General features: G+C 42.6%; 5 protein-coding genes across 6 annotated transcripts in view; 3 read left to right on the forward strand and 2 right to left on the reverse strand.

Moving 5' to 3' along the window:
- Nucleotides 1-4,957, forward strand: part of TAGLN3 (transgelin 3) — a 13,849-nt gene extending 8,892 nt beyond the window's left edge. Inside the window, exons 3-4 of the mRNA XM_032406526.1 lie at nt 2,856-2,958; nt 4,465-4,957. Coding sequence (XP_032262417.1) covers nt 2,856-2,958; nt 4,465-4,606 — 245 coding nt within the window. The 3' untranslated portion in view covers nt 4,607-4,957. The remainder of the gene's footprint in view (nt 1-2,855; nt 2,959-4,464) is intronic.
- Nucleotides 4,958-24,844: 19,887 nt separating this feature from the next.
- TMPRSS7 (transmembrane serine protease 7) lies at nt 24,845-56,340 on the forward strand. 2 transcript variants are annotated; one of them, XM_032406135.1, is made up of 16 exons: nt 24,845-24,952; nt 27,260-27,327; nt 28,465-28,658; nt 29,647-29,685; nt 30,620-30,848; nt 32,140-32,270; nt 34,217-34,329; nt 39,864-39,970; nt 43,260-43,396; nt 45,239-45,346; nt 47,608-47,718; nt 48,514-48,630; nt 49,532-49,703; nt 52,003-52,271; nt 53,838-53,974; nt 55,850-56,340. In XM_032406135.1, the coding sequence occupies exons 1-16, from the start codon at nt 24,860-24,862 to the stop codon at nt 56,018-56,020; spliced, it is 2,196 nt and encodes a 731-aa protein (XP_032262026.1). In that variant the 5' UTR covers nt 24,845-24,859; the 3' UTR covers nt 56,021-56,340. The 2 variants fall into 2 exon arrangements, with proteins under 2 accessions (XP_032262026.1, XP_032262027.1); XM_032406136.1 differs by lacking the exon at nt 29,647-29,685 and having other exon boundaries at nt 24,860-24,952; nt 28,468-28,658.
- Nucleotides 56,341-63,577: 7,237 nt separating this feature from the next.
- On the forward strand, nt 63,578-87,002 carry CUNH3orf52 (chromosome unknown C3orf52 homolog). Its single transcript, XM_032406242.1, has 6 exons — nt 63,578-63,715; nt 69,476-69,605; nt 76,334-76,461; nt 82,695-82,765; nt 86,153-86,334; nt 86,833-87,002. The coding sequence occupies exons 1-6, from the start codon at nt 63,578-63,580 to the stop codon at nt 87,000-87,002; spliced, it is 819 nt and encodes a 272-aa protein (XP_032262133.1).
- A 9,412-nt stretch (nt 87,003-96,414) lies between these two features.
- Nucleotides 96,415-106,535, reverse strand: GCSAM (germinal center associated signaling and motility). The gene is made up of 6 exons (XM_032406194.1): nt 106,467-106,535; nt 103,123-103,191; nt 100,443-100,487; nt 99,344-99,390; nt 97,632-97,660; nt 96,415-96,732 (listed from the first exon to the last, which is right to left on the reverse strand). Exons 1-6 carry the CDS (start codon nt 106,493-106,495, stop codon nt 96,415-96,417), a joined length of 537 nt encoding a protein of 178 aa, XP_032262085.1. The 5' UTR covers nt 106,496-106,535.
- Nucleotides 106,536-121,002: 14,467 nt separating this feature from the next.
- Nucleotides 121,003-143,371, reverse strand: part of SLC9C1 (solute carrier family 9 member C1) — a 75,631-nt gene continuing 53,262 nt past the window's right edge. The window contains exons 15-25 of the mRNA XM_032406243.1: nt 139,880-140,075; nt 138,534-138,719; nt 137,354-137,503; nt 136,102-136,153; nt 134,749-134,897; nt 131,850-131,975; nt 130,602-130,700; nt 129,919-130,092; nt 122,945-123,076; nt 122,626-122,811; nt 121,003-121,146 (exon numbers count right to left, since the gene is read on the reverse strand). Coding sequence (XP_032262134.1) covers nt 121,003-121,146; nt 122,626-122,811; nt 122,945-123,076; nt 129,919-130,092; nt 130,602-130,700; nt 131,850-131,975; nt 134,749-134,897; nt 136,102-136,153; nt 137,354-137,503; nt 138,534-138,719; nt 139,880-140,075 — 1,594 coding nt within the window. The remainder of the gene's footprint in view (nt 121,147-122,625; nt 122,812-122,944; nt 123,077-129,918; nt 130,093-130,601; nt 130,701-131,849; nt 131,976-134,748; nt 134,898-136,101; nt 136,154-137,353; nt 137,504-138,533; nt 138,720-139,879; nt 140,076-143,371) is intronic.

A 143,371-nucleotide genomic window follows, 5' to 3' on the forward strand; every position in this document is an offset into this window, starting at 1 on the left:
TGTGACCCCCCGTTACAGAAGTCAGCCTCTGCAAACGGCCCCCTCCCTCCAGCAGCATGTGATCTGGAATTCTGAACTGGTAAGAGCCAGGAGGCTAGAAAAAGGCCCTCATGCCATTCCATCAATCCGGCAGTCTGTTAGGGACGTCTGTTAGAAGGCTAACTAGACGTGATAGGAAAGCAAGCTAGACAAGTTAGAGAGGCAGATTTCTGCTCATAGTGTGACTCAGAATCTTGGCAATGATGAACTTGATTGGCATGCTGATGGGGGACTCTAGGCCCCAACTCTTCCTCCTGCTTTAACCTTATTTGGGTGCAGGCCTGGAGAAATTATTCCAGACAAAAACTCTCAAAGACTTTACGGCCCTTGGGGTCCAAGGACCATGACCCAGTTTTGTCCCCCCCAGTGCGTTCCCTCTAGCCTGGCACTGAAGCAGCTACTGCCACCCCTTCGGATCATCTCTGATCACCAAGGAACGTGGCACCCCAGCCGGCCTGCCCTGGGAGATGGTGGCCTGGTGGACTGTTTGTGGGCTTTGCATCTGGACACCTGAGCTAGAGCCAGGCTCTGGTTTACTTGCTGAGGGACTCTGGGCCCGCTCATTAACCTCCCTGAATTAGTGTTCCCATCCCTCCACTGCAGGCAATAATATCAGTTCCACTGGGTTGATGTCATGTATAATAAAGTGTCTAGCCTCTAATTTATATCAAATCTCTTGCCTTGGGACCTTTCTTAAGAAAACTTCTCCAATGTGTTCCAGTCAAAAACACCCCCTTCCCTAGCTTCTTCTGCCCCTGATTGTGTTGTGGCTCCCTTTCCCACTCTCCCGGATGAGGGTGGGCGGGTTCCTGGCTCTCTTGCCCCCAGCATTGTCCCCTCCTCCTGCCTGGGTCCATGCGGTATGCGCAGCAGCCAGCGCCGCGTGACGGAGGCCGGGGCTGTGCTCTAACACAGCCCGCCGCTGCGCCCATGGCTGCGCCTTGTACCTGTGGCCGACTTCCTGGGCACCCCCAGCCCCTGCGCTTACCAGACCCGCTCCTGCCAACCAGCAGAAACAGACTTCCCGAGTGCTCCTTGTACAGAGCAGAGCTGAGTGGCGTATTCGAACCTTCCTAAACCTCCCTGCGCTTCCTCATTGTTCTAGGCTCTCTTTAATGGCTCACTACTTAAGAGCAGACCCTCTCCCTTTCTCTTTCCAGAGTGAGCCTTCAGAATATCATCACTACAGCTCTATTCCACCCCCCCCCCCAAAAAAGGAGCGCATTACACGGTGACAATTACAGAAAAGCTTTTTATCTATGGAGAGAAGTCATTCTCACAACCACCTCTGGGCTTGCTCTTGCGTCTCACTATTCCTGAGCCCTCCGCCATCTGCTGCCCACACACTCTGACCTGCCCCCCCCCCAGCTGCTCCTTGCACCCGGGGACTCTCCTCTGACGTCCCTGCCTCCCGCAGCTGCCTGCCAACCGCACCTGGCCTCAGGACCCCGGAAATCGCCCTGTGGTTCATGGGGTGGAGAAGAAAAGTGAGGGAAGGAGGATCTGCTGTCTCGCTCTCTCCTCATTGAATAGATGAACTGGACTTCCTCTGTGGGCCTTAATGGTTTAGTTCATCAGCGTTCTACGCCGGGCTTGCTTTCCATCTGCCTTTCTCCTGTAATTCTGTATTCCCCAGTGACCGAGCTGCAACAGCCCGGCCGGAAAGACCACAGATGGCTCACTCTGTGCAAAGAGGGCCTTTTTTTTTTTTTTTAAGATTGATTTATTTATTTGAGAGCGAGAGCACGCATGAATGGAGGGAGGAGCGGAGGGAGAGAATCTCAAGCACTGACTGAGCCCCCCCAGGCGCCCCCAAAGAGGGCTTTTTAGTATTGGCCGTTAGCTTTCATGGTTTCTAACCCTGTGCCTTGAGCTTTGCTCTTCCCACTTGTGCCCTGCATGGATCTGGTTCTAAGTCAGGGAGAACGGCACAGGGGCGTCTTTCCCAGTCCAGGGCCTGGCAGTCAGACGCAAGGGAGGAGAGGAGAAGAGATGGGAGGAACAGGCTGACTGGTAGGGTCCAATGGCCTTCTCTGAGGGTTCAGGGTCACTGGGCCCCTCAGGTAACAGTGCTCCCCCTCCCACTGTGGAAGGGGCACACCACACACACACACGGACACACACACCCCACAAACCAGCTATTTTTTATCTCCATTTAGCTCCTTCCAAGCTACACAAAATAAAGGGCCTCTCATTTGTGTCGCATTGAGCGCTTTCTGTGTTGATTTGCTTTCCTTCATGTGCACGTCTCCAGCCCAGAGAGCCAAGTGAGTACTCAGTTGGATGCACAATGGGTGATTTTAGGCCCTTTTAACCCAGAGGAAGTAAAAGAGAGGAGCCAGCTGCGGTTTGGTGCATTTAAGCCATCCAAAACAACTTCTTTCTAGTTTCCTTCCCCCCGCCCCCCCAGTCCTGAGGAAAATCCTCATCTGCAGACCAGCTCACAGGCCTAGCCACAGGATTTCCCCTTGCCACAGCTCTAGAACCCACTGAGGCAAGGGCCCCCGCCCAGGGCAGGGACCTACCTGTATCTGAGCGGATAGGTATTTAGAATGTTTTCTTCATACAGCAACTATGAAAGGATGAGAAACTGGGCAAGTCATATAAAGAGTAGGCAGGTGATTTTTTTTGTTCCTTTCTAAGAAGTTTTGCTACGGTTCTCTTCAGGGCTTTGAGAAGTATTTGCCATCCCTCCCCCTTGGGTGGGATCGCCGACAGCCTCCTATCAGAACTTCCTTCCCAGAGGGCCAGCCCCATCCTTCCAGATTCCTCGGCCCTGACACAGGCTTGGCTTTCATTTCTCTGTTGGTTTGCAGGGAAGGACATGGCGGCCGTGCAGAGGACCCTGATGGCTCTCGGCAGTGTTGCGGTCACCAAGGATGACGGCTGTTACAGGGGAGAGCCATCCTGGTTTCACAGGTAAGTAACCCTTCCCGCCTCCCCATCCCCCTCCCCACCGCCCCCAGCAGAGGAGGATTTTACCAGAGAGAGCGTCTGAAACCCCAGAGGCCATTTCCACACAAAGCCCTTAGAAGCAAGCGCTGGAGGGAGTGGGAGGGCACTCCTGGCCCACAGCTGATTGCTGAGAGCAAAGAAAGAGCCATGCTGCCATGAGGCCAGCAGCCCACCCACCCACAGCGGACTCGGTTGAGTGTTTCCTGCTAGATACCTGGACCCTCCAGCTCTGGCCATGCTCCTTCTCTAGGGGCTGAGCGGGACTGGCTGGCTTTCCTCAGGAAGGTGGCTTGAGGTCTGAACTTGGTTTTATTCTGATCTAAGAAGCCCTAAGTCAACTCATTTATCTATTCTTGCACTCACTGAAGAGAAAATATGTCCTGGTTCATGCCTGTTGTCCCAGTGAATTTATTGGTAACAGTCACTTTCACTTCCAAAAGTGGCCTGGTCTGGATAATGTCTTACGTGGTCATGTCAGTAAAGGATTTATTTTGTTGTTGTTGTTGTTGTTGCTACTGTTTTCATGGGTGGGGGGAAGCAAGGGATCGTAAACTCCATCTAAGAGCTCTGTGGGCAATGAAGACAAAAGAGCACTTTGTAGCAGATAATTGACCCTTCGTTTCCCTAATCCCTCTTTCTTCTTCTAGACTGTTATAAAAAGGTACCAGTTTAAATGAACCTGGTCCGAAAACCTCCTAGATATTGGCCGGTTGAAACTCTGGTTTTAGTCCCAGCTGTGTGAGTGACATACCATGGTTTATATGCCCCGCAAAAGCAAGATTACTTACTATCTGGCTCTTTGTACTGCAGCTTGCTGACCTCTGGCGAGGAAGAACATGTTTCCTCCTTGACGCCTAGGTCCTGGAGCTCTAAAACGGGCACATTAATACTTGGCCCTGCACAGGGCAAGGTGGATTGGGATTAATGACCTGCTTTGTAAGAAGAGCTGTTTGTAATTTTCACAAGGGCTTGAGGTAACTGTGAGAGAGTGGGTGATAAGAAAGTTGTCTGAGAGTGAAGTCCTCAGAGAGGACACACTGATTCATGGAAATTCTGAAAAATCATCTGGGTTCTAAGGAGTAGAGAGCTCATGTATCATGGAGCAGCCTACTTGGAGGAGGGCTGTAGCTCATAATAGGACCATAGCCCAGGGGAGGAACATAGCCCAGGGTAGGACCATAGATCAGGGTAGGGCCATAGCTTATGATAGGATCATAGCTCACGGTAGGGCTCATAGATCACGGTAGGGCAATGGCTCAGGGTCAGGTCATAGCTCAGAGTAGGGCCATAGCTCAGGGTATGATCATAGTTCCTATCAGTACTGTAGCTCAGTACAGGGCCTACTATTCTATTTGGTGACCTTGTGTTCTATCTGGTAGCCCTCCCGGGAGAGCCATTCTAACTGCGTATCTTGGGAAGGGTTTGAAAACTGTCAGAATGACTTTATTCCCCCTCACCTCCTCTGCCCAGGAAAGCTCAGCAGAATCGGAGAGGATTTTCAGAGGAGCAGCTTCGCCAGGGACAGAACGTCATCGGCCTGCAGATGGGCAGCAACAAGGGGGCCTCCCAGGCGGGCATGACGGGGTACGGGATGCCCAGGCAGATCATGTGACATGCCGCCTCCCACCTCCCAGGAGAGAGGACGAATGTTCCACACCACGGTCTCTGTGATAAAGAAATAGTTAGTCACCTTCTGACCTTCTCCTCTTTCTCAAAGCCTCCCGTTTGTGGTTTTTGCAAAAGTGCTGCATTTCCGCTGCGAACCCGCGTTGCCCACTGCTGCCACCTTGCGTTCGTTTAGAACTATGCAAAGACTCCGCCTCCTCTTCCTGAGCTCCTCCTTGGCCCCAAAGTCACGGCCTTTTGTCGGATTATTTATTTATTTATTTGCCAAAAATGCCCCCTCCTCAACGTATTAGAACACACCTAATAAACAAATTAGTCTTGTGGCTTCAAACGTAAACTTCGTTCTTCGTGGCAGGGTCTTGGCTTGCAGGGCTGGCTTTCCATTCGCTCACCGGGCCAGCAGGATGGAATCGAGCCGAAGCTGTTAGGTGGAGAGATATAGGTGAGCTTCGAGGAAGCCCTAAGAAGGTTGTGTTGTTTATCTCGGCAATGGCAGTAGAAGTGTAGGAATAGTTTTGCCCACTCGGACAGCCTATAGCCATGAATTCAAGAACAAGCTCTTTGATCCCGTGGGTCAAAGTTCCTACCTTGCGCTTATGATGCTAGACTGGGGGTGGGGGGAGATGCGGGAATGAGCAAACCAAAACCCCAGTTCTTAAGGGACTCTCATATGGATGCCCAGGAAGTATTTGCTGGATGGGTGGTTTTATCAAATGGATGGGTGGCAGCTGAAGGAAAGAGCTGTTGTCACTTCTGTACCAATAATCTTCCCCCTGCAGGCCAGACCCTGGCTCTGCTGCCCACATTTATACAGTTTTGTTTTTTTTTTAAGATTTTATTTATTTGAGAGAGAGAGAGAGAGAGCAAGGGGAGGAGCAGAGGGAAAGGGAGAAGCAGACTCTGCGCTGAGCGAGGAGCCGGATACGGGACTCGATCCCACAACCCTGAGATCACGACCCTAGGCGAAATCAAGAGTCAGATGCTTAAGCGACTGAGCCACCGAGGCGCCCCCATACTGTTTCTTCAGAAACCAGGAGTTAGAGGCAATGTTGATTGCTCCCTTACACTCACTTAGAGGGTCTAAATCCCTAAAACTGTTGGATATTGCCTAAGACTGAGCTCTAGCTAAGATGGATAGGTTCCAGAGATTCTGTCAGCCATATAAAAATTAAGAAGGCTAATAAACCTTGGGGCCAAGACTTAATCTTATTCTCTCCTACCAGTAGAAACAAGGAAAAAAAAAGGGATGCATTTAGTAAGAAAAGAAATAAGGCATTGTATCCATACCATGAATTGTTAATTAACAAGAAAAGATAAAAATAAATGAAACTGTAGATATTGTCACCGTCTAAATGTTTGGGTGGTGGCTTTTCAGACTGTGTTCTAGGCTTCCATAGAGATTTCTATGGGATCCCCATGGGGTGGGCAGTGCTGCTTATAAGAGGCAGAATCCTGGGTCCCCATTCCTTCTCCAGTGAGAGCATCACTGATCTTAATCTATTTTATATATTAGGATTCAGCATAAGATTTTAAAAGACTTTTAATATTAAAAGAAAACAAACAAGAATCAGTAAAAGGAATGAGTCTGAGTCACCTAAAGGACCTAATGTGTCCTGGAGGAGCCCTATGGACTCTGACAGCCACTGGTGGGTGAGTTGTCCGTTCCTGAAAAGATGTCACGTGAACATGGCGGCTGAACCCTTACCTCGGAGTTGCCGTAAAAGCAAGAGAGTCAGGTTGATGGATCCCAAAAAACTGAAATAAAACTGGGAGGGAATTCCTGGAGAGAGATAGAAGGTGGTCAGGTCCCTGTCTGGGATTGGGAGTGGGGACGTGGGACATAGCCTCCATCAGCGGTGGGGTAGGTTTGGGAGAGAGCTGCTGGGCTCTGCCTGTTCGGTTCCCCACACCGCCCTGGTTCCACCACTGCTGTGCCAGAGACACAGAAAAAAAGAGGCAGAAAAACAGCGAAATCAGCTCAGAATGGGAAGGAAGTAGCCTTCCAAATCTAGGGAGTCCAGCCCGAGTGAGGAGCAGGTGATAGAACACTGATAGACTTGCGGGCACCTGGGTATTTCCTCCTCCCAGCATGAGCGCCCCCACTGCCTCAGGCTCCCACCTCTGAGTCCCTTTGCAGGATGACAGCCTGGAGATGAGGCTGTTAAAAAAAAATGGAGGCCCTAGAGGGAGAAGGTGTATTGGAGCATAAGAGTTAACACAGCATGAGTGAGAGCCCAGTTTGTAATTCCAAAGACTACCTGCCTCAACACAATATTTCCAGCTCCCAAGAGTCCCCAGAAGCAATCCAAACTGGAGCCTGAGGTTTTTTCCCCCTTTCCCCACTTTGTATTTGCAATCAAGGTAGCAGATAACCTCAGGGCAGTGTGAGCTCACAGGCAGCATCTGGAAGACTCCTGAGGAACAAAAGTACCGTGATCAAAAGACACTTTGGATCACCCTTACCCCATGAAGTAGAATTCATGGACCAGACAGAAGAATCATTTAAAAGTAGTCTAATAAATATAATAAAAATGATAAGAGAAATTATTGGACACATGAAGCAATAATCCATTATGAAGAAAAATTAAGTGGGGATATGGAACATAAAAAAAATAAATGAAATAATGGGGCACTTGGGTGGCTTAGTCGATTAAGCAGCTTTCTTCAGCTCAGGTCATTATCTCCAGGTCCTGGGTCCAGCCTGAGTCATGTCAGGCTCCCTGCTCAGTGGGGGGTCTGCTTCTCCCTCTCCCTCTGGCTCCCCCCCGCCCCCATGCACTTACTTGCTCTCTCTCTCAAATAAATAAATAAAATTTAAAAAAAAACAAATGAAATAAAGATTGAGAGTAGAATGAATAAAATGAACAAGCTAATAAGTTGGAATATCAAAACAAGGTATTCCGTAAAAAAGATAGGCACAAATAAATGGTAAATACAAAAAAAAAATGTTAAGTGATATGGGCCAAAAATCATATAATTGGAATCTCAGAAGGAAAGGAAAAAGATCAATATAGGGGAGGAAAAATTTGAAGAAATTATTTTGAGAATTTCCCAGGGGGAGAAAAAGACCTAAGGACTCAGTTTTAAAAGACTTACAAAGATTCCAAAAAATAAATGATAAGAGTCCTCGGTGGGAAACATTATAGTGAAATGTATGACCACTAAGAATAAATACAAAATTCTCAAAGCTTTTAAAAATCAAAGCCCATTACATATAAGGGGGGAATATCATATTAACATTGAACTTCTCAACAGTAACCTGGAGACATAAAGTGATATTTTCAAGGAACTGAAGGCATAAAAGAAAACATTAAACATGTAATTTCCTACATAGCAACTAATTTTTTAAACCCAAAAGTGGAGCAAAAATATTTAACAAAGACCCTCTGAAAACATAACTGGATTAGTATTCCAATTAGAAAAATATCTTACTAGGAAAATGCTATTTGATATGGAAATGAGGAGAAGTTAGTGAGAAAACCAGGACTAAACAATAGAGAGAGAAAAAGGTTATCTATAACAATCCAGGAAAAGAAAAAGAAAGTGTCCTGTTCAAAGGAAATATAGAGATATTGATAAATTTAAGAAATTGTTAGGAAAAGACAAACACATTTAATATTGATTCCCAAACCCAACAAGAATAAGAAAATTACAGACTGATTTCACTTGGGAACATAGATGTGAAAAATTCTAAACAAAATAATATCTAACCAATTCCAGCAGTGAATTTTAAAAATCTGTTAGAATGAACTCTTTGCTCTCTTTTTAAAAGACCCCCCCCCCCTTTATTTTTAAACTGGATGGGCTCTTTGGGGCCTATCCTTGCCTAGCCCTGAGTAGAAGCTTGAACCCTTTTCCTCTTCTAAAATCATTGAGAGATCACCTAGTCTGAACTCTGAGTTTTATTCATAATAATACTAGAGACCAAAGGTGAAATGACTTTTACATCATTTGGCTAGTTAGTCTTTAGAGGCTTCTTTAGAGGCTTCGAGAGAAACACTTGTTCATTTTTATTACTCAGCCTTTCTGCTAATCCTGTCTTCCTAAGGCTTTATTAAGCCATATCTTAATGTAGCATTCTATTCTTTTCATTTATTTATGTATTCAAAAACTGTCCTGGGGATCAGCAAAAGCCATCTATGTGCTGAAGGTATGGAAATGACTAGGAAAAAAAAAAAAAAGGAAATGACAAGAAAACCATCCCTTCCATCAATCAACAAGAATTTACTGAGTCCTTAATATATTTATGGAATTGTGTTATAAACTAGGGAGACAAAGAAATATGAACATGGCTTTTAATGGAATGAATTTGTAGTCTAGTTGAACAAACAGAATCTACTCTGCAGCTCCTTGTATCCATTGCTTGTTTAAGGGCCAAATGAGAGCCATGTCCACTTGGTCTCTCTGAAGGAAAAGTTCTCTGGGCTGGGCTGGCCTGGGAATGTTTGCCAGAGGAGACTGGACTCAGGAGCTTCTGCTTTGTGCCATCCTGGGAATGTAGAGGCTTCCTTACCATTTGCCCCAACCTGCCTGCACCCAATAGAGCTAAAACAACGAGAAACACGCTTGGATTTCCAGACAAATCCTTGCTGGGTAGCCTTGAACAAGAGCCATGGTGACGTGGGAAGGACCTGTGGTACTCATGCTGGGGAGCCTCATTCCATCTTAGACTGCCAGGAGACAGAGCTAACGGTCAGGATCTTAAAAGAAGGCCCCAACATTGTTTGTTCTCAAGTATAGAATTTTCTGTGGTGGGGCGCCTGGGTGGCTCAGTCATTAAGCATCTGCCTTCAGCTCAGGTCATGATCCCAGGGTCCTGGGATCGAGCCCTGCATCGGGCTCTCTGCTCCGCGGGAAGCCTGCTTCTCCCTCTCCCACTCCCCCTGCTTGTGTTCTTGCTCTCGCTCTCTCGCTCTGTCAAATAAATAAATAAAATCTTTAAAAAAATAAAAAAAAAGAAAAGAATTTTCCCTGGTGACGGTTGCAGGTCCACCACGGAATCAACACATCGAGCTCTCGGCTTCAGACATCTGCTTCAACGCAGGAGCCACGATCAAGGCTCCTGATGATCCTGGAAACAAAAAGATTTGCTAATGGCTAGTGACATCTGTAGGGACGCCATCTGCAGTGTTGTGCCTGGTTGCAGTGTGACTGTATGTCCCACTTAATGGTTGTCTAATATGTCAGAGACAGAAAGATGACTTAAGAAAATGTCTGACTCCAGGCAAACAGACTAGGCCAGAGTTATCTGCTTTTCCTATCACCCCTCCCACCAACAACAGTGATTGAGGCTGGTCTTATGTCAGTGGAAATGCAAAGCCCAATTTTCATAAGGCCTTATTTTTTTTTTTATATTTCTAGGCATGCTGTCATTTTAGTTATCATTTATAGAAAGCTTTAATGACATAATAGATTGCAGCGCTATTGTTGATAATAAATGTAATTGCCATCGCCTCAAAACTGCTAATTTCACCAGCCATTAAAATTAAAATAATTCTGTTGACTATGACTCGTTCACTGCTATGGTAACAAGAAGCGCAGAGTAACTTCTGGTAGCATTATTGGCAGAAATGAACACATCGTTCTTGCGGGTTGTTGTGTATGCCTAGTTCGCTTGGACAGTTTGAAAGCCAACTGACCCCATTCAGTCAGCTTCTTGAACGATGTAGATTCAAGGCCACCTTTCACATGAGCTTGGTAATGCCCTCATGGTACGCGGATGGTGAGGAAGCTTAAGGTCACTATCTTCCCCGAGGAAGGATAAGTGTGGCCATTTCTCTACACTCCCATCAGCATTCTCGCTTAAAAAATATGTGTGTGAATGTTCTGAAAGACACCATCTGCACATTAAGATGTCAGTGGAACTTGGTGCTCGTCCTGAGCAGCTGCAAAGCAGTTTTATGATTGCTGGGTCCTAACCCCAAATCCCAACATTTTTCATCTCGGCCAAAGAGCACATTAAATCCATGAGCTGTTCATGCTTGTTACTGACTCTGACGTACACAGGGTTGGTAAGACAGAAGAGTCAACTGGTTGAAAAAAAAAAAAAAGGCAAAATATGAGACCAGAACAGAAATGAGCACTTCCAGAATTCAACTTGAATGTCTTAGGCAAAAGAACTAAAGCAAACGTGGTTAATTTGTCATTCAGCAAAATTAAAGATCTGACGTGGCTGTGAGCCTATTATTTACTCACAAAATAAATGTGTCAACTTTTATGGCCCTGAGCAGAGAATGTAAAGCTATCTTGAAGGGCAAGGATAAATCTCACTATGGTTCAATTGGGTTTAGAGTGGTTATTGCCCCACTGACCTTTATTTTAATGAAACAGATATTGAATGGCATTCTCTCAGATAAAATTAAAGATCCATGCTGGTTCCACATTCTTGGATCAATAATTGTTTGGGAGAACACTGCCTCCGTCTTATGATGGAATGAGTTTGGGTCGCAGAGATTGCAAAAGTCTGCCTGAGAAGAAATCCTGTTTCAAAACAACTGAAGGAAAAAATAATGAGCTAAGGGAATTTCGCTTGAAAGATATTTATTGAGCACCTACTAAGTGTCAGGCACTCTATATAATCCATCTCTTCAAATGCATATAACAGTCCTGCAAGGTGAGTATTGACATCATTTTCCAGATAAGAAAAGTAAGAATCAGAGAAGGCGAAGGACTGCCCAAGATCTCACAGCTAGTTACGGGGAAACTAGAATTTGAACTCTGAATATTATGATTCCAGAGTTTTATGAATTCCATTATACTGCACTGCCTTCCACATCTGAGACACACTGCTGGACTCTGGGGGATACACAGGTGAGAACGTGGTCCCCCCTGTGCTCAACCAGCATTTAATTTTTCCTCAGTAGGAACTCACAGTGAAGAGCTCACTTGTCTCTAATTCAGAAAAGCACAAATATGTACGATTTTCTGGACGCAGCTCAAAAGACGTGTTTAACTCCTTCCTGAATTCAGAGTACCCTGGTGTATAGAGAAGTAACCAATAACTTAAGATAGCTTGTTTTACATGTGAACATTTAACATACAATTTTTGATCAGGATTATTCCTACAAAGCTATATAAATGTTACGTGACTTTTTCCTTTTCTTTGGAATCGTTTAATTAAGGCCAGGATTAGGCTAAGGCGAGGGAGGCTCTCCCCAGGGGCAGAAAATTTAATTTTGAGAAGCAAACTAGTCTGTAATACACCCACCCCTGGGTGGCAAAAAGAAATAATTCTAGAGAAACTAGATTTTTGGCAATTTTGCATCCCTTAATCCATGATAATTAGTAGATGTTCTTAATTAATATTTAATTAACACATTAGCCAAGTTTTACTGAGCACTTGCTATATGTCAAGGCTCATGCTACCCTCCGGCTCTTTCTTAGAACGGAGACTCCCTCGGCCGCCGTGAGTTTAGCCCTCGGAGAGTCAGGCGCTGGAGCCCCCTACCTGCGCAGCCCTGCCCCACCGCTCCGGATGACTGTGCGGAGCAAGACTCATCGGACAGCCAGATACCAGCGCAGTGGGCAGACTCCAGCCTTCGCTGGTTTGGTTAAGACACTAATTTCATCAGTGAGGCTGAGGCGCCTGTATTGAGAGGGGATTTGGCAGCTGCGGATCACTGGCAGTTGGCGCCATCAAGGACTTCTGGTAACACTCACCTTGTGAAAGAAGTGCAAAAATACCATTTAAGATAAAACTCTATCTGGTCCATTGGAGCAAATTGATGCATGAATGATCGCTTGGCAGAGACATCCACTTACACGCCCTTTACGCTTGACGGGAAAGCAAGAGGATGGCAACGATCGTCCTCAGAAAATCAGAAGCGCTTAGCCTGTTGGGGAAAAGCAATAAAACTCCGCTGGAGCCTCTTGCATCTTGAGGCTAGGTCCAAGGATACCCCCAACCATGTTTTATTTTTTTAAAGATTTTATTTATTTGATAGAGAGAGAGAACACAAGCAGGGGGAGTGGCAGAGGCAGAGGGAGAAACAGGCTCCCCGCTGAGCAGGGAGCCTGAGGCGGGAATCGATCTCAGGCCCCCGGGATCATGACCCAAGCCAAAGGCAGATGCCCGACTGACTGAGCCACCCAGGCGCCCCCAACCATGTTTTAGAACTCTCAAGTGAGATTAGTCACAGTGTGATAGCCAGGAGACACGCTGACAAATAAGCACCTATCTCAGATTCCCTGAGGTTTTTAGGTAAGCCCTAATCAAATAGAGATACCAGTGGAAATGAATTAAAAAAGAATTTAGCAACTACTGTGACAGAAACCACACACAGACGTGCTATGTGTTGGTGGAACGAAACCCAAACCTACAGCGGCTTTGTAATTGCGAAAAGAAGGGGAGAGAGATCAGCTTCCACGCTCTATCACTATCCCCCAATTAAGATAGGAAATGTTGGAAAGCCAAACTGTTTTTTAGGAGGAAAGGTCTAACTCAATTTGGAAATCTCAGAAAAGCTATGAAAATCGGAAAGCTCTCTTGTGTTGGGGTGAGGCAGAGGGGAGGATTTTTGTTTTACCACATCACTGATGCGTTTATTTGGATGTTAGCTGTGCTCCCAAGCATCTGATCTTTGACAGAAATGACCTGAATATATGCTGAGGTATTTCTTGTTTGCCATTTGTAAATTACATCAAGGCCACTGGGGACTCAAATTGGGAATGATTTAGGATAATGAGCAAATAGTTGAATGGGATTTAGTTCAGATTCTAGAATATGCACATAGCCTCTGGGAAAGTTGGTAGACAAGGGGCTGAACTCCAAAGGAGTTCAGAGCGCTGAACAGCATAACAAATGAAATTGGCAGGGAAATGTTACTCTGCATAACAGTGTAAGGCTTGACTCTGCTAAGAAGAGAGATGTTCTCCAGGCCCAGTTACGCCAGGGGATACACCTTTAAAATAATTTCATTGCTCTTGTCTTTTTGTTTTCTCCTCCTCTTGTTTTTGTTCTTCCTTTTTTTCCAAGCCTTCCTGTGCCAAGTTCATTTTGATTTCTCTGTTTTAGTTCAGTCTTCCTATCATATATTGTTCTCATTTTTTATCATTCTGTCATTTCCCCAATCCTAGCCTTTCAATCTGATTAATCTGATTTTTAAAGTTGGTTTCAAACAAAGTATTCCCTTATAATCTAGTGACCTTTGCATAATTTCCAAAGTCAATACTTTTTAGTTAGGGCAGATTCATTCCTTCAAGCCTTGAGCTGATTCAGCACCTACAGGGAACCAGATGTTTGGCCAAGTCAATACAGCTTTCCGTGGAAATTCTTTTTACCAGTATGGGTCAATCTGAGTCCTCTCGGGTATATCTGGTTAGGGATGTATTGGAGAATCACTTCCGGACTAGTTTATTCAAGTGCTCTTCAGCCCAACTATCTGTTTTTACTGAATTGAGCACTCTGTATACCATGCACTTAAAAAGAGAAAAGAGGTCCTTTTAATGTGGTTATTGAACCGGAAAGAGAAGATGCATTAGCCATCCACCTCCTTATTCTCCCATTACTGATCTAATGCAGGACAATCTCGTCTGAACATTTGCCCCTTGGTATTGATGTGGCTGACCATGGTGATGTATTAATGGCTCCTCCTGGACCATGACTCAGGTGTAATGCGCCATCCTTCCTCCTTCTCACCACAGAGGAAAAGGGAGTCAGAAGAGTATGATGGAGTTTCAGGGTAACATCTAGATAATCCGGTTAGAATACTACCTATAGCTGTCCCGGACTCTGACCAGGCTGTAGAATTTTCAAAATGTTATCCATTAAGAGGAAGTTTACTCTGAGGAGAGTGACAATCCTCCAATAGTTTCTTCCACTTCTACAGATCTTGTGGGGTGTTATGGGCTTAACTGTCTCACCCCAAAAGATAAGTTGAAGCCCTAACTCCCACTACCTCAGAATGTGACCTTATTCGGAAATAGGGTCATTGCAGATGTAATTGGTTAATATGAGGTCATACCATAGTGGGGTGGCCCTTAATCCAATATGGCTGGTGTTCCTATAAGAAGAGACACAGAGACACATAAAGGGAAAATCCAATGTGACAAGGGTGACAGGGACTGAAGTGCTACAGCTGAAAGCCAAGGTGCCGAGGAACACCGGCTACCGTCAGAAGCTAGGAAGAGGCAAGGAAGGATTTAACCTTACATATTTCAGAGGGAGCATGGTTCTGCTGACACCTTGATTTTGGACTTCTAGCCTCCAGAACAGTGGAACAATGAATTTCTGTTTTTTTAAGCCCCCAAATTTGTGGTACTTTGTTAAGACAGCCCCAGAAAACTAGTGCACTGTGTATGTAAAAAACGCAATGTCCTCGCTGCTCTGTGTCTTGGCTCTTTCTCTAAGTGTGTTTTCAGGAACAACCTCCAAGGGTGAGGTCATATCTCCATCTTGGACAAAGGACAGTCTTGTTTATCGCTTGCTATAAAAATGGTAGATTCCCCAAGCTCAGTGCTCCTCAGCTGTGAGGTAAGTCCACTGCACTCATCCGAACCATGTTGTGTCACCCCTGTGGGACTCTGGAAAAGAGGGGCCTGATGCAAACATGCTGGTACTCATGCCACCTGCTGAGCCATGAATTGTGTGTCTTCTGCCACCATCCATGAAATAGTAATGAGCTAACTTGTTGGCTAGTAAATAAGGTGAAGCCAATCCCAGACGTGGCAGATTTCTGAAGGGGCTATTGCCCAGCCCCCAAAGCTTTTATATTGCAGGGGCTCCTGTCTTCAAGGAGGTTGGAGATAGGATATACCTGTGACAAGAGGAATAACCAACAAGACAACATGGGGGATGCTACAAAGTAGTGTGTGATGAATCATTATAACATTACTTAAGTCTCAAGTACTGGTATCTACAATAAAGATTTTTCAGTTAGGGAGAAGAGAGTACTGTGGGCTGGAGTGGAAAAGCTCATAGGTGAGCTACAAGTGGAATCTTGAAAGTGGTTAGAATTTGAATAGTAATATGAACTGGGGGCATGAGATTCAGAAGGGAGGGTTGTTGCAATCAGCCTCTTCTATGATTCTATCGCATCTTGTTGACACCTCTTTGATAACACTTATTACAAAATATTGTAATCTATAGTTTGCATGTCTGCTCCCTCTTTTGAGAGCTTTTTAAGGGCAGTGATATATTTTATTCATTTAAAAATATTTGGCATCCAGGGATGCCTGGGTGGCTCAGTCGGTTAAGCATCTGCCTTTGGCTAAGGTCATGATCCCAGGGTCCTGGGATTGAGTCCCACGTTGGGCTCCCTGCTCAGCGGGGAGCCTGCTTCTCCCTCTCTCTCTGCCTGCCGCTCCCTCCTGCTTGTGTTCTCTATCTCTCTGTGTGTCAAATAAATAAAATCTTAAAAAAAAAAAAGACATTTAAAAAAAAATATTTGGCATCTGTCACATAGTAGGCATGTAATAAATGCTAAGTAAATCATGATTGGTGAATAAATGGCTGCACTAAAGATTGAAAATGGATGATTTGACAGAGCAGATTTAGTGGATGTAACAGGAGGACAGAGGAAGGTAACCTGGTGCCACATGGAAGAAGACCTTGAATGTCAACCTGGGAGCACTGAACAAAAGGAGACTGGGCTGCCATTGTCAGGATGGAGGTGGTATTAGGGAGTTATTATAGGAAGATTTATTTAGTAGTGATGTGCATCTGTGAGGGATGAGCCCAGAAGAGGGAAACCAGTTAAGAAGATAGTACGATAGTCTAAATCTAGGGGTTCTCTAAGATGCCCCACTATCACTTCATTATTTTAGAAAGATTCATGTAGGGGTGCCTGGGTGGCTCAGTCAGTTAAGCATCTGCCTTTGGCTCAGGTCATGATCCCAGGGTCCTGAGATCGAGCCCTGCATGGGGCTCCCTGCTCAACTGGGAGTAAGCTTCTCCTTCTCCCTCTGTCCCTCCCCCCACAGCTTGTGCTCTCTCTCGCTTGCTCTCTCTCTCAAATAAATAAATAAATAAAATCTTTAAAAATAAATAAAAAGATTCATGTGATGTGACAAAGAGGATTAAGATTGTGGTCCATGTGAGTCAGCAGGGAAAGGGAAGCCAGGATCACTGTCATGTCATTTTATTACAGCACACTAAGGGTGATAGGGTTAAATGACTGGCTGTCTTCCCAGGCTTCTGTACCACCTCGTGATTCCTCAGGCTTCACTCCCCTTCTGCGGAGAGCTTGGTGGTGAGTGGTGATCAGATAGCAATTTTACCCGTGGCCATTTATCATAATAGAGAGAAGTGGGCCCTAAGTAGTAGAAACAAACTTCATCAGTTGTTGGGGAGCTGGGCTCTCCTCTGGTTAGGCAAGGATGAGGTGGCACCTGCTAAGTGCTTTCTATGCCAGGGCTCAGAACATTGCTCAGGTTAGATGGATGACTTGGCCCCACTTCCAGCCCTTCAGATGCACCAGGCTTGCCATTCGATAGAAGGTTGAAACTTCAGAAATGTTTTTGTGCGTTGAATCGATGTGTGGGGTCAGTCGTGCGCTCCCAAGGACTACTGCCGAATCCAATGGAGAGGTATTTCTCCTTCAGTCACTGCACACTATCTACTTAACCGGTCAATCAGCACACAGCACAGGGACTTCTGTTCCTAGGAAGGGGATAGAAACCTCTTCACTGTCTTTCAAACTGCTTAGGATAAAAAGCACCAACCTCCATCTGGCCGTTGTGATTTGATCATGTGTTCCGGAATTGAAGGAAGGGGCTCCAGACCAGAACTTCCATGTCAGTAGAGGCGACAGGCAGATGGATGCAAGCTCAGTCATCCAGACTTTATCTTACATCCCAGCTTTCTTTGCCATTGTCTTCCAAAACCAACGGCTTGTCTACAGTCTTTAACTCTCAGAAATGATAATTTCACAGCCCCCCCAACATTTTATCAAGAAAAATTTCAAATATACAGTTGAAAAAAATTCAGTAGTGTAAATGCATATACATACACCTGGGTTAACAAGATAAATATTGCATACAAAATATTATATAAAAATTATTACACTTTGCAGTTTACTCTTTATATGCTTGTTTTATTTTTTTTTTTTAAGATTTTATTTATTTATTTGACAGAGATGAGAGAGAGAGCGTACAAGCAGGGGGAACTGCAGGGAGAGGGAGAAGCAGGCTCCCGCTGTGCAGAGAGCCCGACTCAGGGCTCGATCCCAGGACCCCGGGATCATGACCTGAACCGAAGGCAGACGCCTAACCGACTGAGCCACCCAGGTGCCCCTGTGTGCCTGTTTTAAATTTGCAATATAAATTAACTCCAAATGGTCCCATAGATGAACAAAAATTAAATAATTGAAGTTCCATCTTTTCATCTTTGTCATGGTGCTACTGTTGCTTATGGTACATCTTCTGTTTAAATGCAGGAATACGTAGCTCCACAGGGTTTGTCGGAGACCCAGGATTCTGCACCAAGTAAGTTCAAATGATTCCAGACCACTGGAAGCTTACTCTTGAAAGAAGCATGTGTCACAGAGTCCTCTTGTGTTCGAGACCGACTCTATGAATGGGAGTCTCTCAATTAACTTCTACGTGACATTCATTATTTTTTGAAAGATGAGAATAAAAACATGCTCATTTGAAGCTTGTATATACATATTTTTAAAACTCAGTTGTAATAATGGACAGCAATTGTTTCAAACTTATCCCAGTCAAAGCTTTTCTCAGGGAGGAGTATTTTATTGTTTAGACATTATTTGGAATTGCTGGTATATGGTAATAATATAAAGCAGACTTTAGTTGGCTTTCTGGTTGTCTTAAAATCCTGTGCATATAGTGTAGCTCCTTTGATTTGCTACCCCTTCCCATTCATGGTGATGTCAAAGAGAAATAGAGCTGGACACCCAGGAAAAGCTCCAAAGACAGATTTTATTCAGTACTGTTGCAATAGGGAAAAGAGACTGCAGGATAGAACTTAGCCCAACTCCAGATACATCAAAGATAGCTGGTGATTTGTGGTCAGTGAGGAGAGTTAGGGGGCTGGTGGGTGGAAAATCACTAAGAGAAGACAGCAAGGGTAGGGAGATTCTCGCCAAAGGCAGACAAAGGATTTATACATCAAGGGTAGGGGATGAGGACCTTGATCAGGTATCAGGGGTGATCAGATGTCAAGGTTAGGGGTTGGAATTCTCACTAACCTGACAGCAGGATTCTTGCTACAACTGGGCTGGGAAGGCTGAGGACAGGGCCCAAGGATGGGACCTAGTCAACAAGAGGGCTCAGAGGAGCCTGTCTCAGGGTTAACTCTCAAAGAAAGAGTCTTTGTCAGTGGCCACTGCCCAGGACATGGGGCTTACTTATACTGGTGAAAGGAGTAGTTCTAGAAATAAGGGAAATAATACAGAAAAGAGGGGCAATTAAAGAAAGCTCTATTTTTAGATTTCCCAATCTTATAAAGCCTAAAGCATTAACTAGTCATTTCATTGGTGTTATTAATAAATTGCAAAGCCAGGAAGTGAATTAGTACAACATGACATAGTTCGTCTGTCATTCTGTCCTTACCTGACTAATGTTTGACCACTTTCAGCAGGCAGTTTCTCGTGTGCTTTCTTATGAATGGCCCTTGAGGGATGCCCGAGATTGTGTCTGGAGCAGAGCTTCTCGTCTAAAGGGCCATTGATCCTTTTTCCATTAATGCTTGGTGCTCACAGGAAAGCCTGTTTGTGTCACAGGGGCGAGCTGTGAAACATGTGGGCAAGCCTGGCCTTTTCCTTCCTCGTCTGCTAAGGACAGAGGCCCCTCGTGATTCCCCACTTCCCACCCTTGAACCTAATTCAGGCTGGTGTGGGTAAGAATGCGGGAGATGAGTGCAGGGCATTATCACCAGAAAAGGCCCAGGTTGACAGAGGACTTCAAGAGCGGGGAGAAAAAAGGAAAAATTCCTCTCGAATGGAGATTTTCAGAGCGCGTAGCTGCACAGTCGAGGGCAGAATCAGAGAGTGAGGCTTCTGGAACCTTCTTGGATCCGAGCAAGAGAAATGGGGGTGTGGAGATTTCTAAGAAGCAGGACTGAGGGTTATAAGTTAGATCTCTTAGTAAATTCTTTAGAAGATACAGGTAAAAAAATTTTTTTTAATTTGATTTAACTTTTCATCTGTGTTATTAATTTTATAACCCGAAGGCAACATTTTAATGACTTGTAAATATTTTCCGATTGTTGAATGTGTCCGTGTGAGGCAATCTTGCCTTGAGACTCTGCTTTGAGGGCCTGACTTGTATGGAGTTATTTTAAGAAGCCTGTGGTTTGGGGTGCCTAGTTGGGGTGCGAGGTCCCTTTAACATTCACTATATAACAACGAGGCAGCTTCAGTTTCTGAACTGGCCCTGGTGGAGGTAAATTGATTCCTTCCCTCTGAAAGCTAGCTTGAACGCAGCCATCCATTCTCCTCAAGCAAGAATGTGAGAGGATAAAAACTAGCTTCGAGACCCCTCTATGCTCACACATAGAAAAACTAACAATGGACAAAGAAAACACCGATGTTTCATCCAAACCTGCCGACGTGAACGTAAGTACAATGTGGGAAGGCTTCCCTCTTACTTGAATGCCATTTATTGGTGACCTTGTTAGTAAAATGAGACCGTGTGACTTTATACAAATAAAGAGAGCAGTAATAACATACTTGATCTTCTTACGGTACTTAATGGATTTTACCAATGTGAGCTTGTTTCAAAGTGCTGTACTTGGCAATTGATTTGCAACTGTTTTTCTAAAACTCCAGGGAAATTGTACTGATCTCTATACAAATTCCATTTTAAAATTTAATCAGTGCTAACTGAAACGGCCTATAATGTGTTCCTGCCCTGAAGGACCCAACCTTGGCCTTGTCAGTCCTACACGTGCCAGAATTTCTGTGCATTTCCCTTTTTCACTTCTTTGGGGGAATATTTGAAAGTAGTTTGGCACCACAGTCAGCTTATCCTGCAATAGAATGTTTTTCTCTGTAGAAACACCATCCTCATGCCTGCAGGACATCGCGTTCAACGAGGCCTGATCTAGTTCAATTTCACCGGGAGGGATAAAAGCTACATTTCACTCCAGGGGTTGACAAGGGTGTTTGGCAAAAAGAATGAGGGAGCCATGAATAATTCAGAATGTACTTGGCCACATATTATCCCATTAATCGGTAGGATTAAAGACCGGAGACATGGACTTTGAAGGGAAGAGTGAGGGAGAGTAAGAGAGAATGAGAGAACTCTTAAGAGAACTCAAAAGAGAGATGATTTGTTTGGGACTGGTGTTCTAGATTGTTGCCTTTAAAGGAATGTGTGGTTAAAAGTTATTTCATCGCTGGAGTTTAGTTACCCTGACATGTATAAATCTCTCCTTGAAAGAACCTAAACTCTTGCATACATTATTAAAGAATTCACAGCATCAGATGACAGAGGGTAGAGGAGAAAAAAAAAAAAAGAGGAGGGAAACAGTTAAATAATGCATTTTTTTCCTCTTGCACATAACACTTTGCACATCAATACGCTAAAACCAATAATTTTCTGAGTGCTCTATTTCATTCTTTATTTTTAAATAATTATTTCATTTGCCATTGAGAAACTGAGTCCCTGATCAGCTCATTGGCTGTCTTGAAAGTGCATGCATGCGAGGCCCTCACTCCTATCCCACAGCCCTGCACGAACCAGAGCATCATCATCCACAATTTTTTTTTCTGTAACACGCAGTCAGGAAGCCATAAATAAGAAATCAATTTGTTTCTATGAGGAACTCACTTATATTCTTATTTTCAGTCCTGCCTCAGCCAGAAGAAATTGATGGTGGGAGAAAAGCAACATAATACAAACATGTGAAACACACGCCTATTCCCACAGCTGAGCTTTGTACAGATGAAATGACCCTCAGAGACTCTTAACCTCCTGACCTTCGGGTCCTCTGGTCTACCCTCCGTGAAATTCAGGCCCATTCTCTACAGCATCTACTTGGCGGAACTGGAGAGCTGAGGAGAGGATCTGGGATTCATATAATGAATAATTAATTCACTGGGGTGCATATAATGTCTGATTTTTCTGATCTTAATTACATGATTTAATGCAAGTCATTCACTACACTTATATCGATGATTTGATTTGACTGATATATTGAGGCCTTCCAGCACTAAGATTCTCCTGACTGGGTGGCTCCATTCCACATGTGTTCTAGACTAATATATCTTCTTTTTTTCCCCTTTCTTTTCTTTCTTTTTTTTTTTTTTAAAGATATCCAATATCTCAGTTCAGATGGTCAGTGCCCAAGGGAAGCTGCCAGGTAGACGAGCACCTCGAAAACCCATCGACAAAGCCAAACCCAAGAAGCTGTCCAAGAAGAAAGCTCCCTTCTGGAATGTCCAAAACAAAATCATTGTCTTCACAGTATTTCTCTTCATCCTAGCCGTCATAGCTTGGACACTTCTGTGGCTCTACATCAGTGAGTGAAAATCCGTGTTCCTTTGGGGCTGCTAGTACATGGGCAGTGCACACCCCATCTGCCCCTGGGTGTGTCTGAGAGACTTTCCCAAGTTCCCAGACTGATCGCCACTCCCAAAACTGGAGGTTTTCAGGAGGAAGAAGGCAGAATTGTCTTTCCCATTTCTTCCTTTACCACCACAGCTTTCTTGTCCCCGGAGAGCAGGAGGAGCAGGGATGGGGGATGGGATGACAAGAGCTGAGGAGGATGTTCAGGAGCTTTGGAGGAGTTCAGAAATGTAATGCATTTTTAGCTTTAAGAAATGAATGGTTTTCTCAGTTGTTTCATTTCCTCATTCCACCCACCGCTGGTTTCTAGGCAACCTCACATTTCCTGCTCCCCGAGCTTCCTTTCACTCATGCATCTTGCTCTGCATGGTGCTTATGTTTTTGTCACGCTGATTGGTTATGCTTTTGTCTATCTGATTGATCCTTTTGGACAGGAGTTATGACTAAGCTTTTTCGTAAAGAGTACTTAACCGTTCCACACATTCACTATAGCATTTGTTGACTTACACCCAACTTGCAACTCCATACATGTTAATATGTTTGATACAAGATATGTGTACTCTCAAGGATATTAAAAATTGGTTGTGAGGCAGGATTTATAGGCAAATAATTAATGAATATTGTATTGAACAGTTCAGGATACATATATATATACACACAAACTGATTACTTGCAATTTGTGCTGCACAATGCAGGACATCAGACATACCAAGATAGATCTCCTACCTTCAGAAAGCTCACAGATGCATTTTCTACTTTCAAGAAACTCAGTTCAGGGCTGGAGAGGGGGTGTGAGTTGATTTTTTAATTTTTATTTATGTTTATTTTTTTGCTGAAGGAATTACTTTGCAGTCACAGAAGAGAGGCATCTAACCTGCCCAGGAATCGAGTCCAGGGAAGGCTTCATGAACTGGTTGTTCAAAATTCATTTCTTTCATATCCTGAGCATGCCCACTATGAGCTGGGCCCTGTGATCAGCATGGAAACAGAGTGGTAGAGCAGACAGAATCTCTATCCTGAAGGAGCTTAAAGACTAGTGAAGGAAATTAAGTCAATAGGCAATTAAGACAAACACAAAATACATCCCCAACCCAGAATGAACTGACTTATTTCCTATCTGTTCTCTGCTGGCCCTCAACTGATATATTCGCATTGCCTTAGCACTTTTGTGTAAAGTTTTGGGACATCACTGTATAGAAGCAGTCTGTTGTCTGTGCGAAAAATCAGAGAAGGACATTTCAGGAAGACAGACCAGTATGAGCAAAGAATTGCTCAACAAACAATAGTGTTGTGACCATGCAGGTTGTTGTATGTTGCGCTGAGCTAAAGAGTTGGTTAAATGTAATCTTGTTCAAGGCTAAACTGATCTCACTTATATTATTGTTATCCTGACCCTTGAGTACTTACTGTTATAGGAAGACCCTGAGCTTCTAGATAAAAGGCATGGCTTTGACTCAAATTTTAAAGAGTCTGTAACAACAACAACAAAAATCTAAGAAGCACTTCCCTGTGAAAATCAGGAATGAAAACAACCATTGTTTTATATGGGAGGCTAGTGAGTCAAGGTGATCCATCCAAGGTCACATAGCTTGAAAGAATAAATCTAGGACATCAGCTCAGTCCTTCCGCCCCTGTACCTCTTTCCCACACCTCCACAGTCTCACTCCACTGCATGGGGCTACTGCGACCATGGATGGCTCACACAAGGGAGGTGGCTTCCTGTCACTCACATAGGTGCCCCTTCTTCCTAATTCAGCCATCCCTTATGTGGCATTTTCATGTGCTGGGCATTGTGCTAGGAGAGAATATTCTCTCCCTTTCTTCCTCTACTACCCTTGTTCTCTCTCTTCCTTCCCTCAAACATTTATTGAGCTTCAAAGCTACGAAAGGGGTTGAGGGACAAAAAGAAGTTCCTGTTACTGTTAAAGGACAGACATACAGACAGAAGTTATGGTAGAGTGGGACATACATCACAGGGGACAAATGTACCATGGCCACGGGAGCCAGGGGAATGGTGCTACCTAGGAGTAAGACCTTGGTAACAAAAAGAAAAGGCAGAAAGAAGAGCCCCTCTTCCCCCCGCCCCCCAAGCTATTCTCAGGTGCTCTAAGACACAGCAGTGTTCTTGTTCGAGTCGTCAGTGGTTTCTGGGCAGGCCTGACACCCAATCCCATGGTCCTCACTGGGCAGGGTATTGAAGCACGAGTGACCTGACACTGGGCTGAGAACCATGCTTTGTGGCTCACAGGAAGGACAAATTCCCCATGTATTGTACAGAGCTGAACACCAGCCCGGCACCCTGCACATCAGCCTCACAAGTCAGATAAGGATGAGCCCCCAGGAGCTCAGTGAAGGTCAGCAGGAGGGCCCTTCCCTCTTCTCCCACTATGCTCACTTGACCTCACAGTAGACATTTCTTACCTCCTTACCGTCTACAGACTCAGGATCCATGAAAACTGCATATGTTCTTTTTGGTCCCTTGGTGACTCTAGGACGTGTATAAGTGTTTACCAGAAGTCGGTAGAGAGTATAGACTATCCTAAGAGCAATGGTGATTTACGGCTGACGGAAGTGTTGTTATTGACAACATTTAGAGCTTCCCAGGCTATGAACCAGTAACATCTGTAGCTGTCCAACAGAACCCTGTGACAGCCTGACACTGACCTAGATCAGGCAGAGCCTCCCTGCCACACAGAGGGGAGAGCCCCTCACCCGCTGCCTCTCCTGTCTTACAGGTAAGACAGACAGCAAAGATGCTTTTTACTTTGTTGGGATGTTTCGCATCACCAACATCGAATTTCTTCCTGAATACCAACAGAAGGAGTCCAGGGAACTTCTATCAGTGGCACGGACTGTGCAGCAAGTGGTGAGGTGATGGGGGGATGTGCGGGGGGAGGGGGAAGGAAGGTTGTGTGAGAGGCTGGGGAGAGTGGGGTCAGGGGTCAGGGGATGAGGGGTTGGGGTGGAGGGGTCACAAGTGTCCCAAGTGAGCAGGGAGGATCAAGGAAGACATCAGAGGGAAACGTGAGATTTAGCTCATCTTGGCTGTAATTGCTTATTTGATAGAATTGCTAATTAATTTAATTTAATTTGTTTACTCATGTATTTTATTTATTGCTGAAAGTAAAAGCAAATAGCTCTCTGAGCTCCAGTTTTTCTCATCTGTAAAATAAAGGAATTGGATCAGGCGATCTCTAAAATGTCTTCCAGAACTAAAGTGACAATCATATTGATTAATTCCGGGAGCTGTACACATTTATCTCAACCTCAACACACTGGAATCGCTTTACTTTTTTAAAAAAAATTTTTTTCTTTATAGAACTAATATGTATTTAGTTATAAAAAATTATAAAATTCAGAAAGTTACAAAAAGGAACATTAAAATTTTCTTTAACATCATCTCCAGAGATAGAGCCCCTTTTTATTCTGGGCCACATAGACATAGAGGATGACGCAATATTGGAATATTAGTAGATATTCAGTTTTACAATCTGAATTTTTCCTCTTAACGTTAGGTTGCATGTTTCTATGCAAGTAAATATTCTTTAAAAAATGTAAGTTTTAATAGGTACAAAGTTAGCAAATCCCTTTTTAAAAAAATTTTTATTTAAATTCAATTTAGTTAACATATAGGGTATTATTAGTTTCAGGGGTGGAATTTAGTGATTCATCAGTTGCATGTAACACCCAGTGCTCATTACATCACGTGCCCTCCTTAATGCCCATCACCCAGTTACCCCATCCCCCCACCCACCTCCCCTCCAGCAACCCTCAGTTTGTTTCCTAGAGTTAACAGTCTCTTATGGTTTGTCTCCCTCTCTGATTTCATCTTATTTTATTTTTCCTTCCCCTATGTTCATCTGTTTTGTGTCTTAAACTCTCAATATGAGTGAAATCATATGCTATTATTTCGCTTGGCATAACACCCTCTAGTTCCATCCACATCGTTGCAGATGGCAGAGCCAATCCCTTCTTATTGGATATTTAAGTTGTCTCCCATTTTTCTACTATGGATAATGCTACACAAAACTGCTACATAGATTGTGTATATCTGTGATTACTTCCTTACCTGATCCCCTAAAAGTGTATACAAATATCTACTCATGGCTCTTAGTATGTATTACCAACCAGAAAGCTTCTGCCAGTTTGTATCTGCACAGGGATGACGAGGGTGACCTACACACTGGTGCCCCTACTGCTGTGACAGGCGCCCTGCCATGTAGACGGGGGTGGGGGGTGGGGGGGGGGGGGGGGGGGGGGGGGGGGGGGCAAGCTAAAACAACAGGGGGCGCAGTGACTCCTATTTCCTGAAGGCCGCCTACACACAGACTATGTAGCTAAATGTTTTACCTTTACTATATATCAGGTAATCCTCAGATTAGCCCAAAGATTCTTGGTGAGCATTTTGATCGCTTTACAGTAGAAAGACAGACAGACAGAAAGAAAGAAAGAGAGAGAAGGGGGTTGGAAGGGAGGAAGAGAAAGTGAAAGAGAAAAAGGAAAAAAAAATAGTGAGGGCTCAGTAGTTTTAGGTAACATGTTCTGGGTTGCATAGTGAATTTAAACCCCACAATTAGGTGGGTGATTTTGCCATTAGGTAGGAAGGGGAACACAGGAGGAGGAGATTTGGCAGAGGCTCAGTTTAGATTTAGAAAGGCTAAGGAAGGGCAAAGAAGGTAAATTGAAATAGCTCTCCTTTGGCTCCAACTCCGCGTTTTAAAAGGGCTGGGTTCCCTAGACTGCCGAGGAGGACGGAGGATGGTAGACCCGGAGGAGGGCACCGCCTGCCCCCTAGTGGCTAGTACTGCAATGTGTCCTTAAGAATATAAATTTTCCAGGCTGTGCATTGATAGAAGAGGTTGGGTCAAGGACTTTGAAAATGTACTTGAAGGAGTTTGATTTATTAATTGTGGAGAAAATTAACCTTTGGAGTAGGGAGAATACAGAAGTTAAGCTTGATTAGGGTGTCTCGAGACAGCAATGAATGAACGAAGGTAACTGGTTATTCTTCACAGAGAGCACAGAGACAGGAAATAACCCAAGACTTGAGCCTTCAGCCAGAGCCCTGCTTCTCTCCTTGCTAGCTCTGCGAGCTTGGGCCTACAGCATGCTAGGTACCGCGAGACAAAGCCAAATTTGAAAGACTTCAGACACCTCGGTTTTTCCTTTTCAGGTAAACCTGGTTTATACAACATCTGCCTTCTCTAAATTTTACAAGCAGTCTGTCGTTGCAGATGTCAGGTAATGTATATCCCTTACTTTGGGACTTCTGTGTTTACTGCTGTAAATTCCTCTCAAGGCTGTGGAAGGGCTCAGATATGACCACTCTGCAGTAACTTCCTGGGGGCGACATTGGGTTAATACCTTTTAGCACAACTGGTGACCCAACTCAGCCCTGCTGTCATGCTGAGTTTTTCTCTTCATCTGCCAAAGCCTGCCCTCTCCCACAGCTGGGATCCTGGGCCCCCCGGGGTTAACGTTGCTGGGCAAAATGGCCACAATCGTGGCTACCATTGGGTGGGGGTAAAAGCAAAACACAGTCCAGGATTTCTCAAAATACGTTCAGCCAAAAACTGGTCCCTGGAGATTTTCTGAGGAAAAAACAGATCTCATGGTCAAATAATATGTATTAAAATTTATTTTATGAATTTTTAATTGATTTATTTTATTAAAACTCATTTTTTAAATTGTGTGCTATGTTTCCCCACCTCCAGTATGTGCGCAGAGACTCACAACTCACTGTGGCTTACAAAGGTACTGAGAAGTCTGGGAGTAGAGCAATTTGTCTACTTCTCTTTCCTGCATTATTTACCATAGAACACTTAAGGTTTGTTTTTCATAAAACATGACAGTATTTGTGCACTTAGAGCTCTTGCTCCAGGGTTTGGCTAAAAACCAACTTGGACTCGATTCCTGGATTTGCTACTTATTAGCCATATGATTTTCAGTTGTAGTTGGCCTTGACTTCCTTTTCTGTAAAACTGGAATAATAGGACCTTCCTCAGAAGATTAAGTGGGATAAAGCAGAATTTAGCACTGTGTCTGGACATGGCAAAGTGTCAAAAATCATAGTTGTTGTTATTTGTAATAGCAGTGAATGACTAATATCCATAAAAATAGTATATTCTCCAGGGAGATGCAACTATACACGAATGATTCTAGATGTGAACCCAACACAGGAAGACACATACTATGATGCTTTCCCTTCCCAATCCCCACAATAAGAGTCAATGACTTCTTAAAGAAGGAATTTTGGAAGCTGAAGGATGTCCTCACTGGCTTTACCTTGAATCATTCAGTCGGGTCACTGGCTTTTTATGAGAGTCCACTTCCTAAGATACATACGTGAACATCCCTCTTTTTTTTTTTTTTCTATAGCAGCAACAACAAAGGTGGCCTCCTTGTCCACTTTTGGATTGTGTTTGTCATGCCACATGCCAAGGGCCATGTCTTCTGTGAGGACTGTGTGGCCGCCATTTTGAAGGACTCCATCCAGACGAGCATCATAAACCGAACCTCAGTGGGGAGCTTGCAGGGCCTGGCTGTAGACATGGACTCTGTGGTACTAAATGGTGATTGTTGGGTAATTCTCCTCTATGCATTCCTTCCCACAGCACTGCTGATACTGCCATTAAACACCGTCAGTATTGTAATGAATTGTATTCCCTTCTGCAATCCCAGTAAAACAGTATTAGCTGAGGACACTGATAAAGGAAGTTGCTAAATGTTATATACAATGATTGGACAATAGAAGTGGGTTCAAAATATATATGAGATTGAATTTGTTAAAGTGTCCCCCGCCCTATATTTAATTCAGCTTCATGAATCTTCAAACTAAGGGCTCCAAGTCCTGAAGAAGAAAGAATTTTGCTGAGGCTTATCTTGTCTTTTCCTTTGTCCAGATAGAACTTAGAACTGCACCAATGTTATAGAGCATTGCCCAACATTCCACAATTGCCTGCTGAATAGCCCTGCCAAAATGCAAATTTCATCATTCGATTTGCTAGTAAAATACTTTAATTAATTGTGTGACCCCAAAATTATGCAACTTTCTCTCTTGATTTAAATCATATAGATAGAAAGATAGATATAAATAGATAGATATTGATCGATCTATACGCCAGGCATGTAATGTACTAGTATGTGGCTGATAAGTATTGCTAAATGAATGAATGAAATATCTCTAGTGGAAAAGTCTGCACCACAAATACTATTTCAGATCTAGGACTAATTATTATTATATTTGGTTGCTTTTTACCTTTAGGGATGTTTAAATGTGTCACTATGGACAATTTCAAGCATCAAGAAAAGTAAAGAGAATACTATCATGAACTCTCATATACCCTTTACTCAGCTTCAACAACTATGAACTCCTGGCCATCCCACTTGCTCTTGAAATACAAAAACAACTTCCCCCACCCTCCCTGGATCATGTTAAAGCAAATCCCAGATATGATGAATTGCTTTTAGAGGACTGAAAGGAATTTTTACTAAGCAAAATTCTAACAAAATGAAGTGCTGGAACTGACAGTCTCTTTTCCATGTGTTTTTTCAATGCAGCTGGGCTTCGGTCAGATTACTCTTCAACTATAGGATCTGGTAAAGTATGACATGCAGTTTCTCCTACTCTGCCTACAAATCACTATCCTTTTTGGCTATAGTTTTCTTTTTCTTTTTCTTTTTTTTAAGATTTTATTTATTTATTTGACGGAGAGAGACACAGCGAGAGAGAGGGAACATAAGCAGGGGGAGTGGGAGAGGGAGAAGCAGGCTTCCCGCCGAGCAGGGAGCCCGATGCGGGACTCAATCCCAGGACCCTGGGACCATGACCTGAGCCGAAGGCAGACGCTCAACGACGGAGCCACCCAGGCGCCCCTATAGTTTTCTTTTTCAAATGATGGTATTTGGTAGTGCTCTTTCAGTTGCCTGTGACAGAAATACACTCGAACTAGCTTAAGCCCAGAAGAAACGTGATTGGCTCTTATAACTGGGACCTACATGGAATGTTCTGGCTTCAGGCATGTTTGGGGCCAGGCTGTAAAATAAAATATCATCAGAACTCTGCATCTCTGCTTTTCCCTGCTGAAGCTTCAACGAGTGTATTCTTTTAATATAGTGTCATGACTGGCAACCAGTAGACCCAAGCTTATAATTTATCAGTAGCAGCAATAGTAGAAAAAAAAAAGAAAAAAGCCTACACAAATTTCCAGAATTTTTGCAGAAGTCCTGGGGCTGATCTCAGTGTCTCAGATCAGCTGGCCTGCCCATTTATGAACCAGCTTCTTTTACTCTGATTGGCCAGTCTGGGTCACGTCCCCATCTCTGGACCTCGAGGTGAGTTTAACCCCAACCAAACCATACAGGCAGGGTAAGGATAGTTTCTCAAAGTAAAGTCTTGGTGCTGTTACCAGAAGAGAGGGGAGTGGACTCCAGGCTGGCAAAAACAGCAGATGTCCTCCACCCTCACTCTTTATAAAGATGTCTAGAAAAGTCATTCTTAAAACAAAACAAAACAAAAGTGCTGTCTCCACAGACAAAGGCTGCTCTCAGTACTTCTATGCAGATCATCTGTCTCTCCGCTACCCTCTGGAGATTTCTGCAACCTCAGGGAGGCTGATGTGCCACTTCAAGCTGGTGGCCATCGTGGGCTATCTGATTCGTCTCTCTATAGAGTCCGTCCAGATTGAAGCTGCCAACTGTGTCACCGACTCCCTGACCATTTACGACTCCCTCTTGCCAATCCGGAGCACCATCTTGTATAGGTACTCGGGTTGGCGAGTAAAAAGACTTTTTTACAGTGTCTCTCTTGGGCAGTATCTCCTTTCCCTTAGACTTTGAAAACTATTTTTGTGTGCACTCATGAGATCCAAGACTGACCCCGGCCTTACTTAGTATCCCCTGTATTAGCCAGCGCCTATCAGACACAACTTTTGCTTTTTACTTGTCACTTACAAGGGTCAAAATCAGTATAGCAGGAACTTCAGCCAATATTTCTGAAATCTAGCCGACTTTTTTGTTTAATTTTACTTTTGTTGCAACCGCAATGAAATCTACTGTTTCATTAGAGTGTGAGAATAAAAATTCTGATGATTGCATACCATTAGTAAAACAATTAAAATTTTTCCCCTTATTAAAAAGATAACACAATTGTTCATTGTGAAAGTGAACAGAGAAAAAGATCGATATTTCACAATCCCATTAGCTAGAACAAATGTCTGTTATGTTTTTGCACATTCTCATTCTATACACACACACACACACACATATTTATATGCCCTAGTATTTTTACTTACTAGTAAACATCTTTTTATGAGTGCTTACTATCTTGATAATTTAATAATGATAGCTACACTTTATCAAAAATGTACTATTTGTTACTCACTGTGCTAAAAAGGCACATGAATCTTATTATTTTTAATAGTGCTTATGTATGTAACCGTGTTTTATGTATGTATGTATATTTTGGTGATGAATATGCATATGCTAGAAATTTCAACAGTACATAATGGTTACAGTGAAAAATAAGTTGGTCCCTGGCTCCCATTCCTCAGTCATTATTATTATTTCTTTTCATCCTTCCAGACATACTATGCAATTATCACACTTAATCCTCACCCCAATGCCACGAGGAGTAGACTCTTGGTACAACCACTGTTTCATAGTAGGGGATTTGGCATTCATGAAGATGAGTTACTCGACTGCCCAAGCTCTTTCAGCCAGTTTGGAGATGGAGCTGAGTGTTGAACCCAGTTTTCCTGAGGGCAGAGCTCAGGACCCCAGCCATTTCAATAGTTGTCTATGCCTTGCTTGCTCTCAAGGCGGGGGGGGGGGTCCAGGGACAGCCATCCAGAATTCTTTGATAGTTACTGGGCAAAAGTTTCTATCCCTTATCAGCTCCCCTTCGTGGTGCCCTGTGGCAAATGAAGATCTGGCTGGCGGAGTCTGACTAACAGGAACCATGTGGATGGCCTGGGAAATGGGTGGGGTTAGTGGTGGATGGAGGCTCACTGCTCAATAACCTGTTATCCACGGACTTTTGTTGTCTGGTTTCAGAATTTGTGAACCTACAAGAATGATAATGTCCTTTGTCTCCACAAACAATCTCATGTTGGTGTCATTTAAGTCTCCTCAGATACGGAGGCTATCGGGAATCCGGGCATTTTTCGAGGTCATTCCAGAAGAAAGTAAGTCTTTCCTAATTGAAAAAAGTCACCCTGAAAAATATCTATGATGATACTCCAGTCTTCTCTCTCCTGAGGCTGTGTTGTCATACCAGTCCTATTAGTCAGGGACTTTGACTCAGGGTCCAGTCAGAGGAGAGAGATCATACTATTTAAACAGAGAGGATTTAATGTGAAGAACTGTTAACTCGGCATAAAGGTGTCAGCTAGGTCAATCAAAAGGCAGAAAGAAAACCGTAAGGTGTTCTGGGTTTAATACATGTAGAAAGCAACTACCCCTCTGTAGTTCTGGGGGTGGGGACAGAGGAAAGCGGTGGCAATGCTGACAATTTACAGTGTGGAAGGGGGTCTGTGGACTGAAACTCAAACCTTTGGCGCAGGGGAGCGGGGGTTGCTGCTTAGCCGATGCGGTGTCTCTGAGTTCAGAGCCGGTATTCACGGACTTGGGACCCAGACCTTCAAGGAGGGGGTGCCAGACAGCCGGGGCTGGTATTTTCGAGGAAGATGCAATAAGATGGAAGTTGGGAAGACTGCAAACAGGCTTCAACTCTGCTACAGGAAGAAAGTGTAGCTGTGCGGAGGGGGGCAGGGGAGAGTAGGGGGGAGTGGGAGCGAATGGGGGGGAGAAGGGGAGGAAGGGGGATGGGGTAAGTAAGAATCGTTGCTGGGGTACCTTTCCCAGGAAGAGGAAACGAAACACGCAGGAAGCCCCACTCTGCCTCCTGCAGTCTGCTAGTCTTCCTGTAGCGCCCCCTATTGGCTGGGCCTGGCAGGAAGCCAGGTGGCAAAGGAGAGAAGCGGTTCGCAAAGTCCCCTAGTAGCATCGGAAAAGGGTACCTTCTCAGCTCAGTGATAATAGCGCAGTACCTACTGCACTACAGTGCTGTCTGCCGTGAATTTTCGGTACTAGCTATGCGTGTGAACGCCATCCTAGAAAGTGCACGGGAAGTAAAACCCAGAGATTTAGTGGGTTTTCCTAGGTCAGAGAGTGAGCAAAAAGTGACCTAGCTCCCTTTCATTCTTCTCCTTTTGACTTGGGTTGACGAAGTAAAACAAAACAAAACAAAAAGAGCCTTTACTGAAACTCTTGTCTTTTTGTAATATTTGTTGCCTTGTAACCGGTCAGATCTTCCAGGTCATGTCTTGGTAACTTCTTTCTGAGCACTGACAAGGCCAAAAGGAGCAGAATGAGAGATGTGGGTAAGGAGGACAGTGGGTCTGGCTTAAGTTAGATTGTTATAGTTTCATAGGTCCACCGACATTTTAAGGCAGTGGCTTATTTTGATAGTTTTTTTTCTGTCAAATTATTACAAAATGAAATGTAAAATTGATTTATTGAACCAAATTGAACTAGCTATTTGAAATGTTGTTGGGTTGAAAATTATCTCTTAACAATATGATTGGCTCAGAAATATTGCAGTGGAATTTGTGAACAAACATTTATTGAGCATGTACTATATGCCAGGAATGATTTCAGGGGTTAGGGAAAGTGGCAAACAAAATAGACAAAAATCAATACTCTCAAGGAAATTACATTTTAGCAGAAGGATGACCCTACAGTAAGAATAGACGTTTAGACTGTTTTATTTAAACAGAACAACATGTTATGTAAACTGGGGATATTTCTTCAACAACAAATATACACTCAATTGAACAAATAAGCTCAGAAGCTTTAAAATATATTTAAGCTATGTTTTTAAAGAGAGTAATAGCATCCTGTAGATCTGTAGTCAATATATGATCTGAAAACAAATATAGAATTTGAATAAGAAGATAAGCTATATGTCTATAGGGTACTGTTTCTTTTTGGAAAAACTAGTTTAAATTTCAAAAAGTATATAAGCTTGTTGATCAAGGAGTGTGCGTTTGTAGTTAAAGAAATGTATGCAGTGCATTTCCCATAATCTCACAACTGCAAGTCATTGTGTGTTCCTGGATATTTTTTTCAGAGTGTGAAAACACAGTATTGGTCAAAGAAATCACTGGCTTTGAAGGGAAAATTTCAAGTCCATATTACCCAAGCTACTATCCTCCGAAATGCAAGTGTACCTGGAAATTTCAGGTAGCCTAGTTTTACCACTACTTTAGAAAAATATTGTTATCTTATGTTTAGTAGCAATCTATTTTTAATTACCTTTATTTTTTACTACAAAAAGAATGTTAGTTAATTTTATAATATCTAAACCTTAATCAAATACATTACCTAGAACATGAAAGTTACTTGTAATTTCAACCTGCTGCCCATAAATTTACTGTTCTTTGCAGATGGGCTTATTTTTCCAATTGTTATTTTGTTTGTTTGTATTAAAAAATGCAAAGATACTGTTATGGGATCAAACAATTTATTATTTTACTATGATAGAGCTCCCTTATCAATTTTTAATTATTTCACTATCAGCATTATTGTAAGAATAATAAAAAAATAATAAATTGAATTAGGCAATGTATATTTCAGTTATATAAGCAAACCAAATTTTTAAAATTTATGTAAAATATATACATCACCGTCTGGTCCTTAACAGAGTTCCTTCTTTTTTTTTTTCCTTTAAAATTTTAGTCTATAACTGTTTTTCTTTCTCCAACTGTAGTGTCCTGTGGAGGAAGATACGGCAGGGCTCTTTCAGCATCTATGTATAAAACCATTTTTGTGAGGCATAACAATTAGATGTAAGTGGCAAGGAGTTTAGGGTTTGCATTCATTCAGCATGTTATTATTAAATGCCTACTATGTGTCCACAGTATTCTAGACACTGGGATCCATGATACCTGACGCACATTCACAGAAGCTTGGCTCTCATGGAGCTTACCATACAGTAGGGGGAGACAGGCGACAAACGAACAAAAAGATGTACAGTAGGGTACATGGTGGCACAACGCTATGGAGAAGAACAAAGCAGGGAAGGGGGCTCTGGAGCTGAGTGGGTGATGGGAGTATGAAGGACAGGATGTGAGGAATTTGTTACCTTAAATAGCACGGCCAGGGGAAGCCTCGCCGACAAGCGGACTTTTGCACAGAAACCTGAGAGAGATGAGGGAACTGACCCATGCGTCCCTAGGATCAGAGTGTTGTAGGCAAAGAGAACAGATGAGACAAAGGCCCTGAGGCAGGGGCATGCTTGCTGCGTGTGTCATTTGTACACAAAGAGTTAAATATATATTTTTAAAGATTTTATTTATTTATTTGACAGAGAGAGACACAGCGAGAGAGGGAACAGAAGCGGGGGAGTGGGAGAGGGAGAAGCAGGCTTCCCGCTGAGCAGGGAGCCCGATGCGGGGCTCGATCCCAGGACCCCGGGATCATGACCTGTGCCGAAGGCAGACGCCTAAGGACTGAGCCACCCAGGCGCCCCAGAGTTAAATATTTTTAATAATTTTATTATACCCAAATGTGTACTTAGTGTCAATGTCCTGATGGCATACACCCTTAAGTTTTTTTTTCGTCTTTGTTGCAAACATTTCCAAAATAATGAAAACCCAAAGGTTCTGGACTCTTGCTCACCACCAGATTCTTAATGCCTCGGGGCAGCAGCATCTCATTGCCTCAGGTCACTCATGAGTTGGGGAAGGAAAAAGAGAGAATCAAATCTGTCTCTTCCATCTCTCCAAAAAAGCAGGTGTATCTTCTTTATGACATCCAGAACAAGAAAAGCCCATTCTCAAAAGCTCTATCAAATGTTTGAAGTTCCTTCGAGGTAAAATAAACATTGATTCCATGATAACCCATTAAACCTAATGTGAAGATCCCTAAATATTGTTCTGGTCAGGATATAAAAAAGAATACTAGATTCTATTTCACTACAGGTGAAGGGTTAGAAATGCTGAGTAAAAAGAACTCTTCATAAAGAAAAAAGCATGCCACTGAGGGAGTAGAGAATGGGAGAGGGGAGACAGACAGGAAATACTGGGGATAGACTGTGGTGGGTGACACCATTTCCCAGAGGTCAAGATTGGTCCTCCTCAGTGTGGACATTAAATAAAGCTATCCCTCTCTCGGATGGCTTTGAACAGCCACCTAAAATTTTGTGATAGCATGTTTCTGCAAATGGAATTCATGTAAAAAAATAATATCACCTGTAAAATAGCTTTGAATTTATTGCAAACGACTGAGAAGAATGACTTAATTGACAAAAATATTGACTCAAGTCATGATAAAACCTTTTATACACAAGAGTTGATTTCTATCATCCTCAATCCTTCTTAGCACCTGTCCGACTTCCAAATGTAACTGAAGAGCCGTCAATCCCTTTTGCAGTTTTAAGGTCTCATTTATCTGAGAAGGATTAACTCCCCCTCCAACCTAAAGTCCCTGCGATTTTTCTCCCAAGAATAAACAAATGTGTATTGAATGTCAGTTTCAGGCGCATAACCAAAAGGAACACTCAGTAGCAAAGTAAAGTCCTTGTTCTTTCCGAGCTTACAGACTGCAGGGGAAAGAGGTGTGGTGAAACGTGAAAAAGAGTATTGAGGCTTATAACATGTCTCCTACATTTGTTTCGGGCACACACATTTTTATTTGCTCTTAAAACATACCTCTGATATAGGAGAGAGACTCATCACATTTTATAAATAGGGAAATAGAGCTGGGGCAAGCCATTGGCCAGAGACTACTCAAAAAAAAAAAAAAAAAAGTAACCCAGGCAGCATTAAAAGGAATCCGGCCCCCACCAAGCAAATCCGCCCTCCTCTTTTCCGGGTCCCTAAAGATGTTCAGCTTCCCTATGTTTCATAACAATCGCTTAGTTGAATATTTACCTCCCTCTCTCTTCCTTCTTTTTGTTTTCCAACTAATACATTTTGCCATGCGAACTCAGAAGAGAAACATGGAGTGGGGTTTTGAATTGTTTTATCACAGATGCCATCAGCCTAGCACCCACCAACTTAGGTGCATCCGACACAAGCAGAGATTACTGTGGCCCAATTAATTTACCTCCTCTCATCACTTAGGAAAAAGGTGGGATTCCCCAGAGAGGAATCCCTCTTCCCTGCTTCTGTGGCAAACATGTAACCACTGAAGTTTCCAGTGCCCGTTGGAAACAGTGCAGCGGGTTCTGCGCGTCCTGTTGCTACCACTGACTAGAGAAATATTTCAATACAGCAGGTCCAGATCAGGAGAAATCCTCCCCTTACTTGGTAAAAGTTCCCAAAGCAAAGGCAGGGGTTGGGCAGTGGGAACAGAGAACACAGGACGTAGAAGGAAATAGCATACTTAGTGGTTTTTCATTTTTGTCCATTTGTTGAACAAAATAGCTCACAATGCTTTGTGGAACTGCACCTCATGACCCCACTGGGGTCAAGCTGGCTAATATCAGTAGTGCCTCCTGGCCAATCTGGCCACAAATGGAGATTTGTGTGCAAATCTGTGTCAGTAGAATCTGGTGTGCAAGGGGACTTAATTCTTCTCACTGTGAAGAAGATTTGTAGATTAGGGGGTGGTGATGCATTTAAATCTATTTTACTTTGGAGTGATGGAACACAGTGAAAATGCCTATGTAAGCTTCTTATGAAGAATTGCATTGGAGTATGTCCTTACGCTATAAAATTACAGTGGTTACTCAAGGTATTTACTATCAGTTTGCATCTTTTCTTCTTCTTTTTTTTTAATTTGAAGAAAAAAATCAGATAACAAGACTGGGGAAAAAATTAATGTGTGCCCTCAGGAACCCTTGGTTTTTATTGAACATAAGACAATCCTGTTCCTGGGGCACCTGGGTGGCTCAGTCGTTAAGCATCTGCCTTCAGCTCAGGTCATGATCCCAGGGTCCTGCATCGGGCTCCCTGCTCCACGGGAAGCCTGCTTCTCCCTCTCCCACTCCCCCTGCTTGTGTTCCTGCTCTCGCTATCTTTCTCTCTGTCAAATAAAGAAATAAAATCTTAAAAAAGAAAAAAAAGACAATCCCTTTCCTCTTGAGCCCTCACTGTCCATTTCCAGGCACCATGACACACTGTGGCACCTGGAAAGACCACCATGTGGCCTTCAGGGAAATGCAGGGCAACCTTGGGCATTCCACTTATTTTTGGTTAGTTTTGATTTCTTCTATAAAATATGACTCATACTACCTTCCTAACTGTGTTGTTGTGATGTTTAAATGAGAGACATAAAGAGCCTCTCGAAGATACGTTGAGGGAGGAGGGCTACTATATTTAAGTACATGTTAGAAAGAAGTACATGCACACAACAAAGAAATTGTAACATCAAATATGATGACATCTCTAAAAAACCAAATATCAGGGTAATAAAAATCAATGGGTAAAATCCATCTCTTAAAAGAAAAAGACAACAGGATTGAATCACAAAGTGTTACCTATAACTTAATTGTATATTATTTACAAAAGATGGCAGAATAAAAAGTGATTTAATAAAGCTGAAAGTGAAAGGGTGGGCAATATCATACCGACATTGTAAACAAAAAGAAACTAGGCATCAGAACCTTAGCACCAGACAACGTGGAAGTCAACATTAGGGCAACAACATTGGGTGACAGATGGAAGGTGATCCATAATGATGAAGAGGGCAATCCACATGAAGGTCTGTGATAATTATTTATGTACCAAAGGACATAACATTAATACTCATAAATCAAAATCTATAGGAAATACAAAGAGAAATGGACGATGCTTAACTATGAGATTTTAGTTCCTTTCCGTTGGTTCCTGACAGAGGTAGTGGGGACAATAACTACAGCTAGGAAGGATATTGAACCACACGAGTAATGAGTTTGGCTATATACCTATGTATATACATACATCCATACATTACCCTTTTCTTTCACCCTTGGAGCATTCACAAATTCGATCACATCAAAATCCTTAATAAATAAAAACATTAAAAAGCAATATAGGCAACAAATAATTTCTTATCTAATTAGTATAGAATTAGAAAACTTGAGAGTGGGTGAACAAAAATTCCACTCCCTGGAAATGTGAAAACTCTCTCTAAATAATTCCTGGGTCAAAGTGAAAATTAAAACTAAAAACATGACATAACAAACATAATGTATGTGTATGTCATACAATGTTGTAAAAAGGTCAGCTCTGTGTGTGTGTGTGAGTGTGCACACACCCATGTGAGAGGGTGTGTGCTGTATGGACAGCCTCTTCTCTTGTTTGATCCTGTCTGAACAGACCTAGGAGTGACTCAGTGACTGCCTTCAGGAATACCCAGGTGTCATATGAAGAGGATGCTGATTCATTATCTAAATAATCTGAATAGTGCTTTAAATAAACTATGTCATTATTGTCACCGAAGGAGGAAACTGTGTGCACTCATTAACAAGGGGGTGTTATCAAGCTCATTTATAAGGAGGAAACCGACATCTAAAGATAATCTAATGTGTCCCATGTCACCCAGCACACTGAAACTGGGGCCTAAGAGCTGCTCCCTGAGCACTGGGCCACCCACTTCCCTCTCTATTATGCTCTTCTCATTCTGGTTTGTTGGGGGAGGGGGGTTGGGTCTACCCCACCAAAGGCCATAGGGCACAAAGAATAAAATGCCCCGAGGACAGCAAGTCAAGGGAATGAGTTCTGAGTGAGGTATCAGCCTGAAACATGTCCTTCAACTGAAACATTTTTCTGACTTATGTTTGTTTTTCACAGACTTCCCTATCAACCCTTGGCATAGCACTGAAATTCCATAACTATTCAATAACCAAGAAGAGTGTGAAAGGCTGTGACCATGGATGGTGGGAAATTAATGAGCACATGTAAGTGGGTTCCAGATGTAAGGAATCTGATGAAAGGCCTGACCCAGAGGTTCAAAACCTTGGATTCCTTGTCCCCAAAGAGTTTGCACCTTACTATTTACAGATAGGGAAATCGAAGGGTACAGGGGTTAAAGAACTTGCTCAAGGTCACTCAGTTCATATGTGATTAAGCCAGGCTTCAAATCCATGTCTTAGGGCTCCCAAGTCCTTGCTGGCCCACTGCTCTTTGCTGCTGGGCCGTGGGTGTGTACACTCTACACTTTACAAAAAACAGCTAGGCAGATGAAGTCTTTCAAACCATGGAGTCCTGGAGGAAATAGTGACTAGGAGTCCTGGTGATAGGAAAGGTAGAAACCATTAGCCAGTTCTTTGCGGGAGGAGAGGCTGGTTTGGCCTGGCTGTATCCTGAGGCTGGGACACGGGTTGAGGCTGATCAGAGAAATCTAGATGACTGAGCTTCCTGACCTGACCTAGGAGCTCCTCACTCTCACCGTTTCATTTGTCCTTTAGTTGTTGTTATTGCTTATTTGCTTCTGAAGTCATAATAGATCTTGAATTAAAAAATATAGAATGTCCTGTTGCTGCAGCAGAGTAACTTCTAAGTTTACTTTCAGGTAAGATTTTTTGTGAAGTTAGCCTAAGGGACTTGCCTGCTAATTCTGTGCTCATTGCTGATCCATGAATGAGAGCTTCCTTTTCTAAATGATTTTCCTGAACGACCTTCTTTCATTTTCTTTAGACTCTCAGATTATGTGCTAAAATAGTCACTGGTTCTGTCTTCACTGGACTAGATCCTATCTGATTTAAGAGCATTCTTGGATCCATTATTAAGACTTGTACTCCTTTTGGGAATATTTTTGAATCAGGTCTATTATGTAGGAGGCAGAATACCTGGGTTCAGATTCCAGCTCTGGTATTTAGTAGCTATATTAACTGGGACAAATTATTTAACCTCTTCGATTTTCAGTCTGTAAATGAGCTAATAATTCCTACTTAATAAGGTGGGATTTTTTGGTAGGCATTCAATGAGATGATGCCTACTACACACCAAAAAAATATTAGCCATTATTACAATTAATAAGATTGTTTTGGATAGAGTTGTTGAATCACTATTTTGTATACCTGAAATTAATGTAACATCACATGTCAACTATACTAAAAAAAAAAGATTGCTTTGGAAATGACATTGGATGGATAAATACTATAGAATGTGCTCCCTCTCCAAGTTTTAAGAATTCTATATTCTGATATTTAATTAGAGGTCCAGAAAACAAATCTTTACAATTCTTTTGTAAAATGTGATACTATTTTTTTTGTCCTAAGTAACAACCCCCACCACCCACGGAGTGTTGCTGCCAAAGTAAGAGCAAGATCTTCTCCCAAGCAATCAGGACCAGGACAGCTCTCTGCCCTAAATACTTTCTCGGAAGGACCAACTCTTCCCTTTGTCTGGCGGGCTGGCTGAAATCCTAGCAGGTTCTTTTGATGCTAGTAGCACCCTTAGGATCTGAAATGCCTGCCTTTCCCATTATCAGTTCTCTTCATCTAAAAAGGAAAGGCTCTAATTGAACTAATTTCTGACACCTTGCTGAAAAGTTGCCTGAAGGTGCTGGGCTTGTAATAGGGAAGTAGGAAAAGGTAATGCTGACGCCAAGAAGCCTAGTTAGTGCTCCTGAATTCAGAGAAGGTGGGGATGGGGTGTGCATGCTCAGAGCAGCTAGAATGCAGCCTATGAACCCTGAAGAAATGGATGTCCTTCCTAGGACGTTTTGCAGAGCAGAGTTCCTGAAGGAAAAGCTGTTGGTGCCTTAGAAGCCTCTAGGGTTTAGTACCAGGCAGACTTGTGTCCTAATTCTGCTTCTACTTTCTCACTATTTTGAACTTTAACTCATTACTTCCCCTACTTAACTTCTCGGTTGTCTTACCTGTCACGTGTCTGTACCTGTAAACCGACTCTTGCTGGTTTCTCCAATTTCTCACTTTTTTTTTTTTTTTAACTTTTGTTCCATTAGATGCCACTATGCCCCCATTCCTTACTGTTGTCTTCAAACTCCAGCCCAAGCATGGATTCAAAGGTTCCTTTTTTTCTTGACTCCTCAACATCCCAGTAAGATCCATCTTCGCAAGAAAGCTCTCGTAAGTGTTAATGGAGAGCACAAATAAAATCACTACAAGATACAAATGATAATGACTATGTTTTCAGAACAGGATTCTGATCCCAAGATGATCGACTGGATCCTGGCCCCAAAAGGTTAACATGGACTCCAGGTGTCTCTCAGAGCCTGGCTCCCACTTCGCCAAGTGGCCACTTACCTGTAGCTGCTATCTCTTCCTCTGTCCCAGGAGCTGGTCTGTCAACCCATCAGGGCCTGAACTTTAGCCCAGCTGCAAAAGAGTCCTCCTGAAATATATGTGAACACTTTCCTTCTTTGAACCTTAAAACCAGCACCTCTGTGGTCCTCCCATAGAATGCTGGTGTCTGATCCATGGAACTTTCGTGGTTCCCAAGGGCCATGGGGGTGAGGAGTGATGGGCATTCACAGATTCCAGTGGAGGAGGTCCCTCCTCAACCTGCCTGTTTGCTGTTTCCCTTTGAGACTTTGTAGGGTTCACCCTGGGAAGAGCTTTGCCTACACAGGGCAGAGACCTAACTTACCATGGGCCCCCAGCATAGTATTACTTCATGTTCTACTAACCACAGTGCTCATATAATGAGAATTACTAACAGGAGGGGCATTTCCTCTTAGGTACAAGAAGTAAGAAAAATCAAGGTAAGGAAATATTGCACACAGACATAACTATTTTGAAATTCTACCAAGGACAAGCCCCAAAGTACACATCGGTTTTCAATTGAGTTTGAAAAAACATTGTTGTGTTTTACTTTAAGTATTGCTGGGATTCTTTGCATATTTTCATCCTGAGCTCATGGATTCTACTCTGCTCCATGGCGACGTTTGTGGGCAAAAGCAGGCATTTCTTGTTGTTACATGGTTATTTACGCAGAAAAAAAGAGAGGACCCATAGTTCTTCTGATAATAAGTATTGGTGAGGAAAACACTAGGTAACAGTCAATAGCAGTGCTATTGTATTTAGCAGAGTAGAAAATCAAGGGGACCGAAGTTACTCAGTCACAGTCACTTAGCATAGATTGGAGAACTACCGTTAGCTCTGCCGTAAGCATCTCATTTTATGAGGCCCAAAGTACCAAAGTATCAGTGCGTTCACTGTCAATGGGGATGCAGTTGACAGACCCTCATCCATGTCTCTTCCCTGACTCTCGCCTCCTCAGGTACTGTGGCTCCTACATGGATCACCAGACGGTTTTCCGAGTGCCTAGTCCGCTCGCTCACATTGAGCTGCAGTGCAGTTCAAAGCTTTCCGACAAGCCACTTTTGGTGGAATATGGAAGTTACAACATTAGTCAACGTAAGCCTGGAATTAGCTCTTTAGAAAATCCTAATAAATGGTTAAACAGAGCCTAATACTTTGTAACTCTAAACCTTGAGAAATTAAGGAATAAAAACGGATTTATTTCCGCTATTTACTAATATGTAAATAAATATAAATATATGTAATACAAACAAAATATATAATAAATAAGACAAAAATTATGTATTTATTATGGCTATAGTTTAAACTATAGAAGAAATAATATAATTATTTGGTACAATTGAAAAATAATTTCTTACCTTATTCCTGAAATATGGGACAAACCCATTTCTTGATTTCTTGTTCTTGCTACTCATAAATCTTTGTACATATGATGTTTATACCAACATTTGGTGGATCAGAAAGCAACCGTTGTGACTCACTTTAGCCCATGACCCACAGGGAGAGCTGCCACACCAAGAACCATGGGGACAGTGGCCAGGAAGTGGTCAGCAGTGTTTAAGGGAAGTCTTTAGGGCTGGAGAGAGTAGATATTGCCTCAGGAAATTCTCAACACGTTTTAAAAGGGAAAAAGTAAGGGTTAACCACTTGAGAGACTTGAGAGAAAGCTCATTTAGAGCCTTCCTTCTTTGCCAATATACCCGTTTCTGGATCTGGAATATTACACTTCTCACTAGCAGAATATTACCATTTCCAGCAAGAATAGCAGGTAAATAGTGAGCCATCTTATTTTCAATTGTTTTTTTCAAACCATGAATATTTTCTAGAAACCTACCCTCTCCGTGTGTGCCAATGAGATAGTAGAAGACCTGACCATGTGTTCCCGCCATTCTTGTGCACAAGGGGAATGTCTTAGTCTGTTCCGGCTACTCTAACAAAATACCACAGACTGCGTAGCTTATAAAGAACAGAAATTTATTTCTCACAGTTTTGGAGGCTGGACGTCTGAGATCAGGATGCCAGCATGGTCAGGTGAGGGCTCTCTCTGGGTTGTAGACTTCTTGTATCCTCACGTGGTGGAAGAGGGTGAGGGAGCTCTGCGAGGCCTCTTTTATAAAGGCATCAATCTTATTCATGAGGCCTCTGCCTTCATCACTTAATTCCCTCCCGAAAGCCCTTCTTCCTAATATCATCACATTGGGCACTAAGATTTCAACATATGAATTTGTGGGGCCCACCAACATTCAGACCATAGCAACAAAGAAGGATTTATTATTTCTAATATATTTAGCTATAAGCCCAGGATTTATGATTCAAGATCAGGCAGGGAATGGATCTTTGACGAGTAGCCTGGTTGAGGTGGACTGGGAGGTAGAAGGCAGGAGTTCTGAGTTTTGAGGCCAGTCACTCATCTCTCTAGGCCCAAGTGTCTAAGATCAGTAGTTACTAATGTATTTGGGGACAGAGATCACTTGATAATGTAATTAAAAGCACAGACTCCTCAGAACAGTGCATCTGATCATATAGGATTCAGAGACACCAGAAGGCCATTTGTAATTCCCTGGGGAGTCTAAAGACTGCACACTAAGACTGCTGGACTCTCTAAAGCATATTCCAGCTTTTGCTTTCTCCGAGTCAATGACAAAGCCGGATTGCTGAGAGAAAAATGGAGATAGTAGAAGTTTGATTATACACGTGACCTGGATCCAGTGTCCACTCAGAGCCTCTGGTGGATTAGTTTACTTTCCTCTGCTCTCCTAAATTCATCTTTTTTGTCTTTCAGTTATCACCTATAGCTTGATTTGATGGAGAAAGTGTATAATTACTATCGCTACATTGCCAATTCCTTAACCACCTAGTACTTCATAGTTCTTTGTTCATGTGGTCTGATGACTTTGAGGGACTCACACAAAGCTTCCTCTGTTTTATTGTCTCTAGCCTGTCCTGTTGGATCTTTTAGATGCTCCTCTGGCTTGTGTGTCCCTCAGGCCCAGCGATGTGATGGAGTTAATGACTGCTTTGATGAAAGTGATGAACTTTTCTGTGGTGGGTATTCAAGTTGTACTATGGCTTTCTTATGAATAAGTAACTTCTCAGGGCCATTGTTGCTGCTGGTGTATATCCTGGGTCTTTGTAGCTGTTATCTATTGCTGCATAACAAGTTACTCCCAAACTCAGTGGCTGACAACAATCATTTATTCTGGACCATGCATCCATGGGTTGTTTGAGATATGACTGATCTAGACCAGCCTCAGCTGGGTGGCTCTGCTTTAAGCAGTAGGTCCTCCTAAGTTTGGTTCTTTCCAGGTTGGTGTCAGGTCTACTGCTCATGGCTCTTTTTCTCATTGAACTAGTGGGCTGGCCATGGCAGTGGTAGAAGCAAAGGAGGAGTGAGCAAAACCACATGGTTCCTCGTAAGTTTTGGGCTTGGAACCAGTACACCATCACTTACGTCATATTCCATCAGTCAAAGTGAGTCCTAGAGCTAAGGCCATAGTCAAGGGGCAGGAAGCTTATCCTGCACACTTTGGGGCCATGGCGAGGGTGGAGGTGTATAATACTACCACAGGGAGTGAGGATCTGTGGCCAGCAATTCAGTGAACCACAATCTTCAACTAACAATCCTCTTTCAAAGCACAGATCTTTTATCTAGAGAGTAGCTCAGAATCTGCAGAGGAGTCAACTCAGCACATTCATTCATGGAGCACAGGTGTTGTGAAGGAGAGAATTATTACTATTATTACCTGTATAGTTTGCAACAACGTCACACCTGCAATGACTAAGGGGCAGGGTATTGGACATTCCTATTTTGGACAGAGGTTCTCTCTCTTGGTTTTTTGTTACTATTTGCACATCATTCCTGAATCCACCTCCAGTTTCGGGGTGTAACATGGGGAGGATAGTTCACCAGACCATATGACACCATTGGCAACACTTTCTCCTAAAGATCCAGATTTTAATTCAAATACAATTGCAGTGGTGAAGCTATTTAATTTCTTTCATATTCTTGGAGAGATAGTAGAGTTAATGTAACTATGAAAAACTTATATTCATGAAAAATAACCTATGACTCTATACCTTTTTTTTTTTTTGACAAAACAAAATCAAACTCTCGTAACTTATGGCTCATTGACCTTTTCAATCTATAGGGCTTTCTATTGCTTAAGAAAATAAATGCTGGCCGTTATATAGTGAGTGAAGTTGCTGGTGTTTTTTTACATTATTATCATTCCCTGCTATGATGCTCCAAACAGAAGTGATTATTGTTATTTTATAAGAAGGGCTGTTTTTAGTAATCATTATTTCTCATTGTGCCATTTTGGAAACTATTCTCTAGGAGTCAGCTAGGTACACCCAGAAGCTCAATGAGAATTTCAGGGCAGCCATGTCCTCCCCAGCTACCCCCCACCCCTAACAAGAGATGCCACTGAAAACACGAGAGCAGATAACAAAAATGATCACTTTTCACAAAACCAGAAATGTCTAAGGAATCATACCTTCCAAGAGTGCTTGCTAATTTACTGCACCTGTCCCTTGTCCAAAGGCAATTCATGAAAATATTCCAAAGAAGAAAACTTGTGATAATTTACAATGGTGTTTCTTAATTCAGGAAATGGATCACCCAGGACAAAATCATTTTAAAGAGAGTTTTCCTTATACGCAGATCACAAGCCCATTGTCCTTTAAGATCTCATAGCTGTTAATCTATTCAGCAAAACTTTAATGAGCACCTACTATGTAGTCAGGGGCCTGAGGTACAAAGATGAATAAGACAAAATCTTCAATGTAAGGACACTCCCACTTTGTTTAGGAAGGCAGACAAGTTCAATTTTATGTATTTAGTTATTTAATTTTTTTTTTTTGAAAGAGAGAGAGAGAGGAGAGAGAATCTTAAGCAGGCTCCACACGCTGAGACAAGGACCTGAGCTGAAATCAAGAGTTAGAGCTGAACTGACTTGAGTCACTCAGGCGCCCCAGACAAGTTCAATCTTGATAACAGCCTATGATTTTTATTTTCCTTAAAAGAAAATCTCACGATGCATTTAATCGTGATTAAGTAAACAAATTGCCAGGGTTGAACACACTTAGGCAAAGGCAAAAATCAGAGTTGACAAACTCAGAGCACTAGGAATTACAGCAAAGTTTCTACCTCTGCTTTTCTCACGAAAGTGTCAGGTTTGAGGAAAACACACTTTTTATTTTATGTAAGTCATCTTAACCATGTGCACCATTAGAGGGGCCCTGCTGGTTCTCAGAAGCCAGCTGATGTCTCAGGCTCACGAGCTTTCTGTCTGTTCTCATTCTAGTGACTCTTAAGCCTGCCTGCAACGCCAGCTCTCTTGGACAGCACAGCCCTCTGGTCTGTGATGGCTTCAGGGACTGTGAGGATGGCCAGGATGAGCAGAACTGCACTCAAAGTGAGGGAGAATCCTCTGCACTCTGCTCTTCTTCCAGAACACTCTGCTAAGTCGGAACTGAAATACCTCTGGGGGGTTAGGGCAATTGACTTGCCCCAGTTTTCCCAAGACTTACCCAGTTTTAGCACTGAAAATCCCAGTTCCCTGGAATCCTCTTGGCCCCAGGCAAAACGGGACAGTTGGTCACTGTTTGAGTTGAGTGTGTGTGTTGAGTGTGTGCACGTGTGTGTGTGTGTGTGTCCGTGTAAATACTGGAAGCTTTTCATTGCTTATTTGCTTTTAATGCTGCTTGAGAGTAAAGGATGCTGAGGACGTGATCTAGCGGGACTTACCAGATACCGTGATGGGGCATGTTCTATTCTAGCCACTGCAGAAGCACACACCACTAGAGTTGTGAACAAATGTGCTGTGATTCACAAAGCCTGCCCATTTCCCCCGTAATGATATGAAAGGACTGAATATGGTATTGATCTTTGCTCAAAATTTTCTTGGAGAACAAGACAAAATAATTAATAGCACAGAGACCACGGCCTACAGCAAGCGATAGGGCCAACTGCTTTGCATCTGCCATTGGATTGGTTCTCAACAGGTGCGCCTGCCTGCCTGCCTTCCGATGGCTCTGCTGAGGTGAGGGGACTGGTCACCGTGGGCTTGCTTCATCGCCTCTGCCATGTTTCCCAGAGCAGCAAATACTGATGCCATGGCTACCCCATCCTTAGAGGACGGAGTTGAGTGTCATTCCCTCAAGTCTGTTTCTGAGCAGGAAAAACTCTTTCCTCTTTTGTTCATTTTTAGGCATTCCATGTAACAACAGGACTTTTAAGTGTGGCAATGATATTTGCTTCAGGAAACAGAACGCGCAGTGTGATGGGACCATGGATTGCCCCGATGGAAGTGATGAAGAAGGCTGCAGTAAGTAGAAATACGTTCTTTCCCACTCCTTGCATTCTGTCCTCAGCTTCCGGTTGTTCATTTTCATTCCCTTCTTGGGGTAAATGCCCCTGGCAAAAGTTGGGGTCCAGGGAAGAATAGTAAATATTGGAGAACTGCGTCTGAAATGATTTCTCAGAATTAAAAACTCTGGAGTGGATTCTGTCTGCTTTCTTGATAACAAGCATCAAAGCCTCAGGTGTTTATAATGAGAACTTTCACTTTCTGATAACTCTAATCAAGGGAGAAGCTCCTAAATAAAAAGTCCACAAGAAAAGAAACATACTGGAACACAGTGGATAACTGTTATTTAAGCCTTATGTTATAATCAATACCAAGTGCTGCTTCTTTCTTTAGCGACGACCTGAGAACCGTGATCTGCCATATGTTAGTATGTGGTCTCTAACTGGCCACCTGGCAGCATGTTAGTAATGCAGCCTTATCAATACAATTTGCCCCAGAGAATAATTGCTCTGGTAACTAGTTTTTCTTAATAGGTTTTCATTTGTCTTGGACTTAGAAATTCTCTCTCGAATGCTTCCTCTCAAATCAGCATGCCTCCAAAGACGCATTCAATTCTGTTGCGTTTGAAATTCATCTTTTCCTCTCTAATAATCTAAGTCCCACAGCTCCTGTTCATATCAGGGCAGCTGTTGCTAACAAGTCCCCCCTCCTTGAATCAATGTGCTTTATTGTATGGAGACTCTGTGTGCCACCTGTTCTCAGGAGGGAGTGGTTTGTGGGTGCCTTTCCTCTAGATAAGCGAGAAGTTTCACATTGCTTGTCTGGGGCCTTAGTTCCCAATGCAGCTCGAAACCGGACTTAATTTCCAGTTTTTCTTCCAAGTCTGCTTTTAAATCACGGGGCCCTTCCTTTCCTGAAGGCTGCAGCGGGGGCTCCTCCACCCTCCACCGCATCATTGGAGGCACGGACACGCAGGAAGGGGGTTGGCCGTGGCAAGTCAGCCTCCACTTTGTCGGATCTGCTTACTGTGCAGCCTCGCTCATCTCCAGGGAGTGGCTTCTTTCTGCGGCCCACTGTTTCCATGGAAACAGGTAGGGCATCCCAATTCTTACTCTAAGATGGCACACTCTCTGATCCCAGACCATACATCCGTCCTCAAGTTGTGGAAGGAAGCTGCCCGCTGGGGACATTCGATCAATTTAAATGGTGTGTGTGTGTGTGTGTGTGTGTGTGTAGAATGGGCACTGGACTTCTATTTAGAGTGGAAGGGTAATGATTCTTCACCCAGTTTCCGAAGTATTGCTTGGGGGGAGGGTTCCCATACCACCAGGCAACTCTCTGACACCAGTTGAGTGTCTTACAATTTAACTCAATTCTGACCCTGTCTGCCTGCAGATAGCATCAGATTAAGCAGGTGAAGGGCTCAGCCCTACAAGACTGTCCCTCCTAGCCTACCTCAGACACCTGTTGTAAGTCCAGGTTGTCACCGTACTTCTGGCTCAACAGCTATAGAGGTTCCAACCATCTCTTCCTGGGGTTCAATTATTTTGCTAGAGCAGTTCATAGAACCCAGAAAAACAGTTTACTTTCTAGATCACTGGTTTATTGTCAAAGGGTATAACTCAGGAACAACCAGAGGGGAGAGATGCCCAGGGCAAGGTCTGGGGAAAGGGTGAGGAGCTGTCATGCCCGCCACAGGTGCACCCCTCTCCCAGAGCCACTCCCCCTGAATCTCTATGTGTTCACCAACCCTGAAGCTCTCTGAACCCTGTCCTTTTGGGTGTTTATGGAGGCTTCATTGCATAGGCATGACTGATTAAATCATTGGCATTGGTGGTGGATTCTAACCTCCATGCTTCTCCCCTCCTCAGAGATCAGCAAGTGGGACTGAAAGTTGCAACCCTCCAATCACATAGTTGGTTCTCCTGGCCACCGGCTCCCGACCTTGGGTGGGGTCCAAAAGTCATTCATTAACATAACAGGACAGCTTTGTGGCTCTATTCACTTGGGAAACTCCAAGGGTTTTTAAGAGCTGTGCCAGAAACGAGATAAAGACCAAATATATATTTCTGATTATAAATCACAATCTTAAAAAAGGGAATCATGCAAAGGTCCATTATTAGGGCTCACGTTGGAAGAGCTCTGACTGCCTTTACCAATGGGATTGTTATGGGGCAGATGCTCTTCCAGCTCAGAGTGAAAGGGAAGCTTAGAACAAATAACCACTAAAATGTAACCTCATTTGGAATCTAGTGGATCTTAGGTACAAAAATATATCATTCGTTTCTCATTCCGAATTTTTTAAAGTAGAGTATTTCAACCAATTTATACAATTTAACTATTTGCTTCTTTTGGAAATTACAGAATTCATGTTCATGACTAAAATGGCTATGCTTCTCTTTAATCAGTAGTCTTTTACCCTATGACACTGCTCCAAGTACTGTGTTAACCTTAATACTCCCCCGGGGTCCCCAGTGCCACCTGTGAGATGTCAGCTGCACAGATTCGGGGCCACACTCTTTGGGCTCTGTCCTTATTTTTCTTGCAAAGCTTTTGCAATCTCTTCACCCCACTAGAACAATCTCTTCACCCCACTAGAACAAGGCTGCTGTGCAGGTGGAGCTGGATACCTCACATGGAGACTGCAAGACCCTCAGTGACTTTGTGCAAGGCCACAGGGGTCAGAAGTAGAGTTCTGGAAGGGCTGACAAAGAGTGGGGCCCCTGTGAATGGTCATGCTTGAGCAGTTGTAGCTATGATCTTTCAGGCTTCTGGTAGACGACAAGACGGAATTTCATCAAATTCCTCCTTATCGCACTTTGATTTCTGCCATCCAAGTACTAACCAGGACCAACCCTGCTTAGCTTCCGAGATCAGACGAAATCGGGTGCATTCAGGGTGGTATGGCCGTAGGCCGCACTTTGATTTCTAAACTCTCTTGGAATTCCTATCATTTGAATTTGGCAAAAGGATTCCCAGACCTCTGTCCTACTGGCCCTGTCTGTCCCCATCAAATGCCTATGTCAGCATGAATAGGAAGAATGTAACAAATTAATTCCAGTCACATTCTTGACCTGTGTATGGTTCATGAGATAGCAGGGGCAACAGAATTTCCAGCAGTTCTTTAAGATGGGAGAGGGAATTTTCTGGAACATAACTACCATGCACCACCCCTACTATACTTCCCTTCATCTCTGGTTTTACTAGGAGACAAGGGAGGCTCAGAAAAGTTGTGCTTTTTGCCATGTCAGTGAACAGAGCCAGGGACTACGATAGGAACTGGAAGGTAGGCCTTCCTCCCTCTGCCCTTGTCTGTCTGCAGAGGGCTTGTGTCCAAACCCTGGGTGGTTCTCCAAATCCTGGCCACTGACTTTCTTCCTTTTCTGCTAGGTTGTCAGACCCCACGCCATGGACTGCTCACCTCGGGATGTATGTGCAGGGGAATGCCAAGTTCGTCTCCCCAGTGAAAAGAATTGTGGTCCATGAATACTATAACAGTCAGACCTTTGACTATGACATTGCTCTGCTACAGCTCAGTACGGCCTGGCCTGAGACCCTGAAACAGCTCATTCAGCCAATATGCATTCCTCCTGCTGGCCAGAAAGTGCGCAGTGGGGAGAAGTGCTGGGTAACTGGCTGGGGGCGAAGGCACGAAGCAGGTGTGTGAACGAGTAAATGGTCATGCCCTTCCCCTCCAGATAATACTCACTTGCGTTGATGTGGTGCTTTGGGGTTCACAGAGAGGGTTTTTGTATATGGTCTCATTTGAGCTTCTGATAATTCTAAGAAGTAGAATAGAGGAAGGTGTTACTATTCCTATTTTATGATATTCTTCCCTTACCCCCAAAAGAAGCAAGACCCACCTCACAAGGGGAAGGAGGCCTGTGAGCAAGGCAAGATTGGATAGATAGTATGGGCCCTTTTCAAACTTTACTGGGTTTTCCACTATAGAAGAGCAATTCCTCTTTACTTTTAGGGTTCCCTTTCATCCAAAGAAGCGATTCCTTTTCTTAAAGAAGAGAAGGATGCCCCCCCCCCCCCCCCCCCCCCCCCGCATTGTGTCAAGTCACAGGCAACTGTCTGGATTATGCCAGTATGGCTTATGCAAGTATGGCTGTCACAAGGGCAACTCACCAGGCAGATGAGAGTCAGGGCTGAAAGCCAGCCTGCCCTTAGCTCCCCGCACTGCAAATTCAGGCCCTGGGTTCCATCAGCCTAGAATCAGACCGCCTGGAGGGGATGCCTCCTTACAATCCCTTCACCCTAGCTGGCGTCTCTATCATTATGCACAAAGGTCGGACTGGTAGGGAAGTCCCTACATTTGCTCCGTCAAGGTTTTTCATGGTCTAGGATTCAAGGTTGATTCCAAATGTGCAGCGAGAGGAAGAAGCCATAGCTTTGTGAGCACCGCCCCAGAGCTGACGCTCTTCCTTCGGCTCCCATGCCTCTCAGAGTCCCTTGCAGCCATTTCCAAGAGTTTAGGACAGACGCATTTTCTGCAAACCTTGGCCTCGTTTTGACACCCTCTAAACATTCCTTGCAGGCAGCTTCTCCAGGGCTCACTGCCAGCATGTGGCAGGTGGTTAATGCCCTCCCAGTGGCCTGCTGGGATCTCAGGACCCTAATGAGGGAGGGCGGCTCACGGCTCCAACACCTGTAACCTATCAGGACTGTGTTCCAGGCTTTAATTACATTATCCTATATCACAGGAGGGAAGAGTCTATTCAACCAGCTTTATCATGAGACATTTCTTTATACGCATGAGTGTGAGTGTATTTATTTTTCTGAATAATTTTAGCCAGACAGGATAAAAAGGAAGTGAAAGGGCTATAACAAAACTTTTGTTTTTATGGTTCCCAGGACTCTCCCATATATCAGATTATGCCGCTCCATTTAAGGGGTGGTCCTCTCAACCAGTAAGTATTAGTAACTGTTGGGATTCACAGTCCTACCGGAAGCAGGAAGTCCATGGTGAAGGAGTATGGCTCAGTGGCTCCCATGATTGAGTCAGACCTTGGGTCTGAATCCTGCTCTATTACCTGTGAAGTGTGTGCCGTCGGGCACTCCCTCTAACCTCCTCAGCCTCTATTTCTTCATCAGCAAAATGGGGATTATAAAAGAATTTACATAAAATATTGTTCTGAGATAATGTGAGTAGATGGTCTAATAGCACCCTGAATAAGTGTAATCGTTACCATGATTTCTACTTCCCATGTGTTTTCCAGACAATAAAGGCTCCCCTGTTTTGCAGCAAGCAGAGGTAGAGCTCATTGACCAAACCCTCTGTGTTTCCACCTATGGGATCATCACTTCACGGATGCTCTGCGCAGGCGTCATGTCAGGCAAGAGAGATGCTTGCAGGGTAAGTCATTGCATCTTTCCTTTGCCAGGAGGTTATACTTTCCATAAATGCTTTCATGTTTAACTTGCACAACACTGGGAAATAACTAGGACAGGTATTTCCCTTATTTCAGATATTAATTATAATCTAATTGCCTAAGATCAGGGAAAGGTGATTAAATAATTAGGTCTATAAAACTCAGTTTTCTGGCTCCCATGTATTTTCCTCCAACATTTAGAAAATTAGGTTGGGATTCATCATTCTGCCATAATTTATTTTCTTATGACCAGAACTAAAAAACAAGGCAGTTCTCTCTCTCCCTCCCTCTCTCTCTCTCTTTCTCTCTCTCTCTCTCTCTCTCTCACACACACACACACACACACACACACACACACACGTGTTTTAGGATGGTTAGCTGCCATTTGCCTTCTGAAATATCAGGGTTTTATTCACTTGCTCATTGATGCATAGGCTGGGGGAAGGGAAAGAGGACTGGGAGAGGTGACAGAGGACACTCATTCGCATGCCTCTGGTTAGGCCTCCTGACAGTGGCCAAGTTGGAGTTCATCTTCGTGGGGACGTTTCTAAGTCTCAGATTCCAGCCTATGCAGATAGCTGTATGATTGCCAAAAAGTGAACAGATGATTTAGAGGATCAAGAGGGCAGTGGGAGCTGTTCCCACATCTCTCCACAACCTTAGCCACTATGCCACAAAAACTCATCTTACTATAATAATGGATTTTATCTTCTGAACTCCTATTTTGCGGCAAGCACTAGATCCTTTACATAAATTCATTCAAGTCTTTCTTTCACCCCCATTTTACGGAAGAGGAAACTGGGACACGGAGAGAGTAAGCAAATTACCCAAGGTCACACAGCTAGTAAGTAAATGCCTGAGCTGGAATGTGAACCCTTACCTGTCTAATGCTAAAGCTGCGATGTTTTGGCTGCTTCCTGAGGTTAGTCAGTTCTATAGCCCTGTTCCACCTAGCCACCAAAGTTTACAGGTCAACTTAGACTTAGTAGAGCTGGTGTCATGATAATTAAAATAGAAAGAGTCCAGTTTCTCTACCAGTCAGAATTCATCTAATCAGGGTTGGAATTTGGGGGTGGGACTCGGGGGCAAATTCGGAATGCTTTTTTTTAATCTTTGCCTCTAGCTAAGTTGCAGCTTTACCTGTCTTCCAAACTAGAAAAATAAAGTCCAGATGTTATGATTTAAAGAATGGGTACTGTAGGAATTATGTTTACACTTTGAATTATTTTTGTCTTTGCTTTGCTTTGTGGAGTTGAGGTATCAGAAGGGACTCTCAGATGAGGGTGATTTGTCCCTGATGGCTGTGGGCCAGTGAGCCTTAGGGGTTGCCTAGGGGTGTGGTTCTTCACCATTCATTGTCAGAATCCTGAGCCAACCACTGAATTTGCATGGCCCAGAGGCAGAGGTCAACTTGCCAAGATAACTCTGGTTCCTGAGGTTGTTGTCAGGGCTAAATGACCCAAAATAGTACCTGGCAGACAGCTCACGCTAAATAAATGTTAGCCATTATTACTCCTACTACTCCTACTACTATGGCTACCTCCACTACTATTGAGGTTTGTTCTTTGTTTGGGATATGTGAGAGTTGTTTCCCCTACAAGAATATTCCAAAGATACTCTTGGCCTAAAGAATTACATTTCTTGTGACAAATGCAGCTTTTTGATTTTAGGAAGAATAATTCTAAAATGACGTTAGAAACTTCGTATTATTTCCTGACCCTTCTCCAAACTACGTAATGATTAGCCAAGCGAAAACTTTCCAGAACGGGAGTTTTGCTACAATCCATTAGACACATTAATGACAAAATTGATGATCATGGGAGAAAGGTACTTCCTACTTACATTATCTTCTTGTGCAGGGAGATTCGGGTGGACCTTTATCTTGTCGAAGAAAAACTGATGGAAAATGGATTTTGACTGGCATCGTTAGCTGGGGACATGGATGCGGAAGACCAAACTTCCCTGGTGTTTACACAAGAGTGTCAAACTTTGTTCCCTGGATTCATAAATATGTCCCTTCTCTTTTGTAAAAGTACAAGTTGGAGTTTTGACTATGATTTCTGTGATAGGTTCTTTAAAAAAGCAGTAATTATCCATAAAATGAGACCCAATTTTTTTCTTCTGTAAATTTCAGATTGCTTTCATTTGATGTTTATCGAAAGGCAGAGAAATTAATATGTATTTTATTCCAGGAAAATTTGCCTCAAGGATAGAACTGTATTCATTCTTAAGCATCAAGGGGCCATTTAGGAAACCTAAAATAATGTCATGAATCAAGACTCTAAAATGATAAGAAATGGGTGAGATGCTCAAGAATCCATTCTTAAATTTATGTTTCTGTTCAAGGTACAGATATTTATAAGGATTTAGGCAAATCTGATTTATTAAAATAAAAAATTCCATTAAAAATGCCTGATTTCAGTGTTCTAATAAAAGTAAATGCACAAAAATGTCTCTTTTATAAATGCAAATGAATCCAAGCTCAGTTATTGACAAAGGAAGTACCTATATTGTTGGTTTCCAATCCAATTTTGTCTAACCATATCATAACAGACTTTTTTCAACCATGACACAGGGTAATATTGTGTACAGAGAAACCAATCTACTAACCAATAAAACTGCCAACCTAACTTACTTGGCTCTTTCATGCCAAGATGCCAGGATGACATGGAACTATATTCACGAAAATCATGGAATGAAGCATCATGGTAGTTCGACTGAAAGCACTTATGTGGGATTTAAGGAATTGTGATAATACCGCTCAGCAGTTGAACGATAAGGGAATTTTTAGATGATTGTTTTTTAAAAAAATTTTCATTGTTATGTTAATCACCATACATTACATCATTAGTTTTTGATGTAGTGTTCCATGATTCATTGTTTGTGTATAACACCCAGTGCTCCATGCATAACGTGCCCTCTTTAATACCCATCACCAGGCTAACCCATCCCCCCACCCTCTCCCCTCTAGAACCCTGTTTGTTTTTCAGAGTCCATCTGAAAAGTCTCTCATGGAGAGTCCATCCAGAGTCTCTCATGATTCGTATCCCCCTCCGATTTCCCCCCCTTCATTCTTCCCCTCCGGCTATCTACTTCTTCTTTTTTTTCTTTTTTTAACATATATTGTATTATTTGTTTCAGAGGTACAGATCTGTGATTCAACAGTCTTGCGCAGTTCACAGCACTCACCATAGCACATACCGTCCCCAATGTCTATCACCCAGCCATCCTATCCCTCCCACCCCCAAACCACTCCAGCAACCCTCAGTTTGTTTCCTGAGATTAAGAATTCCTCATATCAGTGAGATCATATGCTACATGTCTTTCTCTGATTGACTTATTTCGCTCAGCATAATACCCTCCAGTTCTATCCACGTCATTGCAAATGGCAAGATCTCATTCCTTTTGATGGCTGCATAATATTCCATTACACCACATCTTCTTTATCCATTCATCTGTTGATGGACATCTTGGCTCTTTCCACAGTTTGGTTATTGTGGACATTGCTGCTATAAACATTGCAGTGCACGTAGCCCTTTGGATCCTAGGTGATTGTTTTGAAAGTCAAAATTTTCAGAAATATTATCATTTGGCTTCTGATTTTTTTTTTTAATAAAATTCCAGTGGCCTAGACTTACTTCTATTTTCAGGGCATTATAATACCTAGCATAGTTGTAAACCTGTAATACATGCTCAATACATCACAGTTATTGATTTATTTGATCTTGATTTAGAAGGTTTCATATTTGATCTCAGAATAAACTTTCCATGAACAGAGACTAGACTTAACCATACCACTGACTAGGGGAAAACAGCAGGAAGGAGAAGAATGATAACATTTGTTTTCCCTGGGACAGAGTCAAAGGAGTAATAACAATGTTATTTTTAAGTAGGGTCCAGAATAATGAAAATGGTTTTGTGGGGCTTCAGATGATCTTAATGTAACAGTAAAAGGAGAGAAAGAGAGCAAAAGGGGTCATTCTCTGGATCAGACAGAAAAACTGAAATGTGGATTTAATATCCCTGAAATAGTGAATAATTTCCAGTTCACAGAATATATTTTGATTTGCCAAAAGACTGTTTCCATCAGGTAAAAGACACAACATTTTAATGATACCTTTATCAACAGGCTCCTAAGGATTCAGTAAACCAGCTATGGCATAGTACAATTCAGAGTGCCAAGTGCACCACTTAATTCACAAAGTGGGACTTAGCTACGAAATTCACTGTGTAGAAGAACAAATTAGGCTGACAGTTCTTAAAACCAAGTTTATTTTGCCTGGGATTGCTATGACCTAGGCACAAGGAGAGTTGTACTTTTTTTTTTTAAAGATTTTGTTTATTTGCCAGAGAGAGAGCGAGCAAGCACAAGCAGGGGGAGCAGCAGGCAGAGGGAGAGGGAGAAGCAGACTCCCCGCTGAGCAAGGAGCCCGATGTGGACTTGATCCCAGGACCCTGAGGTCATGACCCAAGCTGAAGGCAGACACTTAACTGACTGAGCCACCCAGGCATCCCTGAATTGTATTTTTTATTCATGGTCAATTTTAAGGAGATTTACTATTTAAAAACATCACCAACACCTTGAGTAAGTTTGTGATCTCAGTTAGGAGATGGAAGAGGGCTAGCTTGATCTATCAGATTCAACGCAGGGAATTTTTCAAACCACATGTACATGCTACCACTCTACACACTTGCTTGCTCAAATGTGATTGTACCATGTTCTTCAGCAGTGCAGGGGTGGGGAAAAGGTTCAGAAACACCAGCCTAACTTACTTGGCTATTTTATGTCAACATGCCAGGATGACATGGAACTTTATTTCTTTATTCTTTAATATACTTTATTCTTGCAAAAGTGTGAATAGAGGCAGATCCAAAGACTGGATTAGTTGGCAGAGAGGAATGGTCTCCATAAACCAAGACAGGAGCATTTCTATGGGCCAGACTACTGGGGACGCTTGCCCTCCTTCACAGTGTCTTCAGATCTGCAAACTGCAACCTCACAAACCAACCCTTTCCCAATTGTTTTCTGCTTGATTAGTCTGAGAGGCTGACCCAATTGCCTATGTTCACAGTAGTGGTGCTTGTCACCTGACAACATATGGATATATATTGTGCTTTCAAGAGGCACAGGCCTGTTTGAAGGTAATGAGATGCTTTGGTGCTTTGGTGATGTCACTTAGATGATGTTACTTTATTTTTCAGTTTATAAAATAATCATTCGGAAAACTATTTGCTCTCAAAGGAGAGATGAAGAAAAAGAGCAAGTACTATGACAAGAAAAACAAAATTGAAAATCTTCTACTGGTCAGCAAGTCTTGGCAACAAGTAGATTTTAATTTTTTACTGTTATTTACATTTTACTCCTTAAGCAAACTAAAGCAATTGAGTCAATAATAATTTGAAATTATATTAAAAAGAACTATTTGTGCAAGAATAATATACTTTAAAAAAAATGTTTGAATAATTTTATGAAAGAACAATACCCTTTAAAAAGCTACCCCTATAGAAAGAGATTTTAAAGAAATGGCAAAAACAAACCTATATAGAATTTGGTTTCTCATCCAAAAATCTTTAACTTCCATCAAGAATTGTTTAATCTAATTTTGGTTACCTCAGGGGAGAAATATTTCTTTCTTACTCATTCTGAATCCTTAGTTTAGAGTCAGACTGACTGGCAGGATGAAAAAGTCCTCAAGAAGAGATTGGGACACTTATCTACATTCTAGATCAGCTCTCTGGAGATTAAGAAATTTGCAGTTATCAGAAATCAGGAACAAGTTGCAAGTAAGAATTTAAATAGTTCAGGTAGTATTGGGAGGTGTCAACAAGTGTCAGTGATCAAAAAAATGCAACAGGACAGGAACACAAATCAATATCAAAAGAAAATCTATGAGTCAAGGATTATTGCTGGCTGCTAAGGGTTGGAGGTGGGTGGGGATTACTTACAAAGCTCATTCAGTCACAGAAAGGGAATATTTACTGAGACCCTGCTATTTGTCAGGTACAAGAATAAATGCTTTATTCTAATTACTTCATTTAATTGCCTTTACTGGGTAGGAATCATTTTATAATGAGGAAAGAAGCTTGGGGAGCCTGGGGGGCTCAGTTGGTTAAGCTTCCAACTCGGTTTCAGCTCAGGTCATGAGTTCAGGTGGTGAGATCGGGCCCCACATCAAGAATTAAGATTCTCTCTCTCCCTCTCTCTCTTGCTCCCACCCCACCCAACTTGTGTGTGCATTCTTTCTCTCTCAAGAAGAAGAAGCAGCTCATAGACATTGAACAACTTGCCTAAGAGCACACAGTAGTGCGAGTCCTAAATCTGTTTGTCTTCAAGACCTATATTACCATAGAGATGCCAACTGTATGCAAGGATTAGGTTTATGGAATTATAGAAATGCACCCTAATCTAGTTTAGAGATTACATAAACCCTGCTTCCCACTACTCAGAAAGCATTAGGAGATCTGGTTTAGAGTGTGTTTGTGACAGTAAACAGTAGCTTTTTGATCCTCTGGAGGGTGAAGGAAATTTTAAGCATCTATTCAAAGAGAAACCGGGCTCGGAAGACAGCTACAATTCATCCAACACAGGGAGGGAATCTCCCATTGAGACTAAGCTCCTGCAGTCAAACCAGGGAACTGTGGGAAAGGTTGTCTGGGCCCTGGGTAAGGATGGGGGTCCAGGTTTGAGAGGTTTTGGTGATTCTAGTGGGGGTCTCAGGCCCTGGGCCTACCAAACCATCATTGCTGAGAATATCATTCTATCATTCCAGTTAACCAACATTTATATAGGGCACGGTGCTCGACATGGAGAAAAGCACTGGGAATTCACAGGTACTTCAAGGAGCTTAAACAGTAGAGGAGACAGATGAGACAAAAATTACTGCTCATCCTTCATGTTAGCCATTCGGGCCACTTTACTGATTCTCAGAGAGTAAAAGTAAAACAGACCCCAGTTTACAGTCCTTATTCCTGAACGCCCCTCTTCTTTCCATACAGCACAGCTACTGTCCTTACCACCTTTAACTCTTTGTTTCCAATTTCACATAAAAAAACTGAAGGTATAATTGGCATTTAACATGATATTAGTTTCAGGTGTACAACATAACGATTCGATATTTGTGTAAATGATCACCACAATAAATCTAGTTAATGTCCGTCCCCACACATAGTTACAGGGTTTTTTTTCTCCTGAGGAGAACTTTTAAGATCTACTCTCTGAGCAACTTTCAAATCTGCAACACATATTCTAAACTACAGTCGCCATGCTGAACATTGCATCCCCGTATCCTACTTATTCCACCTTCTCGATGGGGCCTGAGGTGATTGCCTTATTTATAATTGTACCTCCTCTTTCCCCTGACCTTCACCACAAGACACTCCAGCCTCCCTTCCTCTGCTTTATTTTTTTCCATAGCACAAGTCATTTCAAATATTCTAGAAATGTTAAGTTTGATTCCCCTCATTAAATATAAGCCTCACAATGGCCGTGATTTTGTTTTATTTAACTATCTCTTCAGACTTATCCCAAGCACCCAGAAGAATGTTTGACACATTCTTCTGCAAGCACTCAGTACTATTTGCTGAATTAAATTGGACTGAATATGACGCATTTAGCATAGGTACAATGTGTATTGGTCGCAGAGAAGAGTGTGGATAACTTCTGGTGGAGGAGGCAAGCCAGGGAAGGTTTCGTAGAAAAAGTAAGTCTCAGCTAGAAGCTAAAGATGAATGGGAATGGTCCATGCAGAAAGTGGGTAGGAAAAACATTGTAAGCAGAGGGAACATCCTATACAAAGAAGTGGGGGTGGCAGTAGAACGGGACAGGTGAGGGCCAACCCGGAAGAGGAATCTGATCAGACAAGAGGGGTGTCCTGATTATTGAATGTCTGAGAAGGAAGACAAGATGTCAGTTATTGTAAGGAAAGGTACAGAAAGGTGCAGGCTCCCTTTCTCTTTGCACCCCATATTCATTTTCTTCTATGAGCTCTAGGAGGCTGACCCTCAACTCTGTCACCAGTTCCCAATGGGAGTCACGCAAAGGAGAGTGGCAGGTGGGGAGAGAGGTCAGAGTATTTATTCCTGTCTGTTTCCTCCTTGCTGGGCTGCAGTCCTGGCAATGGCTGCACCTCGTTTGTCACTATAGATCCTGTCAGGAGGGCCCTCTTTGAAGGCTCCAGTTCTTTTTTAAAAAAGATTTTATTTATTTATGAGAGAGAGAGAGAGAGAGCCCGGGGGGGGGTAGGGGGGGGGGGGGGGGGGAAGGGAGAGAATCTCCAGCAGACTCCAGGCTGAGCACGGAGCGGGAGGCTGGCTGGATCCTAGGACCCCAAGAGACCGTGACCTGAGCCAAAGCCAAGAGTCGGAGGCTCAACTGACTGAATCACCCAGGCGCCCGGAAGGCAGGCAGATAGAGTTCAGATGATCTGGTACCGGGCAAGAGACAACTAGAGACCCAATATTTAGGAAATGTCTGAATAGCAGGCTTTGAAGATGTCAGACTTTTGGACACAAGCCAGCATCTTCTGAAGTGAAACCTATTTATATGCATCCTGTCCGCACCTCAAACTGGTCTCAATACCTGTGTGTTGGGGGCAAGCCTGCTCTGAACAGAAGCTTCGAGAGGATCAACACACACCATGCTTAGTAAACCTAATTCCAGGCTCCCCAAACCAGAAGTTCTGAACCTTGGATTGTGTGTGAGTGCGTATGCCTTTCCCTCAGGTTGGGTGTGTGTGTGTTGTTGGGGGTGAGGGGTGTCTGTGACTCCTCTTCTCAAAGGCAGATGATGATAAACGTTTGTGAATGTTTCCTACATGTTAGTCACTGCTCCGAGTGCTTTACTGACACCAACTCTTTTAATCCTGGCAACAGCTCCATTCTGTGGGCACTAACACGCGGCCAACTTTCCAGGTGAGAAAGCTGGCAGGCAAGATGAAGCCCAAGGTCTCACTGTAGGAACCGTGTGAAAGGGGATTAACCTGGGCAGCCTGGTCTCAGAGCCTGCCCTTCCCTCCACCACCCCATCCTGGCTCTTTGCCTGACTCTGGACTTGTACAGGGAAGGACTGTGTTCGCGTGTACTATCCATCTTCATCTGCTCGGAACCTCGCACAACGCCTGGCACGCAGGAGATGCTTCATAGTTCCTTGCTGGTGAAATGAATGAACTTCTGCTAGGCGGGGCAAGCCCTGGCAGCAGACGGCTCCTGGAGATGGAATGTCAACTTTCCTCCGTGGCACCGCGCTGCCGGCCCCCTCCCGGCCACAGCCGCCACCCGGCCAGGCCCTCGGCTCAGCTTCTAGTTTGGATCTGCGCGAACTGGGAAAGGCTGAGCCGGCAGCGCCCTGAACAAACCAGAAAAACAGCCCTTCTCTGCTCCGCTCGCGAGCCCACAGGAGGCGCGGCGGCTCTACCCCGCAGGGGCCTGGGGCGCCTCCTCAACACCGCCCCGCCCCGCCGCCCGAGGTCTGCCCCGCCGCGCCCGCGGGGGGCGGAGTGCGAGCTGGTCGGGAGGCCACTCTGGACTCTGCACCCTGGCGTGTGAGCACCCTGCTTCCCGCGGGCCGCTCAGCGCTCCTCTGCCCGTCCATGGAAGGGGCCAGATCCCCATCGCCGGGGGAAGACCTGGAGCTCTTGGCGCTCGGGGGGCAGCCGGACGAGCAGAAGCCTCTCAATGGAACCGTCCAGGTGATCCCTCTTTCGGTCGAGGAACCCTGCCCAGCCCAGGTAAGGCCTGCTTGGCGCTGCGGGCGGTGTGAGCCGGGCTGCCGGCCAGGACCCGGGCCTGGCACCCTCAAAGTTGCGGGGTTCCAGCCAACCGTCCCGGCGTCTCAGACGCGGAGCGCTTGTGCGCCCTGGAATCTTCTGAATGGAGCGCACGCGGGGGTGCGCTTCCGCCTGAGCCCGCCAGAACCCCTGCCACCCCTCCGATCCTGAGCCCGCCAGGGCCCCCTGCCACCCCTCCGATCCCTCTGACCCCCATGGAACCTGAGGAACCCTACACAGGTTGTACAACTGTGTATGTTGTACAACCATTGCCACCATTCGTGTACGGGCCCCTCTCTTCGGAGAGAGTCCCCAGGGATAGAGGTGGTTTTAAAAAGCTCTGTAACTTTAAGTTTTTTCTTTTTCAAGCGGGGAGAAAGAACTAGAGTGATAGATGGAGTCTTCGCTCTTTCTTCAGAATCTCCTTGCCTTAGCTTTTCTGTCTTGCTGCTTCCACCCTCCCCCTAGCCCTCACCCACTGCCCATCATCCCCTATCCCGCTTCACATCCCCCAGACACACACTTTCTGTCCTTTACTGATCTGGCCATTTGATTTGGCAGGAAAAGAAACCGGGAGAGGCGACTGAACTCGCCCTGCTCAGTTGATGGGAAGTAATTTCAAAGTGTTTGTCCCCAAGAACTAGACTAGCCTCATTTGCTTTCCCTCCTCTCAATCTCTACAGCAAGTCATGGCGGTGCTTAAGGCTGAGCTCTTTTCTGATCCAGCTCTGGCAGTGATGGGAAGTTTATTCATTCTCATCAAATGCTTGTAAAACAGCAGAGACTTTGAATTCACAGCCATCTGCCTTCTGATTAACCCCTAGGATTGGCTGGAGGTTTACAGGGTGCTTGGAGCTCCCCATATATATGGCTCCAACCTGATCTTTCGAGGTCCCACTTCTCCACTCCCACCCCTTTGACTCTTCTTCGCCTGTTGATTTAAGGGATAAGCAAGGACATCGAAAGGGGAAAGCTTTGCTTTTGCTTCGACATCGATTCCTGGAAACACTGTAAAGTCTGCTTTTCTGAGGACCTATAGGTACCCTGGAGGGTGATTTGGGACTTTATGTTTGAGTGAAAGATGAACACCAAGGAAGAATGAAGGTTGGACGAAGATGGTCTGTTCTCTGTGCAGTGGCCACGGCTGTGGGCTTGCTGTGTCAGTCCTCCAAGCCAGGGTCTAGGAATGACTGCCTCATGTTAGGTAGATCCAGGACATACCAACGACTCCTGGGACTGAATCCAGAGATAGGAGTTTTGGTGACAGTTTTACCACTAAAAGGTGTGCCCTGCGTCACGGTGCTAAGGTCTGTCGTTAAATGGTCATGTAATGAGGTTAACCGGGCTTCTCTAGGAGGCCTGGGAATGCCTTGTTGAAAACAGATGAGTAGAAGAACATGGCACACGCATGTAGGGCATCAGTATTTTATAATTGTTTAGTACCTACCCAGGAGAGATGGCTCTTTCGTATTCTAATTACTTCCTCATCAGCCAGCTGTACACTGATAGCCTAGACTTCCTCGTGATTTAGCTTTGTAGGTCGCGAAATAGGAAAAGCTATGGGGAGTGACAGAATGGCATGAAGGTGAAGGGTACGTGAACACTTGGAGGGCATTCAGATATTTGAACAGGAAACATTTAAAAGGAGAAAAAAAATCTCCATTTAAGGTGTTAATCATTCTCTTTGGTTACATAGAATAAGTTGAAGTGTATTTTGTTTTTTTTAAAGATATATTTGTTTATTGAGAGTGAGCACACAGGTACCCACAAGCAGCAGGGGGAGGGGCAGAGGGAGAGGGAGGGAGAGAATCTCAAGCAGCCTCCACACTCAGTTTGGGACTATTGGGAAGAAGACATCCCACCTCATGGGTAACTTCCTAGTTGGAAGGGCAGATCTGGGAGAGTCTACTAAGGCAGTGGGGAAAGAACTTTCCCTTGCTTGTTCTGGGCTTGGAGCTTGAGGGAAATTAGCCCCATTGCTATGCATTGTTCAGAATTTAGGACAAGAATCAGCTGGATTTTCTGTGGGTGGACAAGTGGATTAAATCCCACAATGAGATTACAAAAGTACAGATTTTCCTACAGTGCTAAGAAAATTTTTCCAAATGTATATAATATCTGCTCTTAATAGAGCCAAAGAGAAGAAAAGCTTTTTGTGTCTAAGAGAGAGAGAGTTCGCCATTGTTGCAGGGCCTTAGGTCATGTATTTGGATCCCTATCTGAAGGGGGATGTGACTATTTGGGGGCCTGTTCAGAGGAAAGCCACAAAAATTCTCCAGCCATATAATGCAATCATAGAATGTAAGAGGCAGTTTGCAAAAATCTCTGGAAAGCACCTTGTAGAAAAACCTGCCTTGGCTTCTCCTCGTGACCTAGAATTTGGGCACGAGACAAAGAAGATGCTAGTGAAGGAGGCAGTGTGTCCTTGTGACCTGGGTTTTAGGGGAGTCTCAGCGCAGGTGGCACACACCGACTCTATCAGAGGCTCTTCACCCTCAGGGCACAGTGGAATCTCCTGGGGGAACATCTAAAAAATACAAATTTCTTGGTTGATTCTAATGTGCAGGGAGCTGAGAAGCACTGTAGTTTATTCTTGGGTGGGAGTAAGCTGATGGACTATTTCACAATGACTTAAAGTCTGTGAAGATTAATTTTGCAAAGGATAGTGTCTCTCCCCTAGGGCTGACAGCAGGCAGCGAAGGGGCCAGGCTGTAGGTTGGCAGCTTTGGGCTGGACAGGAAGAGGCATTTTCTACAGGCGAGGGGCTGTGTACTAGTGAGGTGACTATCCCTAGGAAGTCAGAGTAATGGTCTCCTCATAGCACCAGGGTCCTAGTTAATTATTTCTAAGGGAAATCATAAGTGGAGCCACAAGAGGCCAAAGAGGTTCACTGACCCTCATTTTGCGGCTCATTTGAGACTCCAGCCCCTTTCATTTTGTACTAATCTTATGGTCCTGGCTGCTTCTTGTGTAAGGACTGAAAATGGCATGAGGTCATTTTGTTCTCAGGAGCTCTGTAAGTAGGAAGATATGTTTCTGTTCCCTGGGAAGTTGAAGATTCCTTGTCCTGGGACTTTTTTCCCATGTGTCTTATTGAGCCCTTGGCTTTGGTGTCTTTGGAGCAGTTTTTAGTCTTCGGGTTGGGTGAGAGGTGGCTCTGTCCTTGGACTCTGGAAATACACTTACCTCAAGAGCATTTTCTTCTGTCCAGGTGTTCCCTTTGTTGCTCCTCTCACACCCGACCAGAAGAGCCAGTGTAAAGTGTACTCAGGGGCTCCAAAGTGTGACCTCCACTCTAGAATTTCTCAAAGTACCTTCTTAAAAGTTCTAGAACCTTCTACAATGTATTAAGAGCCTAATACCTGAATGAGGCACAAATCTGGGATATAAGAATGAGGAAGTTTAAGAACCACCCCTCCTTCTATCCGGTTTCAGTTTACCTTGGAAGATAGGCTGATAACTGTTTATATTTGAATATGAAACCAGACAAAGCAGGGACAAATGTGCTGTGTGGACAGCTCATGTTCTGGGATATCTCTCCATGGGCGACGTGGCAGGGAGGCCTCCACAAAAGGAGAGATCTGACCTGGCTCCTGGAGAGTGATGAGGCTTCAGAACAGAAGTCTCAACCCTGATAAAGCAACTGATTCACTCGGGAGGCTCAAAATTACAGAATGGGGGTGGGGGGTGGGGTGGGTGGGGGTGGGTGGGCGCCTGAGTGGCTCAGTCAGTTAGGCGTCCGCCTTCAGCTCAGGTCATGATCTCAGGGTCCTGGGATCAAGCCTCACGTCCAGTCTGCTTCTCCCTCTCCTTCTGTCTCTGCCCTCCCCCCACTCATGTGCTCTCTCTCTCTCTCCCTCAAATGAATAAATAAATAAATAAAAAAATTACACGCTGGGGCCTACCCCCCACCTCCTCTACAGTCTAGTCCCCTGTGTCCAGGTAGGGCCTAGGGGTGTGTGGTTTAAATTCCTCCTCAGCTGATCCTGACGTGCTGCCAGGCTTGGGAACTTCTCACTGAGCAAGTCTGAACTGTCGTCCTGAAGTGAACGATTTCCTTTTCTGGTGGCCATCACCACAGGCATGAGGGAAAGAAAGTCAACCAGGTGCTGCTCTGTGGGACTGGAGAACACAGTAATGATGGCTCCCATGTGTGGGGTCCCTAACATTTGTGTAGCAGGTGCTTCATGTCCACGATCTCTAGCCTTTACAAGAGCCCTGGGAGCTAGATTTATTTTACAGTTAAGGATGTCAGGGCCGGTGAGCTTCAGTAACCTGCTGAATGAGGCAGTCACTGCCTTCAAGTGTGGGCGGGGAATGCCGATACAGAGCCACGCTTTGCCCCCTCGGAGTCCGTGGACTCAATGTGGGAATTCCCGAACGGCTCGGTGGGAATGGAGAGGAGTCACAGAAGCTGGTAGGGGCCGGGGGTGGCCCTGAGCGGAGGCACCCCACGGCAGCCAGACGCGCTCGTAACCTGGGGCTCTGCACCGTGTCTCGGGGGGCTGTGGATGCAAGGGGCCAGCTTTGCCGTGACCCGCAGCAGGGATCCGTCCCGCCTGCTCTAACTGCATCTTGGAGATGGGCTAACGCGTCCCTTGCAGGGCCGTTCGACTGAAATGAAACGGTGTTGGCCACCAATCAAGCATGGCTGTTGTGGCCTCACGACCCCCATGGCCGCCCCCTTCCTGGTGTGGCTCCCAAGCTGCCTTGCATTTCCCTTTCCAGGCCCTAATTCCGCAGTGTGGGGCGCGGCGGCAGCCTCTTCGCTTGTTCTTGGTGTGCCCGCTCTAAACCACACATCATTCTTCTCTTATCTTCAGCTCGGCTCTTGTGCTCCAAAACCTTTCACGGGTCCCCAGCACACAGCAAATTAAGTCCAGACTGCTCTGGCGGCATTGAAAACCCTCTCGAGGAGGCTCCAGGCTTTCACGGTCTCTAATCTTAACTATCGTGACTTGCTTCTGGAATCCACCACATTCCCGTCAGAGGATCCTCTTGGCCAGCTAGCTCCCTTATGAATCAACATTGAGGATGCTCTCTCCTGGATTTGGAATGCCTTTCTCTGCCCATCCTTCAAAGTCCTGCTTCCCCCCCCCCCCCACAACCTCACCTCAGAGCCCCCAGGGTATTTTCTCCCTTACTTTTTTTTTTTAAAGATTTTATTTATTTATTTGACACAGAGAGAGAGATAGTGAGAGAGAGAGAGCACAAGCAGGGTGAGCAGCAGGCAGAGGGAGAGGGAGAAGCAGGCTCTCCACTGAGCAGGGAGCCCGATGCAAGACTTGATCCCAGGACCCTGGGATCATGACCTGAGCCGAAGGCAGCCGCTTAACCGACTGAGCCACCCAGGCGCCCTCCCTTACTTTTTTTAAAAAAAGGTTTTATTTATTTGAGAGAGAGAGAGAGAGCACGAGCTGCGGGGCGGAGGGGCAGGCAGAGGGAGATGCAGACTCCCTGCTGATCAAGGAGCCTGAGCGGGGGCTCGATCCCAGGACTCTGGGATCATGACCTGAGCTGACCGCCTGAGCCACCCAGGCGCCCCTCCCTCCCTTCTGTGTGAGGTTACATTCCGCTTCTTTGCAAACCTGACTCCGTGGAGTGTAGCCCAGAGAGGGCAGGATCCTGCTGCCTTCATTTCTGTATCAGTGGCCCTTCACAAGCTTTCAGAAGTGCTTCTTGAAACCAGTGACTGCCTCACAGTGTCCCTCTGCTTTCCAGGCCAACAAGGAGAACCCTTGGAGCTCCTGTAATAAGAAATTGATTGGAAAGTGCAAACTGTGGATGGTCATCGCCTCTGTTTTCCTAGGTCTCATTGTAGTCATCATCATAAGCTTATGTCTTCTTGGAGGTAAGAGGATTTCAACAGGACTAAGCTGATGCATTTGAAGAACTTATTTAATGTTCGTTTATGAGTTACACTGATATGGAAGATGTGCTCATTGCTATTTCATTATTTATAATATGAATTTAAAACTGGCTTGGGATTGTTGTATGGGTGGTAGCTATCCATGGTTCTTTGTTTTATTTCATTTTTTTGTTTGTTTAATAAGCTCTGAAAGACGTATGGAGACCAATGTTTTATTTTAAACTCTGCCCACTGGATCTTGAAGATTTCTTAATTTTAACTTACCCAAACACTAATTTATGTTTTACTGTTTCTCTACACCTACTCATTTGAAATTTTTTCATTTGTTTCATAAAATAATTATTATACTTCCTCTGATATACCGAGTACATTATTATAATGATAAATAATGAATAGCCCATTTGAAAACATCTTAAAAACTTTATAGAACCATGTATCTATATGCTGTCATTACTTTAACTATTTTGGAAATAACTTTATTATATTTGTGTTGTATGTGTTTACAAAACAAAAACTTACACGGTGCTAACTATATACTTTACATATTTTATTTATTATTTATTTTTTAAAATTAAAATTTTTAAAAAGATTTTATTTATTTATTTGAGAGAGAGAGTGAGAGAGAAAGAGAGCACAAATAGAGGGAGCAGCAGAGGGAGAGGGAGAAGCAGGCTCCCTGCGGAGCAGGGAGCCCGATGCAGAGCTTGATTCCAGGACCCCGGGATCATGACCTGAGCAGACGCTTAACCGACTGAGCCACCCAGGTGCCCTTTATTTATTATTTATTATGAATATGAAAATAATACATGTTCAGTTACCCATAAAGCCCATCCGTATTATTAATATTTCACTATATTTTCTTCTTTTTCTTACTTGCATTTTTAAAATAATTTGAGATCAGATTGTTTTTTATTTATTTAATTCCTTTTTTTTTTAGAAAGAGGGAGAAAGAGAGCGCGAGTGTGAGCCGCGGTGGGGTGGGCTGAGGAGGCGAGGGAGAGGTAGAGAGAGACTCCTAATTTTTTTTTAAATTTTATTCATTTATTTGCCAGAGAGAGAGCAGCAGGCGCTCTCCTGAGCAAGGAGCCTGATGCGGGACTCGATCCCAGGACCCTGGGATCATGACCTGAGCCGAAGGCAGACACTTAACCCACCGAGCCAAGCGTGGAGCCCTTCATGGTGCTTGATCTCACCACCTGAGATCATGACCTGAGTCAAAATCAAGAGTCAGATGCTTAACTGACTGAGCCACCCAGGTGCCCCGATCAGATTGTTTTTTAATCATCTTGGGGCCTACCTTTAGGGTTTTTAATGCTATACTGAGGCCATTTTGCCAATTCACTAAAAATTATTTGTGAACACTTTTTTTTTTTTAAATGACTGCATGATATAGTCTTCTATACCATTTTAAAGCTTTTTTAGGTAGTTGCTAATTTTTTATGATTATTGATATTAAGGTTTTCATGATGAATAAACATAGCACCCTCCAGTGGGCATTCATTTCCATTTTAAAACAAGAAAGAAGAAAATTGTTTTTATTTGTAAGTGGGGGTGATTGCAGGAGTGGGGGGGCTTTTCTGGAGTTGGGATACTCTTGAGGGTGATCTGGTCTCCACAAGGATTTGAGTTGAGTCGGATTCTTCTTAATTAACCCAATCTTGGATGAGGAGCCCCTGAGTCTCTCCAGAAGGGGTCCTGGGAATTTTCTTCAGGAACTACATTTGCCCTTTACCTCCTATTCCTTTTCTTCCTCTCCTGTCTCAAGGTGTTAAAGTCCCTGAAGGAATAGGGAAATTTGATGGCACTATGTTTGCTTAATTACTTAGGGCATAGTTGAGGTGGGATGGTGATCTTTTGAGGCCACAGGCTGGTTTCGAGTTAGGGAGAAGTTGATGAGAGGTGCTACACCTCCTCCGACCTGCTGAGGACAAGAGTTTTGGTGTGAGCCTTCCTACTCCCTCTTCCCATCAACTCCCATACGTGGATGTCGAAACAAGTTGAGCTGTGCAACTTGTCCCATCACAATTAGGTGGTGCTCTCCTGAACATTGGCTAATTTGTCTGTTGGCCTCTGGGGCCTATAACAAAGGAGGATGCAGCAGATCCAGTTGGTTTAAAATTCAGGATTCTAAAGCACAAGACCCAAGAGCTGTCTTCCATTCTCAAAAATCATCGGACCTCTTCAACTGCCCAACAGCAATCTGCAGAGGAAGGAATTTCTTTTCCTTCCATCATTTCCCAAGGGACATGAGAGTTCCCTGGATAATATTCAGGGAAGAACTCTGCAATACTTGTAGTGCAAACTTCATTCTCAATGTGGTTATAAGAGTGTATTTTCAAATGTTAATGCTGTAAAGAGATTTGCACACTGTCACATTTTTATAATCCGAGAGATACTTTTACTTCACTTGGCACCTCAGCCCTCAGGGGTTTGGGCCTTTGGGGAGAGTCATGGTGTGGGACTGTGGGGGTGGGGGAATACCATGGGTAAAAGGGGCGGGGCCAGGGCTCTCCTCCTTCCCTCCTTGACAGTCCCAGCCTCACCCAGAGCAGCTCTGTAGGTACTTCTGGGATGACCGTGTGCAGTAATTGGCCATTGCCTCATGGCCGAGCCCCAGTGATAGGAATCGAACTCATAGAACTTCTGAGCACTGTGAGGAAAACACTGCTGTCTGGAAAAGCACAGTGTTGGCAGAGCCAAGGGCTACACGCATGGCTGGCTTCGTTAAGAAGTGAGGTTCCTTGGGAGCTACCTTGGCCTCCTTCTTCCCGCCCTCCAGCTCCTCAGTGTCCTGTCACCAGGCTCTGTAGCATGCAGACTGAGGCTCAGAGGCAGAGACGTTCATAACTGTGGAGATGGAGTGCACACAGAAGTGGACAATAAACAGGTCCTGACATAGAAGGGGTAACGAGTTGAGGAGGGGACAGTGGGGTACCCAGGGTGAGGTGTTCAGTGCGGAGGTCTATCCTGTCACTGACATTGTTAAGAATGACTGTCAACTGTGGACTGTTTTCTTATTGTTAATTTTCTACAGACTGTACACCCTTTATTGCCTGCATCTGGGCTGGACCTCCCGCCACTTTGCCCTTGACATGCCATTGAGGTGATGACAACTTCAGGACCACGGCTCAGTGTACGGCATTGAGCTGGGGCTGCGTACACACTGTGCGGGAGAGGCTCTGGTAGACAAGGAAATCTTCTTAAAGTGGCCAATTTGGGGAGCAGAGCCCAGGGAATCCTGTTGAGTCTGGAGGCGTGGTTTTGTCTCCATTCTTCAGGGAAAAGATAATGATGGATTCTCTTCTTCTCCCTAAAGAAGTATAAATTCCTTGATGTAAATAAATGATAAAAGGGGGGGGAGAAGCCTCCCCCCCAAGTCATCTTCTTTCTGGACAATTTAGAAGATCAGTTAAGCATCTTCAGGGGTTCTGCTTTTTTCACTGAGTTGCCCCAGCCAGGGAGGGGAGAGACCTGAGTAACACCCTACAAGTGAAACTCTCGTTGGCGTGGCAAAGAATTTTAAATATTGTATAAGCCAAACTGTGACAAGTAGGTGGATACTTAGAGGTATAGTTTAAAGGTGATCAGATTTAGCACTCTAGGGACCCTTATGTGATATTCCCCAGCATTATGGATGGGGAAAGCCTGACTTCTTTACTGTGTTTCCATACAAGTTTTTCCCTGAGTAGGAGCGCTATGGTGCTGAGATGTAAGCAGGGACTTCAGAAGTGCCGCGTGTTGAATGGATTGTTTTGTCTTTGCGTTGGGTGTAAGAGCCGCAGTTTATGCTGTCACAGAGTGTTGGTAGGCGGACAGGTTGCACAAGGCAGTGCTCCCCAGTGTAGGGTGACTCATGGGAAAATCCTCGGCAGACAGCATTAGCAAGTTATAAACTAGCAAGGTCCTTGGGGGCAGGAACTTAGTAGCAAATCCATAGGCCCTGTTCCTTGAAATTTCTTTGTGTTTTCCCCTGTTTCTCCACCTTCCCAGGACCAACCTCTTCACCTATGCTCTCCCATAGGATCCTCCCCAGCTCCTCCTGACCCATGGACCTTCAGATATCTCCGTGTCTCGCTAAGCATCCTCAGGCTCTTCTCAACTTGGGCCTCTTGAAATGTGCTAGCATTGTCTGTCCTTCAAAACCTTCTTCCATCAGAATCTTGCTACTTCATTCTAGGAATTTTTTTCTTTTTCTCTTTTTTCACTGGCAAACTTCTAGAAACAGAGTTCTGCGTTTGGATCTTGCCTCCTGCTCACCCCTAACCCATTGGTTCCAGGACCCTGGGATCATGACCTGAGCAGAAAGCAGACACTTACCTGATTTAGCCACCCAGGCACCCCAAGACTTAAAATATGTAACGTAAAATGTGAGGGAAAACTTGTTGATTAAAGGGTTATTGTATTTTTTTTCTTGTTTTATTACAATTTCCTTGGCAAGTTTTCAAACTACAAAGACTTAACTTTATAGTCAGACAAAATAATGTCACGACTTACAGCAAATAAGGGTGTGGGGGGTTAATTCCCTGTGTTTGGGGTCCTCAAGATCACTCCTAGATCTAGTGATTTGCTGGGAGAATTCATGGGACTCAGCATATAGGCATAGAGATGATTACTGATGTGAGGAACAAAGGCAAAGGGAAATGTAGATAAAATTAAATTCCTTAAAACTTGCAGCCCATTGACAAATACTTGACTCAGGGAGAGTAGCATATTCCTCCAGGAACTCCCAACTGTCTTTAAGTTAACGCCTTTCTAGAAGAAAAAAAAAACACCCAAGCTTGACAATAGCTAGGCCTCCAGGAACCCCTGAGTCCTCTTGACCATGTGGAAATCCTTTTGGAGACTTCCTTGGCCTCTACCTCTCCCAACTTCAAAGTGTCTAATCAGCTGTCCCTCACAGCTCCAGTGCGGCTCTTTCTGCCCACGGGTCCTGTCCCCGTGCTTTAATAAAACACCCTTTTTGCACCAAAAATGATGTATCAAGAATTCTTTCTTGACCAATTGCTCCCAGGCCCCATGTCAGATCACATCACTTGTGATTTATCATAGCAAAATGAAATAAAGCAAAATCCAGTAGGAAACCAGGCACAAACTTGAGGACACACTTAACTGCCGCAGCAATGACATGTGACAACACAGCACGTGAGAAGTGTTGTCTACTGGGGAAGCTCAGAGGCTCAGTGCCCAGGGTTTTACTGGGGCTGGTCCCGGAGGCAGCCTCAGCCTGGCACATGCTAAAATTCCAGATCCCCGGAAGGCAAGGTGGTCAGCTTCGGCCACATTGCTTGTGTCAACAGGGGGACCACCTGGGAGGGCGAGGTGGGAACCCTCCCCAGATTCGGGTTCGCAGAGGCCAGCCGGGGGCCAGCCTTGAGCCGGCCGCTCGGAGCCGCTCATCTCAGGCTCTGAGAACTCTGTTCTGCACGTCCCCTTGCTCCTCGTGCCTCCCAGGGAGTAAGTATCAGGATTCTTCTTTTCACCTGCCTTTCCCTCATACACTGAGGGCCTTTTCAAAGTCCAGCCAAAGAGGCTGCTTATGTTCTGTCTGAAGCATGAGACCTGAGAGTCAAGTGTAGGGCAAGGCGAGTGCCCAGTTCCGCCACCCACGCCTTTCTCAGGGCCCGAGCCGTGGTTCCTGTGCGGGCCCAGTGGGGAGGCCGCCGGGGAGGCCGCCGGGGAGCCGGCTGAGCAGTGTTGACTTACCACGAGTGCCAGCTTCCAGCGCCGGGCCCCCGACCTTGTGTGTTTTTCCTTTGGCTTTAACTGCTTAAAAAATCAGTTAGCTCACCATCCTTAGAGCACCAACAGCACTGTGCCAGGAATGCAAGGCCCTCGGGCCCTGGGGCTCTGAGTGCTATTTGGTTTCCCTTCTATAAACAGTGTGAAAAAAAAAAAAAAAGAGTGTGTCAACATTTGTCTCCTGTGGGACAGACTGCAGAGTGGAGGCTTCCTGCCCATCTTCTGTCTTCCTGGGAGATGTCAGGACATGGCTCACGTGCTCCTGTCTAGTCCCCGCTCTGTTCTGGTCCATGATGTCCCTTCCGCATCAGGGTCTCTGACAGCCCTGGACTGAGGTGATTCACTGAAATTCCTTGCTCCCAGCCCCTGGCCCCCATCACCCATGGTTCACCCCCTAGACCCTTGCCCCAACACCTGCCTCGACACCTGTGGACATAGCTAAAGCTGCAGGTCCCGTTCAGCCAAGAAATTCATGTTCTTCCCGCTCCCTCCCACCGGCTATTCCCCCAGTTTGTATTCAGTGGCATCTGGGAGCTCTTATGGTGTAAAACAAACAATTTTTTATCATACTGGAGGCCAGGCCCTGTCTTTATTTGGTATCGCCAGGAAGACAAAGCATTTCTGCTTGTACTTGCTTACTGTGTCTAGGCTTTATCCTTGATGAATGCTCCTTGTCTTTTACAGCAGCCAGTGGAAGAAATTATTATTCTGGGGCGCCTGGGTGGCTCAGTCGTTAAGCGTCTGCCTTCAGCTCAGGTCATGATCCCAGGGTTCTGGGATCGAGCCCCGCGTCAGGCTCCCTGCTCTGCGGGAAGCCTGCTTCTCCCTCTCCCACTCCCCCTGCTTGTGTTCCCTCTCTCGCTGTGTCTCTCTCTGTCAAAAAATTAATAAAATCTTTAAAAAAAAAAAAAAAAAAGAAATTATTATTCTAAGCATGTGTTTACTTTTACTTTTTATCCCCCCGCCTTTAGTAACTTACGTCGACGAAGATGCAGACGAAATACTTGAGTTATCATCAAATAAAACTTTCTTGGTCGTGCTAAAGGTTCCAGAGGAGTGTGCTACCGAGGAGGGGTTACCTCACCTGCTCACGGAAAGGGTAATTATATCTTAAGCATTGTTTACAGAGTTCTTACCATTAGAATGTGGGTTCTCCGAGGAGTTGGCGTAGAGCAATCACGTAAGCAGCTTCAGGCTTGGATTCTTTGTCTGGATTTGGGCAGATGCTGATGCTTAGAATTTTCTATAGTGCAGAGCCTGAGAGAGGAGCCCTGCCCTCCAGCGAAATGCATCCTGGAGGATAGTGCTCCGTCTCCTCGCTCTAGTCTTACGTTTGATTCAACCTGTCATGTTGTGGGGGACCTGTGATGTGCTAGACAGCGTGCCGAGAGCCACGGTCACAGAGTCTGGGCCCTCAGTGGGGGCTCAGTGCAAGTAGAGGAAGCAGTTAAATAGATAGTTCTAAACAGTGTGATATGTTCTATTGGGGAGATGCGTACAGAATATTTTGCAAGCACGAGGGAGGGTCACCTAAACTACCTGAGGTGCAGATGGAAGCTTGGAGGGCCTCTTGCAGGAGGTGATGCTCAGGGTGAGTCTTGAAATATGAGGTAGGAGTGTTCTAGATAATACTAGGGGATCTCCCCACAGTGTCCTGCTGCCTCTTGTGGACCGTGCGGTGGGGACTTGCAGGGGTGAGGCATGAAGGTTTTCCTACTCTTTGGTAAGGTACTGAAACATTTTCAACTTGTTGACTTGGTCAGCTTTTCATGTTAGCCCTTGTGAGTGGTGGTGGAGAAACACTGGAAGCTGAGAGCTCAGTTAGAAGGTGCTGCAGTAGTCCTGGTGATAGATGCGGGGGCCTTGACCCAGGGCAGTGGCAGGGGCGATAAGGAAGATTCAAGAGAGATTTAAGAGGTCTTCTCACTCAACGGGACTTTATGGCTGATTGGATGTGGGGATGAGGGAGAATACGACTCCAGGCTCCTGGTTGGGTAGCTGAGTGGGTGGATGGTGGCTTTGTTCTTGGAGCAGGAAAGGCAGGAGAATGTCCTTTGTGCATGATGAGGGCATGCAGCGTCACCATGAGGGCTGGTTGGGTTCGCAGCCAGATCCAGAAAAGTATTTGATAAGAGAGTAGAAGCAAGACCAGCCTGCCATCCATTACACCCTTCTCTGCAGTTGATAGGTGGAATGGGGTGAGTCACCTTCATTTGGTTTCCATCTGATTCCTATGAAAGCTTTCCCAGGAGGTGATTCCATCTCGGTCACCCCAGAGTTAGTTTCCGGGCACCCAAGGGCATGTTATTTGATTGCTCCTTCGGGTCACAGGGGTTTGTGCTCTGGGATGATTATCTGGGCTTCTCTTCCTCCTTCTTTTCCTTCTTTAAATCTTACCTGCAAGCCCCTTTTCCTCTTTTTCTTTCACCTGCTTCCAGAGCAAGTTGCTGAGTGAATAGCCTCTTGCCTTTTTCCTCTTGATTGTTTTTTTCGTCAAGGGGTTTTGCATTTGCTGAGCAGAAATGAGATGATGCAGCATCCACACATGTCACATGTTACAGACCGAATTCTTTAGTCAAAGGGACGTGGATGTTAATCATTCACCTCAGAGCCATATCTCTTGCACAGAGCCAGACACGAGCAGATCCTGTAGGTATGTTTAGCTCATTGCTGTGTAGTGGCAAAGGGGCAGGGACTGGCATGATCCCTGGGGCAAGTGCACAGGCCTGCTCGAGCTGGTTCCTTCCCTGATAAATGGGAATCGCTATACTTTTACTGTATACCCACAGGTGCACATGAGATGCATATAAAGAACTCTGTAAAACACTTTTTTTTTTTTTTTTAAAAGCATGGTCTGGTTTACAGATGATAAAAGTAAAGGCACAGCAAGGTGAAAAAGCTACTGCCCCCTGGTGTCCCAACCAAGTATGTTCAGGAACAAAAGTGAGACCTTAGAGGTATTAGTCTTACTGTCAGGTCAAGAGCCCCTTTCTTTCATTCACTCAGGCCAACTTCTAGAAGTTTCCAGATATGGAAGGTAAATGGGAGTGGAGAGTGAAACACCATGTCCTCGCTTTTGCTTTATTGTCTTGCTTTTCTAAACAGTTTTCCTAGCCCCTCCCTTATCCCACTGCCAGAATTTTCTTCTCTTCCTGCTGGGGCCCTCGCTCTGCTTCGGCCAGCCGGTTAGCTGCGCATTGTGGTACCCTGGCCCGTGTCCCTGCTGCAGGCATTAACAATGGCAGGTCTGCTAACACGGAACATACCTCCCTGGTCTCGAGTTAGCGGCTCTGCCCAACCCCGGGAGTCAGCTCACCGGGTGCCAAGCTCAGCGTGCACCCAGTCTCATAGGCACAGTGTGGGACTCCAGGGCCAGGGGTGAGGAGCCCCCCATTTCACTTCTTTGGGCCCATAGCAGTGTAAGGGTAAGTGGTTAACCGCTCCCAGATATGTGGACATGTCCCAATGACAGCAGGGGGCCATGTCACCAAAAAGAATCAGAGTGGACACTAAAAGTGATCTGGTACACCATTCCAGCTCTTAATGGAAAATTATAGCTTAGTTTTTTTTTCTGAGAGACGACTATGTGCCAAAGAATACTAGGCCCTAAGGATTAAAAAGGAAGGAGAGGAGAGCGGGAACAGAGAAGGTTGGAAAGACACCATCCCTGCCATAACATGTTTGTTTATGTTTATGTGCATATGTGCATATGCGTATGTATGTGTGTACGCATGTATGTGCGTGTAGGGTGTGCGTACGTATGTATGTGCACGTGCACACGCGCGTGTATGCATGTGTGTATGCATGTATATGTGTATGTATGTGTGCATGCACGTGTATGTATGTGCCTATGTGTGTACGTGTGCATGCGTGCGCGTGTGTGGGTGGGTGTGTGTGTGTGTATGTATGTACGTGCACACGCGCGTGTATGCATGTGTGTCTGCATGTATATGTGTATGTTTGTGTGCGTGCATGTGTGCATGCGCGTGTATGTATGTGCCTATGTGTGTACGTGTGCATGCGTGCGCGCGTGTGTGTGGGGGGGTGTGCGTATGTATGTATGTGCATGTGCACGTGCGCGTGTATGCATGTGTGCATGCACGTGTATGTATGTGCCTATGTGTGTACATGTGCATGCGTGCGTGTGTGTGTGTGGGGTGTGCGTATGTATGTATGTGCATGTGCACGCGCGCGTGTATGCATGTGTGTATGCATGTATATGTGCATGTTTGTGTGTGTGCATGTGTGCATGCACGTGTATGTATGTGCCTATGTGTGTACGTGTGCATGTGTGCGTGCGTGTGGGTGGGGGGTGCGTATGTATGTATGTGCATGTGCACGCGCGCGTGTATGCATGTGTGTATGCATGTATATGTGTATGTATGTGTGCATGCACGTGTATGTATGTGCCTATGTGTGTATGTGTGCATGCGTGCGTGTGTGTGGGTGGGGGTGTGTATGTATGTATGTGCACGTGCACACGCGCGTGTATGCATGTGTGTATGCATGTATATGTGTATGTATGTGTGCGTGCATGTGTGCATGCACGTGTATGTGCCTATGTGTGTACGTGTGCATGCGTGCGTGTGTGTGGGTGGGGGGGTGTGCGTATGTATGTATGTGCACGTGCGCGTGCATGCATGTGTGTATGCATGTATATGTGTATGTATGTGTGCGTGCATGTGTGCATGCACGTGTATGTATGTGCCTATGTGTGTACATGTGCATGTGGGGGGGTGCGTATGTATGTATGTGCACGTGTGCGTGTATGCATGTGTGTATGCATGTATATGTGTATGTTTGTGTGCATGCGTGCACGTGTATGTATGTGCCTATGTGTGTACGTGTGCATGCGTGCGTGCATGTGTGTGTGTGTGTGTATGTAAGGAAGTGCTTAGAAAAATAAAACCCCGTCCATAGCATCCTCCGCCTCCTTGTTGTTCGGAGCAGCCCTGTGAGAGCCACTTTCTTATTCCTGCATCGGCCTCTGGCAGCATTCTTTCTCGGGGGCTCAAAACCTGTAAGATGACTCAGTCAGTTTCCCCCAAGGTTCTTATCACTTTATGCTTCTTTCGTCTTTGCTATTCAGGACACTTTCTTGCTTCATCCTCAAATGTAAAGAAAGTGGGTTTTAGTGTCTATCACCCCTAGGACTGAATTCCTTATGAGCAGAGCAACCTCGGGCAGGTTTCATACCCTTTCTGCGTGCTGTTTTCATTATTAGTAAGAAGGGAAGGGTGGTGACGCCGCTTATGTCAGGTTCTTATAAAGCTCGGAACAAAAATACAAGAGGTGTACACACTGTAGGTGCTCTGATCCCCTCTGCTCCACCTTGAAGGGACTGAATTGTCACCAGGTGAATTAAGTGGGAGTGTATTGTGGAAATGTAGGCTCCTTGAGATTCTGTTCGGAACTGGGTGGGAGACAAAATGAGCCGAGCTCCCCTCCGGGCACTGCTCTTTAGGGTGTGTCTGCTGCTTGTACTGGGTGAGGTGAGGAGGCACTGAGCGGTCATGGGTGCAGCTGGGCCACTCACCTCAGCACCAGGCTGCCCCTGGATGCCCCTGAGCCTTCCACTAAGGCTGACTTAGGCTAGGCAGGAGTGGGCCTGGCGGTGGGCTCACTCCAGCCCCAGAGCTGGGTCCAGGGTAGAGAGCGAAGCCAGATCCCAGGGCAGTCCTCCCGATTTATGCTAGAAGCTCTCTGCAAAAGACCAAGGCATTTAACCTTCAAATGCCTATTTCACAAAAGTGCAATGTAAGTACATTCAGCTACCCATCCTCAAGTCCTACTAGGCTAGGATTCCCATCTCTGAAACATGATGAAAAGGTTAATCAAAGACAAGGAGAAGATAATGATAACGTAAAAGCAGCTAGTGTCCAGAGTATAACACCAGACACTTAAGATAGAAAAGATACAGATACAGCCAAGAAACAGACAACTCAAGAGAAAGACAGGAAACCAAGAGGCATGTCAAAGGTGCAAAATCCTAAAGGAGTTCATAAACATGCCTGAAAAGATACTCAACCCCACTTGTAATAATGCAAATCAAAACAATGTAAACAATTTTATACCCCTTAGTTTGGCAATAATTTTAAAAAAATCTGGTAACAAGAAGTGGCAGCAAGGCCGTGCGAAATGGAACACTGCCAAGTGCTGAGATGGAGAGCAATTCGGCAAGATTTAGGTGGGTTGGAGATGCACCCACTCTTGGACCCAGCAATTCCATTTCTCCTCACATACTCAAGGGAAACTCTTACATGTATCAGAAGAGAGGCACTGAAATGTTCCAGGAAGATTACTTGGGCATAGTTTGTGATAAGAGAAAATTGCAAACACTGCACATCACCAGCATGGGGGAATGGAAAAGTTGGTGTAATCATTTAATCGGATCTCTGCAGGAGTTAGAAGTCAGCTTAAATGACCTCCATCTCGATGTACCATTATGGGGTAAATATCAAATGCAATTTTGGATGAAAAAAAAAAACAAGTCACAGAAGACTGTGCAGAATATGCCACCTTTTATTTGAATAAAAACAAAGTAATTATGAGTTGTTATGATTGTACAAAAAAGTATTACATTTATAAAAACCTGCATGAAAAGGATACATGCCAACTTCAGGACAATGGTTAGTGCTGGGGGCGGGAGGGAGGAAAAATAGTGTGTAGGAGTAGATTTAGCTTTGTTTTGTTTTTTCGAGGGAAGGGCTGAACTAACTATGGTAAAATGTGTAGCTGTGAAACCTGGGTAGTGAGCACACAGGTGTCATTTTTGGTGTGTGATCGCAGTCTTTGATGCATGAAATAAGAACTCTGCAATTACAGACCAGCCCCACTCAGTCCCTTCATCCAGGGGAAAGTGCCACACCTGGGGCTTCCATGGCCGTGTCTCCTTACAATGAAGCTCCGCAGAAAGGAGAGAACAAGCCCTTGTCTGGTGACATTCCAGGTCCTGAGTGGCCTCTTCTGCCGCCTTCCCAGCCACTTCAGTGTTGTCTCCTTCCCACGGGTCCTCGGGGTCTGTGGGGGCTCTGGCTGCTGACCATGCTCTTCACGAAGGCTGCAGGTGTCTGCACAACATGTGAGAGATGTTGAAAATCCCAGCCTGGTCACCTGCTCCTTAGAAATGAAGTTCTTTTAAATGAGTGTTGAGTTTTGGTTGGGGTAGGTAGGCCCAACACCTTCCTATTTCTCGATCCAGAGCCTCTGGATAAGTGAATTCCGAGCTAGCATGGAATCTCTGTCTGCCAGTAGTTTTGCTTTGTCAGGTGATACGCAATATGATCCATCTGTAATGTGTGGGCTTGTTTAACTTGTTCCTATTTGTTTTAGCTCACAGATGTGTACACTTCATCCCCATCGCTGAGTCGTTATTTTACTTCAGTGGAAATGACGGACTTCAGGTAAGAATGTGGAACGTTCCATGTTGGTCTCTTTCTCTGGGAAGCGACACCCATCACCATTTATCTAGAAGGACCTCTGAGTCTCAAAGGACAAAGGGAACTGATGATAGATAGAATCATAGACTGTTGGCTTGGAAGGGTCTTTGGACACCCACTAGCTCAACTCCCTGATTTTACAAAGCAGCAAAGTGAAGCCCAGATTAATTATATGCCTCAACAAGGTCACACAGAAGAGAGGAAAACCAGTCCCGGGTAAACCATTCCTGTTTAACAGCAGATGCTCAAAATAAGCTAGGGATAGGACTAGAAATAGATCTCAGAGGGTGGCTGGGTGGCTCTGTCAGTTAGGCGTCGGACTCTTCATCTCAGCTCACGTCTCGATTATCTTGATCTCAGGGTCATGAATTCAAGTCCCACATTGGGCTCCACGCTGGACACAGAGGCTACTTAAAAAGAAAAAACCAGATCTCAGATAGCGATGTGCTGTAAATGATATAATCCATATACTAGCTTTTGCTTTTGAGGAACATAATTAATATAGGAGTTCATACTCCTTGTATAATATTAAAAATATAAAGACATGTAATACAGGAAAAGTCTACCTTCTCCCTTCCACCCCAGCCTACTACCCTTGGATGTTGCATGTTCCAGTCAATTCCATACACATAGTACATTTCCTCCCTTCTACTGAATGGACTGCCATCCACTGTTTGGTGTGATTTCTTCTATATGTGTATTTACCACATATACTTTATGTACTAAACACGTATAGCCTATACATACACATACAGTTTTTCTTTTTACATTTCTTAATCTTAAATATTTTTGTCTCTGTTTACAGAACTTAGACAAGAGGTGTACATGTGATTGTCATTTTATTGCTAGAATAAGATTTAGGTGACAAAGCTGTATTATCCACAATTCCTAAGATACCTCTGGACCGTGACCATCACAGATAGTATTGTATTGAAATCCCCCCTCTCCAGCTATACATTTCCCAGACCGTAATCTTCGTACACCTGAGAGGGGAAGCATGTAAAGCAGGTGGTAGCACAGCGGGATGGGACCAAAAGGGACCTGAAGTCTGAAACTGCCTCCAGTGGTGGGTTGCCTTGGCAACGACACTCTTCCTCCTTCTTTATGGACGCCCCACTGTGCATGTTACCTTATGGTGACCTCTCTGACATTGCTCATTTTAATCCCAAATTACTGGTATTAAAATGCCAATAGAAAAAAGCCCAACACATTTTCCTCCATGTACTTGCCCCAACTTGCAATTTCAAGACAGAGCTGAGAAAGGAAAGGCATTCAACTGGAAGGGTTTTTCCAAAAATCCAGCCCCAGATTATGGGTCTAGAGGAGGTGGGATTGCATAATGGGTTGGGGTCGACCTTGGGGAAAAAAACATCAGAAAGTTGAGTCAAACATGGCTAGAAATCTAAAGACTTAATGTTAGAGAATTTGTTTTTAAAAGTTATTTGAGGGGCGCCTGGGTGGCTCAGTCGGTTAAGCGTCTGCCTTCGGCTCAGGTCATGATCCCAGGGTCCTGGGATCGAGCCCCACATCGGGCTCCCTGGAGAGCCTGCTTCTCCCTCCCTCACTCCCCCTGCTTGTGTTTCCTCTCTCGCTATGTCTCTCTCTGTCAAATAAATAAATAAAATCTTAAGAAAGAAAGAGAGAGAGAGAAAGAGAGAAAGAAAGAAAGAAAAGAAAAGAAAGAGGTGCAGGCAGAGTTTTAACAATGTTGAGTTGAGAAACAAAAGCCATTGCCCCCCAGAATATGCTGCCGCTAGTGGGCAGGAGACAGCCAGACCCCTGACAGCTGGGTTTGTGTCTCCAGGGGATACTGACCTCGGTCCTGCCCCGGCCATGCCCCTGCAGGAACCTGCAAAAATGCCCATTGGTTCCTCACCTTCCGGGCCCACTCTAATGGTGGGCAGTGGAGGCAAAGCCCGCAGGCTCTCTGTTTTCCTGGAAATCCCTCCTTTCCCCCTCAAAATCTAGCTGTAAGGTAAACTCCCCCAGTGGGTGACTGGACACGGTGGGACTAGGTTGGACTAGTGGGACTGAGTTAGGCAGGGCAACCCTCTCACTTCTAGAAGTCAGCTTCTGGTCATTGGCAAAGCCAGCCTGAGCCCTTGCCCACCTGCGGGAGTGCAGGGTGGCTGTGTGTCTAGACGTTGACCATGGATAGCCATAATTGGAAGGTGGAGCACAGGGGACAAAGAAGGACACCTGCAAACTTGGGTGGCAGGCTAAGAGTGTGAACGTGCATTTTCTAGCTATTTTCTGTAGCAGCATCCATAACCCGAGAGACTTCCTCCAGAGTCTTGATGGTAAATTGCTCATTTGCATGACAGCGTTGGGCACAGGGCTTGGCTGTCGCAGAGTTCATAAACGGCCACATTAATGCAAGAATCCTGGCCTACGTGACCTCTGGCCACAAGAGGGAGCTCGTTTCCTGTCCTTAGCAGGGACAGCGGTCTGAGTCCGGCTCCTGGAAGTGTGTCCAGTCTGTAAAAAACCGCCGCAGGGCGGGGTCTCACATGTGGCCACCTCTTAATTATTTTATTACTGGCTCTTAATCTGGGCCTTCTTGAACCAAAGTAACAGGATAGCTTTGAAACACCTAAATGCTGAGCTAGCATTTAATGAGCAGTATAAGCTACTAATGAACTGAGGTTAGCCCTATGATTATTTTCATTTTGGAAATGGAAAAATACGTGTGGGAAGATGAAAACTCCTTTTCCTTAGGTGTCTTTACTGTGAGTTGCAAAGCTGGGAGGCTCGGGAGGTGGAAACGGGACGGAACAGGTTTCTCAGTCTAGAGACAAACGGGGGGGGGTCGGTGTTCTGATTGGTGCTGCTACATGGAGCTATGTGTGGGAGTTCAGGAGTTCTGCAACGAGCAGGTGGCAGGGAGCTCTGTGTCCTACCTTAAATAATTTATAGGTCAAGGAATGAACTGGTTGAACCCAATAGCTTGTCGGGGCAGGGAGAGGGTGGATGGAGTGTGGGAACGTGGAGCAGGGAATACAAGAGGAGAACGTGGCTTCCCTGCCCCAGGGGATAAAAGGCTGGCATTGGGGCCTACAGTGGGCCAGCCTTGGGTCTTCCTGGACAATAGCTGGGTTGTGACTCCCTTCAGTGGCCTCTTCCAGTGATCTCCTAGAGGTTGGGCTTTAGGTGCCAGGAAGAGGTTAGGGTCACCTCAACTTTTTGTGAGGAAACTATGGAAGAGGGTTCTTCTAGAACAGTGTGCCCTTTGCTATTTTGTCCTGGAAGAATGTGAGGAACTATAAATGTGGTCCCGCTAAAGCCAATTTCCTGAGTTGCAGTGGGATTCTGTTGACACGTGTTGCTGTCTCTGTTTGGTGTGTCTTTCAGCGACGAAAATGCCACGATAGCCTACCACCTGCAATTTGGGGTTCCTTCAGAAGGTGACGGCTTTATGAAGTACAGGATGAGTAAGGAGTTGGTGCGCGGCGTGTTGCTACAGAATCTGCATGATCGGGGAGTGCCTGGCTGTGAGACCTTGGGACTGGATCCAGCGTCCCTCTTGCTCTACGGTAAGTGGAGGAAGTCAGGAAGGCAGAGTTGTGGTGAGCCCGGCTGAGGGCAGCTGCCTGGGGTCTGATCTCTGCGCTGGTGATGTTCGCGCTCCGTGGAGGTTACACGGTCCCTGCCTTCCCCGAGCAGACGGAGTATTTGGGATAAAACAAGTAAATGGTTAAGATGAGGACAGCTGAATGTTTCCTTGTTGTCGCTCACCCACATTTGAAGCCCCGTACCCCACTTTGCAATATTATTAGTAAGCTCCGTGGAAAGGCCGCGGTTTCACAAGAGAAGCAAAAGTACTGAATTTGAAATGAATAATGATCCCAACATGGGGAACCTATGTCTTTTTCGCTTGAAGGCCACTGAGTCTGTTACATTAATAGAGGGGCAGAACAAGGCAAAGTAGTCTGTGAGTATAGTAAACTCACTTATCTACTTTTTGAAACCAAGAGTGCGATGAGAAATTTGGCATGTTATTTAATGAGCCTGAAGGACACCCCGCTTGTCAGAATCTGAGAACTTTGAAGACTTCGCACAAAACCTGGTGACAGGCCTTGGAGAGGTGCCTCCCTTGCATCTGCACGAGAACTTTGGCCGGGCCTCTGGTCCCATGCCCCACTCTGACTCCTCTCCGGGCGAGGCATGGGCGCTTGTTAGCCCCGAGGCCGGCCGTCTCTGATAGTCCATCACCCACGATCCATCAGAAATACTTTCCGCACACTAGTAGCAGTAAATAGTAGTTGAATGAATGAAAAAGGCCAATCAGGAGGTGGGCCAGCAGCAGGCAGAGTGCCAGCCGGCCTCGCGTTAGAAGATAGAACAGAGAGATTATAAAGCACCCCTGTCGCTACATAGTATGAGAAGGGGCGCTTATTATAATGACGCTTATTTCTTGATGATGGGAGGTGAAAGTAGGCTTAATCCTTGTCTAAGAAGGCAAAGAGTTACATAAAGCAGTTCTGAAAGCTTTCTTTTTCCCAAACAAATAGAAAGGATGACATTCAGAAGGTCAGATCTTCGGTCGCTGGGAATGAATAGTTTCCTCACAGAGCATCTGAATAAATTGCGTCTGTGGGCCAGACAGAGGGCATACATGTGGAGAGTGAAGAGGCTATACCCCCCTCTACAGGAATTTGAGAAAGAAAGAAAAAAAAAAGGAAAGAGGGAGGGAGGGAGGGAGGAAGGAAGGAAGGAGAGAGAAAAAGAAGAGAAGAAAGAAAGCAAGCCCTTCGAACCCCTCCTGTGTAAAGAGGTGAGAGAGGGGAGGTGCACCTGCCTGAGCTGTGTGTGGTGGCCGCTGTGTGTTGTGACTGGTCGTGATTTTCTGAGCCCCCTCTGTACTATGGTGGTTACCAGCTTTTTCCAAATGTTGGCGAGGAAGGTAGAGGAGGATGGTGAAAAAAAGTTGACAAGATGATTGGGTTGGGAAGGCCATACAGAGTAGGGCAAAGGGCAAGTGGCCTGTGAGCCTGGGGAGAGCTTGAGAAGGCCTTGAGCAGACTTTGAGCAGATGGCCTTGGAGACACTTGCCCAGGGCCAGCCTCTGCATCGGGCCCCACGGATGCAGCGGGGAGCTAAGCAGGAGGTTGTACTGTTCCTCTGAGACATTTGTGCTGTGGGGGAGAGGGTGTTTCCATGACCCTATGTCCACTTTCTAGAGCATGCAGGTGCAGTATCTGTGCCATTTGATATTTTCAGGAATATGAGTATCAGTCAAATGGAAGAGGACACAGTGACCATTTGGGAAGTGAGGAAGGAAGAAGAGAGACCTAGAAAAAAGGCAGGCAGGCTGAGGGAGGGGACAAGCTCGGGCAGGGATAGGCAGGATAGGTAGAGGCCCTTGGGAGGGGCCCAGTGAGACCCTGTGTGTTCTTAGGCCAGTTTTCCATGTTCATGTACACTGTGAGCCTGAAGGTTAAACCTCCCCTCCCCCCATGACCCCCTGTGATCATCTGGGCCATTCGTGGTGAGCCGGACAGCTGGTTTCCTACAGAGATAATGTTCCAGTTCTCAAAGAACAATGATTCTTTTTTTTTAATTTGAATTTTAGTTAGTTAACCAGTCAATATTGGTTTCAGGAGTAGAATTCAATGATTCATCACTTACATACAACACCCAGTGCTTATCACAAGTGCCCTCCTGAAGACCCATCACCCATTAGCCCATCCCCCCATCAACCCTCTGTTCTCTGTCATTAAGAGTCTCTTATGGTTTGCTTCCCTCTCTCCTTTTTTTCCCTCCTTCCCATATGTTCATCTGTTTTTTTTCTTAAATTCCACATATGAGTGAGATCATATGGTATTTGTCTTTCTCTGACTGACTTATTTCACTCGGCATGATGCACTCTAGCTCCATCCGTGTCATTGCAAATGGCAAGATTTCATTCTTTTTTATGGCTGAATATTCCATAGTGTGTGTGTCTATATATATATATATATACACCACATCTTCTTTATCCCTTCATCCATTGATGGACATTTGGACTCTCTCCATAGTTTGGCTGCTGTTGATAATAAAAGAGCAATGACTTAAAAATTCTTTTCTCCATGTAATGAGAACTTTCAGGATTGCCTCTCTTAGCAACTTTCAAATGCACCATACAGCAATGGTAACTCCAGCCCTTGTGTTGTACGTCACATCCACGGAACTTACATATTTTATAACTGGAAGTTTGTGCCTTTTGACCACCTTCACCCAAGCCCCCCACCCCCTGCCCCACAACCAGTCTGTTCTCTTTTTCTATGAGTTTGTTTTTTCTAGAGTCCACATGTGAGCTCACGCAACATTTGTCTTTCTCTGTCTGACTGATTTCACGTGGCATGGTGCCCTCGAGGGTCAGGGAATTGTTGTAATAGCTCTCACCTCCCCCCTTCCCCGGTTTTTGGGCTACTTCACCTTTTGGATGTTTGGGGGCCCCGGGGATGAGGAGGGGAAATCTGTTTTACAAATGTAAAATGGCAGTCTGAGTTACTTTAGACATCTTGACCTGAGTTCGTTATTTTGTACTGTTTTCTCACAGGGGAAGGAGTCAGCTAGTAGACTAAATGAGAAACAAAGGCAAAGACCAGATTTATGTGAGAGAAAAGAGGAAAAACCTGTAGGCAGTGAGAACGGTGAATCTTGTTTGCACATTTTTGTGGTAAACCGATGAGCTGGTTGCTGGCAGAGGGGCCGATGTGTGAGTTCCGTCCTTGAAAGGACTGCTTGGTATCAAGGAAAATCATTTGAGTTGTTTTATAGATTTTCCAGAAACTCCAGGAACGTTTAGCCAAGGAGCACTAATTCTCATGTGGGCGCGATTCTGCGGCCCCACCACACCCCCGGGGGTATTTGGTGATGTCTGGAGACATTTGTAGTTGTCAAGACTGGGTGTGTACGTGAGATACTAGCGTCTCGTGGGTGGAGGGCAGGGATGCTTCTGCGCATCGTACAATGCACAGGACAGCTCTCTGCGACAGAGAATTATCCAGCCCATAACGTCAATCGCGAGGACCCTGTGGTAGCACGTGGGCTGTCTGTGTGGTGTCCCCAGGTCCTTGCACAGACATCTCCTCCTCGGTCACTCCAGGTCCACACCATTTCCATCAGCAGACCTTCTCACAAGCTACTGTAGACGTTTTAACAAACTGAAAATTTAGAGGTCAGTAGTGAGATTATGAAGAAGGACTGAATATTTAAATGTCCTCAGCACCCAACAGGCCTCATCAAAATGTTATTTATCATGAATTATGCCAAAACAAATGAGCATTGTGTTATTTGAGGTGTGGGTGTGGGGGTGGGTGGGTGGGTGTGTGTGTTGACTGAAAAGAAAACTTCCTCTGTTAGGAATTTACAAGCATTTCAATTTTACAGAAGAGTTTATATTCAAATCCAATGAAATAAAATGAAAGCATAAATCTTTAAAATAATCATGATTTTAAAAAATTAGTGACTTCCGTTTGCCTGTATTCTCTTTTCAGAATGAAGGGGAGGATGTCAGTGTGTATGTGAAGGCAGAGCTCCACTGAGTTTGGGGATGAGAGAATTCACTTTGTTTTCCAGAGAAGATTCTGCGAATTACCATGGAAGGCCTGGCGGTGACTTGGGGGTGGGGGGGAGGCTTCTCCTGATTCAGCATTTATGAAGTCTGGGCTCTGTGTCCAGCAGAACAGCCCCTGTGAACTAGCCCCGTGGGGTCTACTCTTGGCAAAGGCAGGAAGCCTGATGGAGCTGGGGTGATGGGGTAGGTGGGTGGGCCTTGCAGTGCGGGGTCACTGCTATTCTTGGAGCTCGAGTTGCCTCCACCCACACGTGAACTCTTTAGTGCAAAGGTGACGTTTCAGGCGGGATCCCGTCAACCTGTGCTGGTGGAAAGAGTGGGCAGGCATGAGGTGAGGGACAACTGAGCCAATCACTCGCTGAAGTCCTCCTCCCACTCCCGTCGTGGTATTTGATGTAACTCTTAGCAAGACTGTGAGGAAGGCACTTTACCAGACCAAAGCAGCAAAGTTCTGTGGCTAATTCCATGACCTGTAGCTGCCTACACCAGCCTCAGGCACATCATCCAGTATTACTGGGTCATGCGTAGCTACAGAATAAGACGTGTGTTTCTTATTTCACGTCTCCTCATTGCGCCGGTGACTCCTGAACACCGCTTTTGGAAACGTGGGTCCCTGTGTGTTTTGAGTTTTGAACACAACTGCTGTTTGGGATGGTTTTTGCACTTAACAGTTTCTCAGACTTCCGTCAGAGGACCGTTAAGGCTGCTTACCCTGTGCACGCTGGTCCATGGCTTTTTATTGTCCCATGTGGCTAGGCTTCCTCTAAAACTCAGTGTCTTCACACACTGATTGTGTATCTTATTGAAGAGGATTCGAAACAGGAAGAACCACTCTCTGTTTGAAATAACCTGTTGGAGGCTTAATGCCAATTTGTTAGCAGGCCGGGGGGAATGTCAGCGACTGTATTGATCATCTACGGACATAGAATTGCCTAGCATGAGGAAGCAGAGGATTTGTTTCGTTGGGAAAATTGTTTTGCTGGGAATGTTCCAAGAGAGAGTGTTGTGGTCCTATCACGAGAGATTCTTAGCCCTGGGATCTCAGTTAATGGGCCGTGGGTGGACGTCAGTGTGAGGGGCTGCCGTGCACGGGGAGGTGTCCAGCTGTGAGTCTCGGGCTGGATCTGCCCTGGTCTTCTTGTGATCCAGGACTCTGGATAATGTGAACTTGTTTTCTTATTTAACTGGAGGGTACGTTTATTGTAACCTGCTGTCTCATTTTGAGGCCAGTTCCTCAAACTAGCCAAATAGGTGCGTTACCCTTCTTGCTCTTTATTTTTTACATGTCAAATGTAAACCGTAGCGTGTGTGTACTTTTGAGAATGTAATGAATAACTTTCATGGGGAAGGATTTAAAACTATTCACAATAAATTATTCTTGGCGCGGGCGTGGTCAGTCAGGTTTGTTTGACAGGTGTTGCGTCTCCGGGGCATGATGGGGCTGGCATTTTCTTTTTTTTTCTTTTTTTTAAAGATTTTATTTATTTATTTGATAGAGAGAGACAGTCAGAGAGGTAACACAAGCAGGGGGAGTGGGAGAGGGAGAAGCAGGCTTCCCGCTGAGCAGGGAGCCAGACGCGGGGCTCGATCCCAGGTTCCTGGGATCATGACCTGAGCCGAAGGCAGACGCTTAATGACTGAGCCACCCAGGCGCCCCGGGGCTGGCATTTTCTTGCAGTGAATGGTGCTGGAACTGATTTTTCATTTCCCGGAGGGCAGTTTCCCCTCCTGAATAAGACTGAGCTGGAGGGGCTGGAGTGAGCTAGGTCCTCCTCTGTTGCAGGGAGAGCAGGGAGGGGCCCCCTCTCCCCTCCACTTCCTTCCAAGGCGCTCTCCTGGCGGGCCCAGGTGTCTGAAGGGCCGGGGCTGGAAGGAAGGGCCAGGACAGTGGGCTTTTCCCTTCTCCTTTGGAAAGCACTGAGACGCAACTACCAAGTCATACAGAAGACTTTCCATAGGTTTGACTTGGCTCCAGTGCTGTGGGAAGAACTGAACTTTGTGAATTAAGTATTTTGAGGTGTTTTGCAGAAGACTCCAGGAGATATCAGTGAAGAGGAGGACAATGATAAGAAAAGAAGCTGCTGGTCTCGTTAGGCAATGAGGCTCTGCACAGACCAGATAGGAAACAGCAAGACAAAACAGCCTGGTGTGAACATAGAGACAGACTTCGGGTGGTGGGTAGTCAGAGAAGAGAGCGGTCAGTGTCGTTTAATTGGAGAAGGCCTTGCCTAAGGACAACACAGCTGAACCTGAAGCAGGGGTGGGATTGGAATAAACAGATTTGCTTTCCTTTACACATGTTTGTGTCTGATTAGGTTGAGGTTCATGTTCTCATTCATTCATTTATTTTTATTTTTAAGTAGGCTCCATGCCCAGCGTGGAGCCCAACGTGGGGCTCGATCTCATAACCCTGAGATCAAGAGCTGAGCTGATAGCAAGAGTCGGATGCTTAACCGACTGAGCCATCCAGCTGCCCCTCTTTTCCCTTTTAGCTGTGGGCTCTGCATGGATCCCTGCCCCGTTCAGAGTCTCATCAGTGCTGAGAAACCTGAGAGAAATCTCTGTAAGTCTTCCCTCCCCTGCTCCCCATTATGGTTGCCTTGCCTTACAATCCGCCCCTTCACATTGTCCCTGCGTTGCTGGCGGTGGTGTCCACAGGCAGTCCCCTCATCTTATACTTAGGAAAGCGACGTCTGGAGAGGTGAATGGATGAGCCCGGAGTTCCGCAGTCTTGGGGAGCAATGTCCAGCCCGCTAGGCAACCTCAGACCGTCGGTGGCCTCTGACTTTGGCAGGCTCTCTAAGGTCATGTTCAGTTCAGGCTTGACTGAATCCACAAAGAGTGTGCTCTCACAGGTGGTGAGAGGGGAAGGGATGAGTTAAGAGGTGTCACCATCAGACTGTAGAAGACTCTCTGGGATGATAATGACCACCCAGGGCTCCCCCGAGGGCCTTGCAAAAGCACCCTCTGTAGGAAAGTGGGAAGAACTTACACTGACCCATTCAACAGCTGGCAAAACTGAGGTATGCTCAGATCCAGTGACTTTCAAGATGCCTTCTGAACACAAGAGGCTGGAAAAAGGACAGAGTCAGATACATGTAAATGGCATCTCCTTTTGTCTGAAGGCTCCTGTGGTATCCCAGGGACTCATCTGTCCTGTTCTACCTATGCGTTTCCATTCCATTCCTGAGAATATTCCAAGCACCTGTCACCCAAGGTTGTCCTAAAAATGTCAGTATTTGAATTTATTTGTTATCAACGGTAGACTGTCCTGACCTAGCTTTGCCCTTTTCTTGCACCTCTCTTCTGTTCTGAATAAGAATTTATTCACAGGCTAAAGGATTATTTATAGATGCTACTATGAACGTAAAACGGAAACCACAAAGCCTGCCTCCGTGAACTGGCCGAGTACAGGTGTAAGGAGAGCGTGGGGGAGGGGAGTTCCCTGATGATATCTGTGATCTGAGGAGCAGTTTAAATCCTCAGCCTCCGTTTCTTATCAAGAATACAGAAATTCTTTCATTGACGGGTGACATCCCCGACGACGTGAAATTGTATAAAATATTGTGTGTGTGTGTGTGTGTGTGAATGTGTATTTTCTGTGAAGAGGGTTACATGGCTTTCATCAAAATCCTGAAATCTCTGGAAAAGAGGATTAGCATTATATACAGACAAAGCACTCCCGAAGGGCTCTCCTGCTCAAAAATCATTCCCTTCCATCATCCCTCTGAATTTCGTTATAAGAACAAATCTCATTGGCGAAGTGTTTATACTTAATATATTGCTGGTAAGAGGCATATACTATTTGGGACAAGTAATACTTTCACAGGAGAAGACTCAAACTAATATAACTTATATTGTACTGAAGATATTTAAACCAGTCAACTTTAGCAATGGTCCAATGTCCAAATGACAAATTCCAGTATAAAACCAGCGATTCCATTTCTAACCCAGTGGAAGATCACTGGATGACCCTGATCATCAAGCACATCCACACATGTTTTTCTCCATACGTCATGAAGGTTTTTGTCCTCTTTGCTCTTTAATATCATTTATTCAAGATCTGCGGTAAATGAATTACATACATTAGATGCAACCCTCCTCCTTATGGGTGATAAAGCTGAACCTTCAAGTTACATGCTCAAGGTCACAGAGGGAGGAAGGGATAGAGCCAGGATCTGAATCATTGATTATCTGACTCTAGTGTCCACACTCTTTCCCCCCAAGTGAATCCCAGCCAAAGGTCAAGGTTAGGGTTCCATAGGGTTCCATGGCTGAAAATGGGAAGTTAGCAGAGGACAAGATACCCAGATGTGACTGGCTCTTAGCTGAAGACCACTGCCTGCCTGAAGTCTCAGCAAATGTGTGTTGACATGTCCAACCTCATGTCACTGGATTTCTCCTCCCTGGCATTTAGTGCATTTTAAATAACAGTTATTAAACTTTAGTTACTTTGGGGGACAAAACAGTAACTAAACACATAATTTTATGTACTACTTTGTCAACAAACCTTTACTATTTTAACACCCCTAAAATTAAGGCAATGGCCATGGGTTAAAAAAAAAAAACAGGAAGTTGAGAACACAGCTGTGAATATAGAAATAGTCTAATTTGCTAATTGTTCTTGGTCTCACTCATATCATTTGTGGTTTAATATTTTCATGCCAGTTTATTGGTACCAGCTCTTATGAGTTACAATACCCAAACACATTTCTGTTAAGTTTATCTCCCAAGTATCATCGTTTAGGCCTGGGGTCTACAGATTTTTTTTTCTGAAGAGGGCAAAAAAATAAATATTTTTGGCTTTGCAGGACCGTCAGTGTGTGTCACAACTACTCAACTCTTCTGTGGCTGAGAAGCCATAGACAGGATGAACTTGTATACAGTATAAACAAATAAGCATGGCTATGTTTCAATAATGTTTTATTTATATATAAAAAAAAGACGGTCAGATTTGGCCTGCAGGTCACAGTTTGCTGACCTCTGTTTTAGGGGATAGATGGAATTCTAGGAATAATGAAGAAAAAAGTAGGAAAAATAATCAGAACATACAGAGATAGGCTCATTAGAGAAGGGGGATGTGTGTGTGTTATTTTTCTCATATGGACTTTTTTTCATATTTTATACATGACGTATTAGTTCATCCACACACACACACCACACAGTTGAGTAGAGGCTCTTCTAGGTAGTATGTTGGAAAAGTGCTGAATTGGAAACCAGGAAATCAGGCTCTGGATAAAGTTCTGTCACTAACTTGCAATGTACATTGCGTTACTTCTCTCTGAGCAAAAAGGATAATGGGATCAGAGTGTCTCCATAGGTCTTTCTACTCTACCATTCTCTAATGCTGTGATTTTCTTGTTAAGATTTCTAGGGAGAAATATGAGGTTAAAAAATATGGACTAAAATTATATTAAAAATTATATAAAAACCTGATGTAGAACTTACTGATTCATCTCACATAACCAACAAAACCACAAGGGTCAACAAGTCAAAGGACACGATGCAAAGGACACGGCTAAGTGGCACAGGGTGAGAGGAACACACAGGTTGCCACCTGGAAGGCTTGGAGTGAGGGGTTGGGCCTTCAAACATGTGTGGAACCAGTGGAACCCCTTGGCACACTTAGTACGATGGATAAAGCTTCCTTGTGACTCCAGGAGACAATCATGTGGACATTTTATGGAGAAGAATCTGGACAGAGGAGCAGACCCTTTGTGATGCTCATAGCTATAGGGGACCAAGAAGCCCCTCCCTCCACTGAGCTAAGTGGTCTTTTTCCAAAGCCATTTGGAATCAAAGATGGCCACTCCGTTCTCAAAGAGTGGTGTTCGGGATAGGTGGTTGGTCTTTGAATGATGAATATTGAGCTGGATCTAAGAGGCCCTGTGGTTGGCAAACCAGATTCTGCAGAGACCCCTGTAGCAAGGGCTGTTGTGTGTGGAGGGGGGTAAGCCTGAAGGGCTCTAGACCTCACACCTGCTTCAACTAGAGCCCCACACCCCCGGTTTTTATTTACTGGTATTAGACAAGTGCTGGTCCAACTATTTCATTATAAATAGGAAACCTGAGTCTTCAACGGTAGCAGAGGTAGATGTGGCTGTTGCAGGGAGTGGAAGGAGATTTTACTAGGGACTACAAGTTCATATTCATCTTCTGGGGAAGACAAATGCCTTGGGGAGGAAGGCACCCGGAGAAGTGTGTATGAAGTCTCGGTTTCTCCCAAGGACTTCCTGGATGTCTTGGTCTTAGGGGAAACATTCTCATAGCACCCCTCACCGGAGATCCCTGATGGCCTTCTCCCAAGGACGCCATGATTAATGAGGGTGTAGCAGAGATCCTCCGAGGAGCTCTGATCAGCATTGTCCTGCTGGTCAAAGAAGAACCTTATCAAGAATGAGCCTCTTGCCTTTCCGTTTATATACTCCAGGCTCAACACAGACCCAACCCTGGCCAAAATCTGTCTTCCATGACCATCTCTCCTCCACCCCCTGGCTGTTTTCCTAATGGCTGCCCCCACCCCAACCACTAGCCCAGGCATCCAGACAGCTCATGTTGTCCGGAGTATTCAGCCTACCCAGGCATGCCTTCTCTGCCCCATGTTCCAGAGTGACCCCTGACTATCCCAAGTCATATATATAATTCCCAAGTCTCAGACCCTGAGGGCAGCACATTTTTATATAAGAGAACAATCTGAGGCCACCTTGGCATGACAGCTTATGATATTTAACCACTCATTCTAGAGATTTTTGCATTATTAAAAAGGGAAACCACTCAAAAGAAGCTCCCAGGCAGTGGAATCTCAAGAGATAAAAAGCAAAGCAGCAAAGTACAAGAGGGAGAACCTTGGATCTGGGACTGAGGCTTGGTTTTGAATCATGCGCCTGACTTCTTGTCAGCGTCTGGCTTGGGAAGAATATCACTTAGCCTCTCCGTTTTCTCATTTGTACAACAGGGGAAATAATAGTGCCAGTCTTATAGGGTCGCCATAACAGTGACATGAGACCCTCCAGGCAAAGCTCTCAGCACACTGCCTGGCATCAACAAAGGGCTCCATATATATTAGCCCCTTTCAGTAAGATGTACAACAGAGGTGGGTCACGCTGCTGCCGCCAGGCTCTGTAAGGGCCCTGGGCTGACAAGCACTGGCATCTAAAGTCTTTCTTTCATATCAAGGTTTGAAGGGGTCTTGGAGGCCAACTTCTGCCATCTGGGGCATCTGCATCGCTACTGGCTTCTCAGAAAAGGGTTCAGAGGTGTTTGTATTACCTGCATGGGAGCAGATGACTTTCCTTTATCTGGAGAAAGAAAACACAATCAATTTCAGGTCATGGAGAGATTTGAGAGAGGATGGGGAGTGGGGGGGAGGGGTGGACACTGGGACATAAGCAGTCAGAGAGCCAAACAGTGGTCCATCAGGCTATCCTGACCTGCGACACACCCCTGGGGAATGACAGGACCATCTAAAAAAACAGCAGAGCTGTTTGGGGCTGAGTGGAGGGAGACATATTCGGTGGGGTTTTGGAAAGGAAATCACAATTCCCTCTCTCCCCCCCACCCCTCCCTCCCTCATACAAAATTCATTGCATATCTACCTTGTACCAGGCACTGTGGAGACAAAGAAAAATCAGAAACAGTTCCTGTCCTCAAGGGGCTCACAGGTTAGCATAGGAGGCAGACAAAGGCCCCTGAGGATCCACGATGAAAAAGAGGACTGTCGTGTCTACTGCAGGTGACAGGGGATGATAGTAGTGGGGGGCTGGTGCTCAGGAAAAGCTTGACGGAAGGAAATTCTTAAATTGAGCATTCCCATTCTTGAATTTGCTAGCAGATACACACAAAAGCTGGCCAGATTTTCAAAAGCCAGTTTATTTAAAAGCAACTGGCTATGGCCACTCAGCAAAGAGGCAAACGGACGCACTCGCTACCCCCTCGCAAACACACGGGCTCAATAAGCCAACGTGAGCTTTCACACGGAAGCCGCAGGATGCCTTCCTACACAGGAGGTGGGTGTGCCCCTGCAGCCCATCTTATTTATTATATTTGGATTTACCTTCCCTCAGGACTGACATCCCAGATTCTCACATCTCCATAAATTCCCATGGCCATCTAGGACATCCCTGATTATCACTGTGAGGAACATCTGTGAGTTTTAGCATTAGAGGTCTTATCTCTGCCTTGTTTTGCTCTGATGGCGATTGGGGTTTCCTGGGCCCCACCATTCCCTGGGTTGACGCTCGGGGTGGGAGGGTCGTATTATTCATGCATACACTTTACGGAGCTAGTTTGCAAGACTCAGACTGAATGAATTAGGCTCTGCTCTTTAAACCCAGGAAGGCAGAGGCAAAACTCCATCACTTTTCTTCTTTAGAAATACAGTGGCCTGTGCTCAGGCCTATACTTCCTTTCTCTCTTTCTTGCATGTGATGCTATTCACCACCCTCTCCTTCTCGAATTTCTTCTCCTTAGCTGCAGTCCTCTCCTGTCTCCAAAGACCATTGCCTCACCCCCTAAGTGATCTTCCAGCATCCACTCTTGCCAGGTGCTAGTGCAATGTGTTCTCTGCACAGCAACCCAGGCGGTGTCTTTTCATGCAAAGGGCATCATACCAGCCCCTTGTTTAAAGCCCCTCAATAGTTTTGCAGTTCTCAAGACAAAAACTCCAATCCTAAGCTTGCCTACAAGGCCCCGCCCCTCCTCGTTGCTCTCTGTGACCCTCCACCTTTCCAGTTATTGTTCCCAGTTCACCCATCTGGCCTCCAGGCCTTACGGAGGGATACGGAGATCAGTAGCCACTTCCTGCTTCGATGAGCTCACAGTCTCGTGGAGGGAGACACAAGCAACTGAACGAGTGACACAGATCCACACGTAAGTATTACACTGGAAGGACGACGCCCAAGGAGCTTGGGAAGCACAGAGAAGGGGCGGTGTGGAAATGTAAGTCTATCCAAAGTAGAAAAGATGAGAAAGCAATGACTTACTCTCCTTTGAGGAATCTGGCTTTGCTTTACAAATGCGTACTTTTTTCCTGAAAAAAGAAAAGGAAGGAAAATTGGTGGTTTCAATATTCAGAAATTCTCAAAGGAAATGACACTGGACTCTAAAACCTTATCTTTAACTCTTTCATTTGTTAAAGTTATACCTCCTTTAGCGTGGAGGAGAACGAAGATAGATAAAAGGAAAAATGAATGATAAGACCAAGTAGAAATCTCCACCTTTGTGTGTGTGTGTGTGTGTGTGTATGTGTGTGTGTCTCTCTCTCTCTCCTCCCTTCTCCCTTTTCTATGGGTTGAGGTAGAATTGATTTATAAATGGAGAACTATGGTGATGACATCGGTAAATATTTGGGGATTTTTTTTCTAACAAAATAGCAATTTCTTTTATATCATGTGACATAAGGAGCCAAGGTTATTTCCAATTCCAACCCCAAGGCTGATCTCTGATCTCCAAGCAAGCAAGCAAGCAAACATGGCCCATGTGAGCACCAGGGGTAACTACTCAGTAGAGCCGAGTCCCCCAGAGGAATACAGTCTAAATATAATGGAAGCTCATTATCATCTCAGGAGACAATGACATGTGTGCCAAGCAGCATGACCATATGTCCCGCTTGGCTTAGGGAGTCTGGGTAATGTCCTTATCAGTCACTTAGGGACCCCAAATTATTTGTAGCATGCCTTTCACTCTCAATGCCTTCCCAGGGTGTCAGATGACTTATATGATCACCCTGGCTGTGAATTTTCTGTGCAAGGGCCAGAAACGTGTGCAAGGGCCAGAAACGTGTGCTTCCACACATGGAGTCTAGCACTTACAGTGTGAGGAGTGGTCTTTCTCTCTACTGTAGCCACTTTCAGCCTTGCTTCTGAGGCTTTCTGGTTCGAGGAGCACCATCAAGACTATTGTTCCTGTTTCTCACCAGGCTCTAATTGTCACTTCCCTGACTGACTCTCAGATGACTGAGTCTGGGGAGTCACAGGCTTCCCCTGTGGCCATAGACAGTGGGCAGTTACAGGTGATTTACAGTAAATACCACATTGAAACCACACTCAGGGAAATAACTCTTGAAAACAATTCTCCACTCACCACGGAAGGCAGAAACACCCTTCGGCAACATAGCAGTCCCAGCACCTAAAATAACCATGAGATGACACAAGTCACCATGTTGGTTTCTGCAGCTTGATTAGGGTGACTCCTTCTCTTTGCCAGTTCTGTGAAAAACCCTTTTTTCCTCTCCCAACCCCCAACACAGTTTTTATTCTAGACGACTTGGACACATCTATCATGCTAGAATGATTCCTTCCTCCCAGAACATGAACTGCCCCTTTGGAAATATGAAGACGATGCTTATCAACTCCTAAACGGGGAAGGAACTTTCTGCTGTTGATAAGCATCATCTCCATATTTCCAAAGGGGCAGTTCATATCCTGGGAGGAAGGAGTCATTCTAGCATGATAGATGTGTCCAAGTCACCTAGAAGAGCTTGCTCATCCCTGATTTCAATGATTTACTTGGCCTCTTGTGATGAAGGACACACAAGAGTCATCTCCAGGAAATCACGGTATCAGTGTGTGGACATTTTAGAAATTTCTTTCTGGTACAGGTTAAGCAATATTTATAGTGAATTCTACTGTACTCTGAATTTCTCCTATTTATACTATAATTATAAATGTATACCACATTATAATTGTTGGGTTGAAAAAAACCCCAAAACAACACTGGCTCAAAATGGTCTCACTTGGACTGAGTTCCCAAACTGGTGCTTAAAACATAATTGAATTGCAGTTTCAACCTCCTCCATCAATGTAGTCTTAACCCATCAGCCGGGAATTCTTCAATTTGTGCCATTGAGTCTGTTACGTGGCCTTCTCCATCCCCACAAAAAGGTGAGATAATCTGCATGATAAGACACCTTGCTTTTCCCCTTAGAAAGTAGTAGCCTCACCTGGAATTATCTTTTTCTTCTGCTAATTACTTTCTTTTCTCCACCCTCCTTCTATATATAACTCCTTCGAGATCCTCTCTACTTACTAGGTGGGGTGTTGCTGATTCGTGAATCATTTAATAAAGACAAGTAGATCTTCCCATTTACTTGGTTGAATTTTGTTATTTAACAGTTCATTTGTTTACATCCTACACTAGAGATTCATAAAGTCAGGGACTGTATAGATTTATTTTGTTCATCGCCGGCATAGATCACCAGCATGTGCCAGAGTGGCTGGTAAATCTATTTTCAATAAATATTTGATAAATGAACGAGTAGCCAAGAACAGAGTAACTCTAACTGGCTCAGGTCATCAAATCTGCCTCCTTGACCCAAGGGACAGGTAAATTAACAGGACTTGGGATCTCTTTTAAGGCAGGCAGATCGTTCTGCAGTCAGACATCCAGGCTGACGTCTATCATGCTGGGCATCTTTCTGAACTTGAGTCATAGTCAGCTACCTAGGTAGTTGAATGTGAAAGCCCTGCATGTCCCAGTAACACTATGTTAAAAGGGTCTGTAAAAATACTATCTAGACATATCCCCCCAAAGTGAGCTTCCCAGGCAGTTCCCTTGCAAAGGGTGCTGGAGGAGACGCTGTGGGCGCCAGCATGGCAGTTCTGACAGCAACTGGGGGTCCCTGTACCCCCAGAGTTTGAGGGCTGAAAGGCATGGCCCCTCTTTGTGCGACTTTCAGCCGTTGTTTCTATCTCCCGTTTCTGTGGCTGAAGAAACGCCAGAAGGAAACCACTGAACCTCACCAGTGCTAAGAAACTGGGTTCCCTGAGAAGATTTGGGTGATGAGAAAAGACAGCCGATTTTGAGTTACTGACGGCACCAGGATCTTTGGAAAACTTGAGCCATGGTTTCTTTGTCGTAAAATGAAGATGCTTACACTGCTTACCTCATGGAGTTGTAAGGGTCACATAAAGTTAAATATGGGCAAAAGCTATTTTCAAGCTTGTTATTTCCCCCACTCAATTTTTCTGTCGTGTATTCTTGCATTTCAGCATGGATGTTTTGGTTTGGGGTAGGTTCTGCAGGAGACCAGATGCATCTCTGGGACACCACACTCTGTGCCAGCAATTCCAGGTTCCTGTCTCTTATATAAAGCTTCCCTGGTCCCCTAGTCTACCCAGTCTCTCCCTTGTTATAATGCCCATGACCCTTCTGGTCTGGTTCATTATTTGGAGTATATGCTTTAACACATGTCCAGGGATATCCCCCAAATAGATGATCCTTAGCTTGCCCTGAAGACATGTACTGTAAAAATACCATCCAGACATATCCCCAGTGATACAGTACAGATCCCTGTTGGGGGATCTTTGGGTGTCCAGCTCCGAATACAAGCTTTGGCTCAGTGGTTGCTTTTTAATTTAATCAATATTCTTTCAAGAGCTTCTCCTGAAACCATGGGAAAAGGGCAGATAACTCTATAGGCCACAGAACAACTGGCTTTGCTACTCTTTGGAATTCTTGGACCCTGAGACCCTAGTTCCATATTTGAGTGATTCCCTGGCACTCAAAAGGACTGGTCAGAAAGGGTTCATGAGGAAATCTTGGTCTAACAGCATCAGGGTAATTGCAAGTGTCTCTCTCCACAAACCTTTTAACGATCATGGGGGAGATGTAATCACCTCAGCAATAGAAACTTAAAGAGTTTAAAATGGAATGGTCAGGATGGAGCTTGAGCACAAAGGTACTTGAGCTAAATGAACAGAGGCAGCAGACTTTACTCTTCATGGGCAAAGGCTGGGAGAAGGTTTGTTGGATTTATTCTCACCTGGATGTTCTCTGTTCGAAGCTTTGGTTTTTCAGAGTCCAGGGTATTTCTTGAGTGTTCTGCTGCCACCTAAAACCCAACATATCAAGAATGAGCTAAGTTCTTCCTTTCCGCGCTTCCCTCCTCGATTCCCAATTTTTCCAACTTTTGTCATTTCTGCCATTTGTGTGTCACCCAGGCATCACCTCGGCTTCCGCCTTTTCCCCTCAGATCTGTTCACAGCTTCTCTTTAACATACATGGCAACATTTTATCTGACGCTTCCTCATTGCCGTGGCAACAGCCCACCCACCGACATTCTCCGACAAACTCCACACACCACCGGTCCTAAATCATTTGTTCCCATGCGGCCGGGATTGCTCATGATGACCATGAGACTATCAGCATATGGAGAGGCCTATCCGCTTGGCGCAGTCTTCGGGATGGTGCACGGGGATGGGGAAGGGTACTGGCCTGTCTCAGGTAAGTCATCAGCTTTCACAGCACCAAGGCAGAGAACATGGGATAAGAGGAGAAGAAAGGATTAAAGAAAGAAAATAAATCTGTTCCTTGTGTGGGTTGGGTTTCTGTATAACCATTTTTTTTTCACTTGTGGGGATTTGAGAGTATAGAGAAAAAGAAACTAAAAATTAACTACTACTGGGGCGCCTGGGTGGCTCAGTTGGTTGGACGTCTGCCTTTGGCTCAGTCATGATCCTGGGGTCCTGGGATCGAGCCCCGCATCGGGCTCTCTGCTGGGCGGGGAGCCTGCTTCTCCTCTCTCCCTCTGCCTGCCACTCTGCCTACTTGTGCTCGCTCTCTCTGTCTCTCTATCAAATAAATAAATAAAATCTTAAAAAAAAACTTAAGTACTACTTACTATATGCTTATTACTTTCTCTCATCTTCTCTCTCTCTCCACACACACACACACACACACTCCACTTACTAAATGTATATAACACATACATTTTATATGTTATATTTCATTTAATCTCAGAATAAATCCATGAGATAAATGTTATGATTCTATTTTTTACCAATGAGAAAACTGAGGCCAAAGATGTTAGGCAACTTGTCCGAGGACCACCAATCAGTAAGACTCTGAGCTCCTCTTGTAGAGGACTAGGTGACACACTGCTCATTGTGTGTGTGTGGGGGGGGGTGGATCTGCATGGCTTTTGTGACAAATCTGATCTGGAGAACCATGGTGGGGCTGTGCTGACTGGATGATAAACGGGAGGTAGGGGTGAAGTTGAAAATCAGATCCCAGGAAATAAAAGCCTTTGAAAATTATACTAAGGGAAACATTTTAAATCAGCTTGGAAATGAAGATGCTGAGCCAACTGATCAACTATTTAAAAAAAAAATATATATATATATGTGTGTGTGGGTGGGTGGGGGGTGTGTGTGTGTATGCGTATTTGACACCATATAGTGAATATATGGGGCTACATATAAAGCAATAAAACAACAAAAAAATGATACTGTGGATGTGTCTTATCTTAAGATGGGGAAAATTTTAAGCATAAATTGGTAGAAACCTAAGAGCTTTCTAGATTTAATTCAATTAAGTTTAAGAAACAGTAAACAAAACATAAAAAGTTTGCAGGGCACAAGATATACAGACTAGAAAAAATATTTTTTGTAATATGAGAAAGCGCTGATTTCTTCAAACTGAGAATAGCTTGTACTATCAGTAAAACAAAGTAGACCAAAATCCAAAACAAAAAATAGGCAAAAGACATTACTGGCTCTTCACAGACAAAGAAAGACAAATGACTGGTAAATACAGACATTAAAATAAGGAAGGTGTATCTAATGTTGTCAACAGTTATAACTGTGATTTACCATCTTATTTTCTTTATACTTCATGTATTTTTCACTGTTTCTACAACTAACGTGTATTAAAGTCCTAATCCTTCACCCTCACACCAAAATTCTAAAAAAAAACCCAAAAAACTACAAATGTCACATCAATCATGACTTTCTCAGTCACATTATATCTGTATTTTGTTTTATTTTTCTTCTCAAGACAGTGATTTCTTCACGTTTCCAATCATTCATCAAACTCTTTTTGAGTGCCTACTATTTGTCAGAAATAATGCTAAGAAACAGGAATTCAAACATGATTAAGAAACAGTCTCTACATTTGAGGAACTCACACATAGATATGAGAATAGGGATTTTTAAGCTGATAACACGGCTGAGCTGCAGATGGCTCAAGGCCTGAGGAACCAGGGAGGAGTTTCAGAAAACACTGGGTTTCAGGGAGGGGCAGGACACATCCCATGGGTTCGCCAAGCCTCTTTTTGGCAGGTAGCATTTTGAGTCCCGTGTCTTAGCTCCCAGTGGCAGGAACTGAGACTCGGGATGCCAAACGTAATCCTTAAAAATCTTCCCCTTTCCTTGTCCCAGTGAGTTCATTCTCCCTAGACCACCTCACTAGGGATTCTCTTTGTATTGGGTGGTACTAATTTTTACAATGACTGCTTTGATGTTAATGAAGATGATGGTCCCCCAAAATAATATCTTATTATTATTGAACCTTACTGTGTGTAAGGCACTGTGCTAGCATCGCACGCACTAGAAACTTCCAAGGTAGGTATTGTATTATTTTTTTTTATTTTTTTATTTTTAGATTTTATTTATTTATTTGACAGAGAGAGAGACACAGAGAGAGAGGAAACACAAGCAAGGGGAGTGGGAGAGGGAGAAGCAGGCTTCCCGCAGAGCAGGGAGCCCGATGTGGTGCTCGATCCCAGGACCCTGGGACCATGACCTGAGCCGAAGGCAGACGCTTAACGACTGAGCCACCCAGGCGCCCCTAGGTATTGTATTATTATTTCCTCTTAAAATTAGGAAACTGAGGTCTAGAAAAAGTAAGCCAAATTCTTGACCGATTTTAATGACCTCTGCTTACCCATTGCAGGGAATGTGCACCGGGTGAGACCTCACTCCTGCCACTGGGAGCTTGCTATTTATTTTGAACTAAAATAGTAATTAAAAGAGTAGTGGTGTCTTTGAGCTCCTTGCAGGCATTCAGAACTCAGGAGACTGTCCTCCCGCCCCATCCCCAGCCAGCCCGCAGAAAATTGTTCCATTTCTTGAAGTCATGGTTTACTGCATTGACCTCCCTTGATAAAGTCCTTCTGCCTTTTGGGGGCTCTCCACCAGCTGCTTGCTCACTCTGATTCTGGGGAGGAGGCCAGCCCTATAAGGAGTTGAACTTAGTGTCTGACCATCAGTAGGCACTTAATTTTTTTCAGTTCTTTACCCTGTTCCCTCCCCTTGCCCAAAGACCTCTTTTTTTTCTTGATGGCTCTGTCCCACGTCCCCTGCTTTCCCCTGGGGAGTCTGGACTCACCTGTTTTCCCTCAGCAGAGAGTTCCCCATTCTCTCAGTTCTCCTGATGACTTCCCCTCAGCCGGCCTGCTGCTCTAAAGGGGGCAGCTCCTGACTTACTGTGTGTTGCTCTGGCCACCAGTGCCAGAGAGCTGAAAGGAGAAGAGTACCTCCCTGCGGCGGAAGGAGGACCCCAGGGGGAGGAGAGTCTGAGGTGCACGCACGCACAACTTCCTAAAATGTCAGAGCCCGTAAACGGGAGCAAATTTTGCCACTCAGAGATATGCCTCTTTGGCATATTATTTTAAGTTGGTTACTTTAAAGAAACTTCAGATATAAAACAGGCTCTGAAAATCAAGTAGAAAAGTAAGAGACTTTTGCATTGACAAGGAAAATCTCCATGTGTAAAGGTATCAGGAAGAGGGAGCTCTAAGTCTCTAGAAACTGTTACTAATGCAGAAGGCAATTAAATCTGCATAACAGCATGACCCTTGTTTACTGTGCCTTTTCCTCCCACAACGGACCCTCCATCCCCAACATCTTTTGTCTTTAACTGAAGGTGGTTTTTAAGGTGATGCCTTCAGCCCTTTGGGGGAATTGCTTAGTTTCCCTGAGTCTCTCCCTTACATACAAGAGATAGACATGTTATTAAGCTTTTGTTTCTCTCCTGTTAATTTGTTTCATGTCAATTTAATTCTTAGGACAGCCAGAATAGAGGAAAATGTTTCCTTCCCAACTCCTGAGGGAACCAGGCTACTGGCCTTAACCAGAAGCCATTGGTCAAGGAGAGCGTTGAGCTTCTGGGGAAGCCCCATCTGCAATTACAGACAGGCCATGGAGTTTTTCACTTCAGATTCCTAAATTTATTAAACCACTTCGTAGTCTTGGAAAAGTCAGAGGGGGAATTTTGTTTTAAAGCAAAAAAAGGTTAGGGGCGCCTGGGTGGCTCAGTCGGTTAAGTGGCTGCCTTCGGCTCAGGTCATGATCCCAGGGTCCTGGGATCGAGCCCTGCATCGGGCTCCCTGCTCATCAGAGAGCCTGCTTCTCCCTCTCCTGCTCCCCCTGCTTGTGCTCTCTCTCACTATCACTCTGTTTGTGTCAAATAATTAAAAATAAATAAAATCTTTAAAAACAAAAAACAAAACAAAACAAAACAAAAAAAACCCAAAAAAGGTTAAAACAAGTTAACCCAATGACCAATAGAAATTATTAACAAAGCATATATCTGATAAAAAGATTTTATCCAGATTATATAAAGAACTCTCAAAACTCACTACGAAAACAAACAGCCAATAACAAAATGGCCAAAATATTTGAACAGACATTTCAACAGAGAAAATATATAGACGGTAAATACAAACGTGAAAAAATGTCCAATACCATAGTCATTAGGGAAATGTAAATCAAACCACAGTGCAATACCTTTATACACATTTGCTAAAAAACAGGTCAATCAAGTGATTTTGAAGACTTAATTGGCTTTATAAGAGACTCAGGACTTGGGCAGCATCCCATCCAGCAAGTAGAGAGATGTTGTACAAAATGGAAGGTTTTTATAGGAGAGTGGGGCAGGAAAGTTATTAGCAAAATAAAAGAAAGAATTGTTCCAGTCAAAGTCACTTTCCTTTAGAGGGACGATGGACAGGGGGTCTTATTAGGTGGATTACCTCCTCTTCTTTTCCAGGATGAAGAGGATCACTGATGTTGATCAGAAAATTCCCGACTCACCAGTTAAGACTTACATTTCTGGAGGAGATTGAAATTGCACTTAGTTAGGTATTAAGCACCCATTTGGTGACTTAGCCTAAGTAAAGCCATTGTGGGTCTGTGGTTGTCTTATTTACACCTATTGGAATGGCTAACGTTGAAAACAACAGAAAAACTGATGACACCCAGCGCTGGTGGCGAATGCAGGGCTTGCCGCACGCATCGCCGATGGGAATGCAAACTGGTTCAGCCTCTTTGAAAACCAGCATGGTAGTTTCCTATAAAGGTAAGCACAGCCTCATCATACAATTTAGCAATCCCAAGTGAAATAAAACATAAGATCTCTAGGAACGTGCAGGCAATAGCTGCTTTACTCAGAATTGCTCCTCAAACCCTGGAAATAACCCAAATGATTTTCAAGGGGTGACCAGCTAGACAAACTGTCGCATCCCTCCAAGACTGACAGATAATAAAAAGGAGTGGACTACAAATTCATGCAACAACACAGATGAATCTCAAATGCATCACGCAAAGTGAAAGAAGCCAGACTTAAAGTCCACCTTTTATGACATTCAGCTCAAGGCAAAATGGTGGGGACAGAAAATATATCAGCAGTGGCCAGGAGCAGGGGGTGGGGGAGGGATTGACCTTCAAGGGGCAGGAGGGAATTTTTCTGTTCTTTTGTATCTTGTGGTGGTAGCAACATGACTGCATGCGTGTCTCATAATCTAAATAGCTGTCTACCAAAAAGGGTGCATTTTACTATGTAAATTATGTCTCAGTGGAAAAAAAAAGAGGTTAAAAAAACAAAGAAATGAACTTGGGGACAGGGAACCATCGATTTTTGGTATTATTCTTATATTTGATGGCTGGTTCCAGTTTGATCACTCATTCGTTTCTTTATTTCTTTAACAAGTATATGTTGAACTCCTACTATACGCTGGGCACTGCGGGTTCAACGTGGAGCAAAGCAGATAGAGGCTTGCCCTCATGGGGTTCCTTGAAATGAGATAAGACAAAATGCAAGCTACTTTCTGGCTTGTCCTTGAGTAATGCAGAAGTCACACTTGCCGCAGTGAGGAGCAGCATGGGGAGGGTACTAGGTCTGCAGCCACCCTTGTTAGCTGCTCCCCAGGCTTCAGTCTGTCCATGTGGAGCATTTCCAGGAGGGCTTCACTACCAACCGGCCGAGAGACAACAGTCCCTGCAGAGGAGGAGAAAACATTCTGACGTGAGGAGGAACTGTAGGGAAAGCAGGGCAAAGCCAGTCTAGGAGCACTGGAGGCTCAAAGCAAAATACATGAGTATTTCTAACATTTTAGTACTCTAAGGGCAAATACAAATTTAAAAGATAAGAAGTTTAATTCTCTCTGCTGAAAATGAGGGTGGGGACTTTCTCTCCGCTCTTTTCTTAAAGCTTTTCCATTAGAGAACTTGTAAGTTCTTTCTATCTTTGAAGGGCAAGTAAATGTTGTAAAGGTTGAATAAGCAACCCAGGAATGTTTCCTTCAGGATCTGGGAGCTTTCTCTTTGAAACGTAATCATCAAGGAAGATCGTGCCCAACCTCCCAGTCCCCCAACCCCTGGGGAATAGCTGCAGAAATTCAGCTGGCCTGGGGACTCCAAATTGCAAGCTACTTCCATGGAAAAAAGAGGAAGTGTTCTCTTTTAAGGACAGTTAGCAAATATGTTACCAAATGAATTTAGGATGAGTTGTGTGTGGCAAGTGGTGCAGCCAAATCCTCTTATTTGAGGACTAGTCACTGTTTATCTTGAAAGAATGCATGCAATGGATTGTATCTGCTTGGTTATATAAAAGGGCACAATTCCATGGTCTTTACAATCTCCGTAGTGAATCACTTGTGGCTTGCTGCGCATTCTGGTTCAATGCTTATTAAATAATAAAACTTTATTTTCTTCTACTTTTATGGGAAGATTTTTCTGGGATGGCAGGAGATTTTTTCATTATATTTCTCCAACAGTACCACCATCCAATGTTTTCATTAATCCCTCGGGTAATTAACTCTAGGAAAGATGTTAGGGTGGCAGATTTTCTTACCTGGGGAATATCTAAAATTCAGGAAACCCTTTCCTCAGCAAATTAAGTGAAGCAGTGAAGTAAGAAAGAAAATTCTTAACAAAGCCTATATTGAAAATTAGGGGGGGGGGGTCCACTGAATACAGGTCTAAGAAATCTAGGGCTGCACTAATCTGTTTCTCTCATTCTTCTCTGTCAAAACCACTTTCTTTCCCAGGCTGACCAACTGCAATACATTTTAGGGAATGTCTTCGAAGTTATCTAAAGCATTCTTTTCTGTGTGTAAGAAATCTGGGGTAACAGCCAATGGTCTGTCATTCTGTGTATGAAGAAAGTGGTGTGTGTGTGTGAGAGATAGAGAGAGAGAGAGAGAGAAAGAGAGAGAGAGAGAAAATGAAGTAGTCTTGACACATTGTTATAACTAACCTTTCTCTTCCCCATTACCTTCAGGAAAAAACGAAAAAAATTTTCAATTCAATCTAAAAGTCCCTCTCCTCAATGGCGTCTGTACCTTTCACCCGACCTAGAGGTCAGCAGAAGGGAGCCATAATTTTTCAGTATTATGGAGAAAACAAAATGGCCAAAGACATTTAGCCAGTGAGTAGGACTATTGCTGACTCCTCATCAGTATGAATTAAGATATCCCAGACTCTGGGTGGAACAGTTTGAGCAAACAGCCCGGACACTGTCCCATGGGTGGCTTAATTAGTTCCAATGTTGAGCAAAGCCAAAGGGTCAGTGCCTCAGGGGTGAGGGTTGGAAATCAATATGCCATTGCTGGGGATCACTCCTTAACCTTCAAGCTGCACTTCTACTCGGGCCACTAGATGGAGAAGCTGAGCTGAGTAGAAGCGTTAGCTACCCATCATGAAAATTTCCTGTGATTGTGTGATGTAGCAGGGAAGAGCAGGACATGGATAGAAAATACACACATTTATTGCTGTGAAAATGACTCTGGACTAAATAATCTACCTCCACTTCACAAATGGAAGTATAGCAGCACTCATCCCCACAAAAAGAAGCCAAAATAACAAATTTTTGAATCAGACCCGCCTTTTTATCCTCCTCAGTGCTGACCCCAGTGCCTAATACATGAGAAACTATAGGCATTGAAGTGGAAATAGGAGCCTGGATCTTTGTAAACAGCTGATGGTGAAATCAGTGGAAGTTTGAGTTGAAATCTTCAAATTTACTTTCCTATCCTTATCCTTTGGCATTACTGCAGACACTTGATGACAAATGCAAACACTGTTTTCCTCTATCTCAAGATGATAGGCTAATATCAAAATAACTACTTGTTGAGAACTTCCTATAATCCATGCACTGTTTAAATGTTTTAGATATAATTTCTCATTTGTTCATGCAAGAATTCTTTTTTTTTTTTAAGATTTTATTTATTTGTCAGAGAGAGAGAGAGAGAGATACAGGCAGGCAGAGGGAGAAGCAGACTCCCTGCTGAGCAGGGAGCCCGATGTGGGGTTCAATCCCAGGACCCCGGGATCATGACCTGAGCCGAAGGCAGACACTTGACCGGCTGAGACACCCAGGCATCCCTCATGCAAGAATTCTATGGGATAAAGACTATTTCCTCTATTTTAGAGATGAGGACACCCAGCCTCATACAAGCCAAGTGACTTGCTCAAGGACACCCCTTAATAAGAAAGAGAGCTAGAATCTGAGTTCAAAAGAAGTGTGGACGCTTTCTGTCTATTCATTGCCCTATTCAGTAAGTACTTGTGGAAAGATGAACTTAGCTTTGAACTCTGGTCTGTAACACTCCAATATGTCTGGAAAGACTGAAACATACTTTCATGTTTGGAGTGTGTTATGCTTCCCAATTCTTATGTCGCTTTTCAAACACCTGGCTGGCTTCAGCTGCTAAGGCAGGTTAGAGGCCTTTCAGATAAGAGTGATTCTTCGAGCTTCTTCGGTCTCAAAGAACTGGATGGGATAAATCTGGCTCTAGCTTACTCCTTTGTAGACTCTTGTGGCTAGTGAAGGGAGCTGGGAGAGATATTTATGTGAAAGGAAAATCCTTATGGATCATTTTATGGTAGGAAAAGAACTGGTTTATTTAAGAGTTCTTGTAGAGTCAGGAATCTAATAGCTTAGCTAAGTTTTCCCTATTCTGCTTCCTTCCCAAAGGTCTTACGGAGAGGGTAAAGACTTCATGGAGTGATATTATTGAGAGGTATTCCTGAGGGTAATTTTCCAACTGTTTACTTTGTGGTGCAGAGAGTTAGTTATGTGTTTGAAACTCTGGCTATTCATTGCTGATATTCCTCACTAATGTGTACTTGGTTTGAAACAGGAGGTAATAGCAGAGTTTCAGTACCTCCCTAAGTGAACTTTGGGCCTGGGATTTTGCTTTCTGGTGGAGGGATGTTCACATATAGCTCTGCTGACTTTCCAGGAATCATAACAACACAGAGGGTTATTTTTAATGGTAAGAGGACTATTTGGCAACAAGATGGGGATTTGTTCAGCTCACTGAGAGGGCTCTTACAAATCTAATGGCAGGTGGAGAGTATAGCACTTCCCTGTCACTGTTTGAGCCATGAAGGACCCTTGGGAAGAATATTCCTTCATTTGCAATGTTTCTGGTTTCTCATTAGTGAGATTAACATAGAACATACATGATTAAGAATCTGGGGGGAAAATTACAAGCTGGGCTTAAGCACCATAAAAGTTAAAAGCTAAATTAAAAAGAAATCCAAGAATTAAAGGATCAAGGAAAGCCTTTTATCTAAAAATTTTAAAAGCAGACATTCTGGGCTTTGTAAGCAAATAAAGGGGTTTCCGCTGTAGAGTCAAGTGTAAGTGAGCTCTAAGCGTCCTCCTCAGGTCGAAGTCAGCGCATTACATTATTTCAGATGAGGGAAGAGTCCTGGGCAACAATCACCCAGATCCTGCTGATGGGTGGGTATATACCATGCCTGGCGCTGGAATTACTTCATATCTCAGTACCTTGTTCAGGGTTCTTTCCCCATGTGAAAATGATTACACTCCAGAACACAAACCTGGCCAAAAATTGACCATGACTAATATTTGTGGAGTGTATCCTCTTCTCCGGTGCTTTAGATTTCCAAAATGAAGTCTAGGGAATTTACTTCACAAATTATACTGAATGTGCTTAAAGGATTTGAAAACCGGTGTCATTACATCTAGCTGTGATTTCGAGTAATTTATCTGAATTCCCTAAATCCCATTATTTCCTCTGTAAAATGAGGCAATGATAGTACCCACTTCCTAAAGTTCCTGTGATGACTGCCTGAGCTAATGAGGGCAAAACACTCGGAAGAGAGTCTGGTGCATACTGAGCTCGCTGTAAGTGACAAGCTATGGTGGAGAACTTTTTCCCCACCTGGTGTCTTGTTCGGGATTGAGGGCTTTACTCTCCATTACCCCAACCCTCATGGCTTGTCACCAACTCACTCATTCTGCCGAGGTGGAGTGGCTTATTGATGAATTTGGAAGCAGAATCTGGGCATTCTTTGTCACCCCTTTCTTCCTGATTTCTTTTAAGACTGAATTTGACTTTACAAATCTTGCATTGTTTATTGTTCTCAGCTATGCAGTAAACTTAATGATAAATGCCTACAGTGGTCAATACATCCAATTCTGGGGGTCAGAAGGCAACCAAGTTCTTTATGTCAGTTCAGTTACTAATAAAGGCGTGTGCATGAGTGGGTGTGTGTGTGGGGGTGTGTGGGTGGTTTAGTCTCTAACTGCCTCAAACCTTTGTTTTAATTTTCATTAGCACTCAGGAGAAAAAGGGTACTCGTTAATGGGGTTCCCTCAAACACTAAAACAGCTGCTAGTCAATTATCATTAGAATAAAAACTGGTTGAGCTCAGTTTTGGAGAGAGGTGATGGTAGTTTGATTTGACTTTCCCAACATCAACAAACCAAATTGTTTTCTCCGCAAGGACGTTTTGTGAATGGAGTCTCTATACCTGGCTTCTGAAAATGTGCCTACCACTACTTGTAGAAGACAAAATTTAATATTCAGATTTCCAACCCCCAGGTGGAAGCGTGGTCCTGAAGACATATATTTAAATTTTTATTAATTTTTCAGATATTTATTTAGGACTTACCATACTGGAGAGACATAGGGTATAATAGCTAATCACAGGCTTGTTTCCAAATCTCTGTTCTGCCTATTACTAGTTGTGAGATATTTGGCAAATTATTCACAGTCTTTCAGTTTACACATTTGTAAATTGGAAATAATAATACCTGCCTTATATGCTTGTGAAGATTAAGGCAGTCCGTAAGTGCTCAGTGTTTGTTAGACACTATGGAAAGCGTGCATACGGAAAGCATGCAATAACTCTTAACTGGTTAAGACTGTTTTTTAAAAAAGATTTATCTATTTATTTGAGAGAGAGAGAGAGAGAGAGCAGGGGGAGGGGCAGAGGGAGAGAGAGAGTAGAAAAATCTTAAGCAGACTCCCTGCTGAGCATGGAGCCCAATGCAGGGCTTGATCCCATAACCATGAGATCATGACCTGAGCCGAAATCAAGAGTTGGATGCTTAACCGACTGAGCCACCCAGGCGCCCCTGGTTAAGACTATTTTAAAAAATGATGTGCCAGGGGCACCTGGGTGGCCCAGTTGGTTGAGCATCTGACTTTTCATTTTGGCTCAGGTCATAATCTCAGGGTTGTGAGATCAAGCCCCATGTTGGGCTCCATGCTGAGTGTGGAGCCTGCTTGGGATTCCCTCTCTCTCTCCCTGCCCCCCCCCCCCCCCCCTCTCTCCCCCTCTTTTTCCCTCTGTCTCTCTCTCAAAAAAAAAAAAAAAAAAAAAATGATGTGCCAGGCATTGGGCTCATTGTTGTAATGAGATGATGAACAAAATGGTCGGACACTGGAAGTTTCATTTAGGACTGAGTTACATTGTTTAAGTGTAAATCAGTTTCCATTCTTTACTATTTTATTCACTGAGTGGTTCCAAGATGGGTGAAGTGCAATGAATGACAAAAATCAATACTTGGTTTAAGATCAACATTTGAACTACATTTTAATAGTGTTTTATTTTTCATAAAGTGAATCAAACCATTTGTGTTCTAAGAGCACTATGCAAACTATCCTAGGTGGCCCAAGCTTATTTCCTGGCTCTAAAATGAAAACTTCCTCTATGATTTTTCTGAGATGTTTTAGATATTTACCATAAAAGAGATTTTAAATCAAGAAAATGTTCCAAAAAATATATTTTAGATGGAATGGTTGCAAGGTCCAGACATCTTTCCTTGTGGCACCAAGATCATCCCTATGGGATCCAGCTTGATGTCGCTTCCTTTTGATGCAGGGAAATGTGTTTCAAAAACAGGAGGCGACTCTTGACAGCCGTGCCCATATGTGCATCAGTCTTCAAAACAGTGTGGTCCGCCATTCCTAGTAGAAAAGTAGGGAGGGGGAAAGAAAAACAAATGCAGAAGAGCTTTAGACTTGTAACCCTGAACAGGATGTACTAGACGGTCAATTTTCATTCCCACAGGAAATACCTCCTGGTCATTATTGCTGAGGCAGAGGAAGGACGTCAAGTGGGTAAGTGAGTGTGAGTCAGTCATCTTTCCCAAAGTGGTGGTGGCATGATTTAAACCGCGGGTCCGAGTCTGAGAAGCCCCTGGGGCCTGCTGAACGGGACAGGGGTAGTTTATGGCCTATTAGGAGGAGCACGTTCCACTGTGGGAAACCCAGATGGGATCTCAGCTCTGGCTGCTACCACTCCTTTTCACCACACGGGGATGGCTGAGTGTAAAGGGGGGCAGAAAGGAACAGACAAGTTCCAGACTATTTATATTTGAATAATGCTTAGGAGTTTTATAATCATGTTTTTCATTACAAGAGCAATAAAACCACGGAAAATAAGAGGTAAACACACCTTTCTAACACCTGGTTGAATCATTTGGGTTTATCTTTTCTGGCCTCTTTTTTTTTGTTGTTTTTTAAGATTTTATTTATTTATTTGAGAGAGAGGGAGAGAGCACAAGCAGGGGGATGGGCAGAGGGAGGAGAAGCAGGCTCCCCACTGAGCAGGGAGCCCGATGTGGGGCTCGATCCCAGGCCCCTGGGATCATGACCTGAGCCGAAGGCAGACGCTTAACTGACTGAGACACCCAGGTGCCCCTGACCTCTTCTCATGTTAAGAAAGTTGTATGTATAGGTTTGCCTTCCTTTTTATATTTTACATCGGACTATATGCCCAATCTTTTTAAAGGTTGTATGATATTTCCTCTAACGGATGGTCAGTAGTGAAATTATATACTTTCTTACTATTGGACACTGGGACTCTTTTTAATGTTTTGCCATTAGAAATAGTGGTGCACAGGACAGTTTGTACATATGTCTACTTTACTACTTTGGATTACTCTTTTTGGATCGATTCCCAGAAGCAAATTCATGGAGTCAAAGTATATGAGCATTTTTATGACTTTCGTTTCAAATTCCGTTTAATCATCTGCCAGCAAAATATAAGAAAACAAGTATCACTCTATTTTCATCTATTTCAAAGAAAATAGATGTTACCATGGAATAAAAATTGTTAATTTTAAAAAGTCAATGTTAATACTTCATTGTTGTTTAACTTGGCACTTCTTATCTTCCCCCCCTATTCTGGTTATCGTCTTTTTCCTGAATTGGCTGTTCTTAAATTTGCCTATTGGAGTCATAGTGTTTTCCTTATCATTTTGTATACATTTTTTCTCCCGTGAAGATTTTGATTGTATTACAAGTAATTCTTAAAAATAATTTTTCATAGTTTATTGTTACCCTTTGAATCTATTTTTAAATATGGTCTTCGTCATAGGAAGTAGCATGCAAGAGTTAACATTTTTTAAATGGAGACACAAAGATTTATTGGAAGGTCATTTTTTAACCCAGTGATATGCTTTATGTAACATAGAGTCATATAAAGCACACACACACACACACACACACACACACTTCCCCATTGATGCTACATTTTGAGCAACCAAAGGCCACACTGGTCTACTCATTTTTCCCTAAAAGTCTTGGTCTCTTGTGTCCCCTATTCCAAACGTCCTCTTCCTTCTCCACAAAGAGTTTACGTTCACCCGCAGTTGTTTCTGTTTTGAATTCCTTGAGCTTCAGTTGGCACTATCCACAGTGTATCTCGAATGGCTATTCAACTGCCTTCTGATTGGTTTTGCCTCCTTAACTAGAACAGAAACTCTTGAAAATTGAAGTCATTGTTTATTACCTGTTTATATCTTTGTTACTTGTTTATATCTTCCGTAGTACATGGCAGCCTGAAAAATGACCGTGCTGCATGTGAGATTAAGTAGAGGAATAGAGGGAAACCATGAGTCTATTTCAGAAATCTAGGTAAAGGAATCTTATTTTAGAGTTAATTTTCCAAATTAGAATTTAGAAATAGTATCATTAGAGGAATCAACAGGTTAGTGGAAAGTGATCATATCACAAATAATGACTAGCGGAAAGGGGTGTAATTCATACTGTCACACCAAAGGGCACATGAACTTCTGGCTTCAGCCTGTATCTCCAGGGACAGGTGTGATCCAGATCATGTTGAGGGAAACTGAGGCAGCTTACCAGATTTTCACTGAGTCTTATTTAGGCGACCGTATAGATGTCCATTTTTTCCTTGATACTATCAAGTAACCCTGTAGGCTGTTGAATCTAGAAATTGAGATAGGAGATAGGAGTCAAATTCTGAGACTGTTAATAAAGATTAGATTTATAAAGCAGGGCAGGTGTCAAATCTGGTCTATGGAGCAAAGAACTGAGGACTAGGACTTCTAGCAACGGCAGCACTGTGTACTCCCATCCTGGGAACCAAAACACTTTGTAAAGAGCTGCTGGGTGCTGAATGGGCCTTTATACTATGTGAAGGTAAAGCCACAGTTCTGGGGTGGTGGCGGGAGGAGGGGTTGGGGGAGCATGAAGGGAGCTGGCCCAGAAACATAGCCAGGATCTAACATCAAGGAGAAAAAGCATTTACTAAATAATACAATTTGACAATTGTCTTTATAAGACTCAGTAGCTGATGTTTCTACCATTTAATGAAATATCTCTCGCTTCCACAGTACTTTCTCTATATTAACGACCTCATGCAATCAGGTCTTTTTTAAATTATGAAAAAGCAGCACTTTGGGGAGGGAATATGTATAGGGAGAGCATTAGCTTCCCTGCCTCCTCATTCTTCAAAATATGCTATTAAGCTGACTGCTACAAGCTTGGCAGCCCGTCCAGGCTAAGGGGAAAGATAGGCTACCCAGTGGCCCCTAGAAGCCATCTAATATTTTATCTTAGGTTTTCTCCTCATCTTCTTCATTTTTTAAATTGTAATTTCCCTTTGTTACTTCCTAGTCTTCAGCAGCAACTGTGTTTGGGATAATTAGAGGAGGTACCTGTATCCATATTTTTTACAAAATTAGTATCTGGGGAGCACGAGAAGTTTGGAGAAGTAGTTTACAATGTGAAGAAGGGGTTAGAAGAGAATAATAGAAATTATGTGTACAGATTGTTTGTTATGTGCCAAACACTAAGCAGTGTACTTTTCATTTCTTTAATCTGCACAGCAGCACTATACGAGGTCTGTATGGTTACTGTCTCAGTTTTGTAGATGTAGAAAATTATGCTTAAATAGGTTACGAAATCTGTCCAAGCTCACATGGCTAAGAAGTGATGGAACCAGGAAGCAAACCAGGAGTCCCATGCCAGAGCCCATTCTCTCAGCCCCTATGTTATTGAGTCAGTAGTTCTAGGCAACAAGGAACAACCAGGGAAGGTTGAGGAAAAACATCCCCAGAAAGTCTCCAAAATGTTTAGGGAGGGGGTGAATTTCTTGCCTTTATGCTGGATGGGAAGTGGGTATTAAAGAAAAGTGTTGGCCTCGGGAAGACTGGACAGACATGAGAGAAACACCTTCAACTTCCCCCACCAGAACCTGTAATTACCTTTCTTGCAACATACGCTTGTTGAGAGATTCAGGGGAGAAGGAACGTGTGTTCTCAGAGTTTTATATCTAATGCTGATAGAGCAAATGGACTTGATGTAAAACATATTTTTAACAACAAAGGACACAATTTTCTGGCTTGTGTATTTGTAGCAGACATCACTCAGATCGTGAGTATTATAATCAGCACCTCCTGGAGTAATACGACCAGCTCGGCACAAACTAGATTTAAAAATAAATTCTCCACCTCATCTGGAACTCCCCAGGATTCAGTCTACAAGCAAGCTGGTGTAGATGTAGTGAGGTACTTTCATCCTATTTCTCTGTGCCCTACTTTCATTTCCAGGGCCCTGTAGTGTTTCATACTGTTGCCAAGTTGGCCCAGGGTTTTGAAGATCCCAAGATCCCTAAGTGACATATCCAAGTTCATAGGGGACTATGAAATTAACCAATATTTATGAGATTTTCTGGATAACTTAGGTTAGCCTGGGGCAGAGTAGATTAGTACATTCATTATTGAGCTCCTGCTTTGTGACAGGCATTGTGAATAACTGAGCAAACTGCCTCCAGGCTGGAAGATCCCAGATGCGTAGTTGAGGTAGCAGTGAAGGCTTCAGACCAGTCCAAATTTCCGCCCAAGGCAGAGAAGTGGGAGGGGCTCATGTCCATGACAACCCTAGCCAGCCACCCCAGTAGTGCGTGGTGGCTCATGTGATTAAAAATAAATATCCGGGTATCTTCTGAACTTTGTTTTTCTTTGTCATTTATCAATATTTACCTAAAAATATAAATGCAGTTTCCACTATACCCTGGACTAAGAGACAGTGTTCATATCAATATCTACAAAATGATTAGCAGGTAAACTCCTTCAGATTAAGAGAAACACATTGATAATTTCCGTACATTCCAGACTCTCTTTTCTCCAAAATAAAACTTTTAAAAAGACTGCTTTAAATTTACCTCAATATTTGTGTCAAATTGAAGGTCTTCTTTATAGAGTCTGCTTGCAGCTGGTTCAAGAAAGACTGTGTTAGTTCAAGCATTGGAACAAAGCTCTGTTTCTATTAGTTCAACTGTCACATTAGGCCAGGTTCAAATCATTCACACTCAGGGCCTATGATCTGAAATTGGTGGTAATTTCAATTGGTGGGAAGAAGGGTCACATTTAAAAAAAAGGTTTAAAAGTCTTTTATTATAAAGATTATGTAACAAATGTGCAGGAAGTTTGGAAAGAGAGAAAAAATAATCTATTGTCCCATCATCCTGAATACATTTATGTTAAGGTGTGTTGAGAATGAAAGCCAGGCCTGTGGGTAATTGGAACAGTCAGATAGTACAACAGTATTTCCATTATTACTGCTACATAAAATATGTTAATTTGGGGGAAGAGCTAAAAATTGTCTCATTGGGACACCTGGGTTGCTCAGTCAATTGAACCTCCAAATCTTTGTTTCAGCTCAGGTCATGATCTCAGGGTTGTAAGATCGAGCCCCGAGTTGGGCTCTGCCCTCAGTGGGGAGTCTGTTTGAGATTCTCTCTCTTTCCCTCTCCCCTACCCCTCTGCCTATCCCAGCCCCTGTGCTCTCTCTAAAATAAATAAATAAAATCTCAAAAAATAAAAATTCCCTCATTAACAATTTTTCCATGGTATTTTGATAATTATGCATGTTTATTCTTATAGATGAAATGTAGAATAATTCCTACTTACAACATGGATATTCTCAATCTGGATTCCCCATCAGATATCAAATATGGCAATTAAAATGCTTTTCCAATACTCTAGGTAGGATGCATTCAATAGTTTCCAAATATATATATGGCTATTTTATAAATATATAAAATTTTATAAATGGAAATTTAGGTCTCAATTACTCAAAGAACTCTAACTCACATGATACTGGAAGAGATGCTTTACGCGAAGGTACATACTTTCTAGTGTTCCATCTGAAGTTTTTCACATCAACCAAAGGTTGAACAATCATTACCTTTGTAAAATCTTCAGTGCCTTGTACCTGAAGTTTGACAGAATGTAAGTTAATTTCTGAGTACATATCATACAATAAATGTTTCTCTGGTAAGCTACTATCTCAGGACCTCTCTAAATACCATGTAAATATCTAAATTTACATGAAAAGTAAACATGTCTCTATTAGATAGATATCTTAAAATACCTGAATATGTTGGTTTTTGAAAGTCAACATTCCATATACTTTCATTGATTTTTAAATGTTTTGCTCATTTCTCTTACAAATGAGAAAAACGATTAAGAGTTCATCATTAATGATCCTTTAAAATATCACCCAGAGAGATTATCTATGTGGCAAAAGAAAGTTTAAAAAACAGTAGACTTCAAGAAATCCTTCAACATGTGGTTGTTTTCGATATGCTTTGAATCACATTGGTACCCAAATCTACAGTAAGCAGGGCTTTCTGCCTGTGAGAGTAGAGAGAGTTGGGTAGGTTTTAAGTTGCCTTGAGAATCTCTTGCTTGGGCATCTAACTTCCCAATCACCACCCACAGTAGAGCTCTGTTATTATGTATTCAAGGATAGAGGTAGGGAGCACCATAGTTAAGTGTAATGTCTTACTTCCTGTCAGTGGCATCTGTTCAGAAAATTTTTCTTATGACCCTTTCTCATCTTGGGATTCCTCTTATCCCCACCTCATGTTTTTCTCCTGTCCCAAATCTACCTCTTAAGTACCTCTGTCATAGCTGTACATGTTTCATTAACGTATGTATGTTTCTTTTCACTTGGTTGAGACATCTTTTGAGGGTAATCGCAAATCTCATTTGTCTTGATCACTTTAGAGTCTAGCACGGTTTCTGCCATATATTCATTGCTTTAAAAATATATGCCTAATTTAATTGACTCTAGGTCCCTCTTTCAATTTACTTTTTGTAGCTATATTTTGTATGTCCCCTGATTCCTCCTGACATGTGCCTCTCTTCCTCTACCCCAACACACAGACACATGCACAGACACAGAGTCTGCCTTCTTTCTTTCTTTCTTCATATGCACAGCTTCTCATTTTGATTGCCAGGAAAACTCAACAGCTTAAACATGGGAAGTCTTTCATCTTACATTCACTTTCAGAGTAGCTGAGCAAATACCCCTGATACTCAGTTCAGCATGGGTCTGGCAGAACTTTTCTAGAGTACTGTTGATACAGTCCAGGGAAAGTGGTCCTTCTGCAATGTGTAAATGAACTTACATGCCCTCTGTTGCTATTTATAATTGCACCAAAATCTAACTAAGGCCAAAATGTACAGCTCGGTCTGCTTCATTGACATTGAACAGGAATATCTTGGTATTTGGACTACTTAGAGCCAAAGCAATCAGTGACTTGGGTGTATGTGGTGTGTGTGCTTATGGAGTGGTAGGGGAAACACAGAGGATGGGAAGGTGGAAAAGTGACAATTTTTCTAATGTTCATACATTGTCTGGGTATATGGCATATTGACTGGAAGGCATGAATCAACATTTCTATACCTGATAGCACGTTATAGGAATTAAGGAAGGTGCCTTATAAACTTTTCGTAACTGACAATCTTCTATAGCTCCATGGATGAGGATGACATAGATCACAGTTTCATCATAGATATCAGTTTTGGTGTTCTTTGGTATATCTTTTACACAAACATTACAGAGTTTTAACTGCATCTTGTAGTTCCAGTCCTATAAGGAAAACAATTTCATAGTCTACTGTTTATAAAGTTTAACATCAATCCCTAAATAGTTAGTTGATAACAGTACTTTAATACAATTCCATTCAGAGAGAAGGATGAGTTTATATATAAACACCTCTTACCTCATAAGATAAATGTTCCCTCAATTTTTTGGCAGTAATAGAAAGTCCAAGTTTTAGCCACATTTTATACTCAATGTGAGGACAACATTGTTTAAAAGCTTCATACAAATGATTTTTAGGAATAAAACATGTCTGAAAAATGGAGGATATAAATTTAATATTTCATTCTGCACACCTATAGTTTAAGGATAAAAGGTTTTCTCATTTACATATAACATTAAAGCTAAGAATTTAAATTCTGTAAGATTCATGTTGTTGCCTGGACACCTAATAAGATGTGTATAGTAGTAAATATTTGTGTGATCTTATCATAAATTAAATATTAAAAGGTCACATGCTCCAGTGAGACATTATTATTCTTACAGATTCTGCAAAAGTAGAAGACAACAAATCAAAAATAATTGAAACTTTTAAACTAAAGATATAAATATTTCTAAAAATACATAATTTTAGGGGAGCAAACTTTTTAGGTAACAATAAATGCCAGTGCTGACAATGAGCAGACCATTGGCTATGAGGAATAAGCTGCTACGAATATACAAGATGCTGTGTATGTTGGTTTTTATTTCTCATGGGTAAGTATGTATGAGTGAGATTGCTGGGTAATATGGTAATTGTGTGTTTAACTTTATAAGAAAATTGCCAGTCTGCTGTCAGAAGGGTTGTAACATTTTACCCTCTCATCAGCCATGATGGAAATTTCAGCTGCTTCACATCCTTGCCAATATCTGCTACTCATTATTTTTATTTTTAGCCAATGTAGTAGGTGTGTGGTGATATCTCATCATGATTTTAATCTGCATTTTTCTGAGAACTAATGATATCAGGCATCTTCTTCATGTGCTTATTGGCCATTTGTATATTCTTTTGTGAAATGTTTGTTCAAATCCTTTGCCCGATTTTTAACTTGGTGTTTTGTCTTCTTATTTTTGAGTTGTAAGAATTCTTTATAGGTTCCATTGTCAAGTAATTTTTCAGATAAAGATATTGTGATACGTTTCCATTGTCTGTGGCTTGCTTTTTCCATGTTCTTTGTGGTGTCTTTTTAAAAAGCAGAAGATTTTAATTTTAGTGACATTCAATTTATCAATATTTCCTTTTATGGTTAGTGCTTTTTGTGTCCTGGCTTAGAAATCTTTGCTTATCTCAAGATCTGTGTTTCCGTTTAGAATTTTTATAGCTCTAATTTTTCTGTTTAAGTCTATCATCATTCCAAGTCAATTTTTGTGCACAATGTATGGGGCCGAGGCTCATAGCTTCCATATAGATATTTGGGATTTTCAGGATCATTTGTTGAAAATACTATTATTGATTATTATCATAATATTAATCAATTAATTATTATATTAATATTATTAATAATATTACTATTAATATCAATATCATATATACACAATATATGAATCTATTTCTGGATTCTCTTCCCTGTTCCACTATTCTATATTATCTTAAACTAGTACCATTTGGTGTTGATTATAATACATTTATAATAAGGCTTCAAGTCAGACAGTGTATGTCATCTAACGTTATTCTTTTTAAATTTTAATTCCAGTGTAGTTAATGCACAGTGTTATATTAATTTCAGGTGTACAATATAGTGATTCAATAATTTCATATATTACTCCAGTGCTCATCAAGATAAGTGTACTCCTAATTCTCTTCACCTATTTCACCCATCCCCCCACCCCCTTCCCTCTGGTGTCCATCTGTTTATTCTCTATCGTTAAGAGTCTGTTTTTGGTTTGTCTTTTTTCTTTGTTCATTTGTTTTGTTTCTTAAATTCCATATATGAGTGAAATCATATGGTATTTGTCTTTCTCTGACTTACTTCGCTTAGCATTATACTCTCTAGATCCATCCATGTTGTTGCAAATGGCAAGATTTCATTCTTTTTTATGGCAGAATAATATTCCATTATATATATATATATATATATATATAAAATGTGTGTGTATATATATATGTATATACACACCACATTTTCTTTATCCATTCATCTATTGATGGACACTTGGGCTGCTTCCATAATTTGGCTATTGTGAATAATGCTGTAGTAAACGTAGGGGTGCATATATCCCTTCAAATTACTGTTTTCAAATTCTTTGGGTAAATACCCACTAGTGTGATTACTGGATCTTAGGGTAGTTCTAGTCTTAATTTTTTGAGGCACCTCCATTCTGTCTTCCACAGTAGCTGCACCAGTTTATATTTCTATCAATAGTGCATGAAGGTTCCTTTTCCTCCACGTCCTTGCCAACACTTATTTCTTGAGTTTTTGATTTTAGCCATTCTGATGGGTGTGAGGTGATATCTTATTGTGGTTTTGATTTGCGTTTCCCTGATAATAAGTGCTGATCATTTGTATTCTTCTTGGAGAAATGTCTGTTTATGTCTTCTGCCCATTTTTTAATTGGATTATTATCATTATTTTTTGGTGTTGAGTTGTATAAGTTCTTTATATATTTTGGATACTAACCTTTTATCAAATATGTCATTTGCTAATATCTTCTCCCATTCAGTAGGTTATCTTTTAGTTTTGTTGGTTGTTTCCTCTGCTGTGCAGAAGCTTTTTATTTTGATATAGTCCCAATAGTTTATTTTTGTTTTTGTTTCCCTTGCCTCAGGAGACATAATTAGAAGGATGTTGTTATGGTGGATGTCAGAGAAACTACCATCTGTTCTCTGTTCCAGGATTTTCATTTTTTTATTCATATATTTTTTAGGTAAGCTCTATGTACAATGTGGGGCTTGAGCTCATGGTCCCAAGATCGAGAGTCACATGCTCTACTGACTAAGCCAGCCAGGCACCCCTATTCTAAGATTTTTATAGTTTCAGGTCTCCCATTTAGGTCCTTAATCCATTTTGAGTTTATTTTTGTGTATGGTGTCCACTTTCACTTCTTTGCATGTAACTGCCCTGTTTTCCCAATGTCTTTTGTTGAAGAGACTGTCTTTTTCCCATTGTATACTCTTGTCTCCTTTGTCAAAGATTAATTGGCCATATAATTGTGGGTTTATTTCTGGATTTTCTATTCTGTTCCATTGATTTATGTTTCTTTTCTTTTCTTTTTTTAAAGATTTTATTTATTTATTTGACAGAGAGAGACACAGTGAGAGAGGGAACACAAGCAGGGGGAGTGGGAGAGGGAGAGGCAGGCTTCCCGCTGAGTAGGGAGCCCGATGTGGGGCTCAATCCCAGAACCCTGAGATCATGACCTGAGCCGAAGGCAGATGCTTAACTACTGAGCCACCCAGGTGCCCCTGATTTGTTTCTATTTTTGTGCCATGCTGTTTTGATTACTACAGCTTTGTAATATAATGTGAAATCTGGAATTGTGATACCTACAGCTTTGTTTTTTTTTAAAGATTGCTTTGGCTATATTAGCCTGGTGATGGGTATGAAAGAAGGCACGTATTAAATGGAGCACTGGGTGTTATATGCAAACAATGAATCATGGAACACTACATCAAAAACTAATGATGTAATGTATGGTGATTGGCATAACATAATAAAATAAAATTAAAAAAAAAAGATTGCTTTGGCTATCCAGGGTCTTTTGTGGGTCCATACACATATTAGGATTGTTTGTTCTAGTTCTGTGAAAAATGCTGTTGGTATTTTGATAGGGATTACATTAAATCTGTAAATTTGGGTAGTATGGACACTTTTAACAATATTTGTTTTTACAACCTATGAGCATGGGACATCTAATTTCTTTCATCAAGGTTTTATAGTTTTCAGAGTACAGATCTTTCACCTCCTTGATTTATTCCTAGGTACTTTATTATTTGTGGTGCAGTTGGAAATGAGATTGCTTTCTTAATTTATTTCTGCTGCTTCATTATTAGTGTATAGAGATGCAATGGATTTCTATACATTGATCTCGTATCCTGCAACCTTACAGAATTCATTTATCAGTTCTAGTATTTTTTTTTTTTTTTGGTGGTCTTTAGAGTTTTCTTTATATAATATCATGTCAAAGAGTGAAAGTTTTACTTCTTCTTTACCAGTTTAGATGAGTTTTATTTCTTTTTCTTGTCCGATTGCTGTGGTAAGACTTGCAGTACTATGTTGAATAAAACAGTGAGAGTGGACATCTTTGTCTTGTTCTTTACTTTAGGGGAAAAGCTCTCAGCTTTTCACCATTGAGTATGATGGTAGCTGTGGGTTTTTTACATACAGCCTTTATTTTGTTGAGGCATGTGCCCTCTAAACCTACTGTGTTGAGGGTTTTTATCATGAATGGATGTTGTACTTTGTCAAATGCTTTTTCTGCATCTATTGAAATGATCATATGGTTCTTATCCTTTCTCTTATTGAGGTGATGTGTCACATTGATTGGTTTGTAAATATTGAACCACCTCTGCATCCTGGGAATAAATGTCAAATGTGGTGAAATGTTCAATAGTGGTGAATGATTTTTTTTTAATGTATTGTTGGATTCAGTTTGCTAATATATTGTTGAGGATTTTTGCATCTATGGGTAGGTATCTTGATGTTCATCAGAGATATTGGCCTATAGTTCTCTTTTTTGTAGTGTCTTTATCTGGTTTTGGTATCAGGGTAATGCTGACCTCAAAGAATGAATTTGGACACTTTCCTTCCTCTTTGGTTTTGGAATAGTTTGAGAAGAGTAAGTATTAACTCTTCTTTAAACATCTGGTTGAATTCACCTGTGAGGCCATCTGGTCCTGGACTTCTGTTTGTTGGAGTTTTTTGATGCTTGTTCAATTTCATTGTTGGTAACTGGTCTGTTCAAATTTTCTATTTCTTCCTGATTCAGTTTTGGGAGGTTATATGTTTCTAGGAATTTAGTCATTTCTTCTAGGTTGTCCAATTTGTTGGCATAAAATTTTTCATAATGTTATTTTACAATCCTTTGTATTTCTGTGGGGTCAGTTATTTCTCCTTTTTCATTTCTGATTTTGTTTATTTGAATCCTCTCTCTCTCTTCTTTTTTTTTTTTTTTTAAAGATTTTATTTATTTATTTGACAGAGAGAGAGGTAGCGAGAGCAGGAACACAAGCAGGGGGAGTGGGAGAGGGAGAAGCAGGCCTCCCGCCGAGCAGGGAGCCCGATGCGGGGCTCGATCCCAGGACCCTGGGATCATGACCTGAGCCGAAGGCAGACGCTTAACGACTGAGCCACCCAGGCGCCCCTCTCTCTCTTCTTTTTAAGAATTTGGCTAAATGTTTATCAATTTTGTTGATCTTTTCAAAGAGCCAGCTTTGCAGCATCATATCCAGAGGTACATGATGCCCAGCTGTCCAACTTTTAGTGATGCTACAATTGTTTTTTAGGTGGTGCCAGCCAGGTCCTTTCACTATAAAGTTTCCCATTAACATTGCACACAGTAGTTTTAGCATCAATTGATGGCTGTTGCCTAGATCCATTATTTCATTGAGATGGCAAAATGAAGATATTCTTTTTTTTTTTTTTGAATTTTAATGAATTATTTCATTTGTTTTTTTTTAAATTTTTTTATTGTTATGTTAATCCCCATACATTACATCATTAGTTTTAGATATAGTGTTCCATGATTCATTGTTTGTGCATAACACCCAGTGCTCCATGCAGAACGTGCCCTCCTCAATACCCATCACCAGGCTAACCCATCCTCCCACCCCCCTCCCCTCTAGAACCCTCAGTTTGTTTTTCAGAGTCCATCGTCTCTCATGGTTCTTCTCCCCCTCCGATTTCCCCCCCTTCATTCTTCCCCTCCTGCTACATTCTTCTTCTTCTTTTTTTTTCTTTCTTAACATATATTGCATTATTTGTTTCAGGAAAACAGTATGGAGGTTCCTCAAAAAGTTGAAAATAGAGCTACCATATGATCTAGCAATTGCACTACTGGGTATTTACCCCAAAGATACAAAAGTAGGGACCCGAAAGGGTACGTGCACCCTGATGTTTATAGCAGCAATGTCCACAATAGCCAAACTGTGGAAAGAGCCAAGATGTCCATCGACAGATGAATGGATAAAGAAGATGTGGTATATATATACAATGGAATATTATGCAGCCATCAAAAGGAATGAGATCTTGCCATTTGCAACGACATGGATGGAACTGGAGGGTATTATGCTGAGTGAAATAAGTCAAACAGAGAAAGACATGTATCATATGACCTCACTGATATGAGGAATTCTTAATCTCAGGAAACAAACTGAGGGTTGCTGGATTGGGGGGTGGGATGGGAGGGATGGGGTGACTGGGTGATGGACACTGGGGAGGGTATGTGCTCTGGTAAGCGCTGTGAATTGTGAAGATATTCTAATTCTCTGTTTCTACATTTGTTAGCTGGAATTCTGTATAGAGGAATATTTCTTCATTTTTTTTTTCGGTTACCTTGAAAGAGTTCATAGTTAGGCAGGATAAATGTTGAATTCTTTCTATTTAAAAAAAAAATCAATTTATAGAGTAGTAAGTTAATATCCCAACAATCTTATTGGAAATTAAACAAATTTGGTATCATCATCAACTTATGGATTTTTACATATTATGGGGTTCAATTGTTTGCAGTCATTGTTCTTTTTGAGTTTAAATTAGGCCAGTGATAGCCCCTGTTGCTTTGAGAATTTTGTTCTCATTGTGCCTGGGGAAACTTCCATCCACTTTGCTCAACTTTTTTATTAATAGATGTTAGTTCTCTGACTTTTTCCCTTCCTGACCCCCTGAATTATGGTATTGATAGCTAAAATATGTCCTCTAATTTCCCCATGAGAGACCTCATTTAATCAGTTTTTCTGGTTAAATTTTTCAATATGGTAGGTTAACTTTTGCAAGCCATTTTGCCAGGACAGTATACTGGATAAGTATAATTTGGTAACAAGTTTTATTCCTTTACTATTCCTATTTTTTAATAAAATTATCACTAGACTGTAAACATATGCTAAGTACAGAAATAACCTTAAATTTGATACTAGATATTTAATAAGATACAGCAATAGACCATATGGTGATGTTTTCTGACCTCCACTACAGTTTTGCAGGTAGCAGAACACATCATGGGTTCGTTAGTTAAACAGTTTAGCTCTCCTATTATTTCCCCACTGATCGCAAAGTCTGTGTACATTAGCTGATAATCTTTTTCCTCTGACTCCCAGAGCATTTGGTCAATTCCGAAACCAGGTTTTGATCTTTGAAGCTGTTTAGGAATGAAGAAAGAGAAAAAAAAACATATGCCAGTTAATTACAAAACTCTCTAATTTTTTACTTTTTTCCTTTGGTTTTAACAATTTTAATATGTAGATATTGTTTTGAGGATACTTCTTACTTATACCTTTTAAGGCGATTTTATTAAATTAGCAAAAGCATTCCTAGATACTGCAATATTTCTGAATCCTTCTACTCAGCCAACCTATACCTGCCTTAGAATGGCTAAATGCCCAATTCAGATAAACATAAGATGAAAACAACTTATAATATTCCATCTTAAAGATGATCCTTTAGATGGTTTCTTGTTATCTATGGGAAAGTAATGCTTAAAAGGTGATAGGTAATGTTAACCACTGTGTTTGAACAAGAAAATTGGATGGTAGCTGTTGTCCCAAAAGAGGAACAATGCAGTTCTTAACATGGAAAACTATGAATTCTCAATTTTATAGAATTTTTAACTAATGTTCCCAAGTGCATTTATGAATAACTTTGACTTACCTTTATCATACCTGATATTATTACATAAATTCCTTTGGGCTCATCACCTTCTTCAAATATATCATTTCCACAATCAAATGTTACAACTCTGGCTCTTTCCTTAAAAATACCACCAAATATATAAGATACAAACACTATATTAGCAGTGGTTGAGGATGTTGAAGTTTACATCTTAATAAAAGTTTTTACATTTTAGAATATCAGTCAGTAAGATCCAACTTATTGTGTTAGTGATAAATTTGTAAGAGAAAATAGGAGTTATAAATACCAAAGAGAAGAAGGGGATATTCATAGATCTTCGTAACTTCAGATGGGGTATTTATACATGGATTAGAAAAGAACTAATCTAATATAAGAGTAAGAATGTAATGGAAAGATAAAAATATTTCATCTGGATGAAAAATAATCAGAACAGATTCAGGCTAATGGCATATCTACGTCTCACACATAGTTATGCTCTAAACAGCTGATGAAGTAAATAAAAAATTCATTCATTCAAAATATTTTAAGCAGGTGGAAAATATGCACCTGCTCCTTTGGCACCAAGTAGATATAGAAAAAGAATGTTATTAGAACAAGTTAGACCTATTTAATTGTTCATTCTACAAACAGTCTTTGAGCATCTTCTATGTAATATGCAAAGTGCAAGGGGCTGGGTATTCAAAAGATGGATGAGCTAAAGGATATAGCACAGAAGAGGGATGTAAAGGTAATTGTAATGCAATGTACTTAATGCTATAATGAAACTGTATAATGGATACAATGGCGACAACTTTGGTCCTCCAAACTCAGGATGGACCACAGAATGGTCTTCTACTGGTGGGGTATTTGCCCACAAAGCCTACTTTTCTGAGTTACCTTTGGTAGGGATGTTTCCAGGATCTTTCCAGAGAAGCAAGATTTGGGAAAAAAAAAAAGTGAAAACAAAGGACATTTCAAGAAAAGTAAACAGCACCTCCAGAGGAAGGGAATTAGAAAACAGTGAAAAGGGTTTGGGGTACCATGCAAGGTTGAGTATAAATAGAGTATGAGGTATATGATGAATGGACAACAGAAGATGATGATGGAAATGTAGACAGGAAGCAGACTGGGGAAGGACTTTCCAGGTCACTTAAAGGGATTTTGATTTTATCCCAGACAATAAAAGACTTTTAAAGAGTTTTAAGCTGGAGAGAATCACAGTCTTCATTAAAAAAAATCATTTGTTGGTACATTATAGATGGTATTACCAGAAAATAAAAATATTACCTGAATGAAGTTTATATGGTCTTTGTCTTTATCTAGCCATGGAATATGGTAGAGTGCTTCTTCAACAGTAAGGGGCTTGATAACAGGTTGAAAATCAAGTATCTCTCTCTTTTTGGCCATTATTAACTAAAACCACAAAATATAAGAAAGAAGATGAACAAAACCAGTGTTCACAGAATGCTTAAGAAATTATAGCTTTGTACTATTTCCTTTACTTGCTCTTCTGAGATTTTTGTTCTTCTATGGAAACCTTCAACTTCTCCCCACTGATAGCATTTTTCTGTTATCATCATTCTGAAGTCATAGATTAAACATTTAAAAGTAAACTTTTTTTTTACTAAAGTAGATAAACAAAAAGTGCACAGATTAATAAATGTCTGCTCAAAGAACATTTACAATGTGAAAAGATCCGGTTAACCAGCACCCAGATTAAGAAATAAAACATTTACTGCACCTAAAATCCTCTCTTATATTCTCTTCTAGTCATTTCTTCTATCTAAAGATGACCTCTCTTCTATCAGAGTTTAGCTTTGTTTGGTTTTGAGATTTATCTGCATGAAATCAATGAGTATGTACTTGTTTGTGTCTGGTTTTATTTGCTCAATAGTATGTTTGTGAGATTCATCTCTAATATTGCAGGGAGCAGAAGTTCATTCCTGTCATTTTCATTGCTGTAGAGGATTATGTTGTATGAATATACCACAGTTTTGTCTACTATTGATCAACATTTTGGGTGTGCCAGTTTTGGCCTTTGTAATGCTGCTGTATTTGTTTGCTGTACATATGTATACATTTCTGTGGATCTATGGTTCTGTAATCTAATTGCTGTGTCATATGTGTATGTTCAAATTTAGTAGATTCTGCCTAACAATTCCAAAGTGATTGCATTAATTTACATTCTTATTCTAACGTTTCAGTTGTTCTACATTATTGCCTACAGTTAGTTAAAAAAAAAATCAAGTATTCTGATGGTTGTGTATTGGTATTTCATTTGGTTTTAATTTGTATTAAGCTTATGACAATGAAATTTAGTACCTTTTGTTATGTATTAGTCATTTGAATATCCTCTGTTGGGAGGTGTCTACTCAATCTGTAGGACTCCTTTTAGCATTTCTTTCACGGCAGATCTAGTGGTAATAAACTCCCTCCAGTTTTGTTTATCTGGGAATGTCTTAATTTCTCATTTCTGCAGGACAGTTTTGCTGAAAATAGGATTTTTTGTTGATAGGTTTTTTTTCTCTTTTAGCACTTTGAATATATCAGTTCACTTCCTTCTGGTCTACAAAGTATCTGATGAGAAATCTGATAATAGTCTTATTGAGGATTGCTTATATGGGATGAGTTGCTATTGCTGATTCAAAATTTTCTTTTTGTCTTTTTGACAATTTGATTATAATGTGTCTTGGTGTGGGTCTCTCTCAGATCATCCTACTTGGAATTTATTGAACTTCTTGGATGTTAATATTTATGTCTTTCATCTAAGTTGGGAAATTTTTGGCCATTATTTCTTCAAATATTCTCTGTCTCTCTCTCTCCCTTCTCCTTGCGGAATTCCCACAGTGCATATGTTGGTCCACTTGATTGGATCTCATGGGTCCCTTAGATTTTGTTCACTTTTCTTCAATCTTTTTACTTCTGTTACTCAAATAGGATAATTTCCATTGTTTTATCTTTAAGGTGACTGATCTTTCTACCTGCTCAAATATGCCTTTCAGTTCTTGCCACATAGATGTTATATATTTTATGTTAGGTTCACACTTAAGGATTTAGAGTTCTTAATCAATACTGTGAATAGAATATTTTTCTACATTTTCTTTAGTTGGGGAAGAATTTTGAATTTTGATATTATTTCTGAATACCCTATGATTTATCTTATTCTTACAGATTTTAATTTATTTTCCTAGGATTTTAAATTAAACAATCAACATATAATAATTTTTTTCCTCTTTCCAAAAATTTTATCTCTCAATTTCCTTTCATTTTTTTTCTTGACCTGGCTAAGACTTCCAGCACAGCATTCAGTATTTGGAGTGGCACTGTTCATTCTTCTTTCATTCCTGACTTTAATTGGAATACTTATAAATGTTTTGACATCCAATACAATGTTTTGACATCCAACACAATGTTTCTTTTAAATTTTTAATAGAAACTCTTTATTTAGTTAAGGATGCTACTTCTCTTATTAGCCTTAAAAGAATTTTAAAAAATATTTTGAATAATAAATTTTGTCAAATTTTTTCTTTCTCTTTAAATCTCTTAATAAGTTATATAGCTATTTGGGGAGCTAAAACATTCTTAGTTATAGTATACTAAACTTTTAATGTACTACCAGATTCAATTAGCTACCATTATGTTTAAAAGTTTTGTATATGTATTCACAAGCATAATAGCTTTTGGGTTTTTTCTTATACTATTCCCAATTTGGAGAGTAAATTTTGTACTTACAGAATTAGTTGGGATCCTCTATTTTTTTATATGTCATGGTACCATTTAAATAATTTAGAGAAAGGAAATGTAGTGAATTTTTACCCTATAATTGAATGTTCTTATAAATCACAGGATTCTATGGGAAAAGTTGTCTCAGTGTCAAAGATAATTCCTAGAAAAATACTAATATCCACTGTAGCCTAGGAAGAGAAATAGTTTCATCATACCATTGGTTTGGGAGCAAAGCATAGAAAGAGATGGTCCCTTGTGGCAAGAAAGGGAAAGAGAAATTGAGCATTGGAGCTCAGGGAAGGAAATGCTCTATTGTAGGTGCTTATCTTTAGATAATTATTTTAAGTTAGATAGTCATATCTCAGAGATGGCTTATATTGAAAAATCAAAAGTAGGTTTGAAGATCATGAATAACTATATATCAAGTAAGTATATTTGTTTTAAAAATATGCTACCTTACCTTATTAATTTCAGAACCTTCAATTTTATGAATAATTCCTTTTGACCTAAAAACCTTAACAATTTCTCTAGCCAAATTGAGCATGACATTAATCTCCTCCTTTGTTTTCATAGTAACAGCGATTTCTGGGTGATCATACTCTAAGTAGCCTGAAAAATAATATGTTCAGATAAAATAAGAACATTATTTAAATATTTCATGTAGACAATAAGCTAGTATTTCCACTCTAAATCCATGAAATACAACTCCCAACACAGAGAAATATATCTCTCCCTGATGAGGCCTCCAGTAGTTGCAGAGTTCTGCTTGCCGTTTTCTTGTCAGTTTATACCTAAGCCCATGAGGAAGGACAGACAGCCCTCGTTCTAGGATTAACAATTATACTGATACACCTGCATGCGACACTGAGAAGCTCTTCTGGGCTCTAGGTCTAGAGTTTATGTCCTACTTTTCTATTCTGTTTGAATTAGGATTAGCACTTAGATATGGCTTCTGATTAAGTCCTCTCATTCATCTTGGGTCATTGTCCACCCAACATTCTTGTGCATCTAGATGACTCATCCGTCTATGCTCTTCTGCTTGACTTATCTGGATTCCTGAATGCCCACGAGAGTTGCATTCACTTAGATTCTACATTTTGGCTTTTCCTTCGTGATGGCTTCTTGTCTAGCTTGATAACTATCTGCCATGCAAATCTCTCAAGTCTTGTTTGATTCTCAGACTTGCTGTGCCCTTTTGCTGCCCACCACCTAGTACCAAACCCCCTTCTTCTCCTCTCACATGAACACTATACTATAGGAGTGTGTCTGTCCCACTCCCAGGATTTATCCTGTACTAGGAGCATGACGTGGCATGACTCAGAGAATAAACTGTTGTCATGTTTAGGCATAGAAGCTCCCAGTGGTCTATCAGAGATCTGTGAGATTCTCTTCTGATTTCAACTTATAAATCCTAAATCCTCAGATGGTAGCTCTGTGGCAAGTGAAGGGAAAAAAAAATAACTTTTTTCCTTGTTTTGCTCAGCAAGGTATGTGTACTTTTGGTTTGGAAGAAAATAGAATTTATAAGGTGATAATAGCATGTATAAACATGCAATGCCAATGTGTTTCCTTTAAAGAGAAATTAAAAGGTCTTCATTGAGGTATAAGGCAGGAAGAACAAGTGTGGAGAGGTAATATTACACTAAACCCATCCAAACCAAAGATATGATCATATTGATTAAAGTTATATACTTTATTACTAGTAATAAATAGGTTTCCTCAAAGATCAGTTTAGTTATCAAAATAATTGCCTTTCTGGAGTAATGATAATAAGAGATGGTTGTGTTTAATCTTTAGGGTGAGGGATACATACCCAGCTCTTTCATAGCATGTCCTGTATTCTTCATAATCCTCCTTAATAATATCTACAAAATAAAAGAAGAGTTATCCCCACTGAAGAACAAGCTGTTATAAAATATTTTTACATTTGCTACTGATGGATTTTTTTTTTACCTAACTAATAACTTCAAAGAAAAAATATGATGGGGAGCTTTTCAGGGATTAGAATTGAATTTTGTGCAATAAATTTAATTTTGCTCCAGCAAATTGGTGGAGAGAATAAAAAGTGGTTTCAATCTTAAATGAGGTAGAAGGTTTGGCCAAACTGTGTGAGAGCAGAAATGAGGACTAAAACTGGACATCTTAGAGATTCAGGTCCTTTTGTTTTCCCTACTGTGTATCCTCAAATTCCAGTGCTAAATATTCTTTTCCAGGTTAGAACAGGTAACAAAATTCAGGAAAACAGTTTTAAAGTTACAGGTGGTGAAGAAAGGAAAGATACTGTTTTTTTGTGTTCTACTACATATCACACGTTCAATTTTCTCAACTACAGAGCTTTGGGTATATTACATGGCATTCACGTGTTCTACATTGCCTTGAAAGGTAAATATTTCACATAGTTGACAAACTTGTGAGAACAACCACCTCGGTCAAAAAAGTGAAAATCTAGAACTTAGGCCCTAGAATTCTCTTCGTTGTTTACTAGCCATGTGACTTTGAGAATAACCATTCAACCTCTCTTGGCTCTTTTTTGTTCCTTATCTGTGTAAGGAAGAAATTAGACAAGGTTTCCTTCTAGATGAGTTATTCTTACTTTTTCCATCTGCCAGATCCCCATCCTTTGCTTCTTTTACTATTTACTGTGGGAAAATCAGGCAGGGAGTGAGGAAGGGAGTCTTTGGGAATTATGAGGAAGCTCCCTTTGCTTAACACTGCCATTATGTCTCATCCTCCAATATTTCCTATTTAGTGCACCTGTAGCTGACAGATCCTGGAACTTGCATCAGGAGGGAGCTGATGACCACTGCACATATGTTTCATGATAGCCTCCACAAGAACCAAAAGGTGGGTTGCAAAAACCTCATGATTTGTTACTGTGGCACAGACATTTAAGTAAGGAAGCTTTTCAGTAATACAAATGTAGACTAGTTTAAGTTTTTACAGAAATTACTTAGCGAATCGAGTCAAAATCCCCATCTACATATATAGATAGAGGACATAATGGGTGAGGGCAACTGAGGGATTGGAGGAATAAACCCTTTCCTTACTATTGAAAGTTTTCTCACCTGTTTAACTTGCTTTGAACTTGAAATCTGATCAATTATAGTCATTATGTCTGCTTCACCTTGGACATATCCTTTTAGTATAGCATACTTAAAGGACAGCTGGTGACTCATCTTTTGATCTATTATTTGCAGCAACTTTGGGGTTATGAGCTGGAAAAAAACAGAACTACTATTTAATATAAATTGTATACATTTAGATAATTATATATTGATTAGTTTAACTAAAGTAGATAATAATAAGAAATAACATGCTTTCAACAATAACTATAGTAATCTGTCAGGGTTTTTAGTTATTTTATTCACGGTAATTTTATAACTTCATGACCAGAGTGATTTCCTTATAATTAATAATGTTGGACACCTATGGTGAAGTTATGAATTTACTCTTTACTTATGTCCCTTATAGAGAATTGGATGCTAATTTCAACTCGTTTAAATTCTTGGAAAACAATGCAATTAATCTTCTGGGCTTAAGTCATAAATGTCTATAAAGTACTGCCACTTTTACCTGTGAAATCTCCTACTAGCCTTCTTTTTTTTTTTTTTTTTAAAGATTTTATTTATTTGAGAGAGAGACACAGCGAGAGAGGGAACACAAGCAGGGGGAGTGGGAGAGGGAGAAGCAGGCTTCCTGCGGAGCAGAGAGCCCGATGCGGGGCTTGATCCCAGGACCCTGGGATCATGACCTGAGCCAAAGGCAGACGCTTAACCACTGAGCCACCCAGGCGCCCCTCCTACTAACCTTCTTATTAGAAGGTTTATTCGGGGGTTGGAACCCACCACAATTATATTTCTTGTTTGACCCCAAGGATAAGTGCAAAAGAGAGTATGTACAGAATGCTAACAAGATAAAAAAAAATGATGTCCTTTATTAGGTGATACTTAAACTGAATCTTGAAGAATGACCATAAGCTAGCACTTTGAGGATTAATGGCAGCTGGTTGGAGGGCAGAGTATGGAGATTATGGAGCATAGACAGGAAAACACAGGAAATATATGATTTGGATATTCATAAAATAATATGTTATAAAATTTAATTTGTGAAAGGGTTATAAAATTTAAAATATAAACATCACCTCAATAGAAAGTGGAAGTCATAAAACTACTAAACTGATTTTAGTTCATATTTCATGATGCAGTCAGTAGAAATTTGAAATTGAATGATTTAATAGTTCTTTACCTTCAAAATACGTAGTATGCGAAGAAATCGAACAATTTTTATAAAGATTACTGTTAGAATAAAATCAAGAGTATAAGTAATGGAATTTGTCTCAATAAGAATTATATCTATGATGCCAACTAATGTAATTGCTAACTCAAATAGGTTCCAGGTATGTAAAAAATATTCCTTCCTCATTGCAGCCATCTGTTGATTAAAAAAAATAGGTTATCTTGGTTTTGCTTTTACTGCAACATTTTCCACAATAACTGAAACATCATAGTTAGATTTTTTCTGATCTACCTTAAGACTACTTGTCTGAAATACTAGTAAGTAATCATATTAATTTAAAATTAAAATGTTTGAAATATTGAAGCATAGCTAAGAGAGTGGGAAGTATTAAAGATGATTGTGGATGCTAGTCTGGGAAATTGGGTTTCCAGTGGAATTTTGAGGGAAAAGTAGGTTTAGAGAAGATAAATTTTTTAGAATGTGCTGTTTGAGATGTTTGTATAGTATTTTGTTGGAGAGATCCAGTCCTCAGTTTTCTATATGATCTGAGGCTCTTGATAAGATATGAGCTGGGAACATGAATTTGGAAGTTATTAGACAATAAATGGTAGCTGATGTCAGGGAAGTGGGAGAGATAGCATGGCCCATGAACTTCTTTCTTCTTTACGTCCATGTGTCCTGTATCATTTTCCATATCCTCCACACCAATCTAACATCTCTCCAATATCCATGCTGACCAATCCATCCCAAGCTCCAGTCACTGGGAGTGATGTTCCTTGCGGGTGTCATGGTGTTGCTTCTAAGTTTTCCCTTGTTTTTGTCCATCATGTTATGTACTCACATACTCATTCTCCAATTTTTGATTCATATAACACAATACTATTATCAGTTTGTGGTGGTACATTTCCTCATTTTACAACTACCTTTATATTAGATTTAAAAATCAGGTCATGAAATGTTTTTCAAGTATAAAGGAGTATCTATCACTCTACCTATTGATCTGTTTATCTATCTAGTATTAAAAAATAAAATGAACACTACCCTGCTAAGTTTATGAACACTGCCAATATCTTTGAAACTCCCTTTGACACATACCATTTTAAAATTTATTTTTACAAATAAAAAATCAATTCTTAAAGTATGGATGTTTTCTACTGAGTTGCCTTAAAAATTTACCTTTAAAAATTAAAGTTTGTTTGTGAAGTGAGAAAGAATTTCATACACTCCTTTAGAAAATTGTGTTTAGGTAGTGTTGAAAAATGAAGTCAGAGAATCTCTCTGTGAGACATATAACATGTTCACACATATACAGATACACACACACACACACACACACACACACAATTTCAGATTACCTTAAGTAGGGACTCCATTATATAAAATGCAAGAAAAGAGTAGTTGCAATATCTTAATTCATGCTCATAGATATCACTTAACTCAGGTATCCAAGAAATTATAATGGGAAACATATTCATTAGTATCACAAGATACCCAATGTACTCAAATTCATCAGTAAATACAATTTTATGGCATACACGAAGAATGCAATGTCTACAAAAAAAAGAATTTTATCTGATAAAATAATTATACTGAATTATTTTCATTATATGTTTAGTTCTGTTTTAATCATCTATAGTACACAGCCCAGCTTAGTTCTGGGTAGAAGCAATCCCTACCTAACACTTTCTGGCATCCTGCTTCAGATATTGTCCTTTTAATGTCCTCCTCTGCTAAATGTCTTGAGGCTTGTTTCCCCTCTTCTTTCCCCCCATCTTTCTCAACTCTCAACCATTTTTAGTTTTAATAGAAATACTTTTGGTCACGAGATGGGGATAATTCAAACTGGAAATATTAAAAAAATAATAAAACAAAGGGAATCCCTTCCACCTGCCAGACATGATTACTATTAACAGTTTGAATATTGGTCCAATCTTTTTGTTTATGTAATCATTATTTGTAAACACAAAAGAAATTATATCATACATATTGTTCTGTAAACTTTTTTCTTTTTCTTAACAATGTATCATGAGCATCTTTCCTTGTTGAGGCATAAAATCTGTAAAAAAAAAAAAAAATCCCAGGATGTGTGGTAATGGACCAGTATGCATCCACAGTTTATCAAAATATTTAAATCAAAATGGATGGAAGTCCTAAATGTGAGACAGGAAACCATTAAAATCCTAAAGGAGAATATAGGCAGCAACCTCTGTGACCTCGGCTACAACAACTTCTTAATAGACACATCTCTGGAGGCAAGGGAAATAAAAGCAAAAATGAACTATTGGGACTTCATCAAGATAAAAATTCTGCACAGCAAGGGAACAGTCAATCAAACTAAAAGGCAGCCTATGGAATGGCAGAAGATATTTGCAAATGACTTATCTGATAAAGGGTTAGTACCCAAAATCGATAAAGAAGTTATCAAGCTCAACACCCAAAAAATAAATAATCCAGTTAAGAAATGGGCAGAAGGGGCACCTGGGTGGCTCAGTTGGTTAAGCGTCTGCCTTCGGCTCAGGTCATGATCCCAGGGTCCTGGGATAGAGCCCCACGTCAGGCTCCCTGCTCAACGGGGAGCCTGCTTCTCCCTCTCCCTCTGCCTGCCTCTCTGCCTACTTGTGCTCTCTATCTCTCTGTCAAATAAATAAATAAAATCTTAAAAAAAAAAAAAGAAACGGGCAGAAGACATGAAAAGACATTTTTCCAAAAAAGACATACAGATGGCTAACAGACACATGAAAAGATGCTCAACATCACTCATCATCAGGGAAATACAAATCAAAACCATGATGAGATATCACCTCACACCGGTCAGAATAAAATTAACAACTCAGGAAACAACAGATGTTGGCAAGGATGCAGGTTGTGGAGAAAGGGGAACCCTCTTACACTGTTGGTGGGAATGCAAACTGGTGCAGCCACTCTGGAAAACAGGATGGAAGTTCCTTAGAAAGTTAAAAATAGAACTACCCTATGATCTAGCAATTGCACTACTAGGTACTTGCCCAAAAGATACAAAAGTACAGATTCGAAGGGGCACATGCACCCTGATGTGGTGTCATGCAGTATTTGTCTTTCTCTGGTTTATTTCATTTAGCATAATGCCTTCAGCATCCATCCACACTGTTGCAAATGGCAGGATTTCCTTCTTTCTCATGGAATAATACTCTCTTGTGTATATATATACCATATTTCTTTATTCATTCATCTGTTGATGGACAATTAGTTTAAATTCATGTCTTAGCTACTGTGAATATGTTGCATTAAACACAGGAGAGCAGATATCTCTTTGATATCCTGTTTTCATTTCCTTTGGATGTATACCTGGATGTGGGATTGCTAGATCATGCAGTAGTTCTATTTTTATTTTTATTTTTTTTGAAGAATCTCCAAACTGCTCTCCATAGGGGCTGTACCAATTTTCATACTTACCAACAGTGCACAAGGGTTCACTTTTTTCTACATCTTTGCCAACACATATTATCTCTTGTCTTTTTGTTGATAGGGATTCTAATAGGTGTGAGGTGATATTTCATTGTGTTTTGATTTGCATTTCCCTGATATTAGTGACATTAAGCACCTTTTCATGTATTCTTTGACCATTTGTATGTCTTCTTTGAGAAAGTGTCTATTTGGTTCCTCTGACCATTATTTAATTGTGATGGTTTTTGTTTGTTTGTTTTTACTATTGAGTTGTATGAGGTCTTTACACATATTGGATATTAACACCTTACCAGATATATGATTTGCAACTATTTTCTCCCACTCCATAGCTTGCCTTTTCATTTTGTTGATTTTTTTTTTCTGTGTAGAAGCTTTTCAGTTTTGACGTAGTCCTACTTGTTTATTTTTGCTTTTGTTGCCTTTGCTTTTGGTGTCAAATCCAAAAGTCACTGCCAAGAATGCTATCATGGAGTTTTCTTCTGGGAGTTTTATGGTTTCAGGTCTTAGTTTACTCCATTTCAAATTGATTTTTGTGTATGGTGTAAGATAGTGGTCTAGTTTCATTATTTTTCATGTGGCTGTCCAGTTTTCCCAACATCATTTACTGAAGAGACTATCCTTTCTGCATTGTATATCATTGACTCCTTTGTCATAAATTAATTGACTATATACCCATGGGCTTATTCCTGGGCTCTCTATTCTCGCCCATTGATCTATGTGTCTGTTTTTATGCCAATACCATACTATTTGTTTACTACAGCTTTTTAATATAGTTTGAAATCAAGAAGTGTGATACCTCCAGTTTTATTCTTTATTCTCAAGATTGTTTTGGCTATTCAGGATCTTTTGTGATTCCATACAAATATTAGGATTTTTTAAAATTTTTGTAAAAAATGTTATTGGAATTTTGGTAAGGATTGCATTGGATCTATAGATTGCTTTGTGTAGTATGGCCATCTTAACAACATTAATTCTTCCAATTCATAAGCACAGGATAACTTCCCATTTATTTGAATCTTCTTCAATTTCTTTCATCAATGTCTTATAGTAATCAGTGTACAGGTCTTTTGCCTCCTTGGTTAAATTTATTCCTAGGTATTTTATTCATTTTGATGCAATTATAAATGGGATTTTCTTAATTTCCCTCTTTTGTCATTAGCTGCTGATGTTTGTATATTGATTTTGTATCCTGTAACTTTACTGAATTTCTTTATTAGTTCTACCTTTTTCTGGTGGAGTTCTTAGGATTTTCTGTATATATCATGACATCTGCAAAAGATGTCAGTTTTACTCATTTCTTTCTGATTTGGATGACTTTTTTTTTCTTGCCTAATTACTCTGGCTAGGACTTCCAATACTATGTTTAATAAAAATGATGAGAGTGGGCCTCCTTATCTTGTTCC

Source organism: Phoca vitulina, unplaced genomic scaffold (genome assembly GCF_004348235.1).
Source record: "Phoca vitulina isolate PV1807 unplaced genomic scaffold, GSC_HSeal_1.0 scaffold8, whole genome shotgun sequence".
NCBI classification, from domain to species: Eukaryota; Metazoa; Chordata; class Mammalia; order Carnivora; family Phocidae; genus Phoca; species Phoca vitulina.

Excerpts from the sequence above, each read along its gene's own strand:
- TMPRSS7 (XM_032406135.1), top strand. The coding sequence starts at position 24,860 with ATGTTTCGCATCACCAACATCGAATTTCTTCCTGAATACCAACAGAAG. Across the intron at positions 48,631-49,531 it reads AAGTGATGAAGAAGGCTGCA|GCTGCAGCGGGGGCTCCTCC; the intron begins GTAAGTAGAAAT and ends CCTTTCCTGAAG. Across the intron at positions 53,975-55,849 it reads GCAAGAGAGATGCTTGCAGG|GGAGATTCGGGTGGACCTTT; the intron begins GTAAGTCATTGC and ends CTTCTTGTGCAG.
- CUNH3orf52 (XM_032406242.1), top strand. The coding sequence starts at position 63,578 with ATGGAAGGGGCCAGATCCCCATCGCCGGGGGAAGACCTGGAGCTCTTG. Across the intron at positions 63,716-69,475 it reads AGGAACCCTGCCCAGCCCAG|GCCAACAAGGAGAACCCTTG; the intron begins GTAAGGCCTGCT and ends TCTGCTTTCCAG. Across the intron at positions 82,766-86,152 it reads GTGGAAATGACGGACTTCAG|CGACGAAAATGCCACGATAG; the intron begins GTAAGAATGTGG and ends TGTGTCTTTCAG.
- GCSAM (XM_032406194.1), bottom strand. The coding sequence starts at position 106,495 with ATGGGGAACTCTCTGCTGAGGGAAAACAG. Across the intron at positions 103,192-106,466 it reads TCTCTGCTGAGGGAAAACAG|GTGGCAGCAGAACACTCAAG; the intron begins GTGAGTCCAGAC and ends GTTGGGTTTTAG. Across the intron at positions 97,661-99,343 it reads GCCAGATTCCTCAAAGGAGA|ATAAAGGAAAGTCATCTGCT; the intron begins GTAAGTCATTGC and ends TTCTTTCTCCAG.